This window comes from Callorhinus ursinus, unplaced genomic scaffold (genome assembly GCF_003265705.2).
Source record: "Callorhinus ursinus isolate GAN/ISIS: 27379988/994484 unplaced genomic scaffold, GSC_fseal_2.0 scaffold10, whole genome shotgun sequence".
Taxonomy (NCBI): domain Eukaryota; kingdom Metazoa; phylum Chordata; class Mammalia; order Carnivora; family Otariidae; genus Callorhinus; species Callorhinus ursinus.
Genome location: NW_027397072.1, coordinates 40,047,089 through 40,190,267, shown reverse-complemented (window position 1 = coordinate 40,190,267; position 143,179 = coordinate 40,047,089). Strand labels below are relative to the sequence as shown.

The 143,179-nt window shown below is 46.3% G+C and overlaps 1 protein-coding gene and 3 long non-coding RNA genes across 15 annotated transcripts; 3 read left to right on the top strand and 1 right to left on the bottom strand.

The window, feature by feature from the left end:
* Positions 1–35,567: 35,567 nt before the first annotated feature.
* Positions 35,568–84,837, bottom strand: ST3GAL5 (ST3 beta-galactoside alpha-2,3-sialyltransferase 5). 8 transcript variants are annotated; one of them, XR_012379751.1, is made up of 10 exons: positions 84,642–84,837; positions 63,985–64,131; positions 59,343–59,466; positions 56,061–56,172; positions 48,256–48,300; positions 46,522–46,865; positions 42,245–42,431; positions 40,317–40,475; positions 39,086–39,240; positions 36,591–36,708 (listed from the first exon to the last, which is right to left on the bottom strand). XR_012379751.1 is itself a non-coding variant. In XM_073897450.1 (9 exons), the coding sequence occupies exons 1-9, from the start codon at positions 84,724–84,726 to the stop codon at positions 36,460–36,462; spliced, it is 1,452 nt and encodes a 483-aa protein (XP_073753551.1). In that variant the 5' UTR covers positions 84,727–84,835; the 3' UTR covers positions 35,568–36,459. The 8 variants fall into 8 exon arrangements, 7 of the variants coding, with proteins under 7 accessions (XP_073753551.1, XP_073753553.1, XP_025724046.1 ...); XM_073897450.1 differs by lacking the exon at positions 39,086–39,240 and having other exon boundaries at positions 35,568–36,708; positions 84,642–84,835; XM_073897452.1 differs by lacking the exons at positions 39,086–39,240; positions 40,317–40,475 and having other exon boundaries at positions 35,568–36,708.
* Positions 48,520–50,387, top strand: LOC112821088 (uncharacterized). Its single transcript, XR_003207343.2, has 2 exons — positions 48,520–48,933; positions 49,136–50,387. It is a non-coding gene; the product is annotated as an uncharacterized lncRNA (long non-coding RNA).
* A 94-nt stretch (positions 84,838–84,931) lies between the features above and the next one.
* LOC141369894 (uncharacterized) lies at positions 84,932–101,617 on the top strand. 3 transcript variants are annotated; one of them, XR_012379753.1, is made up of 5 exons: positions 84,932–85,084; positions 86,506–86,660; positions 91,879–91,971; positions 97,662–97,787; positions 98,049–101,617. It is a non-coding gene; the product is annotated as an uncharacterized lncRNA (long non-coding RNA). The 3 variants fall into 3 exon arrangements; XR_012379752.1 differs by having other exon boundaries at positions 86,500–86,660; XR_003207336.2 differs by lacking the exons at positions 86,506–86,660; positions 91,879–91,971.
* Positions 101,618–101,636: 19 nt separating this feature from the next.
* LOC112821079 (uncharacterized) lies at positions 101,637–139,282 on the top strand. 3 transcript variants are annotated; one of them, XR_003207341.2, is made up of 3 exons: positions 134,526–134,660; positions 135,570–135,656; positions 138,703–139,282. It is a non-coding gene; the product is annotated as an uncharacterized lncRNA (long non-coding RNA). The 3 variants fall into 3 exon arrangements; XR_012379754.1 differs by lacking the exons at positions 134,526–134,660; positions 135,570–135,656 and adding an exon at positions 101,637–102,161; XR_012379755.1 differs by lacking the exons at positions 134,526–134,660; positions 135,570–135,656 and adding an exon at positions 102,168–105,318.
* Positions 139,283–143,179: the final 3,897 nt, after the last annotated feature.

Genomic DNA, 143,179 nt, shown 5'->3' with positions numbered 1-143,179 from the left:
CGTCTCCAACGCCTCCCCAGTCTCTATGACCCCAGCTTGGCATCCTGGGGAGCTGGCCGAATCCCAGGTTCCCTTTCTCTGGCTGCCCAGGAAACAACATTCTTTCTGAACCCTAGTGTTTGCTGCAGTGGAAACCATTCCTTTTCAATCTAAGTTTCCTCTGCTTCAGATCCACCCAGGCCCCCCTGGTTCCTCCCAGAACACAAGTTCTCTCAGTCCCAGAACCTGGGCAGCCAGAGCGACCCTGCTCTACCCAACAGCAGTGGCCTAGGTGCTTGTCCATCCATCCTAAGAGCTCCTTTCTCCTGCTCAGATATAAATAAAAACATCTTCACCCCCACTCCGCATTCACAGGAGACCAGCATCACTCCGAATCTCCCAAGATTCCCCGGGGGGGAGGGCTGTAGCCCCATGGTTATGTCGGCTTTGATCTCTTGGGTCCACTGAATTCATAATCTCTCTCCCAATTGCCTCCTACGGCTAATCCCTTCTCTCTAACCTGCTTCAGCTCAAGGGAACAGATACTTTCCTCGATTTCCCCCAAACATCATTCACATAAGACAGTTGTATGTAGAGGAGTTATTTTTCTCTTTCTTGGTGATTTTTTTAAAAAATGTTCACACTCACAGAACAAAACAAGACCTTGCTTTTTTCTTCCCAACTTATTTAGCTGATTTCATGTATTTTTGACAGGTTCATCATGTTTCCGGCAGTTATAAATATTTTCCCCTCTGGCTTCAGTCCCTGACACTACATTTCTGGGCCGTGACTCACCCTAAGTTGTCCCACAGCTGGGGCTTGAATCCAGCCTTTTTTCTTCAAACTAATATCCCCCCTAACCGACCCCAGGTCCCCAAAAAACCCAGGCCAGAAAACATGAAACTATAAAATATGGTATCTAATGGAAAGGTCATGAGCAAACAGGGCAGCTGACTGGGGCTCTCAGCTGCCCCCTCAGCTGAGCAGGTATCCGAGGTCTTGCTTCCAGGAGGAGAGATGCACGCCCTGGAGCAGCCACATTTCTCCCTTCAGGCTTTCCTATAACCAAGGCATGTCCAAAGACAGCTGACTGACAACACCATCAGGAGCAGGGGACAAGACAAAGCCTGCCCCCTCCCCCAAGAGGCAGACAGAGCCCTGAACTTAGCCCTGTGCCAAGCCCACACCCCAAACCACCTTCAAAACCATCTGGCCCACAGACAACAAGCGTTCATCCTCTGGGGTTTCATTTCCAGCTCCACACCAGAAGTTTCTAGAGAATTTCCCTCTTGTACACCCATACATTCATGCAACACACACTTGTCTTTTTTTTTTTTTTTTTTTTAAATAAAGAACTCAAAATGCTTCCAAGTCCCAAGAAAGAAATCTCCATTTTTGGAGAAGAAAATAAAACAAAAAGGCAAGTTTTTGGGGGTACACTTTGGGGTAGCTCTGTTGACCTTAGTGTTCTAAATAAAAATCCAGGTTTGACAAAGTTTTAGTGCCTCTTCCAGGTGTGAGAGGCAGCCTCAGAAGCCAGATTTGTTATTTGGGGAACAAGTCTATGATGAATAGGACTGGGCCTTCTAAGAACAAGGTGTTCGATGATCTTCTCCATCGGGGACCCCTTCATAAGGGTTCTGAAAAGTCCTGCAGTAGGAAAACATTCAACTCTGAAAACCGAGGGCTTCTCCAACTTATTTTGGCACTTATTCTTTAAAAAAAAATTTTTTTTTTTACTGTTGCAAAATATATGTAACATAATATTTGTCATTTTGACCCTTTCTTTAAGTTCACAATTCAGTGGCATTAAATAAATATACGCACAATGTTGTATAAGCATCACCACGATCTGTATCCCAAACTTTGTCATCATCCGCAACAAAAACCCTTCCCCCCGCCCCCGGCCCCTGATAGGCTCTATTCTACTTTCTGTCTCTATGAATGTGCCCATTCTAGGGACCTCACGTAAGTGAAATGTACGGTACTTGTCCTTCCCTCTTGGGCTTATTCCACTAAGCATACTGTTTTCAAGATCTGTCCGTGTTGCAGCATGTATCAGAACTTTATTCCCTTTTATGGCCAAATGATATTCTATTGTTTGTATATACTACATTTTGTTTATTCATTCTTCTATTGATGGAGCACACTTAATCTTTATTTCATACCCTTCTCTCTCATGGGACACTAAGGGGGTTCCCTGGAACACAGTTTGGTGACTGCTGGTATATGGAGGCACTAGAATGTTTGGATTTGGGATGGGCCAGGACTTTCTTACCCACATGGTTGCCCCAGGCACTGCCAGAGGGGCTCTGGTCTGCTCAGTCTCCAAACTCAAAGCGGAGCTGAAGCCCCGAGAGGCGAAGCTGTCTGGAAAGTACCTTGGAGGGGTGGTCTGTGGTTAGCGCTTGGGGAAATGAGGGAGAGCCTTGCTCTCCATCCCTCAAAGGACACATGGCCCTGCTGTGCTGTGGGGACCCACTGGGATGACTGACAGCTCAGTGTTGGTGACATCTGTCAGGGCTGCCTTCCCTGGCTTTGATGATAGGCCTGGACAGGAGCCAAGATTGAGGGGAGCAGTTGCCTGAGAGGCCCCGGCCCCTTCTTGGCAGCCTCACAGGTGCGCCCTGTCCTGTTCCTTCAGGGAGCTGGACGAACTGTCCTGAACCACAGCCCCTCCCGGCCCCTCCCTGCCAGCACTTTCCACAGAGACCTCTCTCCAGCCGCAGACATGCTGGGCTCGCTCTCCCTTTCAGAGGGTCTTCAAGGCAGCTCTCTCCTCCCCTGGGAATGGGAACAGGTCTGGGAAAGGCAAGTGAGGCAGCACCCAGAGTTGAGTCCGCAGGAAGAACATGGGCCCCTCCAGGAACCCAGAGGCCTGGAGTCCAGCTTGGCCTGAGCTCTGACTCCATGAGTCGCCTCTCTTGAGTACAAGTAGCCGGTGGCCCTGTGGCCTCCAGGGTCCCTCACAGCGCTGTCCGACCAGTGTCCCAAACTGAATGGGTTCTGCCTGTCTGCTGGAGGTCACGGCTCAGATGACAACACCCTACACTGCGAGGAGCTGGGAATCCTGCCTTGGTCTTGCTAGAACAGCTGTATTTCTCCTCCTGAGAGATGATCTGTTAAACCAGAGAATTATTTGAAGGAGCAAAACCCTTCCAGAGCTGTGAAACAGATCAAAAAAGCAACAGCATCTTTAGAGAAAATTACAAATAAACGAGCGTTCATCCTTCTAATTTGGGTACTCACCTCCCCAGCCCCGCGCCCCCAAGTGAAGGCCCTTCACCCTTGGTCCAAACTCCCCATGGCTTGGGCCTGCCAGGACACCTCCTTTCCCCTCACGACACTGGTGCTTGCGTCTCCCTCTATGTTCCTGGCTCGGTCGTGGGCTCCAGGAGGGCAGGGAGCGGGTCCGGCTGTCTTCCCGGGGCAGGACAGCTCTCAGGACCTGAGGCCTTAACAGAAAGCACTGCTGCTCTGGGATGGGAGAGCTCCTTGGGGTTCTTTGCCCTGGTGAGGGGGGCTGCAAGGGGAGCCCAGAGGGTCCTGCGCATCCCACTCCAGCCTGCAGGTTGTCCTGCAGAGCCCAGCAGAGGTTCAGGTGAGGGAGGAAAGCATCAAGGAAGATGAGTGTTCTCGGTGCGCAACGAATAAGAAGCCCTAGCCACAGGGAGCACGCAGTGAGGGGAACCAGTGCCTACTGAGCTTCTCCAGCCCAAAGCCTCTCAGAGGATTGGCGTGAACTAGCCTCAGCCACAGGACGCGTGAGGGGTGTGTGTTCGTCTTTACCAGGGCCTGTGTGCACCTGCCTCCCAGGCCCTGAGCCCACCTTGGGACCTGCATTCTCACAGAGCTCCATCTTCCTCTCCCACCTGAGCCAGTCTGTTCTCAGAATGCCTTCTCCCCTGCTCACAGAGCCCAGCCCTGCCAGGAGAGGCCTGCCTCTCTCGGTTCTTCTCTGTCCTCTGTGGGAGCCCACTGTGCCTCTCCTGGGTGCTGTTTGCCCTTTCCCAGCCTGGTTTCCTCTAGGTATGGGTTTTGGGGGCAGCTTCAACTCCATGAGTCGCCTCTCTTGAGTACAAGTAGCCATTGGCTCTGTGGTGTCCAAGGTCCCTTGTGTCCCCACCCCAGGCACCTCCTGGCATGCAAGTCATCACGGGTACCAGGGGCCCTGACACTGGTGCTCAGCCCTGCTGCTCGCTCCTGTGTGGCCCAGGGCACATCACTCCTCTCTGAGCCTTAGTTTTCATCCACAAAATATGTGGTTGGAGGACATGATGACTAAAGCTGCTTCCAGCTACATAATTCTATCGCCCTAGAAGGTATCAGTCAACACCAGGCTGAGGTAAAAATCTACTTAAATTAAAAAAAAAAAAATCTACCTAAGTTCTATTCTAAATTCACCGTTTTAAGCCTGCCTGCCCCACCAGGCATCCCCCACCGTAGGAAGGAAGAGGCATTTCATTCCATCTACTTTTCTCACTCAGGACTGGCCTTGGCTGGCCTGTCCTCTCCCCTGGCCCTCTGGGCCCCTCCCAAGGCTGCGGCCTTCCTCCGGCCCGATCCTCAGTCCTCAGTCAGGGGCTCATTTCCTCCCCTGGGCCTGAGCACTTTCCCAAGGAGCCAGTGCCTGTCCCTGCTGCCTGGACACTTCCCCAGAGGCAGGGCGTGGGTCAGCGTGGCAGGCACCGGCCTGCTCTAGATGATACTTCAGTAACACAGAGATCTGCTTTCTTCCGGCCCTGGGTGAGAGGCACCTCGTCAGGCGCTCAAGGACACAGCGGTGTGGTCCATCGCTGCCTGGAGAAGCCCAGCTGCCTCCAAGGCCTGCACCACCTGCCCCAATTACCAACCTGACCTCACGGCCCACTCCTCTCCTCTCTAGTTCTTTGATAAACCAGCCCAGCCTGCCTCCGGGCCTTTGCACCAGCTGTTCCCCCACCCTGGAATGCTCTACTCCAGAATAGCCGCATGACTTGTATGCTCATCTTCTTCAGTTCTTTGATCAGATGCCACCCACTCAGTGAGGCCTTCCCCTATTACGCTATTTCAAACTGCAGCCCACCCACACTGCACTGCCCCTGGCATGCTCGGTCTTCTTCCCTGTTTTATTTTTCTCCCCAGTACTCTTCACTGACTGACATGCTATGTCTTATAAATGTATCTGTTTGCTTATTGATTTTTTTCCTCCCTCTGAAAGGTCAACTCCATGGGATCAGGGATTTTTGTTTGTTTTATTCAATGTATCCCTAGTGTCTAGAACAGTGCCTGGCACATAGTAGTAGAACAACAAATGACTTGGGAGCGTTAGCAGATGTCCTTGCACATATATCTTCATGTTCTGGGCTTTTTACTTCTGCAGAGTAAATCCTGGAAGTGAGGTTGTTATGTCAAATGCACAGAGTGTGGAGTACTTTTAATTGTAACAAACAACTTTAGATTATTTTCCCAAGGGGTTGTAGCAAGTCATGCCCATTTCCCTGCCTGTGCTGGATGTCATATGACATTTGAATTCTTGCCAATGTGCTAGGGAGGGGGAAGGCATCTCATTGTTTTAATTTTCATTTTCCCGACTAATTAGAGAAGGCTGTGTTTCTTATTTATTGACTACTTGAATTTTTCTTATTTCTGTTATCTTGTTCATAACCTTTACTCATTTTTTGGTGTTGCTTGGGGGGGAGTGGGGGAAAGGTTTACCTTTTCCAATGAGTTTTTAGAGGGAATCCTCGTTTCTTTAAAAAAAAAAAAATCCCAGATAATTCTGACACTTATGAAGGTTCTAGGGCTATTGCCCTAGAGTGAGTATCCTCCTGATTTGCCACAGGGGTGCCCTGAGGGTTTTAGAATTAAAGATTTTTTTTCTTGTTTGTTCTGCATATTTTCTACAATGTACTGTTGTTACTTCAAAAAAAGACTAAAATCATAGGAAAGTCCTTGTGCTGTCATGCCAAGTAGAAAAAGTATTTACAATTAAGATGTACTTTTTCTTTTAAGATTTTGTTTATTTGACACAGAGAGAGAGAGAGAGTGCGTGCACACAGGCAAGTGGAGCGGCAGAGGGAGAGGGAGAGGCAGGTTCTCCGCTGAGCAGGGACCCCAACAAGGGGCTCGATCACAGGACTCTGGGATCATAACCTGAGCCGAAGGCAGATACTTAACCGATTGAGCCACCCAGGCGCCCCTATACACATTTAAAAAAAGATTTTATTTATTTATGAGAAAGAGTGTGTGAGCAGGGGGAGGGGCAGAGGGAGAGGGAAAGCAGGCTCCCAGCTGAGCAGAGAGCCTGACACAGAGCTCGATCCCAGGACCCTGGGATCACTACCTGAGCCAAAGGCAGACCCTTAACCAACTGAGCCACCCAGGCGCCCCTAGGATGTACTTTTTGATGACAGTTAAATAAAAAGGCTCTCTCTATGTAGAAACTCTAGCAGTGAATCAGCCGAAATGAAAAGGAGGGAGGATTATGGATAATTTTTCCCTATGACGGGAGGCAGGGAAGAGGTGATGGTGAATCCTTAGTGGAAAAGGATAAGCTGTTGCAATGACGTCACTCAGTCCACAACACTCTATGCTGTACCTTGGCAGACATCACTAATCAATCACTTCAGTTGTTTCCCTGAGGTCCAGATTCGGTCTTAGAATCTTTCTCAACCTGGTAGGCCAGGAGCTACCGGCCCCAGATCAGAGTTGGCTGGCAAGATTTAACCCATTCATCCATTCTTGTCCAGGCAGGAGGCCATGCAGTCAGCACCAGCCCTGCAGAGGCCTCTCATGCTCCCCAGTTGGCTGCTTCTGCCCAGAAGGGGCCCCTAGGGCTTTACAACCTGCACTGGCCCCCATCACCGGTACCTAGCATCATTTTCTGGAATCCCTTTTCCTCTGGACCCTGGGACTTGTTGGAACTGGGAACACTGTCCTCAGCTTGGATGCTAGGATTGTGACTTCGTCCAGACCCTGGCACTTCCCCTCGGGTACCACACCTTGGTTGCTCCCACGATTGGTCTGACTCTCTGGCCTCTGAGTCTGTTCTCATGATTCCTGGCCTGCCCCCGACTCTACCCCATGGTTTCTGCTATGATTCCCTGTGTCCACTGGCACATCCTGACTATCTAACCAGGCTCTTAACCCTGCCGGCCTCTCCTTCTTGTTCTGCACTTGACTTGCCTTGGAGCCGACAGTTTCACCAAGACTCACTGCAGGATGCCCAAATTCCTCACTGACCCTCCTCCTCTAGACCAGGTAGGTTGATTAGAAAGGATTGGAGGAAATATTTTTTACAGCTTTTTCTGTTTGGGAAAAACACTAAATGATCTAGAAAAACTACATAAAAGTGTGTGAAAAAAGTTGGCAGTAATTTAACCACCTGGAGATAAGCATGGCTATTGAGCAGGCAAACACCTTTCCCAGTCACCTCTCCGCCTCCACACCCGCCGAGATATGTGTATATAAATCGTCTTAAATGGGATCATGCTATTATTCAACCTGTGTTTTTCACTCATCCATATGTCATGAACATCATAAAGGATGCCACTGATGAAAAACATGCTTTCCCTCTCCTAGAATGTAAATTATATTCCACTGGATTCTTTTTTTCACCTGGCACATCTGCATTTTTGCTTCTTTTGAGGCAGAAAATTAATTTATGTCCCATTTCTTTCCCATAGTAATAGACCATCACTTTCTAGTTGGGTGTACAGCCACTACAATAAAGACAATACATCTTTATACAGTCTCCCCCTGGACTATGTGTGGTCATGTGACTGAGTTCTAGCCAATGGGGTACGAGCAGAAGAAGTATACCTACAACTTCCCAGATGTGTCCTGTGGTGGTTTTACATATGTCCACAAATTCTTTGATGCTCTTTATTCCGTGAAGGTGAAGCCTAATTCCCCTCTCCTTAAGTGTATGCTGTACTTTGTGACTTGCTGCGAATGAACAGCATGTGGCAGAAGTCATTGTGTGTGACCTGCAAGATTAGGACAGAAGAGGCAGTTGGCTTCCTCCTTGCTCTGTCTTGTGATAACCACCCTGGGGAGGCCAACTGCCAGGTCAGGAGGACAATCAAGAAGCCCTATGGAGAGGCCCATGTGGCGAGGAACTGAGGCTTCCTGCCGACAGCCACACGGGTGAGCCTTTTTGGAAACACATCCTGAAGCTTCAGTCTAGCCCTCAGATGACTGCTGTCCTGGTTGATATCTTGACGGCAATCTCTGAATTCCTGACTAGTGGAAACTGAGATGATAAAAACTGTTTATTGTTTTAAGCAACTAAGTTTTAGGAGAATTTGCTATGCAGCAGTAAGCACCCAGTATATACCCTTAAGAGGACGGGCAGGTCTTCCCTTCCTCTTTACCCTCTCTCTGGATGGAAGGTGGATGTGTGGAGTGCCATCCTGGATCTTGCAAATGAGAGCAACATGCTGGGGATGGAGGAGCAACAACATGGATGGGGTCTGGGCCCTCGACGGCTTCGAAGAGCAGAGTCAGCATAACAACTCACTTGTCTATCTGAGAGGGAAATCAATAGCTGTAGTAATACAGCCAGACCTTCCCAGTGTTGGGCCTCCTGGTGTGTGTAAATGAGTTCCAGGTGTGTGAAGCTACTGACGCCTCCATCCCTGGGCCAGTGGCCTCTGCACACCAGCAACCTTGTTCTTTTACACCACTGAGCTATATAATTGTTATCATTTTCTGTGTGTGCCATAATGGAAATAAAATTTGGGAAGCTTTGGATCTCTGTGACAACAGCCAAACTTTATCCTAACAAAGACACTCTGCAAAGTGAGATGTCACTCAGTATGTTTAACATGCATTCTCCGTAATAAGGCCCCATGGGTAGTCATGCCCTGAAGGGTTCTGTCACACCTTGGCAGGTGAGGCTGGTGGGTGTTGCAGGTGGTCAGGCTTTCCCTGGGTCCAAGGGGCCCACCGCCTTGGCGGTCGCTCACCCTGTCTGGGCAGAGGGCCAACTCTGCAAACAACAGGAACGACCTGTCTTTGCCAGCCTCAGAGAATCACTTTCCGGCTGCCTTTGATTCTGGCTCTCTTCCTCCTGACCGCATCCGTTCCCCAAGATCCCTTTTCTTCTTGGGCTCTGCCCACATCAGGAACAGAGGTGGCGGCAGATCTGAGGTGGACCTGCTCCTTCTCATATACTATTTCATGTCATTTCTCCCTGTTGATGGTCATGGGTCACACATCCTGACAGAATCAGTCTCATTTGGACAGATCCTTTTTTTTTTTTTTAAGATTTTATTTTTTTAGAGAGAGATAGAGAGTGCAAGGCGGGGGGGGGGGCAGAAGGAAAGGGGGAGAGAGAATCCCAAGCATGGAGCTGCGCTGAGCATGGAGCCTGACATGGGGCTCATTCCAGGACCCTGACATCATGACCTGAGCTGAAATCAAGAGTCAGACACAACCTACTGAGCCACCCAGGTGCCCCAATTCAGACAGAATTCTGTTAAGAGGGAGGGGACTGGGGCTTTCCTGATTTCACCTACTCGGAACAGCAGAATCTCAATTTTAGTAGCTAGGTAAGGTCCACCTGCCCCAGGTAACCAGCTAAAGGGTCTTCCCTGTGTTTAAACTAAGGACTATAGGAAGTCAACAGAAGGATTTGTTTTAGGATGAATGACCTCATGTTGTGAAGTGAAAACCATATACATGTTATGGTATTGCTTATGCAAACATAAACTCAAATCTACATGCCTGTATGGCATTCTGGGGTCACTGCCCAGCGGGTCCTCACTCATGACTGATGGGAACTCCAAGCAGTGTGACCAGGAAAGGGTGCTGGTTTGGCCCTGGCGAGCTCCTCTCCAGCCAAGCCCTGCTGCTCCCTTAGGCCATTTTCACCCTCTCTCTCTATTGCTGCTCTTGAGACTGGGTCTTTTCTTGTTTCAGGGCCCTTATTTTCTGATTAGTTTCAGGACCTGCCAAGGCGATTGCATACCATTGGCTTAGGGCCATAGAAGTTTGTTTTTTTCCCCTTCTTTTTTGGGAGATTTTTTTTTTTATTAGTGTGGTAAAATACACATCACATAAAAATTTACCATGTCAATTATTTTTTTAAAAAGATTTTTATTTATTTGAGAGAGAGAGAGATAGAGAGTGAGAGAGGGAACACAAGCAGGGGGAGTGGGAGAGGGAGAAGCAGGCTTCCCGCCGACCAGGGAGCCCGATGCAGGGCTCGATCCCAGGACCCCGGGATCATGACCCGAGTCGAAAGCAGATGCTTAAACCCAGGCACCCCTATGTCAATCATTTTTAATTGTACAATTCAGGGATATTAAGTACCCTTACAGTGTTGTAGAGCCATCACCAATCTCCATCTCCAGAACTTTTTTATCACTTCAAATTGAAACTCCGAACCCATTCAACACTAACTCCCCATTTTCCCTTCCCCCAGCCCCTGGTAAACTCTATTCTACTTTCTGCCTCTATGAATTGCCTATTCTAGGTACCTTAAATAAGTGGAATCATACTGAACTTGTCCTTTTGTGTCTGGCTGATGTCACTTGGCATAATGATTTCTATGTTGTAGCGTGTGTTCAAGTTCCATTCCTGCTTATGGCTGAGGATTAAGTTTTTAATCAACACCAAGTTTTGATGTTTCCAATACATTCTGCAAAATTCCCACAGACATTTATTAAACCTGGGATTGGCTTCTCTCTTTCCAGCATCTTTGTTCTCTTTATTCTCTACATGGCGTCTGACATCTGGTAGTGTCTGGGCAAGGTGTTTCATTCGGTTCTCTTGGATGAGAAGAGGTGTTCCTAGGTTGGAGGTCTATGCTGGGAACAGATGTCCTGTGGCGTGGCACCAACAGAACACATGAGAAGCCTCTCTCTTGGGTGACAGCTCAGGAATACTCGCCATCACATACCACACCCACGTTCTGTGAGCCTGTGTAGCATCATGCTTTGGTGTGTTCAATGTGGCTTCATGTTTCTTATTTGATTTAATCCAAACCCCATGATGTAGGCTGGGTGTCAGCAACCCCTTTTTACTCCGAGGAGACTAAGGCCCAGGGAGGTGATGGTTCTTGCCTCCCCAGGAGCTCAGTGGCTTCCTTGAGACTGGACAAAGGCACTCAAGTCCAGGAATTCTATTACCTCATGGGGCATCTCGAAGGCAGCAAAAGTTTTAGCCTCCCTTTCTCTTGCATAATCCTTCCTCCTCCTGCCTTGCAGGGTTTGGATGGAGTGACAGGGTTAGGAAAGCATGGAGAAAGAAGGAAGAATAAACACTGGCCCTTCCCATTCATTCCTCAGCTTGTAGCAAACCCAGCTTTTTTTTGTGCTCCCGTTAGGACTGAGTCTGGCGCCCTCAAGAGGCAAGGGCGGGAAGGTGGCAAACGCGTCTGTGTCACCTCCTGGGGACTCAGGGCTGAAACCATGGGGCTGGGAGCCTTCTCCTTACTTGTGTGGCCTTCCTACAGGAAATGCCAGTAACTACAGCCGATGTGAGGATAAATGATTCATGCAGTGGTTCAAATATGACGAGAAGCAAAGGGAATGCTGTGAAAAATCTCTCCTGTCACCAACACCCACTTCCTTCCTTAGGGGCAGCAGTGTTTTGTACTTTTCTCTATCTTTCCTGAAGAATGTTACATGTACATGCGAGTACGTATATGCATGTATACACACATATCGATGTCTGCATGGATGTGTGTGCACGTGTGTATATATGCATATTCTTGCCTGCTTCCTTCCCCCCCATTTAATATATAATAGTAATAGCAATAAGCATATAGTAAGTGCTTACCAAGCACTGAGGACTGTTCTAAGAACTTGATATGTATTAATTGTCTTAAATCATTTAATCCTCACCACAACCCCATGATGTAACATTATTTTTTCAACACTGCTCATAATAAAAACCATGCAAATTAAAACAACACTGAGATACTGCTTTTAATCCATTGTGCTATTAAAGATCAAAAAGCTTGCTAACACACCATGTGGGGAAGGGTGTGGGAAAACTGACAGTCCATAGATTGTTGGCAAGTAATTTAGCAATACCTATCAAAATTATAAGGGTACATGACTTTGAGCTGGCAATTCCACTTCTAGAAATTTTCCCTACAGATATACTTCACAAGACACTGAGTAACTTGGGCACAAATTACTCATGCAACATTGTTTGTGATAGCAAAAGTTTGGGGGGGAAATGCACATCGGTTGAGACTGGCTAAATAATTATGGTATATTAACATCCATTCATTGGAATATTAGGCAGTTATTTTTAAAATGAGCCAACTTTTTATGCACAGAAGTGGGATACTCTCCAAGATGGAGAGTGTCTTAGTCCTTTTGGGTTGCTATAACAAGATACCAAAAGCTGGGTAGCTTACAAATATACAACAGAGATCTATTTCTCACTGTTCTAGAGGCTGGGAAGTTCAAGAGCAAGATGCTGGCAGATTCGCCCCCTGGTGCGAGACTGCTTACCCGTTCATGGATGGCACTCTTTTCCCTGTGTTCTCACATAGCATAAGGGGTGTGAGATCTGTCTGGAATCTCTTTTAGAAGGTCAGTGATTCTATTCATGAGGATGCCACCCTCATGATTGAGTCACCTCACAAAGGCGCCACCTGTGAATACCATCACGTTGGCAATTAGGTTTCAAAATGTGAAGTTTGAGGGGACAAAAACATGCAGCCTAGAGAAGAAAGGTAGTGCAAGATAACGGTTAAGAATCCAGACTGAAGCCAGGCACCCTTGCTTTCTATCCTGGCTCTGCTCCTTGTCAACTGTGCAAACCTGGACTCTTACTTAACTTCTCTATACTTCTGGTTTCCCCATCTGAAAAATGGGGCTTGTAATAACACCTTGTAATACTCCCCACCAACCCAAGGACAGGCAAGAAATAAAGGCCCAGGAGTATACGCCATTGGGATTTTTGTGGATATTTGTTACACAGCACATAGCTAACTGATACAAGCACATAGTAGGTACTCAATAAATATCACTTAAAAGGAAACTGAGTAAGCCCTTTCCTTATAATGAGGAACTTCACAAGTTACCTGAAGAGTGGCTCCAAATAGAGCCCAAAGAGGAAACTCAAGGTTACTATCCAAAGTATAACCAAAGGCACTGGGGTTTTATTTATTGAACAGCCTATTTTTGGAGTCCTAGCTATGCTGGAAGCTGGCCCTTGTCGTCAGAGCTCACGATCTTGGGAAGGAAAGATTTGTAAACAAGTAATTACAAGGCAAAGTGTCACTTGCTGTCACGAAGGTGTGCAGAGAGTGCAGGGGAGGGAGCAGGCCTATCAGCCCATGGTGGACGGTGGACGTGGTGTGACAGAGCTGGGCTAGAAGATGGGGATAGTGCCTAGTGAGAAGGATGGGGATTTAGAGCTACAGAGGTAAGCTGAACTCAAGGTGGGAAGGGCCTTGAGGACTCGGGAAAGGATCTGAATGCCATTCTTAAGGTCTGAGGGAAACTAATAGGATTTTGGGCAGCAGAGTGCCATGTTCAGGTTTGTGTTTTGGGGAGATAACTCTGGAGTTGATGTGGAAGATGCCAAAGGCTCCTGCTGCAGAGCTCAGGATGTGGGGCTGCTTAAATCATCCCTCCTGCTACAGGTCGGAATTGATCTAGGGACAGCTTCTGGGGACGGGATTGATCTGGGGGCCATACAACCCCAGACGGGGAAAGAGGAGAAGTACAGGAGAATCAGGAAAAGTCCTTTCCTCTAACTCCCCTGCTAGAGATTGTACCAGTTAGGAAGGCATTTGGCCACAAGTAGCTGGAAACCTGGTTATAGAGGTTTAAATGCACAGGGGAGTCTTTCTCTCCTCACAAGGAATCAGGAGGTGGTGGTTGTAAAGTTGCAGTCTTAACTCAACAGCTCTGAGATTCTTTTGGCCTCTTCCTCGTGGTTGGTACAACTCTAGATATCATGCCCACAATCAAGAGAAGATGAACACAGAGAGATGGACAGAGAGGGGACACACCAGCTGAATCTGTCTCTTTATCAGGAAAGCAGAAGCTTTACTTGACTTGATGTACACACACACATGCATGGGTGCACACTGTCACCTATGTCTTCTGGTCCAATCCTGGTTGCAAGGGGACTGGGAATAGAGGAATAAGGTTGTCACGCCTGCCTTAGACCAGCCATGGATTCTGTGCTTGGGGCTAGATGTGTTTCTTTTTTCTTTTTTTTAAGATTTTATGTATTTACTTCAGAGACAGAGAGAGAGAAAGAGCAAGCAGGGGGAGGGGCAGAGAGAGAGGGAGAAGCAGACTCCCCACCGAGCAGGGAGCCCGAGGCGGAACTCGGTCCCAGGATCGCGGGATCATGACCTGAGCTGAAGGCAGATGCTTAACCAACTGAGCCACCCAGGCGCCCCTAGGTGCGTTTCTATCTCCAATAAATTGAGTTTAGCAAGGAAGAAGGAAAAGTGGATGTTGGTAAACAAAGGCAGAGTCTGCTACAGGGACTCAGGCACGTCCTCAAGACATAGCCTAAAATGATGTTTTCTTTTGTTCCTTTTTTCTTTTTCCCTGAAATGGAACCTCTCGCGGGTGACAGGGCAAGGGTTCAGAACCCCCGCCTTGTGGACTGGGCACTGTCAAGTCGTCTTTGTCCCCCGCTCCCATTCCAGGCCCTCACCTCAGTGGGGCCCAGTTTGTCCTCATCGCCCTTCGAAGCAGATCCAGTCCCTGTGTTGGGGGGAGTGACCCGTGTTGCGCAGAATGGGGATGGCTCCATGGGGCGCTGGGAGCACCACTGCTGAATTTCCTGAGGGCCTTTCCCGAGCCCAGATGAAGCAGGTGCTGGAGTCTGATGTTTTAGTAGCAGAGAGGGCTCCTAGAGAGCCATAAACTCTCTTGCTGGTTTCCCCTTATAACAAGCACATAGTGCACTTACCCTGGGTGAGGGGACATGGATTCTTCTAAAGTCCAATTTGGTGGCTGTATCGGTCAGGAGGGGCTGAGTCATCCTGTGGTAACTAACAGGCTTAAAGTGTGATGGCTTAAACACATAGTTTATTTCTTGTTCATTCTAAATATCTGCATGAATCCACTGGGGCCTCCATTCCATTTCTCCCCACTCTGGGACGCAGGCTGATGGAGTGGCTGCCATTTTGAACTTAGTGGTTGCTGGGACAGAGAGAAAGAAAAGATCTGGAAGGTCTTACAGCAACATTTAAATGCTCCAATTTGGGAGAGACTCCTACAATTTCTACTCACAGCTCCCTGGTGAGGACCAATCACCTGGCCCCACCCAACCACAGAGGGGCCCAAAGGTGTGATGCTGCCATGTGCCTGGAAGAGAGATAGCAGGAAATGTTTAGTGAGCAGCATTCATGATGACTACAGTAATTTTGGGAAAGTTGCCTAATTTCTCCAGGTCTCCTTTATTTCATCTAAAAGTAGTGTTTCTAAGGCAAAAACTGGGTATGGTCCAAGTAGCTCTTTTAATCCCTTTTGCCACTGGATATCCATAGGCAGAAAAACAAAACAAAACAAAACAAAAGAACCTCAACTTAACCCCACACCTTATACAGAAATTAACTCAAAAATGGATCATAGACTTAACTGGGCTTGAACACAAACTATAAAACTTGAAAAACATAGGATCTAGGCCTTTGCATGATCCACAAAAGGAAACATTGATAAACTGGACCTCAATAAAATGAAAAACTTTTGCTCTGCAGAAGATCCCATTGAGAGTGTGGAAGACAATTTACACAGAGCTCCACATGATAAAATTGCAGAGAGCCATGCACACAAATAAATACATGTATATCTGGTGAAAATCCAAGTACATTCTAAAGATTGTACCACTGTAGGTTTCCCGGGTTTGATATCCTACTACGGTAATGCATGACCTTCACCCTGGGGGAGGTTGGGCGAAGGGTGCATGGCACCTCCCCACACATGTCTTTGCACCTTCCTGAGAATTTGTAATAATTGCAAAATAAGACTTAAAAAACATCTCTTCAGCCACCCATAAAGAAATGTGCTTTAGGAGTCATATTATCCATAACATCTATGTATTTAAAAACCACTCGTTCATCTACAAGATGCTCCCAATACGGTGGGACGGAAGTGTCATTGTTGGGAATGCACGACAGAGCCACCTGAATCATTCCTGCTACCATTCCTTTCTCCCTGTCTCTTTGTTTTACGGCGTTCACTGGTCTACAGCTTTTTATGGGAAACCCTTGGGGCCAGGAAGTTTTTAAGGTTTTTATCGAGGGGTTTAGATAAGTAATATAGTGCTGTGACATTTCTCATGTAACTCCCCACCCGTGGGGTGGGGGGGGCGGCCTCCCTTAACCAAGCACACTTACATCAATATTCATGAATGCATTGTATGAACTTTTCCAGAAAATGGGATACACACAGACTAAGATTGTCAAGTGTCAGTTCAAGTCACCAAGGAGCCTGTTCAGGTCCAATTTAGCCCCAGACATGACATACCCTGAGAGGGCACACACGTTTGGCCAGAACTTTGGGCCTTGGGACCCACACAGCAGCAACAGTGGCTGCTGTGACTTCTCCACATGTGCAGCCCTTTGTGACCTGGACTGTGTCCGCAGAGGCCGCTGTGCTCAGGGGGTGCGTGACCCCGCCCCCGAAGGTCCATGGCCAGTGCCCGAGTGTGTGGGCCCTCCCGTGCCTCTGCGTGGCCCTGAGACGCACGCCTGTCCTTACAGACCGGTCGTGCAGGTCACAGCCACTGGAGGAGAGGCCCCCTTGCCTGCTTCCCCGGGTGGCTCACAAGCTCCTCAGACGGCTGGAGCTGGAGCCCGGGCTGGCGGGGGTCTGCGAGCGAGCCTGCCGGTGCCTTCTTACAGACGACGGAGTGGAGGCCCAGAGAGGGCGAGGGACTGGTGTAGACTCACACAGCTAGCCAGGGAATCGAGACGGGGGGCGGGGGGGGGGGGAATTCAGACAGGGCAGAGGTGCTGGGGGCATGTTTAAAAGCTGGGACTAGACAAGCCTCCCACCCCGGCTACAGACCTCAGAACAGCCCGCTAGCAAAGGGAGCACCCCCGCCCCAATGACGTTTGAGAGGTTCCCCCCCCATCGCACACTTCCAGGCGTGGGGGGAGTGTGGAGGGTGGGAGAAAGGGTCACTCGGTCACGCCTGGCGTCCCGTTAGTGCACCCCGTCCCCAGGGGTGCTGGTGGGCGCTGCCGGCCCAGGTGGGGTGGCCTGGCCGTGGGTGTAGGCACCCCCTGCCACCCCAGGCGCCCCTCTCCCCCCCGCGGACGCCCCGTCCCTGTGTGGGCTGCTTTGACTCCGTGCCCGAGCTGAGCTTAGGCAAACCACGCCGCACTGGACGCCATTCAAGCTTTTACAGGCCCTCAAATTGGGGCTGGAGCCGGAGAGGAAATACTAAAATCCTGTGTGCGCAACTTCTGTCTGTGCGTGCCGGGCTCCAGGAGCATCGGGCGCACGGGGGACAAATTTGGACTGTTTAAGGGCTCCGCTCCTTTTGCCGCTCTGTTTTTAATGGGATCACGGATGTGTCGCCCAAACCCAGGGCTCCGGGGCGTGGGCCTGGGGAGGGGGCTGCAGGCCCGGTGAGCTGCTGAAGGACGGATCGTTGGGTGTGGGACTGCCTCTGTCTCCCACCCCCAGGCGCCAGCACACAGAACTGGGTGCAGAATCCCTGTGATCCCTAAGCCACACATGCTCATGGCCCAGGCCCCTGGCCCCTCGGGCCCAGCAGACTGGTGCTGCTTAGAGGGCCTTCGGAATCAGGCAGGCCTGGTGGGGGAAGCCAGCTCAGCACTTTGCAGCTCCTGGACAATTGGCCAGGGCCTCCCTTTCTGCATCTGTAGGATGGGCGCAGTAGTGGTCAGCTTCCTCAGGTTTCCTGTGAAGACTCAAGAGAGGACGGTGATAGGGAAACAGCCCAGAGTCTGGCACATCATAGGTGCTCACTAAATGGTAGCCCTTGTTATTATTTGTGTGAAGTAATAGTAATAGCGCCATTAAGATCCAGGCAAACGCTAACTGCTACGTACAGTTTACATTTTGTGGGGGAGAAACTAGAACCTCAAGGAAATGCATGACCTTCCTAAGGTCACACAGCCAGCGGTTGGCTGGGTCAGGATTTGAACCCAGGCAGTCTGTTTCAGAGTCTTAGGTGCTTAGCTATCCCTCTCTGCCTATGGCGTCCTCTGCCTGGCACGAAGCTCCCCACACTTGGGCCCCAGCCCACCCGCCCAGTGTCACCCCTGCCAAGGGCTCTCAAGCACCTCTCCTGCCGCTGCCCAGTCATCTCCCGGGGTGCTGAACCAGGGCTCCCCCTCCCAGCTCGCAGCCCAGGCTCAGCTCTTCCAGCGCAAAGCTCTGTCTGCTGCCTGGCCCTCAGTCCTCCCTGGCCTCTCCCACCAGAGAGATCCGCTCCCTCTCTGAGCTGCCCCAACACTACCCCCACCCCTAACATGCGCACCTTCACGTCTCCCACCCCTTGACCTTGGGCCACTTTGGTGTGTGGATGTGTTTGTTCTCCTTGTTTTTGTCCCTCATTAAGATCCCTGCAGGTCTGGCCCAGACTCTTGGGCAAAGCAGGGTCTCCCATTTGGGGAAATTGAATTTTTACTGATGGCAACTCTGAGCTGATGGGTGACATCACACCGGTGTCCTATGTGAGGGAAACAGAAGAGGGGCCCAAGCACACTTGCTTTGGGGAGGTGAGGGACAAGGTGGGCATCAGCCCCATCTTTCTGGCATCTGCTACCAGACCAAGAAACATCCAGGACGGTGAGAGTGTGGTCTGGCTCCCCTGTCCACAGGGGTTTGTAGGGCCCTGCCCACCCCTGCCTCTACCTCCCCCTTAATTGTCCTGTCATTGGGCGTCTCAGGAGCCCTGCTCAGTCTCAGGTAAGGACAGATGCCTCAGAGGTCCGAGCTCCTTCTGGCTGGGCTCCCCCAAACAAGCAGCCCACAAAGGGCATCTGTTCTCCAGCCTGTCCCCAGCTTGAGCCAAGCTGGCCTGCACCTGCCTGGTGGGTCTCCCGGACTTCTGCGAGTGCCCCTGCCCTGCTTCCCCCAAAACAGCCTGAACCCCCAGTGCCCACACTCAAGAGGCTCCACAGTGTTGTGGAGATAGCATGGCTTTGGAATCTGGAGGCTGGGTTTCAGTCCCAGCACGGTGGTTCCACGAAGTCTTGGGCATGCCCTTTAGTCTCTCCTGAGCCCCAGTTTCCCCGTGGGAGCGATAGCATCTGTCTCGTTTCCTTGGTATTAGGTGGCATGAGAGGTATGAGAGGACCTGGCACACAGCGGGAGCAGAAGTGTTGGTTGTTTAAGTAGGAGTCACACCACTGGGGTGACCTGGACCCTCCAGGTGGTCTGGGAGCCCAGCTGGAGGGGATGACCCGGTGACCGGCCCCCCCATGAGAAGGCGGGAGTTGGTCCTGGGGAGAACCGTGGCCCCTGCAGGACTCACAGCTGAGTGCTCCCTCTTCCCACAGAGAGTGGAGGGGGTGGTTTTTGCCCTGAGTACCTCTCAGCTTTGACCCTTAGGGGTGGTGTCCGTGTACAGGTGGAAGCTGCTGCAAGTCTGGGGGTGCCACGGGTGCCATGTGGGGACCCCCGCAGAGGCCTGGTAGAGCTGCAGTGGTGCCCTGTGAGTGCAGACTGGCTTGTGACCACACATGAGCCACCCCAAGGGCTTCCAAACAGGGCACAGTGCTCAGGGGCTGAGGATCTGCAGGTGGGAGAACCTGGGTGCCTATCACCTTCTGCCTACAGGCTGGTGAGGCCCGAGGGTCCGGGCGTCTGCACCGCTCCTCTGAGAGGGGGATGGATGCTGGACGCCACATCCTGCTCATACAGCCCTGAGAGCCGGCGGAGCACGGTCTGCGTGGCGCGACACTGCCCTCTGCTGGCCATGCTGGGCTGCCACCGGCGTCTCGGGGCCAGCGCCAGGGGGACCTAATGCCCGCGTGAGCGGCGCCTCCGCAGCACCGCAGATGGGAGGCCTGGGAGAAAGCCTGGTAGGTGGGAAGCTCATTCCCATTCTACAAATGAGGAAACTAAGGGTTGGAGAAGTGGAGCAGTGGAGCTCAGGAGTCCACAGCTATTGAATGGCTGAGCCAGACCCATCCGTCAGCGCTCTTCCTCCTACTCCTGCGAGACTCATCTTGTGTGAATGTAACAGAACTCGGGCATGCTGGAAAGACCACTCTTTATTCATTATTATTTCATTAAAATCAAATTATTTATTATTTGTTTCATTAAAACCAAATTAGATCTGACTCCACCTCTGCCAGGACTACAGAAAAATGCATTCTTCCTTGCTTTTGGAAATGGAAGTGGGGCCCCTCCTCCCCAGGCCTGGGCAAGAAGCTGGAGCCTGACATGATGCTAGAAATAGGAGTAGGGTGGGGAGGTTTAAAATCTGTGTGTCAGGACCACTGTGGAAAGCTTCATGTGGAAGCCTCAGGGAGGCTCTGTCGCTTCCCTGCCAAGGTTGGCAGTCCTGGAGCTCGGGCCCGTGCTCACTCCGCCCCCTGCTGCCCTACACAGCCAGCCCTGCCACCTGACGTCCTGTTCCCTCCATGGGGTGGGGGGGGGGCTCATATCCTGGCCACGGGATTCTCCCAAACCACCTCTTTCTCCTCTCCCCAACTCCCACCCAATCCCCTTAAATTGCTCAAGATCCTGAAAATAAAAGTGGGAAAGGCAGGTTGAATAGGGGAGAGGAAAAATCTATCAAGAGCAAAGAGCAAATGATTATCTCAGGACAAGTGCCTGCTTCACTAAAATCAGCTGGGTAGTAACATACGCCTATGGGAAAATGCTATGTCCTTGGAGTGACCTTCATGCTGCAGCTGAAGCCAACAGGACATGACTGGAACAGTGAGTTGGTTGGTTGAATCCAGTCGGAGAAGTGTGTGTGGGGGAGTTGAGCACGGGGAATGGTGCATGCGGACTCCTCAATGAAAACAATAAAAATGAAAAAAGAGGTTATGGGAAAGTGGGTGAGGGCCTGAACGTCTAGAGAACATGGGTTGCAAAGCCAGCGCTGTCTGAAAGGAATAAATATGGGGATGAGGAAGCAAATGAAATTTTTACAACCAAACTGTCACGTTAAGTTTAGGAGTAACCCGTGCATAGTTGTTTCTTTAAAATATTGTAATAGTTATGAGAATCTTGCATATAAAGACTGATGTATTAGCCTGATGCTTCCAGGTTTAGATGTGTGATAAATATAGGCCTGTGATTTTAAGTTGGAAGGGGAATGAAAACTTGACTTTATTTTTTGTGAATACTAACAGGATTTTAAAGAAAACTGGTGTTTCACTATGTTAATACATTTTAATTTTTCTTTCTTTTCTTTCACTATGTTAATACACTTTATTTCTTAGGCATATAAGAATTTATTACTTGCTTGTTAGAGTCGTTAGTTTGCTTTGTTAGGCAACTGCAGTGCTTACGAAGGAAATGTAATATATTAAATTTATAAATGCAGTTCAGAGTGTTTAGAGGAATTTAATTAAGTTTACAGATGATCTCTAAAGGGAGCTTAGGGTCTTCAAGTTGAGTTAATAGATCATTAATCAAAAAAAAAATTGAAGGTCACTGTTCTTATCTTGCCATTTTTATAAACAGAATAACAAGATTTATAAACTGAACATAACAGCTTAAGGATAACTAGGTTATTTCTATTTTAACGAAAGGAACATTAATTTAAAACCTAAGTAACTGTAAGTAGTCTTTTCTGGACTGCCCTCCAACATAAAAAAAATAATTCACTGTGACAGCTATTCATACTAATAGCTAACGTTTATGGAGTGCTTTACACTGATTTTCTCATTTAATCTTCCATTCCAGATGGGAGACTCTGGGAGGGCAGGAATTTGCTCAAGGCCACGCATTTAGGAAGTAGTACAAGATGGACGTGAGTTGGCTCTTTGAGTCCAGAGACTACATGATTAGCCACAGTGTTGGATGATCTCTCGGGCCCGGGTTTCTAGGATTTGCACTGAGCCCCCTGGAGAACGGGCTTGCTCTCCCTAACTGATACCAGTGAATGTTGTCTTGTCAGCACCTGCCCCTGCCCAGCCACTTCAGTGCTCACCAGAAATGGGGAAGGGACTTCTGAATGCTCGGATTTGAACCCCAAAGTACCATTTGTAGATATTCGTGTCCTCCAACACACACATTCTGATACCAGTCAAGGCCTCGTGACCAGTTACAGGCATGAAGTATGGGAGCTTGCATATTTTCTTCCTCATATACTTTCGACATTTTCCCTCTTGTCTTTCCCCTAATGTTTTATATAAGAAGTGCTGGTGGTGTTTCACATTACAATATGGTTTCTAGGTAACAAAGTTCAGGTGGGATGGGTGACTGAATTAGAAGAGGAATTGACCTTGCCCAGAGAAGGAGGCTGTGGCTAGTGGGACTTGGTGTCTAATATTTTGCGGACAGAGTGAGCACGTCCTTATTTGTATGAGTAATGGTTGCATCCTTTATCGATTTACCATGAGCATTAGGGATAATGTTTGTGAAGTGCCTAGCCCAGTACTCGGTAGAGATTTTAATGGCTGATAGGCACAGTTTCAGTACTATTCCATCTGCCTGATCTTATAAACCACCAAAATGCCTGGAAATTCTGACTGGTTGGCATTTCTTTTAGGTTCTGGACCCAATTTCAACACTGGGTGGGTGGAGGGGTTCCTCCCACATGACACGAGGCAATTCTCAGACACCAAGAACACAACTCAATTCCAACACCTTCTCTCCGGAGACTGCATCCGATTCCACCGGTTCAGGGCTCAGTCCCACAAGACTGCCCTCCACCCCCCACTTCAGATGCCAGGCACAGGCCCCAGCTGTTACCAGTGCTTTTGACCAAACTGCCACAGACTGGAGGTCCCAAAAACCTCCTCATCAGGTTCTCTTAATTTGGGGGCTAGAGTGGCTCACAGAACACGGGGCAACACATTGGCCAGTTTATTAAAGGATGTGATAGAGCATACAAATCAACAGCCAGATGAAGAGATGCAGAAGGCAAGGTATGGATAAAGGGTGCAGAGCTTCCATGCCCTTCCAGGACAGCTAACAGTCCCAGTCTCCACCTGTTCACCAACCCAGAAGCTCTCTGAACCCTGCATCTGGCATCTGAATGACCAAATATATATTTTCTATAAATCACTATATCACAGCATCCAACCTGCACACTGAAAATAAGGTGCCCAGAGCCCTCTCATTCTTATGCCCCAGGATCTGTCTGAGTTTGTAAACCCTCTTGAAAGAGATTATGGTCGTGTGTGAACACCAAGGCTGTTGTCTGTCCCTGGTACTGGGACCACTGACCCAGGGTCCCCTCAGAAACTTCTTCCTTCTTCTCTGTCCCTATTTCTAGCCCATCTTTAGTTTCCATACTCAAAGGGCAATCTCTTTCCTCTCCATCATACACAGATGAAGACATTTCATCTACAAACGTTCCCAGGGGTAACTGGGAAGGGGCTGTCTACACTTTCACACCTATTTAACTCCTTCTGGCTCAAAAAAGTAAATCTGGGGAACCCCTGTTTCCGCTCCAACATGTAAAGAGCCTGGAAGTTTTCATTCCCATCCTAACACGAAAAAAGCTGAACAAACTGACAGGTCAAGGAGGCAGAAAATCAGTAAATAGATAGTTGAACTGAACAGCACTGTCCATTGTCTGGATCTTTGACACTTAAGAGGATATTTCATCCAACATGAGCAGAATGCACATTCTACTCAAGCTCACACCGAACATTCACCAATGGTTTGTGTCCCCTCCCTGAAATTCATATAGGGAAGCCCTAATTCCCAGTGTGGCTAAATCTGGAGATGGGGCCTCTAAGGAAGTAATTAAGGTTGATGATAATAATGATGAGGCCCTGATCTGATACAATTAGTGTCCTTATGAGAAGAGACGTCATGCGAGCACACAGCAAGAAGGGAGACCTTGGGAGGCCAAGGGGAGAGCCCACACCAGACACCTACCCTGCTGGTCTTGGACTTCCAGTCTCCAGAAATGTGAGAAAATAGATTTCTGTTGTTGAAGTCACTCAGTCTATGGTATTCTGTTATAGCAGCCCGAGCAGACTAAGACCCCAAGGGAGATCACAGTCTGGGCAATAAAACACACATTAACAAATGTTAAAAAATAGAAACCATACAAAGTACAGTGGAATTGGAAAAAGCCAGTACAAGTGAGGGCCCTGGACCCTAAATTCCACTGACTTAAGGCAAATCTCCTTCTGATGGTGACCCCAATTCAAGCAGGCCAGGTCAGCCTCCCTGTGCGTGGCTGTCCTTGGCAAACCTCTCTCCCTCTCTCTTTCTCATTCTCAGTGTGTGTGTGTGTGTGTGTGTGTGTGTGTGTGTGTGTGTGTGTGTGAGTGAGTGACTATGCTCCAGGACATGAGAAGGACATTCTGTAGCTATGAGGATCTGATGAGGCAGCTGAGCCAGGCTTCAGGGTCCAGCCAGGTCTGTTGCTGGATTTGGTGGCTGGGTAACAGAGATTTCTGTAGCTCCCCCCCGCCTCATCATCCCAATTCTAGGCCACCATTAATCTAATTTTGTCTCTATAGATTTGCCTATTCTACCCATTTCATATAAATTGAGTCATATAATATATGGTCCTTTTAGACTGGCTTCTCTTAGTATGTTTTCAAGGTCTATCCATGTTGCATCACTACCTCAGACCTCATTCTTTTTTGTGGCTAAATAATATTCCAACATATGGATATGCCGCGTGTTATTCATCTATTTGTTAGTTGCTAGAATTTGGGTTGTTTCCATGTCGTGGCTAATATGAATAATGCTGCTGTGAACGTCCACATGCAAGTTTTGTGTGGACCCATATTTTCATTTCTCTTGGGTATGCATGTGGAATGAAATTGCTGGGTCATATGATAACTCTCTGTGTAACAATTTGAGGAACTGCCAGACTGTTTTCCAAAGTGGCTGCACCATTTAATATTTACACCAGCCATGTATGAGGGCTCCAATTTATCTGCATCCTTGCCAATACTCATTATTATCTTTGTAATAATAATAATTTTAAATTTTATTATTTTTATTATTACAGTCATCCTAGTGGCGTGAAGAGGCATCTCATCATGGTTTTGATTTGCATTTTTCTGATGGCTAATGCTATTGAGCATCTCTTTGTATGCTTATTGGCCATTTGTATATCCTCTATGGAGAAATGTCTATTCAGATCCTTTGCCCTTTTTAAAATTGGGCTATTTGTCTTTTTGTGACCAAGTTGTAATCATTCTTTACATATTCTAGATATAAGTCCATTATTGAATATATATTTGTAAAAATGTTCTCCTATCCTGTGGGTTGTCTTCTCACTTTCTTGACAGTGTTCTTTGAAACACAAGTTAGTTTATGATTATATCCAGTTTATCCTTTTTTTTTTCTTTTGTTGCTCATGCTCTTGATGTCTTATCTAAGAAGCCAATGCCAAATCCAAGGTCAAAAAGACTTACCCTCGTGTTTTCTCCTACAAGTTTTATTGTTTTAGCTCTTACGTTTAGTCCATTGATCCGTTTTGAGTGAGTTTTCTGTATAGTGTGAGGTAAGGCTCCAACTTCAGTCTTCTGCGTATGGAAATCTAGTTGTCTATCTTCTGCCCAGTTGTTCTATCCAAGATTGAAAGCGGGGTCTTGAAGTCTATTATTATTGAATTGTCAATTTCTCCCCTCAATTCTGTCAGCCTGCCATGAAACCTCACCACAGAATGGGTGAGCTGGGGTGAGGACGCTTGCGGCCCCGGTATCCTTGGCCCGTCACGCCTAGGGTCCAGCCTCCATCCTATGGCTAGGGGCTGGGTAGAAGAAAGGAAGCCCCAACCTCTTGGCTACACTCGCTTCTTTAATTTAAAGTTGAAGGGAACGAGAAATGCTGATAGCCTGTCCCTACTGGTGAGATAAAATAGCTCTTAATCAGCTGCTGAGGGGAGAAGAAGCCTGTCTTCTTGGCCACACCAGCTGAAATGGAGCTTCCATCAGGTGGAGACGGTTAGGGGTGGGGAAGGAGGGAGAGGGTGGTGGCTCAAATACTCGCTGTTTTTACCGAGTGTTAGCAGATTTTCTTGAAAAAAATCTTTCTTCATTTGCTATATGTTCTTAGGATAATTTCCAGACACTTAGACTTTTTAAAAACAATTTTAGCTGCTTTGCTTGTGTCACTGGGGAGGGGCTCTGTGCAGCTCCCCATGCTTTCAGCTTGGAAGTAGAACCAAACTTTTTTTAAACATATAAAGAATTCTTGTGAAATTATTAGAAAAAAATGAACATGCCCCACAGAAAAATGTGCAAAGAGCAACAGGCAATTTACTTTAGAAAAAATACAAATAGCCAATTAGAAAAATATTGAGCCTCTCTAGCAGTCAAAGATATTCAATTCAAAGTAACACATTGTTTTTTTAATCATATTGTCAAAAAAGAGAACAATACTCAGGATTATCAAGGCCATGTGTAGACAGACACTTTCCCACATGGTTGAGGGGAGTATAAATTAGGGTGACTCTTTTGGAGAGCAGTTTGACAGTACACACCAGGATTTTTTTTAAAACATGTGTCCCTTTGACTTAGTGATCCTATTACGAGGAACTTACCCAAGGAAATTACCTAACAAGAATTCAAATATATATTATTTATAATATTAAAATTAAAACAACTTAATTGTCCTTCCTGGAGAGGGTGGTTTAATAAATTATGGTGTATTCAAACACAGCTATAAAAAGGATGAGGTAGATCCATATGAATTAACATTATTAAAGGTGGGGAAGATTATTACAGAGAAGTATGGCTTATATGATTCCATCTTTAAAATCTAATCTACCTATAATCATTTATGTATGCACATGCATAGAAAAAATTACCCTGGAGAACATATCTTAAACTCTTAACGGGGCATACCTCTGGATGGGAATGTGGTTGATTTTAATTTTTAAATTTTTGTCTTTCTGTGAGTATGTATGTTAAAATGGATCTCCAGTGGACATGTGTTATTTGTACCATAAAGAAAAAACCCAAGTTGGGTTTTTTACTGATGGCAGGCGAAGGAGTCAGGGGCTGTAGGTAGGCAGAGACCCGCAGATCAGGAATGTGTCAAGGCAGTGTGGGCTCTGCAGGGTCTGTAGGAGCTCCATTGCCTCCCAGAACCTCACTCTTCTAAACCATCCATTTAACAAGTGACAAAGTTGGTTGTAAGAGACACCGCAGAGGGACAATCCACCTGGCCTGCCAACAGCTGGACAGGACTGAGTCATGGCACCTGTGAGGTCCTGCCTGTCAGTAAGCTGGTCAGTGGAAGAAGAGCTTCAGTGTCAGGACAACATTTTCAGCCCTCGAGTCTGAGGTCCAGGATAGCCTGGTAGCCAGGGAGGAGGTAACATCCTGAAGAAGGAGGACATACTGGAGGCTTGGTAGGGAGGTCCCCCTGCAGACCTGGGAATGGAATAAAAAGAGGTAGCATCAGATCTATGGGAATGGATGATCTTGCAGGAAGAGATCAGTAAGAAAGGGAGAGGAAAGAGGATGGAGGGCAAAAGCATGGGAGGAGGTGGGGGAGCCCAAGAAGTGGTGAGAGAGAGCAGGAAGAGGGGTAGCGCCCCGACAGCCAACGGGGCAGGGGAGCCAGCAGGCCAGACTTCTGAGTACTGGGCTCCACCCTTTGTCCCCGGGGGCCGTCTGGAAGCTCCGCGTCGAGAGCTGTGCACACACCTCATGGACACTAGGCGGCGCTGTGGTCCACTCTAATGGCCACACCTTTCCAGTGGCAGTTTTCTTTTCATTAAAGAGAAATTAATGTGTTCTGGGGGCCCGCCAATGCCCTGTTTAACAGATGAGAAGCCCAGAGAGGGGCTGTGACTTGCCCCAAGGCCTATGCGGGTGTTGTAGCAAAGATAGGCTTACCTCCCAGTCTCCTGGTTCCTATCCCAGGCTCTCTCCAGTCACACCCCAGAAACAGATCTAGAAAAGTGGTTGGCAGAATCTTGGGTCAGGAGGCTCACCAGGCGCAGAGCTCCAGCACCACCCGCTTTTCAGTCTTGCTCATGGTGAAGTCACTTCCCCTGGTTTTCCCATCCTTTCTGTTTCTGGTACCCCACCCCCCACACCCCTGATCCTCTTTCCCCTGCGGCCACAGGGATGTTTCTCAATGTCAGTTGGATCAAGTCACTCCCATTAACACACTTGGTGGCTCCAAAATGCTCGTTTACCTTGACGTTCGTCTTAGTCTGGCCTCTGGAAGCTGTCTGACAAAGTTGTGTTGGGTCCCTTCCATATCTTGGCAAATCCTTTCCCTCTGCCAGGAACTCTCTTCCCCGCCCTTCCTCTCATTCTGCTCATCATGGCTTTGGCCTCAGGTTGACTTTCCTGACATCCTCTCATCCCGTCCATGGTGCCCTTGCCCTTTGCTTCAACACATACCTTTATCATTTACTTCTTTAAGAAGTTTTCCCCTCTTGGGGCGCCTGGGTGGCTCAGTCGGTTAAGCGGCTGCCTTCGGCTCAGGTCATGATCCTGGAGTCCCGGGATCGAGCCCCGCATCAGGCTCCCTGCTCAGCGGAGAGCCTGCTCTTCCCTCTCCCTCTGTCTGCCGCTCTGCCTACTTGTGCTCTCTCTCTCTCTGTTAAATAAATAAATATCTTTAAAAAAAAAAAAAAAGAAGAAGGTTTCCCCTCTAAACGGAACTCCAAAGCTGTAGGACAAGGTCCATTTGGTTTGCAGCCTGTCCATCAGGGTCCAGCCATGGCTCTTGGAAGGCTATAGACATGAAGGTGGCCGTGGTGGCAGAGCGGGCGAGGAGCTGGGGCCTGATGGCACAGGGCAGTATCTTTAGGACACTGCTGCTCCGTACTAAGATACAGCTGGAATGTCCGTCAGGCATGGTGCACAGAGTAGCAACTGTTTCAGCGTTTGAGCAAATGGTGTTCAGGACAGAATGGTCAGCCAGAGCTACAGAACTGAACGCCTGACACAAGGGCCATCCACTGTTCGTTTCACTTCCATATTCTAAGACCTGGTATATTTTAGTGTGTTTGAAAATAAAGCAACCACTGGATTCTATTTCAGTTGCAAGTTTTGGAAAATGTGGGGGTGTATCTGGAGCAGGTAGGTCTCAGCATGGCCTCTGTTCTGACCTGGTCTGAGCTCTCCCAGAGTGGGACCAATGGACCCTGGAGCCAGACAGTGACAAAATGTCACAAAGCTGATGGTGGACAAGCACCCCACCATGCCATTCCTGTGGATACACCAACTTTGGGCTGTTTGTTCATAGGATGAACTCTTCAAAATATTTCCCTCTCCTTGCTCTCTTGTAACAAAGTTGCATCAGTGGGTCTTAATAGAGGTTTTGTATTTCTCCAAGGCATAGGCAGGACTGCCAAATGGCTACTTGAATACAAGTTTGTGACAGAAAGGAGGTCATGTCTCCACTACGTGAAGACTTCAAAAAGGCTAAAGAAATGAAAAAATTATTGAAATAAGCTTTTCTTCTGTTTCATATTTCAATTTTAAATAATACTTAAAATCTTATTATAGGAGTGTTCAAAACTAGATAATAAAAACTGGACCGTCCTTTGTTCCTGCAGGAAATTATGACATCTGACAAGTAGAAACAAGGTGGTTGTCTTTGCTCCTTGCCCCTGGCCAGAATCTCTTTGATTGTCAGCTCAATTTTTGCTCTCTTCCTGAAAAGGGAAGATTCTTTCTAGTTGGAGGAAAGCCAAATCATTGTTGAATACAGGACATAAGCAGTGGGTGGGGATGGACAGAAAGAAGGGAGTGGGAAGAAAATCAGGACTGGCTCTTTAATGGAGAGAGGCCCGGGGAAGATTCTGGAGAGACTTTGATGTAGCTGCAGGCTGAGATGGAAGCGGTCAGAAGTCACCCCTTCTAAAAGTGGCTTCAAACATCCTGGGATATACACTTTAAGAAACACAAAATAGGTCTCTAGGAGGAAGTATTTAAAACAATAACTATGGTGATTATATTGTCCAAAGTAAGAATCAGGACATTTGACCTGCTAACTGGACAGGACAGCGGGACTTCCTACCCCTTCCAGATGAAGGGTGCCCAGTCGGCGTGCATGAACCCTACAGGAGATGCTCGTCTGTGAAGCCATGGGTTGTACTGGCTATTTCCTCACTCCCTGTCAGTCTTCCGAGGCACTAGTGGTGGCTGGGTGGGGACAGTGGGTGAGGTCAGCAAGAAGATGGGGGCCTGTCCCTTCTGACCTCTCCTCAGCTCTCCCCCAGGGTTTGCAGTGCACTTGTGTTCTTAAACTTAGGTCAAGTGACGTAGATGAGCCATAGGCAAAAGGTGGGGAGGGAAAGGCCACTACTGTGACATTCCACTCAACCTTCCATTTTAGGACAGCACTCTTCGTTTAGACTAGAATCTAATTTTGCTTGCTTGGTGTGTGTGCGTGCGTGTGTGTGTGCTTATTTTGAATCTCACTCACTCTTCATACTAAACATCACACTGGAAGAGCAAACCACTCCAGCGCAAAGCCTCCGTCAGAACACCTTTTGTTCACCATTATTTTAAAAGCAAGAGTACATAACTCAAAATGATCAGATCTTTTGTAATTATGTCTTTTAAAAGTAGTCTATCGTGTAAATGATGTATAGCAAAAGAAAAAAATGGCAGACAAGTATGTACGTACATACAACAGAGGTAGATCATCTTGGCTTCCAAATTCCATATAATAAACTATGACTGCCTTGACTACAAAACAGAGAACCTTTGCCACAGGACCTTCCCTATTATAGTCTGAAACACCAACCCCTATATCCACACTTTGATACACTTTGGCAGGTCTTTTGTGTTCTAAGCACCCAAATTTCAATGCGTGTTGCGGGGGGGGGTTTCCCCACACCTCCAACAAGCAATGCTCTGACACCCACAGGGTGTGCGAGAATTCAGCTCAAGTCTGACACCATTCACTGGAAGATAGACTCGGATCCCAGAGGTCTTGAGGGTTCAGTCCTACAAGCACCCTCCCTACTTGTGACACCAGTCCCAAGCTCAGATTGTTACCTGGGCTTCCGCCTTACTGGCTACAGATTGGAGGTTCCAGTGAACCCCTCCAACTCAGGATGCAAATCGTCAAGCCCCAGTGGTTATCTGTACTTCTGACAGACCGGCTAATAAATCAGAGATCCCCAAGGGCCCCTCCTCAGGTTGACTCATTCGTTAGAGTGCTTCACAGAACTCAAACATTTTACTTACCAGATGGCTCGTTTATTATAAAAGGATAGAACTCAGGAAGAGCCAGATGAGATGCAGAGATGCATGGGGCAGGGTGTGGGTACAGGGCTGGGAGCTTCCATGTCCTCTCTAGGTGAGCTACTCTCCCCAATTTCCATGTGTTTGTCAGCTCAGAAGCTATCTGAACCCCATCCTTTCGGGGTTTTGTGGAGGCTTCATTACATAGGCACAGTTGATTAAGTCATTGGCCATTGGTGAATGATTCCAACCTTCAGCCCCTCTCTTCCCCAGAGGTCAGGGGGTGGGACTGAAATCACTTGGTTAGGTCCTCTGGTGACCCCATCTTCAGGTGCTTTCCAAAAGGGATCTCATCACCATAACACAAAACATCTTTTTTTGTTTGTTTTTTAAAAGATTTTATTTATTTGACAGCGAGACAGCGAGAGAGGGAACACAAGCAGTGGGAGAGGGAGAAGCAGGCCCCCCACTGGAGCAGGGAGTCCGATGCGGGGCTCGATCCCAGACCCCTGGGATCATGACCTGAGCCGAAGGCAGACACTTAACGACTGAGCCACCCAGGCGCCCCAACACAAAACATCTTAATCATTCTCAACACTTGGGAAATTCCAAGGGTCTGGGGAGTTCTGTGTCAGAAACGGAGATGAAGATATCCATATACTTCCTATGATAAATCCCAACAACACAGCAGGTCTTTGAAAAGATAAGGCACACACTTATTTTGGAAGCTACAGCGATAAGTTGGTTTTCCACAATGTATGGATATGTATATAGCCACTAAACAGGCCTGTTCAGCTTCTGGCGTGTTAAGATTCATTTAAGTCACTAAGACAATGACATATAGAAAAAGTGATTGTGTTCATTTCCTGCTTTAGTTACCTGTGTTCTGTAATAGGCAAGGCCTTGTTATAGGAGCTACCAATGGAATAAAGTACAAAATCTTGTCACTAGAGAGTTCATCCCTTAATTACAGAGGTCCTCTCGAATTCTCATTGCTCTGGGGGATTTTTCTTCCCACCCCAAATGAGCCAGCCTGGTATCTTGATGTTACCAGTCCATTCAAAATGACTTTTGCATTTGATTACTGTCCTTACTCGCCCCAACTGGCCCTCACTGCCATGCTGTCGTCACCTGTCACATTCATGCTACCGCCTGGGAGTGTAGCGTGGTCTTTCCTATCAAGGACCTAACCAACATTTTAAATGAACTCATCATTTTAAATATCAGTTTTTCTTGGAACCAATTTTCTTCAAGAAGTCAAAAAACTAAGTCAGGTAACAGGAGAGTGAAAACATATTACTTCTAGAAATTACAAATTTCTGGTGTATAATCCGTTACAAGCATTGCTTCTGTGGCGTATCTGGTGAATATTTGTTCGGTGTCTTTGATGTTCTGACAATTCACTTCCTTCCATTTCCAGGCCCACAGAAGGCTGGCATGGCTACACCTGCAGTGTCTTGGGTCCGTGGCCTGACGCCAGCTCAAAACCTGACAGCCCACTTCTTCCCCCAGAGAAAATTTGTCAACTTGTCTCCCTTCTTACATGTTTCATTGACACAGCTCACTGGAGAGATCTGCTTTTAAAAAAGAGCCAAATTTCCTAGCATGTTATTTACTTTTGGTCCACCATAGCCCTCTAAAGATGATGCTTTTCTTCTCTGCTCAATGGGTTGAAATTTAATATTGGGAATTGGTCAAATCAAATCGTTTCGATATTGAAAGCTGAACTACCAAGGACTGCAATTTCCTTTGTGGGGGACGTTAATTTCTAGTCCATAAATGTGAGCGTACATTTAGACTAGTTCTCCTGCCCAATTTATTTGAGTCTTATATTGGGTGTTTGTTGTAGGTAAATGCAAATACCATGTTTTGAGTGCACAAATCCATGCTGTCTACTATGACCTTGGGAAGTGGGGAAGGACAGAGACAGATGTGTGTTCCGGTGCTCTGTGTACTGGAACCGGCTTCCGTTTGTCCTTTGTGCTACAGTCTGAGAGCCAAGTGTGTGGTCATCTGGGCATGCCCTCACGGAGGGTCAGTGCCTGGGGAGAGGGCATTGGTCCCATGGCAGGAAACACAGGGTCCTTTGTTTGAGAGAAGCATTTTGTTACCGTGTGTGAATGGAAGGAAGGCCGGGTGTCACACGGTTCCTTACTAAAAGCTCACTGGATTCCAAGGGCAATTGTGCTAACTCACAGGAACTAGTCCTTTTCTTCTGGCTCAGTGGACTTTACTGAAGTGTCCCAAAGAAAAGATGAAAAGGTAGCCCACACTTGGATGCCGGAAACCCGCCAAGGAGGAGAATAAGTTGCCATTTCTTAATTTTCCTACGATGCTGGTCTAAAAGGGTCTCCTGAGACAGTAACAAGGCCAAGTCAACAGTCCCTTTGATAATCAAGTCCCAAAGCACTGGAGTTGGAATACAGCTACAACAAAGTGGTCCTTGGTTTTAGAAATCTTCAATAACCTGAGGAGACTGGGGCGTGACCACCTTTTTTTCTTTTACAACTGAGCCTCTGTCTGCCACGCAAACCACACTGACCATCGATGGCCAAGAGCTCATCCCCCTTCAACGCAAGCAGTTGAGTCAAAAAGCTGGTCTGACAACTTAACTAATGGGCCCAACAAGTGATGACACCCTCCAAATTTGTGAAAACATGCATCGTCAATGCCTTATTGATACACTCTTGGGAAAGGAAAAACCCCGTGCAACACAAAAGGAGCCATGAGGAAGGGAAGGGGACACCTAGGGTACATGAAGTTGTCTAGAAGATGCCAGTTCAGCTTTGCCTAAAAACGTGACACACATCATCAGAAGATATTCATCCAGTTCCCAAGCATTTTCCTAAGGCCGGCCCAGGTTTCTGGAGACAATCTGCTCTCTGTAGGAGAGAAAAAGAAGAAGAAGAAAAAAAAAAAAAACCCAAACCATACAACTCACTGAAATTTTCTGGGGCCCAAAGTTCCGGTAAGATGTAGGTTAAAATACAGAATGCGTAGAAGCTGTCCTCGGTTGCCTCAAAAGCAAGGACCACGGCCACGTAAGAGGGATGTGCATGTGCCTACAAAGCTCTACACATTTGGAGGGGCGACATGAAGCCTCTTACTGGAGATCCACCTGTGACATCAGAAGCACCTAGAGGTGTGTTCCCCAAAGAGCGAGTGTGTGGGGGGTCAAGTAAGGGAGGAGTAACTCCAAAGCCCAGGAGCCACTTCTAACAAATAGCTGCCAAAGTACTCAAAGTTCTTGAAGACGGTCTCTGATCAACTCTGACCAGCTGGGTGGACTCCATAAAATGGTTTTGAAAAAAGTACACCTTTTTATGCACTTCGAGCACTTACTCCCTGCTAGGAATTCAAAGGCGAGAGGCCTGGAAAAAGCAATGTAAGGGGACCAGGCCTGACATGGGCTGGACACTGCCAGGTGCTGGGCCTTGAGCCACATATTTCCCAGCAGCCCAGCAGGGCAGCAGCACCTGAGTCCACGTGAGCCCATGGGGAAGTTGTCTAAGGAAGTTCCAAACCCTGGCTTCGGTCAAATTGTTAAAAAAAAAAAAAAAAATTCAGATTTCAAGTAGCCCCTGAAGGACAAGGGGCTGAAGGTGGGTGGTGTAGGGCTGGCCTTCCCTGAGTCACAGGACAACCGTGGACCATCTTCCCGAGTCTCAAGTTTCAACGCCAAGTCATTTAGCCGGTGAGCATTTCTAAGCATTTTCTCTTAAACAGCACTTTATAAAAGAGAAAGCAAAATCCATAGAAAATGCGAAGTCACCAATCCAGAGAAGTACTATTTGGTGATGCCGGCGACTCTGAGCTTGACCCCAGTGCCCCGGAGATCCAAGGGCCCTGTGTGCACTCTGTGACAGGCTCCCTGACTCGTGTGCTGGGGGGGGGCGGAGGCCAAAGACATCAGAGCGGGCTGGGGGTCAGAGCTGCAGGCGACCGGGACCGCAGAAGTGGCGAGCACAGGTGAGAACCGGACGGGGTGGGAAGGGAGCAAGGTGGCTGCCCAGCCTCTGATGACAAAGACTAGAGCAGTTACGAGACAGAAGCTGGAACAAGCCTGTGTTCCAGAAGGAAGTCACTGACACTTGACGTCTCTCGAAGAGTCCCGAGCTGTCTGGGGTGCGGCCCCTGGCAGGACGAGGCACCCCCCACTCTGTGGCTCACTGCCGGCATCCCCCACTGAAGTCTCCACCTAGCAGCATCCAAGGACATTCCAGGGAGATTACAGACTTTTTTTTAAGTGCTCAAATTAAGTAGACTATGAGAGCTCCTCAAAAGCTTTTGTTTTTTTTGACCAGCACACTCCCTGGTACACACTGCCAGGTAGGCATTAAAAAAAAATTTCTTTTTAAATAGGCAATTTATAATACTGGGAGGATTTTATTTCAATGTTTCAGAAAACGTGACTATTATTGGAACGGGTTTGTACTTCTACAACTCTGGAGATCGGAGAGTGTGTCCTCATTTTTATAAACCACCTCAGGCAGAGGAACACCTCCGATTAGGTAAATTTAAGTGCTTTGGAAGGGCAGTGAAAAAACTCAAGAAATTCAAGAATTGTCATCATTTCAGGGGAGAGAGTGGCTTCTGCAGCCCAGGGTGGCTTCATATATTCAGAGGACACAGGAAATGTCTTCTGTGTCCCTCCCCGGCCAGGGACAGCCAGGACGGCTCCCCTGGTTGATGGCTGCGAGGCTGGCAGAAGGCAGACCAACAGAGAGGGGCCGGGAACTTCTCCGACCAGCCCAGGCCGCACGCAGCCGCACGGCCGACCCAGTACCCGTGGTGTGGCTACTGAGTACGTCATCCCAGAAGCTCCTCGGACATATGTCCCGCCCAACAGTGACAAGGAACCAGAATCTGGCATTCAGGGCTCTCATCGAAGGAGTGACCTCCATTCTCCTTCCACTCAATTACCTGGTATTCTCTGTGCTAAGTAGACATGGACAGAGTTTTTATAAATTAAATGACGTTCTGAAAATACAATAAAACATCATCACATACAAGTCTCTTTGAAAAGTCTTTCCAATTCAATTCTCAAAATTATCTTACAAAAATGTTGTGCAAAAACACTGACCTCAAATAAATAGGGGGGACAAAGTGGGAAGAGCGAAACTTGTTTTTCGTTTTTTAAATTAAAAGTTAAAAACACCAGCTGCACTTCAAAGGATTTGCAGGATGTAATGCATCAAGAAGGCTGTGAAAACCAGCCTTCAGAGTCAGAGTTGCATTGTCAGATGAGGTTGCTGTGTTCAGAATTCACAATGGATGCCTCCGCTGAGATCCTTCACCACGCCCTCTTTGACCAGCTTGAGGAGGAACCTGGTCTCCGTTGTCACATTATGCATGGTCTGAAAGTTCATGGCAGCCATGCACAGATTGTCGAAGTAATGCAAAGGTGTTTTGGGTTGATTGAGGTCATATCCAAAGCCTGCCAAGCTGACTTCATCACACAGATGTGTGGCTAAGACAACAGCAATGACACCAATGGTGGGCACGTTCTGAAAAAGAGGAAAAGACAAAACAAGGCTTAGCACCACTCACTGCTTTCTAAGTGCTACACATGCTCTGCTAAGTCACAGACGCTTGCCCTGGGCACTGCGATTTATACACCGCGTAGTTTTATGGGTCACAGAATTCCTGAAGTCTGAATCTAGACTCCAAAACAGGGTCTGTGATGTGAAAACCTCTTAACACACTTGGCAGGTCCTCTTACACCAAATGAGAAGGTGTTCTTTGTAAAACTTCTACCTCCTGGTCCTATACGTGATGACCAGAACTGCAAAGCAAGTCCATTTCCTTTCTTACACAACAGAAGTCTATAAGGTCTGCCCTGGAATTAGGAAAATCCCCAGGACCTTCCACCATCGCTCTTGGGACCTGCTTCTGGAGGCCGGCCCCTCCTTGCTGGCTCCCGGGGACAGTGTCGGCCTGAGAAGAGAGCACCCTCCGCTCCCACCAGCGAAGACCATGTTCACTTCTCACCTGAACTGCATCCCACCGAGGACCCTCATTTGCTTTTCTGGCAAATAATGCTTCCAGGCCATTTTCACACGTACGCTGCTATACCAGTTTCTGCCCACCCTCTGTGTGAGCAATTTTTAGGCCCAAATTAAGAGTTTCCACATTTGTTCCTTCTAAAATGTATCCTACTGACTGTGGCCTAAGGTGCCAAAAGTCTGAACCGTTCTGGATTCTGACGATATCACCACTCCCTCCCTCGTGTCCGCTATCTCGCCACTTGCAAATCTGGAATCGCCACCTGCAAATCTGGAATCGTGCTTTCTGGATCTCTGTCCCAGTCTTGAGCAAAAACAGCACACAGGGCAGAGAGAAATACAGAAAGACCTACAGTGGTCTAAGCACTCCCTGAAGGCCCCTGCTGATCTACTAATGACATTCTGTTATACAGTTTTTTACGTGTAAATGTGCCTTTTTTCATCCTACTTGAGTCTGTGGCTTCCAGAAACAACTCTCCTTGTCTGTCAACTCGAACAACAGTGAACCCTTCAGAGTTGACAGTTTAAGTGGATTAAGGAACCTCTACAGAACTCATTTGTTCAAAGCCACCTATGCTCCTTGATGTGTGGCATCTGTGTCACTCATCACTCGGTAAAAAGAAACTCAACAGTTACTGAAGACAAGAGAAATTAACCCAAAGAAAGATTTCTGCCTGTTCAGCCACAGGACCCAAAGAGTGTCCTGTCTTACCTGCAGCCAGCTCTGTACCTAGCATATCGGGAAGACTCAATCAGTGTTTACAGAAGGAGTACATGACATCAGCTGCGCATAGGGGCAATGTATGGAGAGAAACTCAGCAGCTATGAAAAACTGCTCAGAGCATGCTATCTCCAGAACACATCCCCTAAGATCACACCTCCTCAACTACCAGACTTCCCTCTCCGCTGGAAGGACGTGTCACCAGGCCTTCCTGACAACAAAATCCCAGTTTACTGTTTATTTCCAAGCTTTGCCCTAGGCATCTCTAGACACGCATTTTTACTTTTAAATAAAAACGGAATGGTATACATGCTCGGTAACTTGATTTTCTTGTTTATTACATTATGGAGGTGTTTCCATATCCATTTATTTTCCTTCATCCTTTAACAGTCACAAAATACTGCATCAGCTTTATGTAATATGTTTAAATCATCCCCTAATGAGAAATGTTTAGGCCGTTTTTAAGTCCTTTGTTATTAACATTATGGTAAACATCCTAGAATAGCCACCTTTGCAGATTTCTCTTTTCTCTCTCTTTTTTAAAGATTTTATTTTTAACTAATCTCTACACCCGACGTGGGGCTCAAACTCACAATCCCAAGATCAGGAGTCACAAGCTCCACCACTTGAGCCAGCCAGGTGCCCCTCTAATTTTCTTATGATAAAATTTTTAGAGTAAAATTGCTGGGTCAAGACTATTCACATCCACATTTAAAGCTGATATATATACTGCCAAACTACCCTCCAACTTATAATTCTACCTGTATTCCTGCCAGGCAAGGACATTATCAAGCCTTTAAATCTCTGCTAAGGAAACAGGAAAAAATGTCATTGTGGCTCTAATTTACTTTTGATTATTGGTGAAGTTGAACATTTTATCATGTATTCCTTGGCTGTATTAATTTCTTCTTTTGTGAAATGTCTGTTCATATCTTTTCCCCATTTTTTTTTTATTGGCCCATCTTTTCTTTTTGATTTAATAAGATCTCCTTATACTTTAGGAGTATTTGCTATTATATATATGATAAAATTTCCCCTGCTTATTTTGTATTCTAACTTTGTTTCTGATATCTTTTGCTGTTCAGTAACTTCATATTTTATGTAATTAAATCTGCTAATTTTTTATAAAGGTTACTTTTTAAATAAGAATCTACCTACAGGGCGCCTGGGTGGCTCAGTTGGTTAAGCGTCTGCCTTCGGCTCAGGTCATGATCTCAGGGTCCTGGGATCCAGTCCTGCATTGGGCTCCCTGCTCCGCGGGGAGCCTGCTTCTCCCTCTGCCTCTGTCCCTCTTCTCTGTTCATGCTCTCTCTCTCAAATAAATAAATAAAATCTTAAACAAAAAGTTTGATTCATTGGGCAAACGGAAGAACCTGCTAATCTGCCTACTGGTTACTGGTTAACCATATCTAAGACTCTAATAACTCAATGTTTGTAAACTGTGACCCTGACAAGCTCCAGGTATATGCTAGGCAGTATCTCATGCCCCCAGTGTGAGCAGCACCCACCCCCATTTCTAAATTCCTGGCTTTCCTTTATATATGGAGATTTTGCTTAAAAGTTTAAGAATGTGGTGCCTGGGTAGCGCAGGTGGTTTAGCATCCAACTCTTGATCTGAGCTCAGGTCTTGATCTCAGGGTCATGAGTTCAAGCCCCGCATTAAAAAAAAAAAAAAAAAAAGTTTAAGGATGATTTCCACTGCTTTTAAAAAAGTTATCTTTAAAGACCCAGGCTTAGCTATTCGGCTCATAAAGAAACTGATAATAAAGGCATCACCACCCTCCTGGTGTTGGCACAGGGTTTGCAGGTAAAGAATTTCTATTGCAGTGAACGAAGTAGAGAGAGCACAAAGGTTCTCAAGTTAGGCTACAAAATAAAATCACCCAGGGGACTTTGAAAATCCCAATATATAGACCACAGCAGAGAACAATTAAATAGAAAGTTTGGGATGGGACCCAAGGGTCAACTGAAAAGCACTGCTCTAGGGGGCGAACTTTACTTACCATCACCTATAAAGTGATGATAAATGTCAAGTCTGACCTGAGTGGCCCACTGAGTTAAAAATGTAAAGAACTTTCCAGACCACCAAAGTGCCTTTCACTCTGGAGTCCCAGAGTCAGAATACTTTAAATAATATCTCAGTGACCTAAATGTTAACATGTGGACTACACAAAAGAGAGAAGTCACCAGGGGAAAAGCCAAGTAAACAATGAGGAGCCCTGAAATCAAGATGCAGAACAGCAAACACGCACGGGGCCTGAAATCAGTGACTACATTTCTACACTGGGAGATGCTTCTGGGGATACAGCTGAGCCTAAGTGAAATTTGTACAGAGATCTCCCTTCCAACACGGAGAAGAACAGTTAACTTTCAATTACAACAAAAATACCTTATCTCGGCCCCAGAACCTTGACTGGGGCTCTGAGTATTGAAGGATGTCAAAGGCAGTCTCTTTGATAATAACTGGATTCAAAATCCTGAAGTGTTTTGGCTGTAGTGGGATTTTTTCCGCCACCTGCTTCCAAAAGAAGAGCCGCACCCAAAATGGCTAAGGGAAGAAAGCAAGCAATCATTAGGGGGACTGAATAAAGTTATCATGCCATCAGAAGGCAGGAACGTGCACACCTGCTAAGCAGCCCAGAGCCGTGGGCACGACCCCAAATGGGCTGGGGTACTGCAGTCACTGAGATCAAGGCCAGTCCGATGCCCCAGCTCAGAGTAGCAACCCCAAAGGACCTGACTTATGAAGGTGGCACTGGACAAGAAGAGGAACGGCAGAACCAGCTCTGGTTTGTTTGGGGAAGAAATTCCCCAGGGAATGACCTGAGAGGGGAAGCCTTTCTAAGACCGAAAGGCATCATTTGTCCCCGGGGAAGACCAGGCGAACAGATCCGATTTAAGGGTATTAAGGGCCATGAGTGCCCCACTCGGATCAGGCCCTCCCCCTGCATCCTCCCTCCACTGACTTGCTCTAGTTCCTAGTCCTGTGAAGTCTCCTGGTAACCGACTGTAAGTCATTTCCTATGTGCTTCATCTTCCAACTAGACCAACTTCTACCCAATGGAAAATCCAGATCATGATAAGCTATACAGAATCAGGCTTTGCAGACAGAAATTCTCCATCAGATGGTGCTTATGTGAAAAGTCTAATATATCCTATTAATTTTGCAGACAACTAGCTTTTATGTGTGTCTATAAACGTGACAGTTGACCTCTGAAATTTATTTCAGCATAATGGGTGGGGCCATAAAGTAGTATGATCAATTATTACAACAAACAAAAGGGAGCTCATGAGGGCCATTTCCTCAACATCTGCCCCTCTGGAATTCTGTGAATTTACTCCAACAAGGGGACTGCCAGCAGAGCATTTTTAGACAATCTCTTGGGGAATATTCCTCAGAGGTTTTATATATATATTCTTTTAAAAATCCTCAATAATGGTTTATATTCATCCAAGTAAGTCTAATTTCTGGATTAGCCAAAAGATATGTAAATTCAAGCCTGGTGAATAAGGTAGGTGATCAGTAATAACAATTTTGGTCCAAAACCTGATATTCTCATTAAGTAATGATTGCAATTAATCTTAAATTCTGAAAGTCATTCCCAACAAGGAATACTGATAGTTTCTACAAAGGCAGTAGCTATTTGAAAGACTACACAGGGGGCGCCTGGGTGGCTCAGTTGTTAAGCATCTGCCTTCAGCTCAGGTCATGATCCCAGTGTCCTGGGATCAAGCCCTGCATCAGGCTCCCTGCTCAGCGGGAAGTCTGCTTCTCCCTCTCCCACTCCCCCTGCTTGTGTTCCCTCTCTCGCTGTGTCTCTGTCAAAAAAATGAATAAAATCTTTAAAAAAAAAGAAAGACAACACAAAAGTACAATTGACCCTTGAATGATGTGGGGGTTAGGGGCACCATCATCCCCTCCCCGAGTAACTGAAATCCACAGATAACTTCTGACTCCCCAAAAACATAACTACTAATAGCCTACTGCTGACCAGAGGCCTTACCGATAATATAAACAGTTAACACATTATTTTGTATATGTATTATATGTTGTATTCTTACAATAAAGCAAGCTAGAGAAAGGAAAACGTTATTAAGAAAATCATAAGGAAGAGAAAATACCTTTACAGTACTGCACTGTATTTATCAAAAACAATCTGCGTACAAGTGGACCCATGCAGTTCAAACCCATGTTGTTCAGGGGTCAACCGTATACATTCCACTGTGTTTGTTTAAAAATAAAAGTCTGTAATTACAGTTAGAGACCCCTCCACTTTTTATGAAGGAACACTGGAGAGCTGAATTTCTAGTGCTTACCAGGGTTTCATTTTTTACCATTGCTTGAAGCCAGTTGAAGTCAACACTCTTAAATAAAACAGCAACAAACAAGTCATTGGAATAATATTCAAGGTCAGACAGTGGCGCACCCTCTGGATAAGTCATCCTGATAGTAGTTTTATTACCAACATGCTCGGAATATCCCTCAACTGGTGCACTGTTTAACCTATTTAAATAAAAAGGACAAAGATGAATTGACAAAGCAAACCATCAACTACTGTATCACATCATGCAAGATCTCTTCGTTGTGTCCCACACACGTTTATAGGGCTGGGAGTAAGCTGTGGGTTGGGAGTAAGGCCTCCCTCCCGGCAACCTCAAGTCCCCAAGGGACGCCCACACCTCCTCTCTGAATGTCAAGCAATTCCATCCAGTCCTACCATTTTAAGCCAACCCAAACATTATACTTCGGGCTTTCTCTGGGCATCAGTAATGTTTCCTCGAAAGCTTCCCGCTGTGCTCAGATATTAGGAGATCTTGCCAGAATTTCAGAAAGGTAATCAGAAAGGAAACCAGGAAACCAGGGCGAGGCAGACCCAAACCACAATGATATTGACAGGGTTGGGACCAAGGAGGGCACTCGGCCGAGGTGCATCCTTAAAGCAAGGACTTGGGACACTTAAAACTGTTAGACCAACAAAGGCCCTTACCAGCGTGGTTGTTTTGGGGCAGATTCTAAGAACTCTTCTGAAAGCACTACCACTCACCCAGTTAAGAGTTTCGTAACCTCCAAGTCTGTTTGGTCCTTCCCCTATATTACCACACCTCTATCTCGGGTTTCTTCTCTATTCCATGCCACTTCTAGATCTGATACCTACCCCTGGATTATCAAAAGGTAATTATTACACATGACAACCAAATGCAAGGCATGCCCCTGAGGCAGTTATTCCCCCCCACCCCGCCTTTCTTTTCTTTTTCAAAATAAAGGACATTATCAGGGTTGTTGGTGAAATCTGGATAAGGACTAGATAGGGCCTATATTTTCTCAGTGTTCATTTCCTAGTTCTGCACAATGTTCTGTGGTTCTACAGTTCTAGAATAGAGTGTCCTTGTTCTTGGGAAATGCACACTGACTTATTTAAGGGTAAAGGGGCTTGATATTTGCAACTAACTATCAAAGGGTTCAGAAAAGTATAATCGTATATATAAAGAGAAAAACATAAAGCAATGTAATAAAGTTGGAGAATCTGGGGGAAGGGTGAATGGGCGGTTCTCTGTACTATTCTTGCAACTTTTCTGTTAAATTTGGAATTGTTCCAAACCTAAAAGTTACCCCCCAAAAGCTTCTTAACTGATATTCTCCCTCATCATCAGGCTAAGCCACCATTCCTCTGTCCCCAGCACTCGGTGGCCTCCCAGTGGCCATGCTCCCCAGTCTGGTGATCTGCAGGCCACCACTGGGCATCAGGCCACCTTGCAGCCCCTTCCCCACTCTCCCAGCCCCACTCTCCTTGTAGTGAGCAAAATGGAATCTCTCCTGTGAGGCAGGGGCCTGAGTCAAGCAATGACGCAAGCACGTAAGGTACTGCAGCTAGGAGAGACCAGCATCAGCTGACCCCCAGAATTGATAACAAGCAGAACCAGAGGAGGTCTGCGGGGGCCCAAGACCAATAAAATCCCTTTAAAAGGGGAAGGATTTTGGCAGCAAACTGTTAGACTCCTCAGACCTGACCCCTCTATGTCTGACCACTTGTAAAAGGCAACTGCCGCCGAAGGCTCTGCCCAAATGATCTCCGAGCAGAACCAAGAGGCTTCGCTGCTGGAACATCAGAAGCAGGAAGTGCTGAGAGCCGACGCGGACCAGACCGAGGCTTTATCTCAACTGCACCCCACAGACTGACTTCGCGTTTGGTTCGTTCACTTCCTGCACCCTTCTGTTAGCTTGTTTGTTGTGTGGTTTGTCTTCTCTCCTGCTTTGTGTGCTGTGTAAGAAGCCAAGTTTAACCACACGTGAATTATCATCGAGTCTGGAATCGTGAACCTGCTTTCTAATCGTGATTAACTTTGCTTTGTGACTGAATAAAGCTGACACTGGGGAAAGACACACTCGTGTGTGTGCCTCCAGAGCGTGCTCCTGACACTCCTGCAATAGGGCAGGGCTCCACACCCGAGATCTCCCTGCCTGCCTCCTCCCTGGAGCGCCCAATGCCACTGTTCGGCAAGGCCCCCCTTCTCTCCCACCACCTCTCCTCTGGCCCAGAGTGCGCACTGTTGGCACCCCTGGTTTCTCTCCGCTCCTCTTCCTGTATCAGTCACGTGCCGTTAGATGGGCACGGGGCCCCGTCTGCCTGCGCACACATCTTTCAGCCGCTCACACGGGGCCAGGCTTAGATTCGGAAAGCCTCCGACCCTGCATTTGGACTGCTGGCATCTGGCCTGGACCCTGGGCCCTCTAGGGCCTCAACGTCTTCACTGGTGACACCAACAGAGGTGGCTTCCCGGAGGAATGAGAACCTCTAAAGCACGTGACGCAGTGTCTGGCACATGGAAAGCATCCCGTGAAAGGCAGTGGTTATAGCCTCCTTCACCCCAACCTTTACAGTCCTCATAGCCCAACCCCACTCCTACTCCTTCACCTTGCACCATTCCTGCTTTCTGGCCACTGGGGCCCACAGCACCCCTTTTACCTTTAAACTAGGCTCTTAACCTGTTTCTTCTCTCTCTTGGCTCTTACAAAAATCTGGTTCTTTCCTACAAACCCCTTACGCCCCCTGCCCCCTCCTCCTGAGCCCCCACCTTCCTACACATTCTCCAAAAATAGGTGCTAACATTTATTGAGCAATTACCCCAAGCCCGGCACTAAATGTTTTACGCTAAGTTCTAAGGGCTTTACATCTGTGAACTCATTTTGTCTTCACGGTAAGCCGAGAAGATGCGTACGGTGACTGCCTCCAGATGAGGAAACGGAGGCACAGGAGAGTTAGGAAATTTGCCTGAGATCGCAGCGACTGGGGACAAAGGCATTATGTGAACACATCACGTTTAGGCTCAAAATATCTGAAATGGATCTTGTCATCCTCCCTCACTAACCTGAGATTTTCCCCAACTACTCCCATTTCTGACAGCAGTTCCACTAACGTCTGAGACCCCCAGACTAGAAATCCTGGTGTCCTCCGACGTTAACTGTCAGGCTGTCAGAAAGTCCTGTAATTTACTTTCTCAATATACCTCTTGGAAACACATTAGTCTCCATTTCCACTTTCTCCGCCTCTGAGGTCCCCACACACTGCATGCACTGACCACAACCTCAAAACCCAGTCCCCGGCTCTAGCCTCTCCCGCCTTCAGTCAAACTCACACACTCCTGCTGAACAGATGTGATGGAAGACCCAGCACGTGCTGTACTCCTGGTTCTGCACTTCCTTCTGATAGGGAGAATTGATTAAAATGCCTAAAGAGCCTTAAAAACAATCGAATATCTTTAAGCCAACAATTCTAAGGATTCTTAGAATTATTTCCAAGGAAATAATCAGAGATAAAGTCATAAGTATGAGATATGCAAGGCATTTTCACAATAACAAAGAAACTGAAAAATTCAAAATATCCAGCAATAGAAGGACACTATAGAAATCACTTATGATACTCTCATTTAAAGGACTGCTAAGCACTTGGAAGAGTTAATTTTCCACGAAATATTTAATGGCCTCAGAAACTGTTCATAATATTATGTTCAAAAAGCAAAACACTTGATAAGAATATAAATGCACTCATTAGTATGTGTATAGAACAAAAGTGGAAAAAACACAGCAAATTAATAGCAGTTGGTTATCTGGGCTCCGAGGGGTTATTTTCTTCCTTACATTTTTCTATATTTTTTTAATCTTCAAGAATGAACATATTTTGCTTTTATAAGGAAAATAATTTTTAGCCAGTGAAACCAAAAAGACTCTAGGATGAGTGGAGTTCAGGCTGTGTGCGTCCTAGATCCCCGCCGGCCCTGTCTTGTGGGGCGCATCCACACCTAGCCCTGCTCCCGGAAACCAGGCATCCCACCAACTCACTGCCCCCCCAACACCACGTGTGCCTCTTGGTCCTGCCTAGCTCAGGCTTCCTCCTGAATCTAGCCAGCCTTCCAAACCTCACCTCCTCTGCAATTAGGGTCAGTGTGGCACAGTTTGGGGCATCCAATCATTTCGTGTTTTTGTTCCAACATCTCAAGCAGTAAGCCCCCTGCAGGCACTCCCCGTGTCCCTCACTGCTGCCGGTTCAACGAGGACCAACAGCAGTGAGGTAAACTCTGGAGGTGAACCCATGTACCTTATCACAACATCGAACTGGTTCAGGGCATGGCCCAGCACCAGTCCGTGGAGTATTCCACCGCTTCCGATAACCACACAACGCCTACAGCTCTTGGCTCTCAAGTGTTCAGGCAGGTCATGCTCAGGCAGTATTTCCAAGAGGGTCTGGACTTGACTGGAGAACTTCCGGAATCCAAAAGGAGGATCGTACTTGTACTCGGCTTCCTTCACTTTGGCGGCCTCCTTCACGAAAGGCGGTAAGTCCGGGTTGTACCTGTGCTCAAACAACTGCGTCATCAACTTCTTCGCAAACTTGGGTCGGCACTCCTTTTGCAAGACTTGCTGAGCATATTTCTGAGCTCGCTGGAATGAAATCACACCAATCTGAGTTGGAGAAACTCTCAGGCATTAGAAATATCCTCTTACAGACGACACTGTGTCCTGTGATGTCTGATAGAGCTCCCTGTTGAGTCCTGTCTTTCAGCATAAAATGTCTGCTTTTTTAGAGCTAACTGATGCTCAGAAACGTAAAGAAATAACCAGGGAGATAAACTCAACAAGAATATTTACTTCATTATACAAGGAAAGCATGTCTTTGTACCCCCACCTCCTACCCCTAGCCTAAGGTTGTTCTCCAAATAAATTTGGGGTGAGATATGTACTTTGAAGTCGCTCACATTTTATAAAACCCGTCACATGCTACCACATGGATGAACCTGAGAACACTGTACTAAGTGAAATACGCCAGTCACAAAAGGACTGTCTGACTGCACTTATGTAAAGTCTCTAAAGTACTAAAATTCATAGAAACAGAAAGTAGAATGGTGGTTGTCAGGGACTGGGCGGGGCAGGGACAAATGGGGAGATGCTGTTTAATGGGTCCAGAGTTTCGGTTCTGCAAGATGTAAAAGTGCTAGAAGTCTGTTTCACAGCAATGTGAATACACTTAACAGGGCCAGACTGCATACTAAAATATAGTTGAGATGGTAAGTTTTATGTGTTTTGCTTTTTTTTTTTTTACCATAATTTAATAAAATTTCGTATTTCAGGTTCTTATCTAGCAGGATGAGAAACAGGCGGATTTATCAGTTGGGCAATGAGCTTCATAGAGTCTGGAATGCAAGTTATTCTAAATGTAATCAGGCACAATGTCATGTCAACATAGGAGTGGCCTCGGTTTTGCATACGATTTTCCCTGCACATTAATGCTTTGCCTCCACAAGGAACGGCCACCACTGTAGGCCAAGTACAGGGGTCCAGCTGAATGCAGCGCCCCTCGGAGGGACACGGTCCAAAGGCCCACTTGCCCCAGGCTTCCTCCTGGCTCAGTGTGGCCAGATGCTGCTCACAACCGCTTGGCCAGCAGTTCTCCCTCATCGTTGTGCTTTCTGCCCCGATCTCCACACTCAGCAGCGCTGGCCCTGCCTTCCCCGTCCTCCCACCAGGCTATCTTCGCACACGTGCACGTACCCATGCATGCGTGTCTGCGTGTATGAAGTCCCAGAGTTCCTGCGATATTTATTTTTAGGACTGAATGTGTCTTTTAAACCATGTCTACACTACAATGAGAATTATTATTGTTACATATTATTTTAAATGTACGCCCCAACTATGTTTTTCCTCAAAGTTTTATTATTTTTATGGTCTGGTTTTTGAATAATGAATATTTTTGTAGGAAAACACCTATCTTATTATAGCAGAAGGCCCCCTGCTCCTCCCTTTTTAAGTTACAGCTTCAAAGAGTTATCAGTACCTGGTAAGAGCACACTGTCTGCATCTTGAGGACGTGGCCCCGTTTCTGAAAAGAGGAACCGATACTCTCTGAGCACAGATGAAGCTGCAGACACCATACACAGTCACGGTCTCGGTCTCCCGTCACCGAATCTCCCACACTTTAAAATATGGCCATTAGTCTCTTCACTTTGTGGGCTCAAGGGGGCATAACCAGTTAAGAGGGCTGAGCTGGCGTGCTAACCCAGTCTGATGACTTCCCGAACGCCTAAAACCACAGCCTCTGTCTACACAGAGCAGCACACAAACACCACCACAGAGAACAAGAGTTTAAATACGAACCGGTATCTTCGTGAGAGATCAGTGGGAAAGCCCCGCAAGGACCAGTCGTGACCCTGAGCAGCACCAGAACGGAAGGCCTGCCAAGCCCATGTCACTCTGCAGCCCGCAGAGACTCACTGCCCCATCAGTGGGGGCAGGGTGAGCAGACAGGCCACCCACACCACACACGTCTGCCCCAGACCCGAGGGCTGAAGGTTATGAACAGCAAGTCGTATAGAACAAGAGGTTGAATCTTTCGCTATAGAACGACATGTCAAGCATCTGGTGTTGCAGATCTCCTAGGACAGAAATGAACGTCTGAGAAGTGCCCGGAGGAACCCAGAGCAGCTTCAGGATCGATGCATGACTGGAAAGACAAGTAGGTGATTGAGCCAGAAACCTGGGCTCAGCTCTCCTGGGCTGCCAAATTTCCTCTTTAGAAGTTTCACTTGGAAGGAGGGAAATTTCATTCCATTTCCATTCTGGCAAAGAGCTCCATTTCAGGCTTCACACTTAATTTTCTAGGCTGGGAGCAGAGCACAAGGCTTAGTAATCACCCTCTGACCATGACTCTCTCACAGCGAGGTGCAATACATCGATCCGGGGGAACGAGTGTTTGAAACACCACTGGAACCGTCTAGGGCGACAGCAATTCCTTTTCTCCTTCTGTTTCACCTCATTTAGAGACATGTAACAAGCCCTGAGAAAGCCCCGGGGAGCGTTTCTTCTAACCAGAAGCTGGTCCAGCCTCTCCCCTGACTCCTCCATGCCTTGAAAGCCTGGGGAGGAGAAGCTCACCTCGCGGAGCCATGACAAAGAAAGGACTGTGACCCTTCTCTTCCCCCTGCTGCAGAAAGCTCCAACGCTGGAAGCCGAAGCAGGCCGGAGAGGAAGGACACGGAGGGGTCTGGGTGGCATCCATCCAGGGTGAGGGCCACGGGGGAGCAGAGAACCAGAGACTCTTGCAAAGATACAGGAACTCCCATTTCTCTCAAACCAAGGCATGGAAACGAGGGCTTCGGTTTTTACAAGCCTTCCAGGCTGAGCTTTCTGGCTGCCCACAACTAAGAATAAACAGACAGCTGGTAGTTCCAATTGTCAGTGAGGTGGCCGTTTGACATGGGAAACCACCATGTGACAATTCACTGAAGGGTGTTTAAAAAAACCCAAGTAATTCTCCTCGGCAAAGTCTCCACTTTCGTTTCTACTGCATAACTTTTAGGACAGTACTTCTCAGAAATATAAGTAAATGGCATAATTCTTCGTAAAAGGCAACGTTCTCTTTTCCTTCTTTAAATACAGGACAGGGCACTGCACTGAGGCTGAGGCAGAGTTTGGGGGCTGGAACTAACCAAACCGGGGTGGGCGCCCGACTCAGCCACAGGCCACGTGAACGGAGGGCATGAGTTAGGTCTGTGAAAGGCCGCTCCTGCTCTCCTCCTCACGGGCCCATTCCGCCGCCCCCCGCATTCTGCACTGTGCCCGAGACGTCACGTGAAGAATGGATACCATCACAGAACAGCGACCGCGGGCAAAGCTACTGCCACCCTGAACTCACGTTCAAGTTAGCCATCCGGAACCTTCCCCTGGCTACCAGCGGGGCAAAATCTGAATAACCAAGTCACAGAAAGAACACCACAGTAACAACTCAAGCAGTCAGGGGCGGCCGGGGACTGGTGGCTGAGGGTGGGGACAGACTACAACGGGTGAGGGAACTCACTTGGGTGAAGGATGGAATGTTCTAAAATTGGACTGGGGTGATGGGGGTGTAACTGTAAACGCACGGATGCTATCAAACTGTATGCTTAGGAGGAGTAAATCTTATGGTGCGTATACTTTGTCATGGTAAATGGTTAGGAAAAAACAATCAGAAAACCTGGATGCTGCATCCAGTTCTAGATCTATTAACCAGCAGTGTAGCCTTGACTAAAGCATCCAGCCCTAGGTCAAAGCTTCAGTTCCCTCATCTCTGACATTCGAGGACGGTCTGGGGCAAAGGGCTGGCGCCGAGGACAGGAAAGAACTGGTCTAGAGGTACAGGCGCCTGGACTAAAAACTCAGCCCAGGTCGCTCTGCTTACCTTGACTACGTGAGTGTAGATCTGCAGAGTCAGAGGGAAGTAAATTTGGCCATAATTAACTACACTGCATAAAATGCAGTCCCCTGGGTGGTATGCGGTTTTTAGCTGAGAAGAGAGAGGGCCTAGTTCAAACTGTTGCGACCACGTGGCCCAAACCTAAACTGACAGGAATGTACCCTCGCCTCTCTTCCAACATCTTTTAAATGCAATTTCACATCTACTAAATGCGCTTTCAAAGTATCTAGATCCTGGCAGAGACCACTGTTAGTCTTTTTAAAGAAATGGCACGTTAGGGGGCATCTTTAAATAGAAAAGACAAAATCCACAACCACCACGGCCACACTTCTGCTGCTGTATTAACACAGGCCGGGTCCAGCACAACCAGACAATGCTCAAGACTCCCACAGGGTCAGCAGGGTCCCCCTAACATGGCAAGCTGCTGAATATCCTCAGCAGAGCTAACAGGGCCTCATGGCTTTGAGGCCCTCTTCTGCTAACCTACATCCACAACAATTCAGATCTGTCTACACGCTCTTGGTGGTAAAGACCAATCTCCACCAACAGCCTGGAGACAGGGTCTTCTTTGAAGAGAGCTCAAACCACCTCACAGCCATTCAGAACACCAGGACCACACCGGCCAGCTTCTGTGGCCGTTTCCTCTACTCTGGGGACTTGAGAGAGAGTTTCTGATTTTGCTTTAATGAAACATGACCAGATATCAAATTTGGGACCTGGTGAGTGTGGCATTCAAGGCCTTTCCCCCCTCTTTGGTCCTGGCTCATTTTCAGTCTTCCATCCTGCTGTTCCCCACCCCAATCCTCAGTGATATCCAACTCTTGATGTACGCCTAGTTTGCAAAGCCCTGGAGGGCACATGCTTTCTGCACACACTGCTCCCTCGGCCTGGAATGAAGCAGGACAACCTGTCAGGACCACTGTGAAAAGTGGGGCATTCTGACAGTGTCAACAGTGTGAAAAAGCTATAAAAAAAGTCTCAAGTAAAAAGATAAAAAGCACCCCTAATTCCACCGCGGTTACAGCAGACTTTCATTTTCTGCTTTATTCATTTGTGAGCTGACCAAGGCTTTCACAAACACGTTTGACTTGTATCACTAGCCCCTGATTCTTTCCTCTTTCTCTACAAACTACAGGGGACTTTCGACTTTATTCATTTCTGTATTATCTGAAGTTTTGCACTTACTTTTGTGACTGGAAAAAATAATAATCTTTTAGACATCTTTTAGAATTGGGTTGATGTGGCAGTCACTGTGGGCTGCCTACTGGGTCTCCATTTCCCCGCTTCTTCTTAGGGAACCGTAGTTTTATGCAGGAAGCTAACAGCCCTGCTCCAGGCAGGCAGTGGGGCCTAGAAGGCTGACCTTGCCCATCAGATACTCCCATCCCCCTTGTCAGGGACTGGTTAGGAATCCTCACTGCAACCAATCAGGGCAGGGCACTGGCAGCCCTGAGAGACTGTTATTGGTCCCACAGTGAACTTAGGTTTTGAAACTGGCGCCATTAGCCTAAATGGAGGACTCCTTTTTCATGGTTTAGGGGAAAGGGGATGGCGAGATTCTTTTTTTTTCCTGTCTACTATCCACTGGTGGATATGAGGAGAGTTGAACAGAAACTATCTGACCTATTCCTTGAAGGGATATTAAACTTAATGTACATTACTGAAAATACTCAAAGAATTGCCTGTTATTTAACTGTGGCTTTTCTATTCAATCGGAGTTCAGAGATGAGACACCACACCATGGTTCAGTAATATCTCCCCTCCCTCTGGAGTTGAATATACCTAGGTACATATTCATTAACACAAAATGTTAGCACACAATCCCCATCTCCCAAGGGCTTGCTGAAAGGACAAGTGGGAAAGAGTTAAAATATTGCAGTGTTAAGTGTTAGGATTAAGGTATGAAGGCGCTTCTAGAAGACAGAGTAGGATGATCAGAGAAGGCTTCTTAGAAAAGGTAACTTCTGAGCTGAGAGTTGATGTAAAAGATAAGGAGCAGAGAGGCCAAGGGAGGGAAGGGCTCCAGGCAGTGAAGTTAGAAAGAACAGAGCAAACATAGGGGAAAGTCTTTTCAACAAATGGTGCCAGGAAAACTGGATACCACTTTCTAAAGAAAAAGGCTGGACCCCAACCTCCCACCACATACAAAAACTAACTCAAAATAAATTAAAGGCCTACAGCCAAGAGCTAAAACTATAAAACTCTCAGAAGAAAACACAGGCTTAGGCAATGATTTCTTAGATATGACATCAAAAGCACAAGGAACAAAGAGGAAAAAGAGATAAACTGGACTTCACCAAAATTAGAAAATTTTGTGCTTAAAAAAAAAAGAAAGAAACTTTTGTGCTGAAAATGACACCATCAAGAAAGTGAAAAGACAATTCACAAAATGGGTGAAAATACTCGCAAGCCATATATCTGATTAAGGGACCGGTAGCCAGAATATATGGAGAACTATTACAACTCAGTAATATGAAGACAAATAGCCAAATGAAAAACTGGACAAAGAACTTGAATAGACATTTCTCCTTAGAAGACATACAAATGGCCAATGAGCACACACAAAAAGAGGCTCATCATTAGTTACCAGGGAAATACAAATGAAAACCATAATGAGGAAGAAAGAAAGAAGCTCGACCAAGGGGTTGTGAAGGGATTTAGTGCCGGGTACCAGCAGCGCTGGGCGGCAACAGGAGGCTGAAGAGCCTGGCGGGAATGAAGGCACAAAGAGTCCCACAGGCCAGACTCAGAAGTCTGGATTTTCTAAAGGTAACGGGAACAAATCAGAGTTTGAAACCAGGACACACCGTACTGGATTCAATTTTTGGAAATACTACTACCACCATAGTGGGGCATGCCTGGATGCAGAAAGGCGGGTAAGGAGACATGAAACTGGGGCAACGGGTGGGAGCAGAGGAACTGGAGCATTATTCCTGCTCCCAGAATCCCAGAAACTGTCTATTTTTATAAACACCATCCTTGTTTTCAAATAACTTCTATTTTGGATGAGACAACAAAACACTTAGGTAAACTACTGTATCAGATGGAGTTTCAAAGTACGGTTAAGGTGCAGCATCAAAGGCACTGAGTTGGGGACCAGCACTGAGAGCAGGGAAGAAACCAGCCTATCCTTTCCAGCCCGGTACTGGTAAAATTACAGACAACCACACTTTCGGGCCTGGAAGGGATCAGAAAAGCCCTTGCACCACCAACTGTCTGATGCCTAAATTCTATCTACAGGACCAAACAGTTACCCTGGCTTTGCTTCAAGAGCTCCAGAGATGCGCCAGACTGATCCCATTAATGCGGCCCATTAATCCCATCTTCTGATGCCCAGGACCATCACCTCCTTCTCCTTTCAGCTGGGCTGCCTTCCCTGGATCCACACGTCCGTCACTAAGGCCACCTGGGCGGAGCTGCCCCTCCCAGAGGCCTGCAGCTGCCACATGCCCTGCACCAGGCCTTCTGTCCTTCCAGCTACGCAAACGTTCCCATCCCTTCCAAGGTTCCTCGGGGACATGGTCTTGAGTCTCTTCTCTGGTCATCCTCAGAAGTCACTGGGACTCCTTGGGGAACCTTCCAGAGTAATAGCTGTAATGATCAGAGCACTTGTCTGAGCCCTGCAGGGACGGGCAGACCATCCCTGGGCTATTAATGTCGCTTACGGGGAACAGTTATAGGCAGCCACGGCACAGGCCGATGCAGACGGCGCTGGCCTGGCCCTAAACCCGCAAAGCTGATTTTACCCCCGGTGTTACTACAGCACATCTCCTCCATCTTGTGCTTGTGAAATGGTGGGCTGGACCCTGGCACGCCAGAGCTCCTGTCTCTCCTCAATTAGCCCAGTCTCAAGAGCGATTATCTCTGCCGTCGGTCAGATGGTCCACAGCGTGACTAACTAGATGGGCAGGAGAAAGAGGCCACAAAGAGAATGCAGACAAGCACCGCGAAGAAGCAAAGGCAAGAGTTCAGGGCCGTTGGGACGTCTGCAAGGCCAGCCGGGGCGGGAGGCGGGAGGCCCGAGCAGAGGCACGGGACACGTCCTGCTCCACCAGCATGGAGGAGCTGAGGCCGGCGGAATGAAAAGAGTCAGCCAGCCTCCGGGGACGGCCCCGCACGGGAAGGAAGGCTCTGGGAGACACAACGGTTCTGCAGGGGCCACGCTGCGCATGCGTTATTTATACTCCCTTCACTTTCTTCTACCTGCCTGTCTCACAGAAGAGGGGAGGCTGATTTGCAGGACATACAGATTGAAGAAAAAATACACGTGACGAAAAACAACTAGAAAAGGAGCTCCATGCACGTTATCTTATTCAACTCTGAGGACCGCCCTGTCACACAGATGTTGTCTGTATTTCAGCGCTGGGAAAACTGGGACTCAAAACAATTAAGAAACCCGCCCAAGGTCTCGTCTTTGACTAAGTGGCCTTTAGACTTGAATCTAGGTCAGAAATTTAAGGTCCCTCCTCTCCGCATCAGCCGACCTGTAACTCCTGGCTCCTTCTGTGGCCCTCCCCTACCCGGGCAGGGAGCGGGCAGCAGGGGCTCGGAACTCGAGACCACACTACTGAGTCCAAGCCCCGACTCTACCGCTGCCTAGTGAGGATGACCTTATACAGGCCACTTAATCTCCCTGTCCTTCCATCGCCTCAGCTGGGAGGTAATGACAGTTCCAGCTATGAGGGTTAAATGCGTTTATAGTGCTGAAGCACTTCTAGAATAGTTACACAGTATACATTAAACTAGATTAACTAAACTAGATGTGAACTTGGGCAAGCAGCTTAACCTCCCAGCCTTCATCGGTCAGAGGGAGAGAATACTGGGCTATCTCCCCGTCGTGATGATAATAATGTGCCCATACATGTTGGTCACCATTATTTGCCATGCTACCTGACTTCAAATCATCTCTTCTTTCATCCAGGACGGAACGTTATTGGATCATCTAACCACTCAGATAATCCGTGAAATTAGCATTTAATAGGTCAATTGATTTAGAAAAATAAATACAAATTGAAAGGAAAAAGCTTGAAATACAGTGTGAAATCATTAAAATGAAAAATAAGAATGACGTGACACTAAAAGAACTTGCCCCTGTTCTAAGGACACGTATGCTGGTAACATCACAGCAAGCTAGCCCCACGGTGGTGCCTAGAGCGGGTCAAGTGCAACTCACCTCCCCCCAATGACTTCGGTACATGAGGGAAGAATACTGTGGGGTGGGTGGGTTGGTTATTTGTTTTGCTGGGAGGGGGGAGGGGTTGTCTCTGATTTTGGAGTGCCTAAGATGAAGTGTTTTCTTTCTGTTTATAACTTTCCTGAGGACTCATTTATAACCCTTTAGAGATGATATTTCTGTTTAAGTATAAGCTTGGAAATATTTTAATTTAAACCACACCAATGGCATATCTAACCTTTACACGGTCCGGGTCCACATAATGCATTTTTTTCATGTCACATTCTTCAGTAGTATAATTTAACTTGAGAATATAAAGAATCCACACTCCAAACACAAGCAATGTACACCTGGAAAAAAAATCAATTAGGTATAATGATGCAGTTATGTGATAATCAAGAGAAATCATGTGAAATAAGGGAAAACCTACCCCAGCTTCAGTTTGCCTGCCAGGTAACATGAAAGTACAGCCTTTAAGGGGACCTTTGTGGCTGACTTAAGGCACCATTTCTTACTTTCCTGACAAGAAAAATTAGTCATTTACGACTATCTTTGTTATAAGTGAATACAGAGAAAACATTTTTCTGCAAAGGCACCCTAATAAAATATGAACCACAATGCAGACCACTGGACTTTACAAAACCAAGTAATAGCTTTTGAGCTACAGAATCTCAGCTTCAATTTTTTGCCACTTTAAAATACTGCCAGGGGCGCCTTGGTGGCTCAGTCATTAAGCGTCTGCCTTTGGCTCAGGTCATGATCCCAGGGTCCTGGGATCGAGCCCCGCATCGGGCTCCCTGCTCCGCGGGAAGCCTGCTTCTCCCTCCCCAACTCCCCCTGCTTATGTTCCCTCTCTCGCTGTGTCTCTCTCTGTCAAATAAATAAATAAAATCTTTAAAAAAAAAAAATACTGTCAGTCTTGGAGCGCCTGGGTGGCTCAGTCGTTAAGCATCTGCCTTCGGCTCAGGTCATGATCCCAGGTTCCTGGAATCGAGCCCCGCATCGGGCTCCCTGCTCAGCGGGAAGCCTGCTTCTCCCTCTCCCACTCCCCCTGCTTGTGTTCCCTCTCTCACTGTCTCTCTCTGTGAAATAAATAAATAAAATCTTTAAAAAAAATAAATAAAATAAAATAAAATACTGTCAGTCTTTCAAATACTGTATGATTCCACTTATACAAAGCACATCATCAAAAATCACAGAGACAAAAAGTAGAATGGGGGCTGCCAGGGGCCAGGCGAGGGGAGGGAGTCAGAGTTTAATGGGTAGAGAGTGTCGGTTCTACAAGATGCAAAGAGTTCTGGAGGGGGATGGTGTGATGGTTGCCTAACAAGGTGAATGTATTTGCTATCACTGAACTGTATATTTAGAAATGGTTAAGATGGTAAATACTATGTTATGGCTATTTTACCACAATAAAACAAATGGGGGAAAAATACTGGGAGGCCTTAAAAAAATAAGAAAACAAAATAAATAATCTACTCATTATTGCCTCTAAAGATTCAACCCAGAAATGAGGCTAACTGAGGTGAAACAGAACCACCAGTCACCCTTAAGACCATCTACAAAAACTGCTTTTAAAGATCCCACAAACTCCTATTATTATATAGTTTAAAATACACACATGCACCCACATACACACACAGGATTAAAGAATTGAGTCTAGTTCTGGTTCTAGAAATTTCGTTTTTTTAAAAAGATTATTTATTTATTTATTTATTTATTTAGAGAGTGGGAGCGCAAGCAGAGTGGGAGAGAATCTCAAGCAGACTCCCCACTACTGAGCATGAAGCCTGATGGTGTTCAATCCCATAATCCACAAGATCACAACCTGAGAAGAAATCAAGAGTCAGACACCCAACCAACTGAGCCACCCAAGTACCCCTGGAAACCTCATTTTTAATAAGCTAAGTGATACTGATAAACTAAAAGTAAAAAAAAAAAAAAAAAAGTTTAAACCTAAGTTTAGGAACCGTTGTTTTAAATAATTTGTGTTACTGAAAAGAGTTAAGGAATAACCTTAATGGGAAAATGATCCCTTTTCTAAAGGAAGGGACAGTTTAAAAAACACAGCATCTAGCACAATATACTATACACAATAGATGCTAAATATTTCTTAATATTTAAGGATGATGCAAGAAAGTATTGCTAGGAAGTGTTTTCAAGACTTCTTGATTCTTCTTTCAATAGGCTCTCCCGTGAAAACCTGGACAAGCAGGGGGTGAGTAACACACACACACACACACACACACACACACACACACACACACACACAATTTCTTATGTACACAGGACTGGTAATATTGGTTACCTTTCAGTGGGGGGCAGGAAAGAGAGGATATTTTACTGAGTACTTTTAATATCTTCTGAATTTTAAATCTTGTGAATATAGTATTACCTATTCTTCTCCCCAGCCCCCCAAAAAGGCATTACATTTGGTGCATATAATTCCCTTATCTTGATTACGAACAAACAGACAAGGAAGGAAGGAAGGAAGGAAGGAAGGGAGGAAGGAAGGAAGGAAGGAAGGAAGGAAGAACAGTGTGTTAAAAGCAGGCCCGGTACCTCGAGCACTGAGGACACTGCACTGGAATGCCTGGTCACGACTCTGTCATGCCCATACTATGCGCAGTGTGGGCCCAGGTTGACCTCGTTCACTGCCATGGGCCGGCATCCCACACAGTGCTGGGCATACCAGGTCTCAGTAAATATTGGTTGATGACAAAAGGAGATGGAAAATATTAATGTACATTTCCTTTCTCTACCTTCCTCTTTCTACACCCCCTAAATTAGGGGTATTTTCAAAAGGGTGATTTTCTTTTTTGTTTCTCTTTTTTTAAATATTTTATTTATTTATTTGAGAGAGCACGAGCAGGGGGTGGGGGGGCAAGGGCAGAGGGAGAAGGGGAGGGAGAAGCAGGCCTTCCCTGAGGTGGAGCTCGATGCCAGGACCCTACAATCATGACCTGAGCTGAAGGCAGACACGTAACTGACTGAGCCACCCAGGCGCCCCAAAAGGGTGATTTTCAACTTGGTTTGGCTGCTACCAAATGCAACTGCCAAGTCCCGCCCTTAACAATTCTACCACTTATTAGGACATGAGGGTGACCTGGCTAAAACACCTACCATCTTTTTTAGTGTTCAATATTTAAGGCTCTTCAAAAGCCTGCCTGTAGGGCACTTTAATTAACCGTATTTTTAGATGAACTTGAAATGGCTAAGGGGAAAAGCCCCCTTTTGTTACGTAATGGCAGGGAGCACTGTGCACGTAAGAGCCACTCTCTCAGGCACTGAGGCTCAGGAACAGAGCCTGGGCGCTCCCTGGCTGGCGCTGCCCTCTCAAGAAGTACAGTCTGATGCATAAACCCAGACGTCTGTGTATGGAACCTGCACTTGAATGTGCCTTTATATGACCTTTGGACCAAGTATGAGAGCCATCCTTTGGGTACTACTGCATTCTTCTCCCAGCTCCCCACACCTGACCCAGCCAGGCGGATCATAAGGCCCGAGGGCTCATACTTACTTTAGGATGTCTTTTAGCAACAAGTTGGGTCTTCTCATCTTGTTTTGAGCTCGGGTGTACCATTGCACAGAGGGTCTTGAGCGGTCACTTCTCAGTTTCACACAGTTATACTCAGTGGGCATTGCTGTGAAGAGAGGAAGAAGCCGGGGCAGGGAAAGGAGGGAGAGTCAAGCAGGTGATGTTTATAAAAAGCCTTTAGGGGGCACATCCATAGCATGGAATACTACCCAGCAACAAAAAAGAATGAACCAGTGATACACTCAACAACCTGAATGAATCTAAGGCAACTATGCTGAGCCAATACTAAAAGTTTACATGTTGTATGATACCAGGTATATAACATTCTTGCAATGTCAAAATTATAGAAATGGAGAACAGATGAGTAGTTGTCAGGAGTTATGAAGGAGTGGGCTGAGTGTGACTGGATCCTTGTGATGATGTAAATATTCTGTGTCTTGACTGTATCCCCATCAATATCCTAGCTGTGATAGTATACTATGGTTTTGCAAGATGCTGCCAGTGGGGGAAACTGAGTAAGGGGTACATGGGATCTCTCTGTATTATTTTTTACAACTGCACATGAAACTACAGTTATCACCAAATAAGAAGTCTGATGTTTTTCAAGAGCCTTTACCTTTTAGAGGTGCACACGAAATATTTACAGATGAAACAGGAGAAATGAGATCAGCTTCAAAAAAGTCAGGAAGGGGATAAGAGTGCACGTGGGGGAATGGATAGAGCAACACTAGCTTTAAACTGATTCAGTGTCAAAGCTGGGCACTGAGTACATGGGGCTCTTTATACCATATTCTCAATATTCTCATGCTTTTGTACATTTGAAGTTTTCCATAATTAAAAAAAGTTTAAAGAGGAAGTGTTACATTAAAAACAGAACAAAAGTGTTACACTAAGAAAAAAAGAAAAAAATGGCAATTTTAAAAGATATTTTTCTTTAAAAATTATATGTTCTTGAGTATACTTGCTTCCTTATTGTTTTGAATTAATTGTATTCTCAAGTTTTCAATTTCTAAATAACATTCTACAGGGTACTACAGTAGAAATCGGTATGTCTACCCCTGCGTAAGTTTCCTCCTTCCTTGCAACTTGGTAAAACGCTGGGTTTTTAGCTAGGTGCGTGGCCTCCCAGCATAAAGACTACATTTCCCAGCCTCCCTTGGAACTAGGTATGGCCTCATGACTAAGTTCTAGCCAATGGGATATGAGCAAAAGTGACTTGTACAACTTCCAGAGTGTATGCCTTGGCATACACCTTTACCCCCTTTTCCTGCTGGCTGAAATACTGACACATGAGGAGCCACTCTGGACCACACAGAGAGCACACCACCAAGGGATGGTGGAGCAACAGCAGAGATGGGGCCTGGGTCCCCAGACAACCCCAAGGACAGAGCTGCCATTCTACCTTGGACTGCCTGCCTCTGGGCTGTCAGAAGATGGAGAAATAAACTTCTATCTTGCTTAAGCAATTGTTAATTAAAAGTGAAGTCATAGCTCAGCAAATCTAGGCACTATTATAGTATGCTATTATGATAGATTTACATATTAAGAAACAATATCTTTACTATAGTCTTTCAGCCAAGAGGCAGTTATATGTCATTATACCCTTTATTTCCATTAAAGTGTCATTTCCTTTGAAAAAAATCTTTTATCAAATTGATGTTCAAGTAGTTAATGTTTTTGCTACTGGAAACAATCCCTCCCTCCACTCCAGTTCTAACTGTGTAGCAAGAATTTTCCTAGATATGTATCCTTCTGAATAGTTTCAAAAAGACAGTACCAAGGACCTCACCAGTAAACCCTTGCTGAAGAACAACTGAGACCTGGAAGTTTTCAAACACCGCAACTTTGGGGTTACTTAAACGCATGGCCAGCCAAGTGGTGGGAACCAGCAGGCTCCCTGTAACCAGTACATATATAAAACAGACGTTTCTAAGATGTCTGTGTTTTTACAACCAGAATGACATGCAATTCACCCCGAGGCGGACCCCCAGCAAACACAGTGACTGCGGTGTCAGAGAGGAGCCCCTCTCCACCTCTGCCTGTCTCTGCTACACTGGACAGCGCCGACCCCGCAGGCCGTCCCCACAGGCCATAAGCCTGTGAACTTCCTTTCCCCCACTGCCCACCCACTTCCTGCTGAGCTATCACTGTGGGACTTCCTGGTAGAAGACAGGAGGAAGACAGAAGGAAAGAAGCAGGCTTTCCGGTCCCGATTCAGCACAGCCCCCAGCAGGGGTGGTGACAGTCACAGGCAAGAGAGGGTGACTACATGTGACTCCAGCAGCATCGGTGGGCATCTAGCATCCCCGGTTTCCACTCCAGAGAAGTGATGGCACCTCCAACAGCTTTGTGACAAGTACAAGCCTCAGCCCAGGATGATAGAAACTTCCTGATCTCTGGCTAACACTTCTACACCTCTTTTACAGATTTTAATTAATTAATTAATTAATTTATTTATTTGAGAGCGAGAGAGAGCAGGTGGAGGGGCAGAGGGAGAGGGACACTCTCAAGCAGACTCCAAGCTGAGTGTTGAGCCCAATGAGGGGCTCGATCTCACAACCCTGAGCTCACGACCTGAGCCGAAATCAAGAGTTGGGATGCTTAACCAACTGAGCCACGAAGGCGCCCCTGGCTAACACTTATCACTTTGGCATCTTCAGGCCTGCTGACGTCTTTGCGATCAATCCCCTGCATAAAAGCCCTCCTTGCCGGAAGCATCTCCGTGGTTTCTGGTTTCCTGCTGGGCACTGATTGGTCTATCAGATGATGCTCTCCTGCCACTTTCAGGAAAGTAGGATTGTTCAAGGAAAGGAGGGGCTCTGGGGGTGACGGAGTCTACCATCCTGAAATCCTTCCTGTTCTCACTATCACTGACATACAATCCATTCAAATGCTTAAAAACAAAAATAGCTGTTTTGGTTTTTTTTCTAACCACACTGGAGAGGATCTCAGGAGAGGGAGTATGAGAACACAGAATCTACAGCCCAACACCTGGGCTCAGCTCCTCTCTCTACCAGTGGGAAAGCTTTGGGCAAGTCACTATAACTCCTGCAAGCTCAGTTTCCTCATCTGTAAAATGGGGGTAGTCATATAACCTACCCCATAGGATTCACATAGGGAAAGTGGTTGCACATCACAAGCACTATGTACCTGCTGGTGGTCGCTACTATTATCACATACAAAGGGAACTTATAGGCGCCCGGTCTCATCTGACAGGATTCATCTATTGGGGCTTTAAGGCTCTCGTGTCTTTTGGTCAACCTCACTTCCAGACACAGGTTTGACTCTAGCCTTATCATGGAGGAGTGCTTTCTTCCGTCCATCCCATTTCCCTTCTGTGTGTCTCTGGAGAAGCAACATCCTCCTGAAGCCCCTCACACACTCCCCCAGGGTCAGGTCCTGGCCAGTATCCTCTCTCTCCCCCACCCCCTTCCTCAACCTGCAGAACCTCTAAATGCTCAGGGTTCACTGGCCTCTCACTGTCCCTGCTCCCTGTGATGGCCAAGCCGCTCCCAGCCTGTCTACCTTCCTTCACTCCATCTGCACACCATGCCTGGGATACCTTGCAACCACATTTCCTCTAAAACCTCTTGAACCTTCCCTTAAACTCCCACACGCACATCTTATGACTCCAGGGTCCTGGTCTCCACCACCAGCACAATCTTCTCTCCCACAAATACTCACTGCAAGGCTTCACCATCTGCCTTTCACTCATTGCCTCAAGGGAGAGACCCCCCCGAGCCCCTTTCTCTGTGCAGACCTCTCACCTAAGCTCAGACTATGCGTCCGACAACCTGCCTGCTATCTTCACCTCAGACAACATTAAGAAGCAGGACCTGGCACTTTCCTCTATTCCTTACATTATTTGGAAGCTGTGCCATCCATGCAGCCATCCAAGCTGAAAACCTCTGTGACAGAGGTTTCCAACTCAGGCTTCTTTCATTCCCAGTCCTGGTCAATCTCCAGGGTCTCTCGATCATACCTTCCTGAACTTCTCATGCCTATTGACATTCCTCCAGTAGTCAAGTCCCTGGACGCCCTGTCTTGATTCTGCCTCCTCAAAGCCATCTTTCTAAAAAAAAAAAACGTATCCTGTTTAACGGTTCCCAGCTCATCTCAGGTTTTATGACTCCAGGTGACAAACCTGTCACACTCTGGCCACAAAAAAGTACTGTTAGAAGCCCAGATGTGCCAGATTATTACCTCAGTGCCTTTGCACATGATGGAATTCCAATGTGAACCCCAACAATCTGCCTGGTGAACCACTTTTGATCCTTAAACCCTTCTCCTCTGTGAAGATAATTTTTCAACACCATGGCCATCCCCGGACACTTCCGCATCTTTGTTGATTGCAATGAGCTGACGTTGTCTGTGTATATTTTAGGTCTCCTCTATCATTCTGCAAGCACCTGGAGGATGAGCTGCAGGGCCAGAATTTTGTTCATCTTTGTATCCCCAACACCTAGGACAGGGCCTGGCACACAGCAGGTCCTGAGGAAACATCTCGCATTGAGTGGAATGTACGTTGCATGCCTGTGACCTGTCTTCAAACAAGATAAACATCCTCCAAAAATGTTATTTTCCCCAAAAACACCTAAGATAAAAACTGAAAGTTAAGGGGCACCTGGGTGGCTCAGTCGTTGGGCGTCTGCCTTCAGCTCAGGTCGTGATCCCAGGGTCCTGGGATCGAGCCCCACTCCCTGCTCGGCGGAAAGCCTGCTTCTCCCTCTCCCACTCCTCCTGCTTGCGCTCTTTCTCTCGCTGTGTCTCTCTGTCAAATAAATAAATAAAATCTTTAAAAAACAAAAAACAAACAAAAAAACCCCTGAAAGTTAACAGAAATTATAATAGCAAAGAATAAAGTATAAGCTCCACTGAAGCATCTACAATGTGCAACAACAGGGATCTGTTGGTAAATGATCACTGCGAGTCATCACTGCAGAATCTGTGGCATCTGTGACCACAGCCTCAGCATTACCTGGGGGCAAGTGTGAAATGCAGAGTCTCAGGTCCCCCAGATCTGCTAAATCAAGGGATTCGTATGAACATTAAAGTTTGGGAAGCACTAGCTTGAAGTATCGGGTATATACACTGACACAAAGATACTGTAAGAAAAAAAGTTTTATAAAAATAAAATACAGTCCCATCTGTATAGAGATATACACAGAATCATGTTCTAGGATGTTTCCATTCAAGGTAAGAGAATCTGACTTCCCACCAAGTTTTAGCAAATCCTCCTACTTGAGCTTGGAAGGTATTCTTTTTTTTTTTTTTAAAAGATTTTATTTATTTATTTGACAGAGAGAGACATAGTGAGAGAGGGAACACAAGCAGGGGGAGAGGGAGAAGCAGGCTTCCTGCTGAGCAGGGAGCCCGATGCGGGGCTCGATCCCAGGATCCTGGGATCATGACCTGAGCCGAAGGCAGACACCCAATGACTGAGCCACCCAGGCGCCCCGAAGGTATTCTTCTGATTTACAAGAGACCATTCAGATTCCATGCCCCTCACCATCACAAAAGGACAGCCAACCTGATTCATCTTCACAAACGTACAGCTGATATACAGTTAGGTAGGTGGCCTTGAGATGCTCCCTCAGAGAGCCAGTTTCTAGTCTTGTTTAGCTCTGCAACATCCACACTGTTCATTCACTTCCTTTGTCTTTAATGTTCTATTCGGTGGAGGATGGGTTGCATTTAAAGGTTCAGTTACACAAACATTAAGCCATGGGCATGTTTTGTTAACAACTGCATAACTGTGCACCATTAATCCTAAAAGTAACTATACTTTTAGCTAGCAAAACGATCAGAATGCAGGAGAAGATTGTTTATATACCCATAAGTTTATACAGGTCTAAAGACACTTAGAAGGAAGCACACCCATATGTTATCAACAATTGTGAGTAAGCTCATTTTTCATTTTGCATTCTTATACTCCCTGAATTCTGGCATTACTACTTTTATTTCTGAAAGCTTAAAGACATTTTCATGGGGGGAGGCTCCTTACCCATGATGAAAAGAAATCTGAGGACCACTTAAACAAAAAATATTCTTAGAAACCCTGAAGCATCTCTTTAGTGTGTTAGGAACAATATCTCCTAAATAAAGCAGTTAAAGGCGAAAAAGTCGAAATGAAGTTACTGTATTTGGGGGGAAATATTCTTAGGAACCCTGAAGCATCTCTAGTGTGTGAGGAAAAATATCTCATAAATAAAGCAGTTAAAGGCAAAAAAGTCGAAACGAAGTTACTGTGTTTGGGGGAAGTCTGCTGAGCTGGAAAAAATATATATTTATGGAGAAGCAAAATGAAGAACGTTGACAACTCAGCAAGTCCAGTCTGTCTGAGGAGCAGACACTGAGCTCCCCCTGCCATTCGATGTATGGAACCTCATGCCCAGCTCGACTTGAACTTGAAATGATGAACTTCAAAAAACTGCTGAGTGAAATCAATGGATGAACAAAGGGTGACAGAGGCCCTCCTAGAACTTCAGAGGGCTCGCGCTCATCTGCTCTGGCCTGGCACTGCGGCCTCGGCTGGAGAAGGAGGGTGTCGCAAACACTCCCCCCCCCTCCCGCCACCAACTTGGCACGTACACACAGACCGCATTCACTTTGGTGATCTGGACCCTCCACTCCATTCAACTCATTCACCTAATGTGAAGAATGCTTAGTTTAGAATTAAAAAGCCACTACAGATATGCCCTACTTGCCAAAACCGCCTATATGGAGATTCCTATATGCATGCTTAATTTTGTCTTTATAACAATCACTATCGTGAGACCTGTTATCTATAAAGTCTTTTCTTTTTAATAAAATTCGTCTCTTGTCCCCCCAACCAGAATATAGATGGCATGGAGGCAGTGGTCTTCACTTCTCTCACCACTGAATTCACAGTGCCGAGGATGATAAGAGAGGCACATGATAGGCATCTAGTACATAGTTATGGAATAAATACTCAGTTTCTTATGAGAGTTTCAGAAGTGATGGTGGTTTCAGGCATTCCTCCCAGGCCTTTTGTTGGCAGGCCATCACCAACGGCTTGCTTATCTTCTTCCATCCCACGGCACCCTCCTGTCCTCGGCACCACCGAGCAGGACATGATGAACTGCCAAATTACCTACAGAGACAATTACTGGTACAAGAGTGGACAGGGCATTAATATTCACTGGGAGTAAAGCCTACACAGGATATCACTAAATCCTAACAACACCTACTTCGCTGGACTGTTATGCATTTAGTCTGCCGAAGGTCATGCGTGGAGAAGTAAGGGGCTGAGAATTCCAACCCACATCTATTCACCTCCCAGTCCATGCCCTTCCACCTGGGGGTGCTTAGGAATGGCCGATATGCATGTACGTGAAGGGTCTTTGTTTCTAATAATGAAGGCTTGACAAGGCACAGATTGTTAGAAACAAAAATCTGAACCTGAGAAAGCAGGGAGTAAGCCAACGTGGCTGGAGTGGGCCGCCTGGGAAGGCGAACAGGGAAGCTTCGATGTGAATATGGCAGCTGAAAGAACATGCGTGGTAAGGCGGGAGGTCTCCGAGAGCAGAGGTCTCTCCTTCACAGCAGGAGAGAAGGAACACCAGTCTGCTGCCTGCGAGGCTGCCCGCCCAGGGCAGAGAGGCAGGGTACTGGATGCTCACTGCTGCCCAGATGGAAAGGGAGCCTGAGGCCTGCCCTGGTGAGGAGCAGGAGGGAGGGACAGGACAGAGATCTACTGAGAAATGATGAAAAGAAGGCTATCAGCAACAAGACGTGAGCAAACGGAAAGCTGCATCCCAGTTCTGGAAAGACAGGTTCGGAAGTCAATTTTTGTAGTTTTGTGATGATGTGATTAATATGAAATGATAAAGAACTGGACAGAGATGCCCAGGAGGCGGTTGGAAGTATGGCTTGAGGCTCAAGAGAACATCCAGCCCATCAGCCAGCCCTGCCCACCAGGTCCAAGAGAGCTAAGCCCTAAGGCATCCACAGTATGAAATAAATGAACTTCTCCTGTAACCAGACTGGTACGAGTTATATACCATCCAGTGAAAGTTGAGAAAATAGTCCCTCAAATTGTGTTTGGGGTTTTGTGTTTTAGATGAAGACTTCTACTTGATAAAGGAGAACAGAAGACAAGGCAGGAAGCCTGCGCTCAGGGAGAAGCCAGCTTTGGGATACGCGGATGCCGGACATGTCATGGTGCCCAGCAGAAGGCACAGTACGAGCAGAGAGCGTGGCAAAGGGGAGCTGGCTGGGGAGGGAAGAGGTACGCTGTGGACAGAAGAAATGGAATGAGCAAAGCACAGAGGCCCGGATAATTTGGGGAACAGCAAACGACTGGGTACAGCTGAGAAAGTATGGCATGGGATGGGTGCAGGGGTGCAGGCAGGAGGTAAGGCAATATCGTGGTCCTGCTGGACGTCCCAGGGCCGGTGCCATATCTGGGCTGTGGGTGCTGGCTGCCAACAGCACACATCAGGCCCCGCTCTGCAGATCTGCCCAACAGCTGACTGAGGAGGTACAAAAGGCTAGCCCTCTGGCCTCTAGGTGGGATCATCCCGGGAAAACAATTTAAGCTCCAGCGTTCCCTGAGGGATCAGCTTTGCGCAGCTCCTTTCCCTGCCTCCCTCCCTTCCCCCACCCCAACCTGGCACCCTTTCTCCTGGCAGCCCCCTCAATGAACCAGGGGCCCCTGACGTCTTGTTTCGGGCTCTGCTTCTACCGAACCCGATCTAAGACAGGCCATTAGGTCAGCAGGTCAATGTATGGAAGATCACAGACGGTCACGGACGATCACAAGAGGCCCTTGAGGACTTTATGCAAGAGGGGTCAAGAAACGGGCAGGAGAATCACAGGGAAAGCAGCAGGGACAGCAGAGGAGCGGGTGGAGAGGCTGAGATGTGAGGCTGCTGGGGAGCCAGCACAGGGTCCGCAGTCGCAGATCCCGTGTGCCGCGGCAAAGATAGTGGCAGCCGGGGGCCGGGTGGGCGGCGGAGAGGAAGGGCTTGGGCGGCAGCACCGACAGGCCTTGGGATGGATCAGAGGTGCTTAGCACACAGGAAGCGAGACAGTTCAAGTGACCGAGAAGATGGTGGAGTGCTCTGGAGAGAGAGGGCACACGGATGGAAGCTTTGGAGTCACTAAGATCAGGATGGCCTTGCCGAGTCCCAAAGTCCTGTGGGCCCTCAGGTTGTTAAGTGCTGGGGACAGATGAAAACCCAGGCTTGGGGCTGTTGGGGGGAAATCTCACCTGGAATATCAGTCAGGGAGTGCCCTTGGCTGCAGGTAGCAGAAACCTGGGTATCATGGCTTTTAGCCAAGTGGGGGTTTCTTTTTCTCACGGAACAGCAAGTCCAGGGGCAAGCAGGCCAGGGCTGGTGTGGTGGCTCTGGTATGTCACCGATGTCCCCAGCTCCCACCAGCCTCTCTTCCTCCAGCCTCAGTACATGGCCAACCTCCGCCCCACAGTCCAGGCAGGAAGCAGAAGAGGGATGAGATGGAAAGGAAGGGGAAGCACCTGTATCAGGAGAGGGAAAACCTCCAGAAACGGACAGGCCTCCATGTAGATCTCTCTGGCCGGATGACAGCACATGGCTACCCCCAGCTGCAGAGTTAGCCAGGAACTTTGGACAAGCTGGGCTGGATACTTCCCCAAACAAGATCAGGGTTCTGTCGGTAAGGAAGGAAAGGGGGGATCTGCAGTAGTCAACAGTAGGATGTGCCACGACTGAGATAAGGTCCTGGGGCATCTGGATAAAGGCAGTAGTTAAGACTGCTCTAAAGAGATAAGATCCCCAAGGGGAAGACCAAAGTGCAGGGCCATCTTCACCCCAGGAAGCCCACCTTCAAGGGGCTGGGGAGGAAAGGAAGAAGCACAGGAGGGACCACTGGAAATCAGAAAAGGAAACATTAAGCAAAAATCAGTAACTCTGATGTGACGAAACCATGCCTGGGTTCAGCACAGTCTGAAATTCCAATTATTTAAGAAAGCAGCATGCTAGTTCCAACGCAAAATGCATTTTAAATTGCTTTACCCTAAACAAGTAACATGGGTGCCTGCACCAAAAAGGGTGATTTCTAAAAGTCCATTTCATTGATTCTGTAGGAATGCAGAGATGGCCTCACGGGTTGAGTCTGGAATGAGTCCCCACCTTCTAGAAACCCAAGGTCAAGGGAAGTGATAACAGGAATGTATCCAAAGCGGTATGGGGAGGGCCATGGGAGCAAGGAGACGGTTCAGACAGACACAGACACGATTTAGTCACAGAGCTGACTCCCTAGGCCAGCTGGCCAAGGCCCATCTGTGGGCACAGGACAAACATGGCAGGGCTGGGGGCCAGAAGCTGGGGAGCTGTGGGTCCAAGTGAAGTTCTCCACTCATCTTTCTCCTACCCTCACCCTCCAGGGAGAGGCAGCGGAGGGTAGGGGGGCAGTGTTTTAGCCAGAAAAGCTCAAGACTAGACCAGCCCAGGGCCTTACCTGTACCTTCCAGAGCTCTTGGTGACATGTCACCCCTCTCCTACTGATTCCAGAAGTCAATCTGTCCTCCTTGTCCACCCAAGCAGACAGTCCAGGTGGCTAATTCCAAACCAGTTCTAGCTGTGGAACTCTTGGTGTGTAGGAAAGCTCACTTAGAATCCGAAGACATAACACACATAGGCACGCAATTGGGGGCGCCTGGGTGGTCAGCTGGAGGAGCGTCTAACTCTTGGTTTTGGCTCAGGTTATGATCTTAGGATCATGGGGTTGAGCCCCACGTCGGGCTCCATGCTCAGTGGGGAGCCTGCTTGCGATTCTCTCTCCCTCTCCCTCTGCCCCTCCCTCTCACACGCTCTATCAAATAAATAAATAAATCTTAAAAAAAAAAAAAGAGGCATGCAATTGATCTTTTGCAAGGTTTCTCTACCTCAGAACTACTGACATCTGGGACTGGGTAATTCTTTGATGTAGAAGACAATCTCATGTAGGGCGTCTCGTGTAGGATGTTTAGTAGCATCCCTGGTCCTCCCCCTCCCCCAGCTGTGACAACCAAAGCTGTCCCCAGACGTTGCCCAATGTCCCCCCAGGTGGGGGGGGGCAAAACTGCCCCCAGCCTTATCCACTGGAATAAAATTATTGTCTATATTAAAATTCCAAACATCTCCACATTTCTAAAGTATTAAGGGTTATTAAACTCACTGCAAAAACTGAAAACTCAAAGACTGTGGACTACAAATTGAAGATACTTGAGTTTCAGTATCTAGTCTTCTTAATTTTGGTTTTGGGGGCTTGGCCTGAAGAAACCTGATTCATCAAGGTAAATGGCTGTGTTCTCACCTGTACAACATGCCAGCCAACAGACAGGCACAGGCCTGCATTCACAGAGCAGGGAGGGCAGAGCACCAGTCTGCAGGGGGGAGCTCTTAGGTGTGTATGGGGATGGAAGGCGCGCACTCCTTCCTGGATCCAAGTGACCCACGCAGAGCACCTTTAACCACCCCACTCCACTCCCACCATTGAAGGGGGGACACTCTCTGCACGGTCCTTTCCTGTTTCTACTGGGCAGCCAGTGTCTTACTTGTCTTTTAGGAACATGAAATTTCACTCATGATTTCAAAACCACAAAGAAGTGCGGGTTTGAGCTCTGCTGCTGAGACCAGACCCAATCATCTCCCGTCTTCTAGATTTGTGCAACTGTACTTATCAGTGCCTTCCACCAGGTGAGAACACAGAGGGATGGTTCTCTATGAAACAGGAAGGGGTTCTCACCAGACACAGGATCTGCCAGTGTCTTGATCTTGGACTCCCTGACCTCCAGAACTGAGAAATGAATGTCTATTGTTTAAGTAAATAGTAATAAATAAATAAATCATCAATGCCTCCCCATTGCCCTGGCTAGTGGTTCTGCAAGCTGACCAGGCCCAAGAACCACTGGAGGGCGCCGTGAAGGATGCAGAGTCCCAGACCTCACCCCCAGAATGTCCCACCTGGTAGGACCAAGGAAGGATGCCAAATGTGCATTTTAAGCAAGTTCCCTGGAGTTATGTGGGTGTGACACTTTGAGAAACTCTGCAGCAAGTGCCTCATAGCTGTAATTAACAACAGATTAAGGCTACATCTTTAGCCTAAAGATTTTCAGATCCTTCTACAAACTGTGCAGTTATATGAGAACCTGTCTTCTGAAATGAAAAATAAAAGTGTTGCTCCATGAATGCAGTCCACGCTCTACTAATTTTGACCACCAACCAAAATGCAAGCACGTCAGTGATTCTGAGGTAGGTAGGCTTTTTAAATCTCCTGCTAATCAACCAGTATTCCTCTAAGGTTGAGAGTACATAGTTACTGTCATTCAATTGCTGGCTTTCTATATGTTTAAAATCGCTAAAGCAGGGGCACCTGGATGGCTCAGTCGTTAAGTGGCTGCTTTTGGCTCAGGTCATGATCCCAGGGTCCTGGGATTGAGTCCCGCATCCGGCTCCCTGCTCAGCGGGGAGTCTGCTTCTCCCTCTGCCTGCGGCTCCCCCTGCTTGTGCCCTCTCTCTCTCTCAAATAAATGAATACAATCTTTTTTTTTTTTTAAGTGCTAAGGCAATTAATTCTGAGTCCTTGGAATACATAAACATTCTCCAAAATTAGAACATGCCCAGGAACTACACATGGTATTTCTCCAAGATTTTACTGAAGTGACAAAGATGTCGACAGGGCAGCGCCTCTTGCAGGGTCAAATCCAGAGCCCTCTCCCCTCCCCACCTCTCTCTCCCATTCCCCTCCTCCTCACTCCCCTTCAGCCTGGAGGCCTCCTGCTCCCACCCCCACCCCACCTTAGGATCTTCATTTGCCTCCGCCCCACCTCCAGGTGGCTCTCTTCTTCATCCTCTTCATTCTGGTCTTTGTTCAAAAGTGACCTTCCTTGTAAAATAGTGTTTCCACCCTGAGCCCTGTTATTCACTTCTGCTTTACTTCACAGCACTCATTACTACTCATACATATTTGCCTGTTATCTGCTCTTCCCACTAAATATAAGCTTCCTAGAAAAGGGGGCTCTGGCGATTCCATTCACTGCTATAACCTCAAGACCTACAACAGTACCTAGCACAGAAAAGGCACTAAACCCTTGCTGAAGGCACCCAGGTCCCTGCAGAACAGCTAACCCAAAGTCACCATGGTCCTAACAAGAGGCAGACGTGAAAACCAGATCCTTCCCTGTGTCCAGATATCACAATCACTGGACATTTGTGAAGTGTCCAGAGCATGCCTGATACACGGAGAATGGGGATGGGAATCACTGTGTGTGTGTGTGTGCGCGTGTGCGCGTGCATGTGTGTGTGTGTGTGTGTGTGTGTGTGTGTGTGTTGGGGAAGGGATGATAGACCAAGTCAAATGACTGTCCCACCCATCACAGTGGGAAGTAAAAGGGGCAGCTGGATCTGTTTTGTTTTGTTTTTTAAGAGGAAAGGAAAGAGATAAAATAGTCAACAGTTTGGCAGTTTGATAATGGCCAAGTCACGCCTTTCAGGATGTTCGCTAATACATAAAAAGCAGGTTCAGATAAGAACATTTCTACTGCCTCTTCTTCCACTAAAATTTATGAGTTTCACCTACTTTTCAAAGTAAGAACAGGAAACATAAAACTTAGCTGATTCAATGGACCCTCATACATTATGACCATTTAGGAGAGAGAAATAGGAAGCTGGAATAAGTGGAGGGAGATGGATTGAAAAGAAATAATAGAAAGGGAAAGAGAGAGTGGGGGGGACACAGAGTGGAGAAAATGGAATGGGGGCTGGGGGACAGGAAATTCTGGGAAAGGAGAGTTGGAAGGGAAAGACAGACAGCACGGAGGAACAGAAGCTTCAGTGTTCTTATCATATTCTGTTCCCTGGGGCTGGACAGTTTCCCAGGAACTCCTCTCTGCAAATTCTGATACGCAGACCCACCCACACACCCTCCTCAGGCCCTAACTCAGAGCTCCCCTCCAGAATCCAAGCACTGCCCCTGCCTCCGGCCCCCCGCCCCCAGGACAGACTCCAGCCACAGCATAGGAGGTTGCCCTCAACGGCATAAAATGCAGTGGGGGCTGGAAAAGGACCCCCTCCTCACACAGAAATGCAGGATTTCTGCCAAAACATACAACCCAAGGATCTGTCAAGGCAGGAAGGAGGTCCACCTTTAACAGGCGGATGCCAAGGCCTTGGGCAAAGCACACCCTCTGAGGGCCCAGTGCCTTATTTGCTGGCAAGCGCTAGACCAAAGCATCTTGGTGAAGTGTGCTGATCTCATGCATCAACACTCTCCACCATGTTTAAAATATATTTCTGAAGTTACATTCTGCCTGGGAAGCCTCTTCTCCAGGACAGTGGGAGGTGGGAGCAGGAGTGAAGTCTAAACCAAGTTAAATGCGTGGACCAGAGCTGGTGGTGGACTAGCTACCTGAGGACCACCGGCCCGAGTGAAGTCTCTGGAACAGGAGCAGCAGATTCCGGCAGAAAGCAAGCCTCCTGTCAGGCGAAGCTGCTCTATTAATGCTCATCCACCCTGTTTTCCACTGATGCCGGGGGACGGGGGGGGCCAAGCCAACGGTGAAGAGAGCTCAGTGTGGTGGAAAATGACTTCATTAATGACCACGGAAAGGGGAGCCCCTGAAAAGCCCCCATGTGCCTTCTGTTGCTAAACTGGCCACAGCATGATGACCTGCAGGCTTCCGAATTTTTAAACTCTATTTTTCAACATAACCTCAAACTGACAGAAAGATTGCAGGAACAATACAAAAAATTCCCATATACCTTTCACCCAGACTCCCCAACTGTTAACAACCTACCATATTTGCTCTGTCATCCTATATAATACAAGAGAATATGCACGTTACCTTTTTAACTATTTGAAAGGAGTTGAAAACATGACATATTACCCCCCCAAAAAAATTTTAGTATTTCCTAAAGACGGGGATATTCCCCTTATATAACCTCAATGTAATGATAAAAATCAGGAAATTGTTGTTGCTTCAATACCATCTAAAGACCTGATACAAAGTTCTTGAGTAGTTCCAATAATGGTCTTAGAGCAAAAAGCATTCGCACGTGGCATTCGGTTGTCGTATCTTTTCAACCTCCCTTACCCTGAAATAGTTGCTTTATCTTTCGTGACCTTGGCATTTTTTGAAAAGTACAGGCCAGTTCTTTTGTAGGATGGCCCTCAGTTGAGATTTGTCTACTTCATGATTCGATTGAAGTTATACATTTTTGGCCGAAATATCACAGATTAATGCTGGGCTCCTCTCAATGCATTTTCTCAAGGGGCATACGATGTTGATCTGTCCCGCTGATGGTGATGTTAAATTTGATCAATTGGTTGAAGTGGTGGAAGGCAGGTTTCTCCACTATCAAGTTACTACCTTTTCTTTGTAATTAATAAATAACTTGATGGATGACACTTAGAGACAAAGTAAATACCCCCCTTCCTCATCAAATACCTATTTCAGCACCCACTGGTGGATTCTTGCCCCAGTAAAGGTAAAATCCTGTGTGAGGACAAATAAGGTCAAACTTCAGGGAAAAAACTAGGGCTGGTTGAAGCAGTGATTCATGAGCAAGAATTAGCATGTGAGACTTAATTCAAATAACCCTGGGTTAAGTTCACTCTTAGCAATTAAGGAGAAAAAACAAAAACACTGCTAGATTTACTTTTGAGAATATAGGTGAGTGTCCATGAGCATGCTAGTCTCTCTCCTGGTGAGCCACGCCTACTGGAAACTCAGCCCTTCGATTCACAAGGTGTCCGGTGGCAGCAAAAAGAGACACCCACGTCCAGAGAGCTGACGGCCAGAGTCATCCCCACCCCAAGGCCTGATTCTCTGGCAGCAATGCCGAGGGGCTCATCTCAGTGATTTGACGAGTGCTGCGGCATGGCGCAGGAAGGTATATCTGGAAACGAACACCCCAACTCTCTACTGCCTTAGATGAGCCACAGTCAGGTTTAGGAACTCTGACTTGGCTTATTCAAGAAGTATTTTTTTTATAGCTCTATTATCACAAAGTGAGAAACTTCAGAAATTCTTTAACAGCAGAAAGAACATTTTGAAATCACGTCCTGGTTATTATACTACAACCTGGTGATATCCACTGTTAACATTCTGGTCTATCTTCCATCAGTCTTTGCTCTTGGCATATGTATATTTTTACCAGGACATGGATCAAGCTGTCTACACCAGCCTTCTTCAAGCTGGGTTCCACTAGAGAATTAGGCCCAAAAGAAAAGGATCTGAATACCTGTTTTCTCAATTCTCCCAAGGACAGTCTATAACTAGAATCATTCCAGAAGCATAGAAGAGAAGTTAATTCATTACCTATGATGGTTGCCTTAGAATAATAGGGCTCGGGCGCCTGGGTGGCTCAGTTGGTTAGGCGACTGCCTTCGGCTCAGGTCATGATCCTGGAGTCCTGGGATCGAGTCCCACATCGGGCTCCCTGCCCAGCAGGGAGTCTGCTTCTCCCTCTGACCCTCTTCCCTCTCATGCTCTCTATCTCCCATTCTCTCTCTCTCAAATAAATAAATAAAATCTTTAAAAAAAAAATTATTTAAAAAAAAGAATAATAGGGCTCAATTCTCCCAGAGCCCAGTTGCAGAGGGCTGGTGTGTACTGTTGGATAATTTGCTTTATTTCCCTAATAATCCTTTAAATAAACATTTAAATAAAGCACCAGGCACTGGGGATATAAAGATAAATATGGCACGGCCCCTTTCTTCTTTAAATGAATAATCCAGCCAGAAAAGCAAAAATACCTTAATACCCCAAACACCAAATAGCGCCATGACAGAGGGGCAGCCAGGAACCGTCACCTCCATCACAGACAGCAGGGAGGCTTCCCTGGGGAGGTAATGGGCAAACGAGTCCCTAAAAGACAGGCAAGACTTCAGAGGAGACAGAAGAGAGGAAGAGGCATTCCAGATGGAAAGAAGGCCATGCCAAAATGCCCAGAGAGGCAGTCTCAGGCCCCATCACAGGGGACCTGGAGAGTAGCAGAAGACAGGGATGAGAAGGAACCAGGCCCTCCAAGTGGGCCCCAAGGGGGAGGCGCCAGGCGGCCCTAAGTGGTTCTGGAGCCGGGGTGGCCAGCTCACACTGGGATGAAGGAAGCTGAGGGACAGGGTGGTCAAGGGAAAGGTCACGGAGGTTGCTGCAGCTGGGGGTGATGCCCCGAGCCAGAGCAGGGGCAGTGAGAAGGAGGCTGATCACGAGACGTGGAGGAAGATGCCACAGGGAACTTGGCGACCGAGCCAGCAGGGGCTGTTCCTCTAGCGCCCAGCCAGCTGAGATCCAGCCTGCATGAACAAACTCAGGCCAGTAATGGGAAGGAAAAAAGCAAAGCCCACGCAAGAGGGGGCCACACAGCGCCACCATTCCACCATTCTCTGAGATGATTTAATGGCGGAGGTGGGGGTACCCCTCAGAGGAGGAGGCCAGAGGGAATGAGACATGACACTGGAGTAAACGGAGGAAAACTGTTCATAGAACAGCCCCTCCTTTTTGGGTCCCTCCAGGCTCTAAGAAAACACCTTACATAATAGCTTTCCAGTGGGGGGCGCCTGTGGCAGCAAATTATACATGCAGAATACACTCCCAGAGAACAAGTCTGTGGCAGCCCCATGAATACCACAAACAAAGCAAAACCTAGAAGCTACCTTTTTAAAAAAGATTTTATTTATTTATTTGAGAGAGCACGCAAGAGAGAGCACAAGTGGGAGGGGAGGGGCAGAGAGAGAGGGACAAGCAGACCCCCTGCTGGGCAGGGAGCCTGGGATCATGACCTGAGCCAAAGGCAAACGCTTAACTGACTGAGCCACCCAGGTGCCCCTAGAAACTACCTTTTTAACGGAAGATTTCCCTCTTGATTGAAAGAAAATAAAAGTAGTTGGACTGAATAAGAAATAGGAGAAAATGAAAATCAGGGGAATTGACAGTTAACAAAAGCAACTCTGGCACCCAACATAAACAGGCTCCAACATGGGCACCTACCCCCAAACCTGAGTAAAATGAGAGACACAGGGTATGAGATGATGGGAAAGTGTGCGTGCATGCTCTACAAGAACCAAGATCCTCCCCCATCCCCAGAAAGACACAAAATGGTCGGATTCCTAACTCCCGGCATTATGAAGAGACATCACCAAACCAGACCTGAGCAATACTCCTCAGGGACCCGCTGTGAGTAGGGAAGGGAAGGTGAAGGATTTGACAGGCAGTTCACGCAATAATCCAGAATTCGATAAGCCTCATTGTCCTAGGAGAAGCAGACTAGTCACATACAACCCAAATCAGAAGGCGGGAATGACCCTAGAAAAGGAACTGGAGGGACCACAACTGGAACCCGAAGTTTGGCAGGCCCTGGCAGTTTTGAGACTGAAGGAGTGGAAACAATCCCATAGAAGGAAAAGGAAAGTTTTGTTTGGACCACTTTAAGCTCAGAACAAGTGAAGTATGTTTGAACTCTTAAAACCAACAATACAAATTTAGGTCTGTAAGAGGCATGGCTAAAACAGAGAATTTCCTTTTACACCCCATACACACCTCTTTTACTCTTTGCTCCAAATATTTGGGAAGCCATTATTTGGGCAGGCCCCTAAGGAGGCACACTACCACTCACATAAGCAGTTTTAATCAGGCTTGGAGTATGGGCCTGGGGCTACAGCACTAGCAACACGGACACAGTGTCTTCTCCAGAGGCTCTAATAATCTTATTTTAAAAATCAGACAAGTAGCTCTACCACCAGTGTCATTATTTTCATAGTATTTCTTTCAGATTTATTCTACATGGGACATGAGGGCTGTGCTACAAGATGTCTTAGATTTGGGGGGGGGGGGTGTCTGGGAAGGGGTTAGAAAAGGTCCTCCCAGGAAGGAAGGGGCAGGACTTGGTGGATGTGGGCAGGGACAGCAGGCACCGAGTGGAAAACTTCTCATGGAGTGTCTGAAGGTCCAGCCCAGGAAGGAATAATGTACCAACAGAAGCTGGAAAAAAGAAGCAGGCCATGACATGGCAGGTTGGAATTTTATCCCAAGATAAAAGGAACAACAGGGTGGGGGTGGGGGGCAGGGAGTTAACTGGAATTGGATTTTGGAGAGACCTCTCTTGACGTCAGACTGGAGATGGGGAAGTCCTCTTGTGCCCCGAGACCAGTTAGGAGGCTGCGGTGGAGACTCAGGGGCGTGATGATGGTGGGCCCGGGAACGCACCAACCTGGACAGGGAACAGAGCCATCTCAGCCACCACAGCTGACCTTCTCAAGAATGGTGACAGGAGCTGTTCTGTCAGGCATGGGAGGGATGCATCTGCCTCCTTACCACCTCCAGGTCAGACGGCCTGAGTCAGAATGTCCCCTAGACACTTCCTCTAGGTTCTGTCCCCTATAGTTTCTTAGTTTCTTAACTTCTCTGAGCCTCAAAATCCTCATTTGTAAAATGGGGATAATGATGACACCAAACTCACACGGCTTTTGTGAAAGTTAAGTGAGTTGACAGATATAAAAAAATGTGACATACATATATGAAACATGTCTAGAACAGGTGAGGATAAAGTGAGTCAGGGCAGCATTTATCTTTTTTTCTGTCCCTATCTATGTGCTGTAGCATGTGGGTTTGCTGGGAGGGGGGTGAGTTTAACAAGATTTTCACAAAGAGCACACTCCCTCTTTGCCAACCAAAAAACACTGCTAGATTCCTATGATCCTATTATTTGCTTGGCAGACAACTGAACCTCACCACCAGAGTTAACTCTGGTTAGCTCTGCCCCCTTTATCAAGACAAATCAGCTCAATGTTTACAGGCTAAGATGCAGAGCTGTGCTGTCCAACACAGTTGCCACTAGCCACATGTGGCCATTAAGTGCTCCAAATGTGGCCACACCAAATCAAGATGTGCCCTATGTAAGTAAGATACACACCGGGCTTTGAAGACTTAGTATGAACAAAAGAATTGAAATAACTCATTGATAATTTTTATATTGATTTCATAATATAGTGGACATACTGAGTTAACTAAAATATATTATTAAAATTAATTTCAGGGGCACCTGGGTGGTTCAGTCAGTTAAGCGTCTGCCTTCAGCTCAGATCATGATCCCAGCGTCCTGGGATAGAGCCCCGCATCAGGCTCCCTGCTCAGCAGGGAGTCTGCTTCTCCCTCTGAACCTCCCCCTTCTCATGCTCTCTCTCTTTCTCATTCTCTCTCTAATAAATAAATAAAATCTTATTTAAAAAATTAAATTTATTTCATGGGGTGCCGCTCAATTGATTAATTGTCCAACTCTTGATATCAGCTCAGGTCTTGATCTCAGGGTCATGAGTTCAAGCCCTGAGCTATGCTCCATGCTAGGCGTGGCGCCTACTTAAAAAAAAAATATTAATTTCACCTGTTTTTTTAAAGTTTCCTTTTTTATATTTCATTGGATCTACTTTAAAAAATTTTTTTTTATTTGACAGAGTGAGACAGAGCATAAGCACAGAGAGTGTAATGAAGGAGAAGCAGGCCCCGATGCAGGGTTCAATCCCAGGACCCCAGGATCATGAACTGAGTGGAAGGTAGACACTTAACCAACTGAGCCACCCAGGCACCCCTCATTGGATCTATTTTAATTGTTATGCTCCTAACTTCTTAATTTAGCTAATTAAATCATTACTTTTTGACGTTTTTCTTGTTAATATGAGCAATTAAGACTGTACATTTCCTCCTAAATACCAAGTTAGTTGCACCTCACAAGTTTTTTTAAGTGTACAACTCAACCTACAAGTTTGGACATATATGTTTATTATTATTACTTATCTTTCAAATCTAAATATTTTCAAACTGAAATTTTCAAATTTTTCAAAGTATCTTTTAAAACAGATATAATTTAGTTGCATTATGTTCAGAGAACTTGGTCTGTATAATACTGATTCTTTTAAATATGTTAGGACTTACCTCATGACCAGGTATATACTCAAAGTATAATCTTCACTTGCTGGGACCATGTTTTCTATATAATCAGTGTGATCAAGCTTATTGTTTGTTGGAATAATCGCTTATTTGTTTTCAGTCAGCTTGTTGTATCAGTTACTCAAAGATGTATGCTAAAATCTCCCACTATGGTGGCAGATTTGTCTACTTTTTTTATCCTTCTGTTACTTTTTACTTTATATAGTTTGAAGCTGTGTTATTAGGTGCATAAGAGTTTAGAAATTCTTATATTATTCAGAAATTGAAACTGATGTACTGTTTCTTTTTAATTTTTTAAATGTAGCTACTAGAAAATTTTAAATTATGTGTGGCTTGGATTATCTTTCCACTGGACAGCACTGGTCTAGAGAAAGGATAAGCAAGGAGCCTGCACCAACCACCAAGTCCTGGAAGACTAAGGACTTGAATGCAGAAAATAACAAGCAAAGAGAGAAGAGTGTTGGTAGACCTGTTAAAGTACCATACTCTGTCTTTCTCTCTTGCTGCTGGAGTCTAGATAGGAAAGGAAACCAAGATGCTTGTGAAAAGCCAAAAGGAGGTGAAGAACAGGACAGAAGAGAATAAAAAAGCAGAAGCTGAGAAAAGGTGGCCAGGGAAGAAGGAATTCTACACATACAATAGAACAACTATTTCTGGTCTGAATTCAATACATTTAAGCCTTTAATTATGAAAATGACACTTAGTATTAAAAACAGCCTTAATGTTCAAAAGGCAGAACTATTATTCCACTAAAGTAGAGCTTTTTTATTTGTTATCTTTATCAATTTTCTCTTTGAATTAATCAAGTCATATCATATGATACTTAACTATTATGATTCCAAATACTAAAAACTTGAAGGGAAAAAATGGATTTATAGGTTATAGGAGTTGGTGAGCCATCCAATAACTTAATCCTGGATATTTTTTCCATGCTGGAAGAAGAGAACAAAAATATCTTGTATGGTCTCAAAAGACCAACCAAGAAATGGGCTTCTCCTCTAGGATGTGGGGGAATTCCAGAAATACAGAAATCCAGAAGTACAGAGACGGCGGGTCAGAGAAGTAGAAACAAGTACAGAAAGTACAATATTACAAAAGCATAGGGAGAAGAGGTTCCCAGAAGTGTTTGCAGCAGGGAGGCTGAGAGCTGAGATAAGGTAAAGCAGTTTGGCCGGAGAAATTCTTCCCTGACAACATTGTTCTTGGGTTCCCCCCGGCTCAGCCTGTCCTGCTGCCTGACTCAGGGGTGACTGGGGCATGGAGGTGACTGCACTTGCCAAGAGCATATGGGGCATAGCCAGGTAGAAACAGATCACGACTCCCGGTAGGGACTCCTGCCTGTGTCCTTGGTGAAAAGTCAATGTTGCACTCATCAGCTAATGGAAGGGTGTACTAACACTATACTAATAAAAAGGAACCACTAATTACCATTTAATAACCATATTGATCACTATACTAATAACAATGTAATTACTCAGATATTACAATAAAATAGCTTTGCCTGCAGCTCCCAAAGCTGAGTATACACACACCCATGACCCCTTTATCACACACCTATTATACCCCCATCAGGAATGTATGCCAAAGATAGATCAGAGAACAGTCACGACGGTCTTATGTGTGATAGATAGCCAAATGCTGGAAACAGCCCAAATGTCCATCAACAGCGCACAGTAAGTACGTGACGTATTATTCACCCAATGACCAAAATCAGCCAGGAGAGTGAGCACACTACAACGAGAGGCAGCGTCATGAGTGAATATCAGAAACCTTACTCATGAGGAAAGATGGTAGACACTGCGGGATCCTTGGTCAGGCACGGGTTATCCTCGGGGAGGTAGGGACTGGAAGGGAGCACATGGGGAGCTCCTGCCTCTTGATCTGAGTGCATGGCTGTGTTCAGCTTGGAGAATTTGTGAACAGTGCACTTATAGTATGTCGACTTTTCTATTGTGTATGAGGAAGGGAAGGAAGGGAAGGAAAGGAAGGAAGGGAAGGAAAGGAAGGAAGGGAAGGAAAGGAAGGAAGGGAAGGAAGGGAAGGAAGGGAAGGAAGGGAAGGAAGGGAAGGAAGGGAAGGAAGGGAAGGAAGGGAAGGAAGGAAGGAAGGAAGGAAGGAAGAAGGAAGCAAGCAAGCAAGCAAGCTCTCCAGGTCAGATAAGCCTCATAGTGTCCTTGGACCCAACTAACCTCATTTGTCTCTCACTCTCTTATACAACTTCCTTGCCCCGCCCCCCCCCCCCCCCCTCGCACGTGTCCGTAAGCGGGGTCTCCCTCCTTGGGGAGTCCCCATTCCCCCCCCATTTTTATTGCTTCCCCCCCCCCCCCCCCCCCGGCTGGTGATCTGTGCCCCCCTCGCCATTTTGAATACCTTTGCTAACTTAGGCCATTCACGCTGATCCAGCCCTAGCTTCTTTCTCAGCAGTCAGGAAGTTTGTACCATCATTGTGTATCTTCCCAGCGGTTTTATTCTGCCAACACTGCCCAGCTAAACTAAAGACACAGAGCGTGCCCTCTGGGAAGGATTTCAACCCTCCATAGGCAGTTCAGATTAAATCATTCCTCAGGAGCTAGAACGGTGTGGAAGATGAACCTTGATCCTTCTCCCAGGAACTGCTGGGACACACTCCCAGGAACTGCCAAGACACACCCCTCTGCCCCACCCCCAGCACCTGGATGGACTCCCACAGAGAACTGGGAACCTCTTTTTATTGTCTGTTTACCTCCCAAGAGCCAACCTGCTAGATACATTCCCCTCACTGCTGCCAAACAGCATGCGGCTACCTTGGCAGTCTGTGCCAAAATCATAAGCATTTTCAAAATAGGTAGTCATAAACGTGAGTTTTTGGAATTTATGCCTATCAGCCCTCTCACTCTTCCACTAACCCCCTTACACCTTCCCAGCTCACCCATTTCTTTTCTGGCCTGAGGAAGAAATGGCTACTGATCATAACTAAGGTTCATTTCATTTTACAAAAGCAGCAGCATTCACACAATGGACAGACACGAAAAAATCCTCATGACATCCTGGTTATACGGCTCTGGCAGCTCACAGCCGTCTCCTGTCCAAGCACTGGCTGGAATTTAGGTGATCCCGGCCCTAAGACCAGAAATGTAAGACATTCTTCTAAGCTGTCAAGCTTTCCGGATTACACAAGTGAAACCACAACCCATCATGTTTTTGGGTCTGTGCTCCTTCACTCAACAGATATGGATTCCTCTTCCAGTTTCAGGACACGCATCCCACTATGGAAGAGAACTAGCAGTTATAAACCAAGAGGAGAGCGAAGCTAAACATCAGAGGGCAGGAGATGAGTCTCCTTCCTCTTTGTAACCCCAGCACCCAGCTCCCTGCTTGGCACCACGAGCAGGCAAGCCAAGTGTGCCAGATTGAAACGCAGCACATAAACTGTTCTCTCTTTGAGAAGAACGATACCTAATTAAGCAAAGGCCACGAACACGAATTAAGACATGAGGACATAAAATTCGTTTTTCAAGTCATCTACTGATTTTCAGGACTCTCTTCACTGGTAAACACATTCTCTGGTGAGAACCACTGAACCAGAGGCCTGGAAGGGACCACAGCCATCAGCAGCTCAAGCCTCCAGTAGAGACCAGGAAACAGAGCCCCCACATGGGGACCAGCGTCGGCCAAGGTCACCCAGCTGGTGTGGGGTAGGGACAAGATCCCGCCTCCCCCTATTTGCCAGGCTCCTCTGAGAGATGCCCTCGGAAAACCTTACGTTACTTACACACTAACGGCGTATAATGAATGCATGCCCACGTCAAGTCACCGCTTACAATTCAGAGGAAAGCAAAGGGTCACCAAAATGTGTCTCTCCCGTAGGGCTGACTGCAGAGAGGGGGCAAGCAAGGTCACAGGCGAATTTCTACCTGCAGACGCCACACATCGCGCCTTTCCGAAGGATGCGATGGGCAGTTTGGGACCTGCTAGTTACCCTGCAAAGGGTCCCCCAATCCCGTTCCAGGGAAATGAGTTAACTCGGCTCCGCTGGCTAGGAAGCTTCCAGCAATGAATTAAACCCCGAGCCGCTGAGGGAAGCCGGGGGAGAAAGGGCCACTGCGGCTGTACCCGACATCGTGGCGGTTCACCCCTGAGCCTCCACCACGTCCACACTGGCGCGGCGCCCCCAGCCCCTTCCACGGGGCCCGCGGCCACGACTCTCAGCCTGCGCCCCCGCGAGGCGCGTCTGGGGCGCCGTGCCCTGGGCGCTGCCCGCGGGGGCAGGGGCGGAGCCGCCGGGCCCAGCTAGGCAGGGGCAGGCACTGATCGCCGCCGCCGCCCCCAGCCCGCGGGCCCCGCTACGCCGAGACGGGGGCTGCGCCACTTACCTCGGCCGGCAGGTGCCGCCGCCACCGCCTCGGTTCGCAGCTGCAGTGGACGCCGCTCCGCGCCGCCCGCCGCTTTCGTCCGCATGCTAAGGAGGGGGCGCCGGCCGGCCGCCAATCCCGGGCCCCACGCCCCCGCCCGTCCCCGGCGCCGCGCTCGCGCCCATTCAGCACCAGACCGTCCGCTCCCCCGCGCGGATGCGGAGGAGGGACGTGGGGGCGGGACCGGCAGTCACGAGGACAGGAGAGACCAATCGGAGCTCGCGGGGGGGTGTCCCGCTGCCGCCCCGCCCGCTGGACGCGCGACTCCCTCCACCCAGAGCGGTTGGGGGAGGTGGGCGTCCCCAGCAGGACGTTGCCCAGCTGCTGGCCTGGGAGGAGCTAGGGTGTCGGGCACCCACAGTCACTTGAATTCTGCGTGCGGTTAGCTGGTGAAGACACGAAAGGTACAGCTGGAATGATTGTAGGCTTTTACTGCGCGTAGGACTGGTACTTGCGGAGCCGGTGAATGGAGGGGCTTTACGTAGTCACGTGCTTCACTTGCCAGCACAACCCCCCAGGCCGACCAGGGTTCAGAGTTCCTGGGGCCCTGAGACCTCGAGAACTGCACGAGGGCAGCCTGGGCGTGTGTCTGGGGACTGGCAAAACATCTTTATGTTGTTCCATGTGTCCGAGAAGAAGGAAATAGTGATTACCCCCTAGTATCATAGATGGGTAATTGAGACCGAGAGAGCAGAAGTGAGTTACCCTAAATCACTGGGGCATTTGGTGGCAGAGCAAGGATCAGAACCTGCGCTTGGAGTGCCCCTTTCCATACCTCAGGAGTCTCCCTTGGTTCTGGAGAGGAAATGTCATACAATTTTTTAAGTCATAAATATTAGTGAATCTCCAAATTCAAAAATTAAAAGGAGTTTAAAGCACTGGTATGTTATTTCTTTAACACAGCTGAATGTGTATAATGCGCCTGCGACATTTCTGTGCGTTAGGACTTGTTGACTCCTCGGTGAGCTCAGCGAAATTGGTCTGCCTTCAGAATGTCGTTTCAGGTACAGGGCATCGCGGTCATGTGCCGGTGATACCGGTTCCGCTTTAAAAAGGAAGATCCTAGACACTGAGCCAAATGTATTTACGTCAACTGAGAGTTTTGTCTCTCTTTTTTGCAATAGATTGCACAGCTCCCAACAGAGTTTGGAAATGTCTGTGTTCTTTCCCCGGTGGGGGCAGGGGTGCTGGAAAAAATGTGGTATCGGGGTAACAAAGGTCAGAAGCGAAATCTTGGAAAGGAAAAGGTGGGGGTGGAGGGGGGACTCTGCCATCATACTTTCCAAAGGGATTTGCCATAAAAATGTTTCCAGGTTATTCTAAGGTGAGGACACGGGAGCATTTTGAAAATATTGGAGGAAAAGCTGTCACTGAGAGATCTAAATCTAGTGGATTGGCCAAGGTTGCCCAAGCAGAGCAGCTGCGCGTGGCGGGGGGGGATGGGATGGTAATGACAGCTGCGGGGAGAATGCTGAGCACCTCACCACTTCTCTCTTGGAGACCAGCCCAAGGCCAGCCAGCTTGATCAGACACTCTTTACCTCTCTTTGCCTCAGCTGCTCTTCCCCTTTCTCCCAGATACTCCTGTCGATAAAATGCCTTGAAAGCATTATGGCTGACATAAAGATCAGGGTATCCTGGCTTGGAAGAGTGGGTGTAAGGTGGGTGTGAGAAAGAAAGAGAGCTTGAAACTGCCTCCTGCCCTAGCCTCACAGGACGGCTGTTAAGCTTACCCTGCACCCACTACCTCATTCACCCCGTTCTCATTTGGTGGGAAGAGAAGTTGACAAGCCCCTGCCCTAAAGCATCCTTTTTACAAGCTGCAGAGCCATCCTCAGCTACTGTTCTGCATTGAGCTAGAGATCCTCCAACTGTTGATTAGGATCAACCACTAGATCTCAAAGCCTTACCTGGAATCTCTTCAAGTCATTGGCTGGTCTCAGAAAAAGCTCAGGACCCTGACGAGCAAAGTGGCCAAACTGTAAGTCCGGGACAGCTACCATGATTTTGTAATTCTTTAGTTCCTTGTGTTCATTACTTAGGTCATTCTGATAGCTGGCATTGTGGTTGCCCCCAACATCCACTCCCTCTCCCCTCCCCTGTGATGCAACATATGGTTTAGGTAAATTTGCCCCACTCTTAACTCTATGAGTGAGCTCTGATTGGTCTAGGTCAGAGGTTCTCAAAGTATGGTCCATGAACCCCTAGGGGGTCCCTGAGGACCTTTCAGGGAATCTCTGAAGTCAAAATTATTTCATAATTATCTAAGACATAATTTACCTTTCTCATTGATGGTGCAGAGGTGAAGGTGTGCAAAACTACTGGTACCTTCGCAAATCAACGTGATGGCACTGAACTGTACTAATACCCTTCACCATCACACTCATGGTAAAAAAGTATATATATATATATTTTTTTAATATATTCAGTCTTTTTTTTTTTAAAGATTTTATTTATTCATTTGAGAGAAACAATGAGAGAGAGAGAGAGCGCACATGAGAGAGGGGAGGGTCAGAGGGAGAAGCAGACTCCCTGCTGAGCAGGGAGCCTGATGCAGGACTCGATCCCAGGACTCCAGGATCATGACCTGAGCCGAAGGCAGTCGTTCAACCGACTGAGCCACCCAGGCGCCCTATATTTTTTTAATTTAAAAAAATGCAGTTTCATTTAAGAACATTACTAAATTTATTAAAATCTCAACTGTTAAGCATGTATCTTTTTAGTATTTTATATGACAAAATGGAAAATGCATATAAAACCCTTCTGCTGGGAACTGAAGCATGGTGGTTGTCCAGGGGAAAGCTCTGGTGCAGCTGCAAGCTGAACTAGCTGGTTTTGTGACGGGTCGGGGTCATGGAGCACCATTTTTACTTGAGAAAGCACCTGACAAATTAGGTCAGGTTATTTGGTAGACATTTTCTTGACAATCAATTAAGTGAGCCTGTCTCTTCAAGGGCAGCGATGGCCTACTGGTTGCCAATGATGAAAAAATTCCAGCTTTCAAAAGAAATTTAGAATTTTGGAAGAGTTTATAGGGACATAAACCATAAAACATAAACCATGGGACAGCTTCTCAATATTTAAGGACTTTTCTGATGGGACTGATGGTGATGTTAACCAATATGATTTGGGGATAATGGATCATGTGTGATGCGCCAACGCTTGGAAGACCTGCATTTATTCAGTGAATCAAGGTTTTCCAGATGACTAATGCGTGATGTTACAAAATCACACATGGGTTAAAGATTAATTTTAAATGCAAGGCAGACAATGGACTTAAACCGTATGAAAAGTTCATAGATAAGGTTTCAGATTCCACAGTGCAACAAGCCTTTAAGATATGACCTCTTGTAGAGTTTTCGTATAGTACCAAAGAAGAATATCCACAATTATCTTAAAAAGCTGTTAAAATACTCCTCCCTTTTCCAATTACATATGGATGTGAAGCAGATTTTCTTCCTGTACTTGAACCAAACGATTTGCAACAGATTGAATACAGAAGCAGATATGAAAATCCAGCTGTCTTCTATTAAACCAGATTTAAAGAGACTTGCAAATTAAAAAGTAGGAAAAAAAGCCATTCTTCTCACCATCTTTTTGTTTTGGAAAACATAGTTATTTTGGAGGGGATATTAATGCCTTTTAAAACGTAGTTACTTTTAAATTAACTTGTTATAACATGTAAATTTATTATTTTTTATGATTATTTTATTTTATTTTTTTAAGATTTTATTTATTTACTTGAGAGAGAGAGTGAGTGAGAGAGAGAGAGAGAGAGAAGGAGCAGGGGGAGGGGCAAATGGAGAAGCAGACTCCCCACTGAGCAGGGGTCCTGGGGACTCTGGGATCATGACCTGAGCCAAAGGCAGACACTTAACAGACTGAGCCTCCCACGTGCCCTATTTTATTAATTTTAATAAATTTAACTTATAATTTGGCAAATATCAATCGATTAAACCTCCATTAAAAAGATTCTTTGGGATCCTCAGTAAGTTTTAGGAGTGTAAAGGGTCCTAAGACTAGAGCTTGAGACCTGCTGGTCTGAGCCACCCATCCTCCTTGCCACTAGGATTGATTCATGGGTGGCCGTAGGAATGAGATTGACCCAGTCAGAGGAGATCTCCAATGTATGGGATGTGGGAGAGAGATGCTCTCATCTCTAGCTATACAGGAGTCAGGCAGTAGGTAGCCTCGGAAGCTGCTGCTAAGGCAGTCATTTTAGACTACAAGAAGGACTTACCTTAGAAGAGAATAATGCTGAGGGAAGTCAGACGGAAGTTAGAAAGAAACCATTCTCTTGGGGCGCCTGGGTGGCTCAGTCATTAAGCGTCTGCCTTTGTCTCAGGTCATGGCCCCGGGGTCCTGGGATCGAGTCCCGCATCGGGCTCCCTGCTCCGCGGGAAGCCTGCTTCTCCCTCTCCCTCTCCCACTCCCCCTGCTTGTGTTCCCTCTCTTGCTGTGTCTCTCTCTGTCAAATAAATAAATAAAATCTTAAAAAAAAAAAAGAAACCATTCTCATTATGACATTTTTGAGCCACTAGATCAAACCAGCCCTGCAGCCCATCCTACCTCTATATACTCCAGGTTTATGAGTCAGTGGAGGCAACCTCAGGCGCCCCCTTGATGTTTTGTGTACCTGTTTCTGAATATTTTTATCTCAATAGGGGCCTAAGGCCTCAGGATAGTATACTTTCTAGGGTTTATTCATTCAACTTTTTCATCATGTCATCAACGTAAGGTAGCTTCTGAAGGGAAGCTGGAAGGCAGAGCAGAGGCTGGGAGGAAAGGGACCTAGCACAGACAACTGGGGTCAAAAGTGCCAACAATACTTATGAGAACAATAAGGAACAGTGGCATATGATCTTGCATAGCCAAGTTAAAGCAGAGTTTTACTTTCTTTTGCTGTTATGTGTTTCTCAAATTGGACAACATGAGCATGCATTGCTCTTTTAAGGAAAAAAAATAGAACTATTTTATTATTTATTGAAAAGCCCTTGAAAAGGGCACCAGCTTAGAGAGCAGATTGGCATCAGGATATGGCAAGAGAAATCTTGGGCTAAAATTGCTAGCAGGAAGAAGGATCTGTAAGGGATGCAGCTAGGCCCGGAAGACAAACTTCCTTTCATTTACAGCTTTGCCAACAGCCAACCTCAAAGATTCAAGGGGATGAGCAAGAATCCCCAAGGGTTAAGGAATCATTAATTATGCCTCCATCAAAGTGGCTGGAATATTTGCAGTTGAGAGAGAGAGAGACCAATGTGAAGATTAGGTCAACACTAAAAAAGGCTTGGATACCACATTAAGTGAAAACAAAAAACAGGACACAGATTGATGCAAACTTCTATCATGTGGCCAAAAACGAGAAGAAAACTTGGAAAAAGAAAACAGTTGTGGTGTTAGGGTGGTAGGATCTTGAGTAATCTTTTTTTCCTTTGTAAGAGATGTCCTTTCATGTTGTTATAATGTTGTTTTTTACAATAAATAAGACTGAAGGGAGTCATTGGTTCCAATTACTGAGGTCTCAGAGGCTTTTCCAGATGGCCTGTTTCTTTGCGCCTGCCAAATGGCTCTCATCTGACACCAAGACAGAAGCCGTGCCTTCCCTAGGGCCTGGCATCTTCGAAGCTGTTAGGGGTGATGCTGTTGTGACTATTTTGTAGGTGGCCAGAAGGAAAGGAGGGAAGGCAGCTGTAGCAGCCAAGACTGAGGCTGTATGGGAGGCAAGGGGGGCGGGGGCCGGGGGTCAGCCATCCTTCACCCTCTACCAGTGTCTTGTCGGGTTTCCCTCCAGGTATTGTCTTTGTGTTTTTCTCCTGGCGAGCTTCACCTCCTGTTCTACTCCCATCCTCATCCTCCTGAAATGCTGTCCCCCGCTCAGTCCCCAGGGGCTGGAGCAAACTACAGCCAACAGAACAGACCGTCTGCTGCCCTGAAGCACAAAGGAAGTCAATCCCTTGAGGTTTTTCTAGGATCGTTTCCTGTGAGCAATCACGGGGAAAAAGCAGGAGTGAAACAAAGGAGGGAAACATCAGGGGAAGGCTGTCTGTTGACAGAGGGCAGCTTGGATTGAGGAAACTGTTCCACACAGACTGAATCCTTTTAGAAATTGCAAGCCCCATATTCAGGCACATCCGCAGGCCCTCTTTCCATCCTTCCTTCACCCATAGATTCATTGCACAAACATTTACCGAGGGCCTCTCATGTGCCAGGTAAGCCACCAAGTGCTGTACAAAAACTATTTCATTTTATCTTCACAACCCCCCTTTGCGGTAGGGTCTTCTTATCCCCATATCTTATCTAAGGAAGTTGAGGCTTGAGAAACTTAGGGACATGCAGTAAACTGCCAAAGGTCACATGGCTAAGAAGTAGCAAAGCCAGGATTGGAACTTGGGCCATCAGACACCAGAGTTCACCTAAGGCACAGTCCTTTCTCGAAAGGTCAAATGGTCTAACCGAAGAGAAAGACACTTTAAAACAAATGAACAAGCGAAACCAGTAACACAATGAGATATAACAGAAGGACTATTCACAAAGAGTCATGAGAGCATGGCATGGGGGGGGGGGGGGGGGGTGGAGACAGGACTGGAACTGCCTCAGAGCGGCTCAAGGACAATTGAATCTGGCTTTGAAGGATGAGGTGGGTATATTGGTAGGTATATTAGTTCGGGCTGTGTTCATTTTCTATTGCTGTGTCAAAAATCACCACAAATTTAGCAGATTAAAACAGCACAAATCTACAGCCTCACAGTTTGAGTCCAGGTCCAGTGTAACCGAATTCTCTGCCCAGGGTCTCAGGTGACGGTGGAAATCAAGGTGTCAGCCAGGGCTGCAGTTCTCAAGTGGGCTCAGGGTGCTCACTCAAGCTCACTGGGTTTTGGCAGAATTTATTTCCTTGCCATTACAGGAGTGAAGTCCTCGGGGTTGCTTTGCAAGCTGTCAGCCAAGGACCACCCTCAGCTCCTAGGGGCTGCCCAGGAGTTCTTGCCGTGTGGCCCCATAGAAAGTTCACAACATAGATGGTTGCTTTCTTCCAGGCTAGCCAGAGAACAGCTATATGACTTTTTCTTCTACTACCAATTGGACAAAACTTTCTATTTTTAAAAAACCTCGTGTGATTAAGTCAGACCCACTCATCCAGATAATATCCTTAAGATCAACTGATTTAGGACATTAATTACACCTGCTAAATCTCTTCCCAGCAGCATTAGTGTTCGAGTGAATAACTGGGAGAAAATGTGCATCCACCAGAGGCTAGAGATTTGGGGCACCATCTTAGAATTCTGCCTACCACGGTAAGATTTAGCAAATGGAGAAGATGAGGAAGATCTAGGAGGAGGGTACAGGGTGAGCAAGGATTCTGGGAGACTGCTGGAAAACGATAGAAAAGTTAGTGCCATGTTTCCAACAAACATGGAAGAGTAGATTCTGGAGAAATCCACCAAGTCAAAAATCCCTAAGATCCCGGGGAAACTATTAAAAGCCTGTTTTTACATACAGCAAGGCTGAGCTGGCAAGAATGGGAGGAAATCCCTCAGAGGCACGTGTGAACCCGGAGAAGTGAGCAGGAGCCAGACTTTGTTGTGGAGCCCCTGTTAATTCTGGCCAGATGGGCTACAAAGATAGAGGACAAACTTAGACTGAAGTGGGATATGAGAGTAGACTGGAAATCCTTATGAATACCCAGAACCTTCAAAAGATAGAAACTTTAGTGGATATTGTCAGATCTTGCTCCCCAAGGGAAACAGTGGCCTACACACTATAGACCATTACTTGCCTTAAGATATCTGATTTTATTTTATTTCATTTTTATTTTATTTGAGAGAGTGTGCACAAGAAGGGGTAGCAGCAGAGGGATAGGGAGAAGCAGACTCCCCGCTGAACAAGGAGCCCGATGTGGGGCTCCATCCCAGGACCCTGGGATCATGACCTGAGCCGAAGGCAGACACTTAACCGACTGAGCCGCCCAGGCACCCCAAGATATCCGATTTTAGTTCAAAATGGAGCCAAAAGAAAAACAAAAGTTTCCCCTGAGAATTTCTAATCAAAAGCCTGTCCTTATGCAAGTTTGGGGCTGGAATTCATACCCTCTTTGTGATCAAAAACCTTTTAAAATGATCGTAGGTTCCCAGGGTCCTGGGATCCAGCCCCATGTTCCGCAGTCAGGCTCCGCACTCAGCCGGGAATCTGCTTGAGATTCTCCCCTCCCCTCCCTCCCCCTGCTCGTGCTCACTCACACCCTCTGTCTCTCCCTCTCTCTGTCTAAAATAATTAAATCTTTATAAATAAATAAATAATAAATAGATAAGCAAGTCGTCTTGCAAAATCAAGGGCAAAATAAAAGCATTTTCTGACAACAAAAATTGATGGACATACCCTAAGTAATGGAACTTCCAAGGGATATGCATTAGAAAGACAATGATCTTGGAAGGTCTGAGATGTCAGAAGTAGAATATGAATCAAAGGCACAAGTGAAAGAGTTAAAAAGTGAAACTTGATTCTGAGAAAACCAGCTGAATGCACAACACCGTGGAAATCATTCATGAGCACCCTGAGATTGGGAGGAAAACGTGTAGGGGAGCAATGGGAGATGAGACTGGGACCAGAATTTGAGCCGTTTACCAGCCGAAGGTGTTTAGACTTTATTCTCCTGGCAGGAGGAAGATACTGAGTTTTATTATTATTATTATTAAAAGATAAGATGCCTGGGAGCAGGACCCAGGGAGGGGGGCTGGGCGTGGGACAATAGGAAGTGGGGACGAGAGGAGGGAACTCCACAGCTGGAAAGCCCTATCTAAGGGGACAGTCACTGCTCAGGTCTGGCCCACCACTGCCATGTGACCGTTGAGCACCCTGTGTCGCCAGATCTTTGGTTTTCCAGAGAGGCTATAATCTGAGGTTGTGGTCGGTTTTGGTTTTCTCAGTTTTTAAAATAAAGCCACAAATTCAATTTTTTGAGAAAATTGCATCACGAATGAACATGTATGGTGAAACAAAACTTTGACGTGGAGGGCCTGAGGGTTTGTGACATTTGGACTCATAAAAGTGATGATGTGAAAACACTGATTTGGTGGAGTGTGCAAGGTCGGCTTGCAAGGCTCTTCCCGGCTCTGCTGCCTCTTCAAAACTTACCTTGCTTGGTCAGGTTTGGTTTCATTTCTTTACTCAACGATGCTCTCATATTACCAACAAGGCTGTTAAGTCCTTATGGGTGGGCGTCTTATCTTCTCTGAACACACCACAGGATAGAGCACACTAACTGGCTGTCAGAGGGTAGGGCAGACAACCTGGTGAGAAATTTAGCTCCCTTCTTCTCACTCCCCTAAGTCTCGTCCTCAAAGAATTAGGGGTATTGTCTCCTCCCTTCAGCCCCTCAGGGTTGCTCTACCCTAGGGATTTGGGTTTCCCTTGCCCAACCTCTAGTGAATGGCCTCCTAAAGAAGGTGAGACCTATGCCCAATTCCCCTAAAATGCCCTTGGATGTAAAGAACCTTCTATAGGAATGCCTGAAGATGGCCAAGTGCTGACCACTAAAGGCCACAACTGGGCAGGAAGCTGGAGGTCCTGTGGTAGAGACCATGGCTGGCCTGTGTGTGATGCGGGCCTCTCCATGGGCCCTGGAGCAGCAGATGTCCAGAACCAGACATAGAGGTAAGTGGTAACCAAAAAACAGAGGAGGACCCTAACCTACTTTCCTGGTACCATATAAGGTCTAGAGTTCTACCATCACCTGGGAGAAGAAGGGACACTCCAACAGTGGCTAATGTCAGTCATCTAGTCAACCAGACACAAGCAGATTTAGAAAACAATTGGCACTATTGTGCCAATCCTGTGGGCACCTGTGAAATGTTTGTAGATGGCAGGAGCTCTACCAGCAATGGAAGTTGAGGGAGGTGGGAGAGGGGAGTTGGTAGAAATGGGAGAAGTGACCAAGCCTTGGATCACCAGAAACATGTCACCACCTCTGCTCATCCCAGAGGGGCACTCATCCTTTGTGATCATTTTCCTAGAGTCAACAAGGAAAAATCATAGCTTTTCCATTTTATATACACTTAAAATAATGATTTTTTTTTAATGAAGGGTAAGAGACCTACCAAAAAGTTCCAAAATCTTCAATGCAAAGCTCAGTGAATTATCTCTAAATGAACAGACCATGTCAAAAACTGGTCAAAAAACAGAACATTGCCTACCTTCCCAAAGCCTGCCTTGTGGTTCCTTCTGGTCACCACCCTCCCCTTCCTCCTGTGATGGCAGCCACTCTTGTGACTGCCAGCCCTTAGATTTTTTTCAGCCCGTTTTCAAATTTTACATAAAAGAAATCCTGCAGTGTGGACTCTGTGTCTGGTTCCTTTCGCTCACATCAAGTTTGGGAGTTGCATCTATGTTGCTGCATACAGCTTTACTTTGTTCATTTCCATTGTTGCATAGTATGGAAATACCCCAATTTATAAAATCCCCTTGATGGACATTTGGGTTGTTTCAAGTCGGAGACTATAACAAAGAGTGCTGCTGTGAATGTTCTTGCTCGTGTCTGTTGGTGGCTTAGGGTTTGTTTTTAAACCTTCGAGAGAAGGCAAAGAGCAATCTTAAAAGAGTAGTGGAATGATGGGGAGTCCTGGGTTCATCTCACCATAATTACTCATGATTATAACATTTTACTGAACTAAAATGATCTGAAAATACCCTGTGACAGTTCCCAGCATTTTCCTTGTACTCGGTATAGCTACATGTAGACACTTAAAAACTCAAAAAGAGTCAGAAATGGAAGCAATCCTCTCTATCACCCAGCCCAAATTTCCCAAACTTCAGTTTTACAAAGGCGGTCTTTGTGATTTTTGCCATATTCTTGTACCACCCGGACTATCACTTCATATTTTTCTTTCAACTGTCTAACTTTTAACATTTAAAGATCCACTCTTGGGGCGCCTGGATGACTCAGTCGGTTAAGCATCTGACTTCCACTCAGGTCATGATCTCAGGGTCCCCCGCTCATTGGGGAGTCTGGTTGTCCCTCTCCCTCTGCCTCTCCCCCTGCTTGTGCACGCTCTCTATCTTTCTCTCAAATAAATTAATTAAAATAAAATAAAGATCCACTCTTGCCTTACCCTAAGAAATAACAGCTATGAGCTCATAGCTTTGATGGGTGGCTACATTGCTTTTATTATACACTAAAACAAACATGTAACTATTCAAATACATTTGTCAGTCGGCTACCTGTGTGAGATATTCTCTGTTGCCTCCTTCTGGTCCATTGCTTCCCCTGTTCTGTCTGGAAGCTGACCTCCACAGACTGCCTCCATCAGCTCCCTTGCCCTCTGCCTTTGCATGTGTTCAGCTGAGAGGCACTGAAGCGGGGCTAGAAGTCAGGGCATGTCTCCCTAGCCCAGCTGGTTGTTGGCTCCATTCTCTATCAGAGTCTATAGGTCTGGCCGGGCAGCCGTCTCTACAGTGAATAGTGTTACCTCCTTGCCTCCCCAGATGTTGCAATTCCCTGGCATTTTACCATCTCTTGGCTCCCTTTTGTGCCCATCCCTTTATAAACAATCCCTTCCTCAGCCTTCTTCAACTTCCCCTTTCATGCGGCCATCTGTTTCCGGCTAGGAGGGACGTGCTATCAAGCACCACCAATGGTAGGCATGCAGTCCTTGTTCTGTACAGGTGCTAGCTGAGACCCAGGAGGGAGCTCATGAATCCAAGCTCCCCCCGCCGCTGCGCTGAGTGCCGGAGCTGGGAATGATCTCCCTGGTTCAATGGGTTTTTCACAGTGGATGCTGCTCCTCAGGGGAGAGACTGGTCAGTTCTGCTAACAGTGCCCAGGTGTTCAATACTGCAAGTCCTCTTTCTAATCCTCTCTCTTCCCCTCTCTTCCCTGTCATCATCTTTTTTTTTTTTTAACTGTGCCCCAGACCGAACCGGATCTCAGCTTCCTTATCTCTTCCCTCCCCTAACCTAATACTGATATACGGCATGCATCAGCCCTCCCAGCACCCATACCTTTGTTCAGACATACCTGCAGCTCACTTCTCTCCTTTGATCATGAATCCCTCCCAGGGAAGGCCCAAAGGCCTGACCCAAACATCTCTTCCTCTATGAGCCCGCTGTGGAAACTTTTCCCCTCTGTCCAGAAATAATCATTGCCTCCCCTATTCTCCCATAGCTCTACCTTAGCACTGGCCCAAGTGGTAACGAGCTGTATGTGTGTTTTTCCTTGACGACACCGCAGTCCCTTCTCTGAACGATCATGCTGAGCCCCTTGGAATGATCAAGCACCCAGCCCCGAGCCTGACCCAAACCCTTCACAGTGCTATGTTGAATTAAATTGCATTCATTAGGCCATTAAGAACATTAAAGCATGAAAGATGTTCTACCCTGAAAGATTTTCACACTCATTATTCCTACCCTACTAATTTGTAACGATTACTTATTTTAAATGAATTCCTACCCTACTAATTTGTAACGATTACTTATTTTAAAATGGTACGTTGAGGGTGTGGTCTGAGTTGAGGGTGGAATCAGGGGTGCCTCCCCCAGTCTCTTATTCTTCCCCTGCTGGAAAGGGGTGAGGAAATGGTCATCTAGTTTCATTATGGGTCATGGGTCCTCCAGCTGAGGTCCTTAGATGAGCAGCATCGGACCCATACCCTGCGGAGTGAGTGTGCAGGCACTGTGTGCATGAGAGGGAACAGAAGGGGGATGGGGCTCAGAGTGCTCTTTGAATGACCGAAGGCGCCCAGCTCCAAAGAGCACTTGGACTTCGAACATAAAGGAGGGCTTCCTGATCTCCAGTGTCTGAGGTCAAGTTAAAGCTCCTGGGAATTATAAAGTGTCCCTTCTCTTGGGTTTTTCCTCTGTGCATGGATCTCCCATGGGGGAAGGGATGTGCATGGATCCTCCTTGCGGAAAGGTAGCTTTGGCCTCAGGAGGCAGCTTATCTGGGATCTAGGCATTTGAATGTAGAATTATGACCATGTCCTTTTTCTTTCAGACATAGTTCTTGTGAGCAGCTGTCCAGGGCCTGAGCTTGGGAGGCAAGTCTGTTGTAGAGAGCATCCAGCCACACTATACCAAGAGGGGCCTCCATGTTTACCACTGATGATGGGCTCACCCGTAGGTAAGTCAAATCCCAGCTCTGAGCACCTCAGGGACCTTGAACTGTGAGCTAGGGTGGTCGCATGCTGTCAGGACAGGGTTCTCCAAAGGGGCCAAGATCTTACCCAGTGATCTTACCTCTTGGGAAAGCTGGAGGTTGGCTTTCCAGGGCAGGCTCCCCCCAGGAGAGCAAAGAATTAGGATGGAGCGCTGGGTTTGGGATTGATGGGTGGCCTGGGGCTTATTGCTCACTATTCTCTTCTCTTTGTTCTGTCCCACCCAGAGCTGAGGGAAGAGGCCTTGACAATGGACAGAATTTAGGGGATCCTGACCTTGGCTTCAAACCCTAGCCAGTGGCGGTGTACCCAGAGGAGCTCCCTAGCTCTTGTTCTCTCTCGGGTTCTCTGGATACCCTCCCCACTGCACCTTACCCTGGGATACTGCCCCACACCTGGGCTGTCACAGTCCCCTCCCCGCCATGCACACTGAGGACAGGGCCCCAAACTGGACATCGGGAGCCCTGGGTGCGAGTCTCGCTTCTGCCAACAGCAACCACTGTGTATTCTTGGGCAAGTCCCTTAACCTCTCTGGGTCTTGATTCCCTCAGCTGTAAGAGGGAGATAATAATCCTGTAAGGCCCTTGGTGTTACTCTTGAGGATCAAGATAATGAGTGTGAAAATCTTTCAGTTACTCCAAATGTGATTAGCATTTATTATTATTTATCCTGGAAACTCTTCCTTCCTCGGGGCCCTGCTAAGTGAACCAAAGTGTGAATGGTTAATAATGAACTTTTAGTTTCTCCTTCCAGACAATTATTTGCACTTATAACCAAGATGTTCCATGCCTGCATTCAGAGGAAAGAGTAGGGAATAAATTCGAGGTTCGCAGGCATGCTGGCGAAGAGCATCCTCCCAGCAGGAGGTCCTGCTTCCTTCACTGGATACTCTGCTGGCATCACCATCTCTCCTCATGAAAGGCTGGACACTGGTATCTACGTCAGGGAAGTCTTTGTGTAGAAGGCTGAGGGGAGAAAAATGTCCAAGGACAAACACTTGCTGGTGAACCCAACTTCACAAACGGCCTTCATTGGTCACACTCGCTTGGTACCCAGCTGATGCGTCCATGAGACTGTTCTCAGCCGAACACACCACAGCATTGGGAAAGGGAAAAAATTCTTTCCCTGAATTCCTGTGTTACACTGGTGAAGGGAGAGAAGACTGCCAAAAATTTCATAATGTTTGAAGACCCCTGTCCTGGTGCAGGTATTTGTCTGTATTCGGATAGGTTGGTGGCTGCTTTCTCTCTTGCTCAACACTTCCTCCTGCATTCCATCCGCATTCTTGTTTCCCATCCAAAGGCCTCCACTCCTTTTCCAGCAATTTCTGTTCTCTAGGCTCCCATCTCCTCCTCCCGTGAATACGGACCCAGGTTCATCTGAGACTTTCCCTGTTGACTTTGGCACAGCCCCCCATTGCCTCTCCCAGAGTCTGGTTCATAAATTCATTCTTCCATCAGTCTAACTCAATCCTAGACGTCACCTTCCTGTTTCCCAACTCTCCTCAGGCTCCTCATTATCTAGCGAATTAACTTCCATCCTCTAAGACTGGCCTTGGAGGCTGTCCTCCCCCTAGTCCCCAGGGAAGCTGCTGGTACAGACCTGGGCTGGCCACACCGTTTCCCCAGGTTGGCACAGCCTGTTCAGGGTATAGAGCCCCAGAAAGAGGCGTTTGACCCCAGATATTGGCCCATTGTTCCTGCTGGCCTCGGTGCTCTCTCAGGCACCTGCTAGGCCCAGCCAGCCTTTTGGACCTCATCTACTTTTCCCTTACTCCTGCCTGCCCTGCTCCCTGGCCCAGTGCCCTACCCACGCCTCTCTTAAAAACCTCTCCATAGCCTGTCTCTATACATTTGTTATACCATTCCTTCCACCCAAAGTTCTTTAATTTACCCCTCACAGTGCCCCCTGCCCCAGCCCCGCAGCCCATCTGAGTGGCACTTCCTCATCAGCCAAGGGAGCATGGATGGAGCACGCTCATATGGTAGGGGATCTGGACCGGCTGTTTACCACGGGACCCAAGCTGCTGGCCGTGTCTTTAGATTTTTCCTCTTGGGCTGCTCAGACTCCCCAGAGAGGAATCTTCCAGGCTCTTGCCTGGAGGGTGGGGTCAGGCTGCGTGTGTGTTTAAGCCCCAAGCGGCAAGAAGGGCCGGGAGTCCTTAAGTTTAAAAATCAATAACATCAGTCCTTGATCCTTCTGTTTTCCATGCTGTATGCCACACTTAGAGCCCCCCATCCTGAGACCCACTCTTACCCTCTCATGGGAGGAAAACCACAGACTTCTGCTGGGGCAAGACAGGGACAGGCACCCAGCCGGAAGGAGTCAGAGCCTGCCTCAAGGGACCTAGAGACTGCCTCCCAAGTGCAAACACTGCGGGCAGTGTGTTCAAAGTAATTTACATATATAAGCATTTATTTACATATTCACATACTTAAGTTTACCCCTCAAACCACACTTCTCCCAGCTCTCTGCACTTAACCCCACCCTGAGTCTGACCTTCTGACCCCCTGACCGCTGGTCCTAAGCTCCTGGGGCTCCCACTTTCTCCTTTTGAGGAGCCTGTGGAATGAAATGTTCATCCTAGCTTTCTCCAGGTCAGGCTTGGAATCGGGCTCAAAAGTCTGCCTGGTCCGTTATTCCTCATCTGTTTGCTTTCCTACTTCCAAAATGTTAGTGCTGCTGTCTCCTCATAAAATCCTTTCCTGAGAAACATCACTGCATGTACATTCGTGGGCTAACCGATGTTGATGCATCTGGAGAGAGTTGTCCACCCACCTGACCTGCCACAGCCAACTCGGCACCCTGACTTTGAGACCCTCCCAGACTTTTCCCCATGGGCCTCTTCATTTGGCTGGTCCTGATCTATAACCCTTATAATAAAACCAAAGTTGTAAGTCTAGCACCTTTCTGAGTACAGTGCATTATGCCAGTAAACATGCTCACAGGGGGAGTGGGAACCCCGAAATCTGTAGCCAGTTGATCAAAGCGTGGGTGGCCTGGGGACCCCTGAACTTGTGTCTGGCATGTGAAGCCAGGGCCGTGTCGCTGGAGACCGTCCTTCACCCGTGTAGTGTGCACTAACTCAGGGCAATTAGCTTCAGAACTGCATTGCAGTCCTGCCCATACAGCCAGGTGCTGGGGATGAAGAGGTCACAGAGGGCCAAGTGAAGCTTTCCGGACTTCACCTGCCCTTGCAACCAGGGCCTTCTCCCTCCACGGCCAACCTCATATGTAATGGACTATGCGAGTTTCCCCAGGCCTGATAGGTACAAATGAGGTTGTTTTCATGACCTTACTGCTCAGCTTCTTCCCTACATCCAGCCCTGCAAAGTGCCCGTGCCCATGGGAATTTCTGGGGGTGCCTGGGTGGCTCAGGTTTGCTCATGAACAAGTCTGGTCTGCTCTTTCCGAGGTCTGCTGGACACTGCTGCTTCCCCGGGGTGACACCATTTTGGATATATTCTGCTTGCCTGTCCGGATGAGTTGTATCACCCAGGCCATTTTGTCCTGGCTTTGGGTCAGGTTCAGCCCATGGCAGGCACTGGAGGCAGGGGTTGGAGGAGCGTGAGGTCAGGGTATTTATGCCCTGCTCCCTCCCTGCAGGGAGTTGGCTGATTCTCCTAAGAAAGTCTACAGCTGGCGCACTGGGGCGCCTGGGTGGCTCAGTGGGTTAAGCCACTGCTTTCGCTGCCTTTGGCTCAGGTCATGATCTCAGGGTCCTGTGATCAAGCCCCATATGGGGCTCCCTGCTCAGTGGGGAGCCTGCTTCTCCCTCTGCCCCGCCCCCTGCTTGTGTGCAGGGGTTTCCCTCTCCACTGCCCACAGCGTTGTAAATGGTCCTTCTCAAGCTCTCCTCAGATGGCCACATTGAGAGGCCATTTGCTTCCTGTTGAGACCCTGACCACACAGCACAGACGTCACTGCTGTTTCCACTGGATACACATCCTCAGAACCACCCCCTTCCCCAGGGACATCACCAATGATCCTACGGCGTCCTATTAAAAAGCAGAGCTGCCCTCATGCCAACGGTGCCCAGCTGCCTCTGGCGATGCGGGAGGGACCAGCTCTCCCTGTTCTCTGTCCCTCTGCAACAGAGTCTCAGAGAGGTACTACTCGTGGCCCCAGTGGTTTCTAGCATTTTGAGGGACACAGTTCCTTCTGTTTGACACGCATGAGGCTGAGGGAGGAGTCCCAAGAGTGGGAGGTGCTGAGTTGGAAGGAGCCAGGGCGCCATGCTCTCACAGACAAGCGCTGCATTCGGGCTGGGGGCTGGAGCCGGGGGCTGGCTGCGCCGCTAAGTGGCTGTGTGACCTTGGACAAGTCATTCTCACTTTCAGGTAGGTCCCCTCTCCCATATCACAGGTGTTGGACTCGGTAATTCTCAGACTGCTCTGGGTCCCCAGCTTCCCTTTGGCCAGAATAGCTCTTGTTTGATCTATTTTTAGAATCTGGGCTTTTGTGAAGATTTCCTTTAAAGTATGATTCCATCGCTTTAAAACTGTTGGAAAACAGCTGGCCTAGAAGGTTCTAAGGTCCCTTCCAGTCTCAACATTTTTGAACATAAAATCACCCTTGTCTTCCTCAGCATTATGCCAGGGAGGGTCTGGTTCCAAGATTTAATGGGAAACTAATGATTAAAGGCCCATCTCCTGCCAGGCTCTCTGCCATGGCAAATCTACCATGACTAGGTAAATGGTTTCGCTCCCTCCCCATCCATCCTCAGCACCTTCTCACTTACTTCTCATTTACTTCTGCCACTATTCCCAGGCAAGGAAAAAGAAAGGGGAATTTTACATCAGTTGCATAAAATGCAAACCAGCCCGGTGAACAAAAATGTGAAAAAAGATGGGAGCTTTAACAGATTGACCTCAGGAGCCTTGCAAAGCCTTGGGCCATGGCGGTGGAAGCTGGCAGCCCCTCAGTAGTCTGTCCCAGACATTTGGTGCTAGAGAGGATTATAGAGCAGTGATTAATAGTTTGGGCTCTGGGGTCAAAGGGATATGAGTCAAATTCCGGTGCCACCATTAACTCATTGATTGATCTTGACCAAGTTACTTAACCATGCTGAACCTTTTCTCATAATCTGTAAAATCAGAGTAATAATAATAATATCTACTTTATAGAATCGTCATGAAGATTAAGTGTGAGATAATACATGGGTGATGTTTAGCACAGTGCCTGGTACATAGAAAGTATCCAAGAAATCAGCTGTTTATGGTTATTGTCATTAGACTATTTCTCTTGGCTTCCAGGAAGCGCAGAGGGCAGATCTCAATCAAGCGTTTAGCTGAGAACCCTCCTAAGCATCATTCTCTCCCCCTCCGCTCCCATGTCATAGCTTCTTAACATGGTTATGACTTATCGAATTCTTAGTATATGGCAGAACTTAGAGACACTACCCAACACCTAGCACAGTGCTGGAAATACCATCGATAACTCTATATATGATGGTAGAATAATTGAATGATCTTATTCAATACTCCCAGCAACCCTGAGAAGTAGGTATCATTGTCTCAATTAGAGAAGACATATTTTTGTCATAATTGTGCAGCATGTGAGGCTGCTTCCTGATTGTGGGGCATCTGCTCTTGCAAGAGGGTCCCACTCTGCATGCTGGGACGGTGGAAAACTCCCCTTGACCTCTGGCAGCAGAAGCATGGACATATGAACTAAAGACAGCCAATCAGATACTCCCCTGAGACTTTTAAATCCAGACTGAACAATGTAATCAGAATCCCTTCTGGTGGGGCTGACCGCTAGGGCACCCAGTGGTCTGTGGCTTCGGTGGCCCCAGGGCCAGCAATGACAGTGGCCCCGGCAGCGGGCCCAGGGCCCAGCTACCTGCAATTCATTTTGAAAGGGGGGAGAAGTATTGTAAATGACATTATATGATGTTAGTTTCGCAAGAAAGTTTCTACATCTTGCGGGCCTTTCCAGCGTTCCCTTTCTTTCTGTAGATTGTGAGTTTCTTTATCATTCAGTCCACTTCCCTCACTCCCAAGGGACTCCCCTCTCAGGACACTTGCCCTCCATCTCCTCGGCAGGTGTCCAGATGGCTCTGATTGCCTCTAAGAAGATGAAGCAACGCCTCTCCAGCTTTTCTACTCCCCCCTCACCCCCACCCCATCCTCCTCTGCCCACTTTATGCTCAAACTACAACAACTCAGGGCAGTTGGTGCTCTTCTCTTTTGCAGATGAAAACCCCAGGAGGAGTCTTTCTGTCACACATAGATGTGCTGGGGTTGAGAGCTGCCTCATACATTTTTCTTAAGGAAAAAAGGCCTTTGGGCAAACTGACATCGGTTGGCTTTTGTTGATTTCTTTTTCATTCCCTTCTTGAACTCCTCCTTTGAACCAGGCATGTGGTAGACTCCATGGGGGATCCCGAGGGAAAAACACAGGTACGTAAATAAGAAAAAGATTATTGGGCTTGGAATTAGGACACCTGGGACGGAACCCTGGTGTGGTCGCTCCCTATCTGCCAGAACTTGGCTAGGTTCCCTTACCTCTCTGAGCTTCAGTCTCCTTCTCTATGAAATGTGCCCATCCACACACATATTCTATGGGTTGCTGGGAAGCTTAAAGAAGAGGGCATTTAAGCACTCATCAAAATCGCCGGTTCATGGGAGACATCCCATAGATGTGTGTTTCTGTCCATTGAAAGCACCCCCCCGATGACGGAGCCCTAAAGGAAGATGCTCCATGTCTCCAGTCACCCTAAGTTGGGGGGAGGGGGCAGGAGCTTTTGAGAGTCAGGGCACCTGGCAACGTGGGAAAAACCACTTGCAATTGTGTTAAATGTTGGTTTGCATGAGTCAAATATCTTTTTATGTTCTTGGCAAGAAAGCTTATAAAACAGAGCAGGGAGGGACCCTGAACAGCTAGCATCGTCAGCAGATGAGGGAGGGTGAGTTGAAGGAGGAGGGTGCTTGGAGAGAAGAGGCTAGAAAGAAGAGCTGAAGACAGCCATGACCCATGACTGAATGTTGTCTAAATAGTCCTTGAGTCCAGTTTCCCCGTGGCCCTAAGGTGTATGTGTGTGGTGTGTGGGGGGGGTGCAAACACACTGGAAAGATGATGTGGACCCCATGGGTGGTGGTGTCAGGACCTAAGTCCCAGTCTTGTGTCGAACATTGATGAGGTGAATGAACTGGGAGGGCCACCTAAGCTCTCTGAGCCTTTGCTTCCTGTATGGTGATGAAGGGGACAACACTAGTACTTGCCTCACTGTGGTATAAACAGTTAACAGGCGGTTGATTTTTTTTAACAGTTTATTGAGATATAGTTCACATACTATAAAATTCACATCTACCTGGCTCCATATTTTCCTCAGACCAGCACTACAAGGGTGTGTTCTTTTCATGTCAAATAGCAGGAGCTGAGGAAGCTGAGCAGAGATACATGATGCCTCTTGGGGCCTCTTGGGTCATTCCTGCCCACACTCCACTGACCACAAAGCCAGTCACACGGCTATGCCGACATCAGTGGCAAGAGGTAGGATGCTCGTGCTAATGGGAAGTGCTGCAAAGTCACATGGCAAAGGGTGTGACTATAAAATTCTACTGCCAGAAGGATCTGAAGACTGGTGAACAATGACATGTCCTATGACAGAGGACAAGAAATGCCTAGACATGCAGGATGGGTGGGTTTTGGTCTCCCAGGACTTTCCAGGAGCCCATTGATGCTGCTTTTTTTCTTTCTTTCTTTCTTTCTTTTTTTCTTTCTTTCTTTCTTTCTTTCTTTCTTTCTTTCTTTCTTTCTTTTTCTTTCTTTCTCTCTTTTTTTTAAAGATTTTATTTATTTGACAGAAAGAGACACAGCCAAAGAGGGAACGTAAGCAGGATGAGTGGGAGAGGGAGAAGCAGGCTTCCTGCTGAGCAGGGAGCCCGATGCAGGGCTCGATCCCAGGACCCTGGGATCATGACCTGATCCGAAGGCAGACACTTAATGACTGAGCCACCCAGGGCGCCCTGATGCTGCTTTTCTTACGACGACCAGCTTCTGCTCTAGCTTCCTGCTCCTGAGGGTCCCACTTTCAGGTGGGGGACTGTGCTAGCCCAGCCTCTCACATAAGCTTTCTAGACCACAGTTCCTAGTTCCTGGCTCACCAGCTACCCTGTAGCCACTTCCTCTGAGCTTCTGCCAGGAGAAGCAGGCCTTTCAAGAGGCTCAGGTCTCCTTCAGGTGCAACAGGCTGTGGTCAGACCCCTTTGCTTCCGTTTCCAGGGGTCCAGCCGACTTCAGACCCCTTTCTCCTGTTCAGTCTCTCAAACACAACTTTCTCATGCTGCTTTCCTGCACAATAGGGCCCGATGATACAACTGGCAGAGAGCAAAAACCCACATAGCCAGGCCCTCAATTCACAGAAAAGTCTGTTTATCTTTCCTGGGGTAAGACGGAGGCTCCAACAGTGAAAATTCAGAACTCAGATTAGATTTTCAAAGGATGACCTTTCCATAGTTGACATTCTCAATAAATGTCCCTGCAAAATTGCAATTGATTGAGGTTAAAGCAAAATCCTGAAAGGTTTGGTCAACATTTTGGTGTAAAGAACCTTCCGGGCACTCCAGTATTGCCAGTCTGCTTAGTCTTCTTCCATTAGTAATGTGAATAAGCATTTCCTTGGGTACAGCCCAGAGTTAGTACCAATAATGAAAACTATGCCGAAGCTGGTTGAGTGAGGAGCTGGTTAAAATGGCTTTCTTCACTAAGAGCTGTTGTCTCTCTGTCACCACCTTTTCTCCCCATGGAGATTGTTTCATTGTGGTCTTTGCAGGCTGATTTCTAAACATCCCTCCTTTCGGGAAGGTGACAGAAAACAAGCCGCAAGTGCCTTATAAAGTTAAAGATTCACCTACCTTATAACCCAGGAATTCTACTCCGGGGCATTTTTACTTCAGCAAATGAAACTTCTACCTGCCCCCGACAAAGATTTGTACATCAGTGTTCATAGCAGCTTTATTCTTTAAAAACAACAACAGCAACAACAAAGATTTATTTATTTATTTATTTGAGGAGGGGTGGGGCAGAGGGAGCAGGAGAGAGAATCTCAAGCAGACTGCCCGACACCAGGCTCGATCCCATGACCCTGAGATCATGACCTGAGCTAAAACCAAGTGTCGGATGCTTAATGGACTGAGCCACCCAGGCGCCCCAGCCGCTTTATTCTTAATAGACAAAAACTGGGAGAACCCAAATGTCTATCAACAGCTGAGTGGATAAACAGACTGTGGAATATACATACGATGGAAAACTCCTCTGCAGTAAAAAGGAAGGACAGCCAAAATATGTGACAACACAGATGAATCTCACAGATATTATGCCGCGTGAAGGAAACCAGACACGGAAGACTATCTACTGCATAATTCCAGTATTATAACACTGTTTTAGTCGGTCCAGGCTGCTCTAGCAGAATATAGACTGGGTGACTTACAACAACAGAAATTTATTTCTCACAGTTTTGGAGGCTGGGAAGCCCAAGATCCAAGTGCCAGCAGATTCCGTGTCTGGTGAGAGCCTGTATCCTGATTCGGAGACAGTCATCTTCTTGCACCTTCATAGCCCAGGCCCTCAGAAAGGCACAGACACACAGGACACAGGGGTGTGCATCTCTCTGGAATTCATTTTATAAGATCACTAATCCCACTCATGAGGGCTTCACTTCCTGAAGTCCCCACATCCTAATACTCTGACACCAGGGGTTAAAGTTTTAACATACGAATTTTGAAGGACACAAACATTAAGTCCTCCCAGACACTCTGGAAAAGAGAAAACCAACCAATGATGATAGAAGTCAGAACAAGTGGAATGGATTGGAACAGGGCAATAAGGAACTTTCTAGGTGATAGAAATGTTTTATATCTTCATTGGTGTGGTAGTTCTATTGTGTATATAGTTGTTAAAACTCATCAAACTCCATTGTTAGATTTAAGCATTTCTTGTATGTAAATTATACCTCAATAAAAAATATTTTTTAAAAAATCAGGCTATTTCCTCAAGTCTTCTATGAGAAAACTTAGGAGATCCATGTTCTAGACATTAATGGGGACATTGGTGACCTTAGAGCTGGAAAGGTGGTTGGCAACATGGGGTCAACAGCCAACTGGCCACATTTTCACTTTGTATCATCACTTAATCATTTATGAAAAACAATTTCTGAAAATGGAGTATGAGGCCCGTCCAATTAGGTTCTTAAAATAATTTTGCAAGCGGATCTCAGGTTCTGCTCAGTAAACTCTAAACGTCATGACAGGTGGCTTTTATGTCAAGGTCCCATGATGCTCCCTTGCTAAGGAGCAGGGCTTGTCCAAGCCCTCTGACCTCGGGTCTGAAGAGCCTGTGACGTATGGGTCAGATAGAGCACCTCTCCGGCCCAAGGGGAAACATGACTTTCTGAAGATTCCTCAGAGTTGGAGAATTCTGGTCGCGGGGGGTGGTAGGAGCTCTGGACTAGGGGCCAGCATGCCTGCAGTGAGATTTTGCTCTTCCAATAACCTGCCCCGGCCAGTAAGTACATCCACATAGGAACCTGCTGACATTCAACCAGAGAGAAACAGTGCTGTGACCTTGGACAAGGCTTTTGTAGCTTCTCCTCTAATCTCTCCAGGGCCTCAGGACTCCTAGAACAGGACGTCTGTTAGGACTCTGCCTTGACCCAAATCCTTTCTAATCCCCACACTGCTGTCCCTGCCAGGAAAGGCAAATATCTCCCTTGTGCTGCAGGTCTGGCTTTGTTTGATGTGGCCTGGGACTGAACCAGGCCATGCCTTTTCCCCACTTTTTCAACTAGACAAGCTTTTTAAACACAGAGCTATGCTGGAAAACACACACACACACACACACACACACACACACACACACACACACACACAATGCAAGGGAAGCACATCCACACACCCACGTGGTACCGAGCAGCCATTCATAAATTCGTTCTCCACCAAGGATGTACGGAGCCCCTATGTGCCAGGCGCCATGCTGACCCTCAGGATAGGGCAGTGAATAAGATTACCACCTAGCGCACAGAGCTCCCTGCTAACACAGTGCTCACGGGCAGACAGAGAAGTCAGAAGGCAATTCCGATAGAGTGGCCCATCCCACCACAGAGGAAGTGCAGCAAGAGTGTAGAGTGGGGACACTGATTCAGACTCAGAGGATTCAGGAAGTGCTTGCCCAAGGGGCCTGTGTTCTAAGCTGAGACTCTTAACAATAAGGTGTTCAAGTAAAGAAGGATGGGGAAGAAGGTATCTTAGAAAAAAGAACAGCGTGTGCCAAGACCCAGAGGCAAAGGAGAAACTGGTTCATTCAAAGAGTGAAAAGGAATGTCTCCTATTGGATGCTTAGAGCAGAAGGGAGAAGGGGAGGGAAGCCCCTCAGCTGACAGGTTTCCAAAGGCAGCAGAGTGAGTAAGGCAAGAGCACAGGCTCTGGGGTAAGGCCACCTGGAATGAATCTTGGCTCTACCACTCCTAGTTGTGTGACCTTGGAAAAGTCATATGGCCTTCTCTACCTCAGTAGAATCATCGTAGCACTTACCTCTGAAGGCGGAGGGAGACAGATATTGCAGGTAGCCGAGAACTACTTGCCATGTGATGTGTTCATTCACATCAACCCTGGTAGAGCTCCTAAACCCCTCCAGCAAGTCAGGAGCGGTTCCAGAATAGGGAGCAGGCTATAATTACAGTGGGTCAACCAGCTGTTACCCTTAAAAGAAAGGCTCAATATCAAATAAAAATGAAATCTGGCATCTTAATCACTGGGATAACCACAGTTCTCTCTCAAATAGCATTTTAAAAATTGCAATGGAGGGGATGCCTGGCTGGCTCTGTCGGTGGAGCGTGCTACCTTTGAACTCGGGATTGTAAGTTCGAGCCCCGTGTTGGATGTAGGGCTTACTTAAAAAAATAAAAATAAATCTTTAAAAACTGAAAAATAAATGAAAATTGCAATGTCATGTTCACACATTTGCTTTGTTGAAGTCTTAAGACTTACCCCATGTAGGAGGCAGAATGTCCTCCTTTTTACAGAAAATGAAACGGAGGCTTCTCGCCTGGAAAGCCTGGGGCCTGGAAGAGACCAGCTTTTCTCACCCTTCCATCCTCCATGGCCTGGTAAGCCTGACTCTTTCCCCCTGCAGCCACACCCCTGTGCCAAGCCCAGTAGGACAGCAGTCCCCGCTTCCTGGGCATGCACTCACCATCATGCACACACACGCACACTGGCCCTCAGGGCTCATCAGCCACCCGGGATGTTCCCGAGTTGCTGAGACATGGGTGTGTGGGGCTGGATGTGTGACAACTACAACCAACGTCTTCTCTTTAAGGGTGTCCTGGACACAGCAGCTTCCAGCACCCCCCCCCACCTATGTCTGGGACATGTCACTCTCTGAGCTCAGCAGTCTTCACAAAGAACAATAGTATTGGCACAGTTCGTACCCTGCTGGACTGATACATGGGTGTGGGATTCTTTCATATGTTAGTTTTATCTCCCACCTTAAGCCCCTTGGGGTGGTGAATTCCATCTTCTGTTTTTTGGGTGTATACCAGGCTCCCCGCCTAGTGCCAGGCTCGTAGTTGTTACTCAATAACTACTTGCTAATCACACATTTGTAATGGGTAAATACACACTTATGGGTATGTGTCCCTATACTGTGGTGTCAAGGGAATGTGGTTAGTCTTCAGAAGGTTGCTTGGGAACAGTGAAAAATAGGCAAAAGGAGTTGGCCTTGAGCCATTATTTCATAGTCTTGGTCAAGGATGGGTTAGTAAAAGGAGAATTTATCCTGAGGATATAAGGCAACCTCTGGGAACACACCTGTGAAAGCCAGGGCTCCCGGGACCTGATGGAGGAAGGCAGGCCTTCTTCCACTCCCTTCTTCCAATTCTTCCCTCCTGTCTTTCTTCATCTTTGTTTCTCTTAGCTTTTCCTGCTGGCTTTTGATATCTCCTGCTTCAAAATAACCCATTGCTTCGGGTTACCATGTTACCAAAACCAGCTTCACCTCTCCAGGGTCTTACAAGTCTAGTGGCCCACAAAACTGCAGTGGTTTCTGTGTCTCTTACTGTAAATGCGTGAGAGAGTCGAACTGGCTCAGCTTGGATCCGTTCTTCCCTCTGCTTCAATCAGTTGTAGGCGGGGGGTGGGGGTGGGGGATGGATTACACATGGTAAAAATAGCCATTCACATAGGAACTGATTTATATAAAATTGTTCGCATTCGATCTGTGGACACGAGGCACGGTCTGGAAGGAATTACTAATATGTTAAGGGAAAACGGAGAATTCAAGTGATTGCTACTTTTGTCTATATTTTCTGCATTGCTTGAATCTACATTATTATCTGTTTTCATAATCAGAAATTTGATAAAGCTAGGTCTTTTGTCTTTTTTAAAAATAAACTTAATTTTAGAACAGTTTTACAGAAACTAGAAAAGATAGTACGGTGTTCCCATACATCCCACCCCCAGTTTCCCCCTAGTATTAACATTTGACATTAGCGCGGTACACTTGTCACGATTCATGAACCAATACTGATGCATTATGTTAACCAAAATCCATGCTTTATTCAGATTCCTTCAGTTTTTACTGAATGCTCCACCTCCTTGAGGATAAACTGTCTACATTAACTGTAGGGTTCTTCTGCATGGGGGATTTCTCTCTTGTCTTCCATTTATTTATTTATTCAATTGTTTAGTTTTATCATTGATAGTCATTGATAGTCATTGCCTCCTTTGAGTTATAATTCCATGTTACTTTAATTCTTCTGTTGCTCAAAATAATTTGTTCTGGTTTGGGCCATTGGGAGCTCTTTGAGTTGGCTCCAGAGCCTCTGAGACATATTCCCATCAAGGTGGGTCTGTATTATGCGTGTGTGGCTTTCTTTTTAAAGCACTTCTTTACCTTTTGGCATACTCTGGGTACTCCAGCTTCATCTTGCATCTTCCCCGCTCCAATCCTAGAATCAATCTCTCCTCCAAGGAGCCCTGCTTCCTTTCATTGGAAGATGGTATTAGAAGCCAAGGTCTATGCACTAGGTGCATAGGTAAAGGGTGCACATAGTAAAGTGAAGTCGAGTCAGCAGCCACGGTGGCAGACAAGGAAGCCCCATGGCAGAAGGAGGGTCCCCATGAGAAGGGTGGGCAGGGTTAGGGACTGTCCCTGGGAGAAGGGCCCACTGGGGCTCAGTCAACACAGGAGACTTGCAGAATAAGAACAGTTAGCCTGGCCCTGCCCTGACCCCATCTCAGGGTTCCTTCTGAGTGGTCAGTGGGCTAGGAGAGGAGGGAGGATCCCTCTCCTTCCCTCTAGACTCCAGGGCCACTGTGGGTGATCCTGTTCAGGGCCCGACAGCCCCCAGGTCCTGCCCATTCTGATGTCCTAGGTCAGATCTTGTTTGGCAACACCTTTGGGGTAATGTCCAGGCCCGTGTACGTGGTGGCTACTGGGCACTCTCTGGCTGCCAGGCAGCACTTTCAGACCGGTCCAGACTTGAGGAAATTCTGGCCCAGGAGCCTTGAAGAGGCTTTCAGCACAAAGCCTGGGAGGCAGCGCTCCTTCTCGCAGCATCCCCTGCAGTGGAGCTGGGGCACAGGACCAGGTGGCTTGCTGACACGCACATCCCGGCCAGGTGGGGAGCTGATCTGGGGGGGCGGTGCAAAGGAGAGGTGCAAGCTGACACCTGCTGAGCCCTGCCTGCCTGCGGGTTGTTCACACAGCTGGCTTGGGGAGCCAATGTTGGCTGCACTCAGAAATAGGATTTACTTATATGGGCCATGATTGTGCTTTTAAAAAATTATTCCTAGTTTATCTGAAATTAAACCTCTACTAGGCATATTGTATTTTATCTGACAGCCGGAAGGAGGAAACTGGCCTAAGGACTGTCTCAAGCCACAGCAAGATCAGGGGAGACTGTGCCCCCCAGAGTGTCCTTTCCTAAATCACCTATCGTGTCATCTCTTATTTAGATTTTTTTTTTTTGCCTGAAATCTTGAAAATATACAACATAAGCTTCTCCAGCTGATAAAAAACAATTGGAAGTACCATCATTTGATTTGTCCCAAGGTAGGCTTAGGGACACTAACTGTGTCATGTACTCTTGGTCCCAAGCACAAGACTGGGAGCTCACTGCCAGAGTGACTTCCAAAGGGCAACATCCAAGGCTCTGAGGCATGCACATCAAAGAGTTTGGAAAAGCGAAAGAGGGCTCTTGAAGAGAGAATCAGGAGCTGGTCTACCACACTGAGCAGAGGAAGAACAGGAAAGATGAGAAAGTAGCAAAAGGTTCTGGGACAACAGGGAAGTATGGATGACATGGGCCAACGCTCAGCTAGATTTGTACCCTTCCTACAGTACATGCTGCTCAGTGGTAAGATGACCCCTCTCCTAGCCCCATCTGAATGACATTATTGAGACAGCTGATAACTTTTCCTGATTAATCATGCCTCTCTCAAAGGAAAGCAAGACATGAGAGCGGACATGGCAAACACGGCATGGAGCAATTAGTGGTAACTGTACCCTCTCCCATTGGCTTAAGACGCTGCGTCAGAATCATTGTCGGCATTCCACTCTGTTGTTACTGATCCAGATAAAACCCCTATTCCATTCCTGCTTTACAGCTGCTTGTCGCATTCCTATCTACTGCCCCGAACCCTGAACAGTACTGGGAGACTCCTCAAGTCAAATGGACCTGTATTTGTGAGGACTTTTATTATCTTTTTTTTTTCTCTCTCGAACTAGTCAAGTGGGCTTGACGCTGCTGAGCAAGTTTGCAAGTTGTTTTATCCTATTCCCTCTTCCCTGAAAGTGGAGCCCTGCGGGGAAGGCATCAGAGGGCTGCGACAGGTAACGGAGGCCCAGGAGTGATCCTAGGAGTGCTTCTTGTCTGCAGCCTGAATCACAATGCTGGAAGCTGAACAACAAGCTTGTGTTTGCAGGTCCAGCTTTTCTGAAAGTCAGAGGAAATGTTATTGTGGCCATTATCAATCACACTGGGGTATGCTGATCAGACTAAAATCCAACTTTGAAATGTTCCGTATTGTCATGCCTAGACTCTCTATCTAAATTGTTTCTGCTTTGTATTGCATACTTTATTTGCAGCGTACCTATCATTTGATCTGAAAGCTTCACATCCACCTTTGATCTGAAGCGCTAGAGTTCTGGAGAAAATGAGGAAAGGAATTTTCAGGCCCAGTTTAGCACTGGGCCTGACGCGGAAAAGGTGTTCGGTAAATGGTAGCAATGTTCATTCTCTTACATTAATTTTTTACAAGTAAACATTTTCAAATATTGTACCTACACCAAAAGTGTTAGAAGAAACAGGTAGCAGTCACACTTGAGACTCCTGTAGAAAGATTTTTAAAAGAAATAATAATTCTGGGGCACCTGGGTGGCTCAGTCAGTTAAGCGGCTAACTCTTGGTTTCGGCTCAGGCCATGATCTCAAGGTTGTGAGATGCGGCCCCCCGGTGGGCCCCACGCTCAGTGGGGAGTCTGCTTGAGATTCTCTCCCTCTCCCTCTGCCCCTCCCCCCACTCTTTCTCTCTCTCTAATAAATAAATAAATCTTTTTTTTTTCAAAAGAAAAAAAAGGAATAGCAATTATTGTCCAGAGTTTCTACCTTGGCACTTTTGACATTTTGGGCTGGATAATTCTTTGTTGTGGGGGGGGGCTGTCCTTTGCATTGTAGGACATTTAGTGGCATCCCTGGCCTCCACCCACCACATGCAATTTGCACCCCCTTCTCAATTATGACAACTAAAAATGTCTTCAGATATTGCCAGATGTCCCCTGGGGAGCAGGAAGGTACAAAATCACCTACAGTTGAGAGCAACTGATCACTATCAAATCCTCTGTATGAATTGTAACAGAGGGGAACAAATTTTATGGTCAACCACAACTATCTTATAAAGGAAGAAATCTGTTATGAAATAGGCCTGTTTGTTCAGCTCTGGTCACCTGATAGGTTTGGATATTTCAGGTCAGCTTGGAGCTGAATTTGTCAGTAGGCAGCCATCCAGAAGTGATTATTCCCAGCAGAGATGCCAGAGAAGCCCTGCCAATGTAGAATACTCAGAAATGCTGGATATAATATTTCTTAAAACATCTTTTTAAATGTAGGGTTAAAGTAGTGGAAAGTAAGAGAAATCTTCAGAGGCCCTGATGAGAAAACCCGAATACAGAGAAGCAAATGCTGAAGTCAGGATTTACCCTGAAGATATCTGCCAATCCTTGGGGGACTAGAGTTGGGGTTTGATAGGTCTTGTGTACTGGGAACATGAGCCAAACTCCGGGTCTTATGTGGGATGGGAGGTAAGGTTAGCGACACTTTCCTCAAGCTCTGAAAAGTAATTCTCTCTTTTACTCTGAGAAGTAACACTCTCAATAGGTGAACTAGAAGAAAAGCTCCAGCCCTCAAAGTACTGTCTAAGACTTGGCTCTAAATGAAATAGAAAAAAAAAATCTCCTTTGCTAATTCTTTTTAAAAATATTTATCTCTCTATCTATCTATCTATCTATCTATTTATTTATTTATGAGAGAGAGAGCATGAGCAGGAGGGACAGAGGGAGAGGGAGAGAGACTCTCAAGCAGAGTCTGCACTGAGTGGGGAGCCTGACACAGGGTTTGATCTCACAACCCTGAAATCACGACCTGAGCCAAAACCAGGAGTTGGACACTTAAACAACTGCGCCACCCAGGTGCCCCTCCTTTGCTAATTCTTAATCATAAGCCTGTTTACACGTATTTTAGGGGCTGAAATTTATAGTTCTTATGTAACTCCAAACTCAAAGCTAAAAATTCAATGTAAATTTTGCACCAGTTTGGTAGTATCCTGTAGGCAACTGACAGAAGAAATATAAATCCTCCTGAGAAGAACAAAAACCAACCCCACACCTCAAAACATCCCCAAAGATAAAGCTTCAAGAAATATGAGACAAAACAAACAAATCAAAGCATATTTTAGAGATAAAGTCACCATCAATTAGAGTCAGAAGAAACAACAAACTGCAGAATTAGACCCCCCCAACACAACAGATACAGAATGATTAGCTGTGTTATATAAAACGAATATGTTTACTATGTTTAAAGAAGTAAAAAGAAAAACTAGGCAGTGTTACAGAGAAGTTAGAATCTATCAAAATTGACCAAGCAGAAAGGAAACAATGAAAGTGCCATTATTTGTAGATAACATATTTATGTATGTAGAAAATCCAAAGGAATCTTTGAACAAACCATCAGAATTAAATGAATTTATCAAGGATGAGGGATGCAAAGATAATATACCAAAATCAACTGTACCCAGGATAGCCAAAATAATCTTGAAAAAGAACAATGTTGGAGGTCTCGCACTTCTCAATTTTATTTTATTTTATTTTCTAAAGATTTTATTTATTTATTTGACAGAGAGAGACACAGAGAGGGAACACAAGCAGGGGGAGTGGGAGAGGGAGAAGCAGGCTTCCGGTGGAGCAGGGAGCCTGATGCGGGGTTCGATCCCAGGACCCTGGGACCATGACCTAAGCCAAAGGCAGATGCCCAACAACTGAGCCACCCAGGAGCCCCTCACACTTCTCAATTTTAAAACTTACTACAAAGATACAGTAGTCAAGACAGTGTGGTATTGGCACAAGGACAGACATATAGATCAATGGAATAGAATTAAAAGACCAGAAATAAATTCTCACATTTAATGTCAATAGATTTTCAACAAGGGTGCTGAAGGAACTCAATGGGGAAACAATAATCTTTTCAGATAATTGGGTTGGGACAACTGGATATCTGCCTGGAGAAGAATCAAGATGGACCATATATACCATATACAAAGTAACTCAAAATGTATCAAAGACCTACATATCAGAGCTAAAACTATAAGGCTCTGAGAAGAAAACACAGGTGTAAATCTTTATGACCTTGAATTAGATATGACATTAAAAACACAAGCAACAAGAGAAAAAAATATGGGGCGCCTGAGTGGCTCAGTCATTAAGCGCCTGCCTTTGGCTCAGGTCATGATCCCAGGGTCCTGGGATCAAGCCCCACATTGGGCTCCCTGCTCGGCGGGAAGCCTGCTTCTCCTTCTCCCACTCCCCCTGCTTGTGTTCCCTCCCTCGCTGTCTCTCTCTGTCAAAAAATAAATAAAATCTCTAAAAAAAAGAGAGAAAAAATATAAAAATTATACTTCAAAATTTCAAATTTGTGTGCCTCAAAGAACATAATCAAGAAAGTAAAAAGCCAATGATATAATTAGAGAAAATTTTTGCAACTAATATATTTGATAAAGGGTTGTATCTAGGATATATAAAGAGCTCCTACAGTTCAATAATAATATGACAAGTAACCCAAAATTCTTAAATGAGCAAATAAATCTGAATATACATTTAATATACATTTCTCCAAAGAAGATATACAATGGCCAATAAGCACATGAAAAGATACTCAACATCATTAGCCATCAAGGAAATGTAAATCAATGCATGTATGTCCACCTAACTGATGACAAAGGTGAGACCTGCAAACAGTGGGGAAAGGAAAAGATATTCCTTTCTAGGGCAATTGAATAGCCAAAGGGACAAAATAAATCTTGACCTCTACCTCACAACATTCACAAATCAATTCTAGGTGGACTGTAGGTCTAGATGGAAACAATTTTTAAAAATCATTTATTTATTATTTTGGTGGGGAGGGGCAAAAGGAGAGAGAGAATCTTAAGCAGGTTCCACACCCAGTACAGAGCTCAATGCGGGGCTCGATCTCACAACCCTGAGATCATGACCTGAGCTGAATTTAAGAGTCAGACTTTTAACCAACTGAACAAGCCAGGCACCATAAAAATCTTTTAGAATAGAACAAGGGGTAGGCAAATATTTCTTACCATGAAACAAAAATAACTAATCATCATATATGCTCTGGTTTCTCTTCAGATCGCATAAATCTTTCGCCTTTTACAAAAATAACTAATCATAAAGGGGAAAATGATAAACTGGACTACATTAAGATCAAAACCTTCTGTTCATAAAAAGGCACCATTAAAATGGTGAACGGCCAGCATGAACTAGAAGAAGATATTTACAATATAGGACTCACACAGTAGATACATCCTTCAGAGCCTCCTTAAGGAAAGTACCCACTGCTGAGCTGTGAAGAATGTGGTTAACTCACAACCTCCTACTGTGAGCTCCTTTAGGTCCATACCAACTTTCAATCCATGGACCATGCCAGTGGTCCTTGACCAATGATTAAGAAAGGCAATAATGACCAAGCATGTTTCCTGCAGAGTGTTCCCCAGCCAATGATAAGCAAGGTAGTGGTACAGGAGCCTAGATATTTCCACCCCCACTCCCGGTGAGACTCCTCTAATGGGTAGCCTTTGCTCCAGACCTCCCTGTTGGGCTGTCAGATACCTTCAGGTCTGCACTGTGGTCTAATGGCTTCCCTACCCAATCCCTCTTCCTTTCCTTTTCTTTCTTTTTCCTTTTCTTCCATAGGTGTTACTCCACATTAAGCCTTTCACACCTCTAACTCTACCTCAGTCTCCACTTCCCAGAGAACTCAAATCAGTTCAACTTGTATCTGGAATATATGAAAAGAACCACTACAAATTAATAAACAAAATTGCAGACAACACAATAGACAAACAGGCAATATACTTGAATAGGCATTTCATAAAAGAGAATATCCAAATGGCCAATAAATGAAAATGTTCTTATATTAGTTCCCTGGGAAGTCTACAACAAATTCCCACAACTTCCATGACTTAAAACAACAAAATTTATTTTCTTACAGTTCTGGAGGCTACAAGTCTGAAATTAAGGTATTGATGAATCACCCTCCTTCTTGAGGATCTGGGAAAGGGGGGAATCCATTCCTTGCCTTTTCTGTTTCAAGCCCATGTTGTTCAAGTGTCAACGATATTTAAAGGGTTGAGAGGCAAGAAAACCACCAACCTAGAATTCTGTACCCTGCAAAATTATCCTTCAAAAATGAAGGAAAGGGCGCCTGGGTGGCTCAGTCGTTAAGCATCTGCCTTCGGCTCAGGTCATGATCCTGGGATCGAGTCCCACGTCGGGCTCCCTGCTCAGTGGGAAGCCTGCTTCTCCCTCTCCCACGCTCCCTGCTTGTGTTCACTCTCTCGCTGTCTCTCTCTCGCTGTCTCTCTCTCTATTAAAAAATAAATTTAAAAAATCTTTAAAAAAAATGAAGGAAAAATAGACTTTCTCAGGCAAACAAAATTGAGGGTTTTTTTTGCCAATAGATTTATCTTGCAAGAAATGTTAAAAGAATTTCTTTAGAGAAAAGAAAAATAATATAAGCCAGAAACTTGGATCTACAAAAAGAATATTGAAAATCGTGAAGGTAAAATAAAAACTTTCATTTTTTTATTCTTAACTGATCTAACAGATAACAGTTCAAAATAATAATAGCAACCATACATTTAATTATGTATGTATATATATGAAATGAATGACAGCAAAGATACAAGGGATGGGAAGGAAGACTTAGTATTAATTTATTATTATAAGATTCTTACATTGTGTGTGAAGTATAGTGTTATTTGAAAGTGGGCTTGGATTAGTTGTAAATATATATTACAATCTCCAGGGAAACTACTAAAAAAAGTAAAAAAAAAACAAAGAGCATAGCTGATATTTTAAGAAAGAAGAGAAAATAGAATCATATAAAATGTGTAATTAAAATTACAAAAGGCAGGAAAAAAGTGGAAGACAAAAATAGGAACAAAGAACAAGGGCAACAAAGAGAAAACAGTAGGAAATATAGTAAATATTGATCTGACTATATCAATAATCACTTTGGATGTCAATGGTCTAAGTGCACCAATTAAAAGACAGAAAACATCAGAGTGTACCAAAAAAAAGACCCAACAAATGTTATCTACAAGAAACCCACTTTAACTATAAAGACACATAAATTACAAGTGAATGGATGAAGAAAAATATACCACACAAACACTAATCAAAAGCAAGCAGGAGTAGCTCTATTAATTTCAGAGCAAGGAGAGTTATCAGAGATATATGGACATTACATAATGACAAAGTAGTTAAGTCCCCAAAAAGACATAACAACAATCCTTAATGATCATACACCTAACAACAGAATGTCAAAATATATGGGGCAATGAGTGATAGAACTGCAAGGAGAGATAGATGAATCCACTATCATAGTTGGAAACTTCAACATCCATCTATCAGAAATGGACCAGTGGGCAGAAAGTCAATAAGGACATAGTTGAATTCAATGACACCATCAATCAACTGGATATAACTGACATTTATAGACTACTTCATCCAACACACATTCCTTTAAAGTTCATATGGAACATTCACTAAGAAAGACCACATTCTGGGCCATAAAACACAACTTAAGAAATTTAAAAGAACAGGGGCACCTGGGTGGCTCAGTCAGTTAAACGTCTGGCTTCGGCTCAGGTCATGATCCTGGGGTCCTGGAATTGAGCCCCACATTGGGCTTCTTGCTCAGTGGGGAGTCTGCTTCTCCCTCTGCCTCTTCCCACCTGACCCCCGCTCTTGCTCTCTCTCACTCACTTGCTCACTCTCTCTCTCAAATAAATAACTAAATAAATAAATAAGAAATGTAAAAGAATAGAAATTATATAAAGTCTGCTTTCAGGCCATAATGGAATTAAACTAGAAATCAATAACAGAAAGATAACTGGAAAATCCCTCAAAGACATGGAGACTAAACAACACACTTCTAAATAACACATGGGTTGGGCACCTGGGTGGCTCAGTTGGTTAAGCGTCTGCCTTTGGCTCAGGTCATGATCTAAGGGTCCTGGGATTGAGTCCTGCGTCAGGCTCCTTGCTCAGTGGGGAGCCTGCTTCTCCCTCTCCTCCACTCTCCTGCTCTCTCTCACTCTCTCTCTCAAATAAATAAATAAAATCTTAAAAAATAAAACCACATGGGTCAAAAAAGAAATCTCAGGAGAAATGTAAAATTATTTTGAACTAAATGAAAATGAAGACACAATTTTTCAAAATTTGTGGGATGCAGCAAAAGCTGAGGGAAATTTATAGCACTGAAAGCATATATTAGAAAAGAAGAAAGATCTAAAATCAATGATTGAAGCTTCCACCGTAGGAAACAAGGAAAAAAAAGAGCAAATTACATCCAAATAAGCAGAAGAAAAGAGAAAAAAAATCAATAAATTGAGAACAAGAGATCAATGGAGAAAATCAACGAAACCAAAAACTGGTTGTTTGAAAAGACCACTAAAATTGATAAGCCTTTAACCGGGTTAACAAAGGAGAAAAGGAGAGAAGATGCAAGTTACTAACATTAGAAATGAAAGAGTTGACATCACTACAGATCCTTCAGACATTAAAAGGATAATAAAGGAATACTGTGAAAAACTTTATGCCCACAAATTTGGTAACCTAGATAAAATGTCTTTCCTTGAGGGGCGCCTGGGTGGCTCAGTTGGTTAAGCGACTGCCTTCGGCTCAGGTCATGATCTTGGAGTCCCGGGATCGAGTCCCACATCGGGCTCCCTGCTCAGCAGGGAGTCTGCTTCTCCCTCTGACCCTCTTCCCTCTCGTGCTATCTCTCATTCTCTCTCTAATAAATAAATTTAAAAAAAATAAAATAAAAAAATAAAATGTCTTTCCTTGAAAGACGCAATCAGTCAACACCTACACGGGTGTTATAGTATAGTGTGGTATAAAAATAGACAGTCTGAATAGGCCTAAAGCCAGTAAATTAAATCAATAATTAATAGGATAATTAACAGAAAATACTAGGCCCAGATGGGTTCATTGGTGAATTCTACCAGACATTTAAGGAAGAAATATCAGTTCTATACAATCTCTTTCAGATTATAGAAGCAAAGGGAATTCTTCCTTAACTTATTCTATGAGGCCAGTATCACCCCAATACTAAAACCAGACAAAGACATTATAAGAAAAGAAGGCCACAGACCAATATCTCTCATAAACACAGATATAAAAATCCTCAACAAAATATTAGCAAATTGAATTTAACAATGTAGGAAAAAATATATATAACAACCAAGTGGGATTTATCTCAGGTGTGAAAGACTGGTTCAACATTTGAAAATCAGTTAATGTAATCCATCACAAGCTAAAGAAGAAAAATTACATGAGCATGTCAACAGATGTAGAAAAAGTGTTTGACAAAATCCAACATCCTCTCATGATAAAAACTCTCAGTAAACTAGGAATAGAGGAAAATGTCCGCAATTTGATTTAAAAAAAAAAAAAAAGACCTCCAAGGCACCTCCAGCTAATGTCATACTTAATGGTGAGAAACTAGAAGGTTTCCCACTAGAATCAAGAACAAGGAAGTATGTCCCTTTTCACTACTCTTTTTCGACATTGTACTGGAAATCCTAATTGGTACAATAAGACAAGAAAAGGAAATAAAGGGTATACTGGTTGAGAAGGAAGAACTACAAGTGTCTTTGTTCACAGATAACATGATTGTCTATGTAGAAAATCTGAAAGAATAAAATTTAGCTGCAAACCTAAAACTGCTCTCAAGAAACTGGTGTTTTTAACAAATAGAGAGCAAAAATTAGAATGACAAGGAGAAATTGACGTATCCACCATCATAATAGGAGATTTTAACGCATCTTTCTGTAATTTACAGACCAAGTAGATAAAAAATAAAAATAAAAATAAAATCTGTAGGACTACTGATGACTCGATCAACAAAAATAATGTTTGACTTACACAGAACTCTGCATTAATCAATTTAGGAAAAGATTCTTTTCAAGAATCCATGATATGTTTTACAAAAATCGGCCACATATTGATATGAAAAGCAAGTCTAAGCCAAGTTCAAAAAACTGGACATACAGATCACATACAGATTCATAGAGATCATGTTCTCAAACAGTGAAGTAATCACTAACAACAAAAAATATATACATTTGGAAATTAAAATATATAATCTAAACAACTCATGCCATGGTCAAAGGAAAACTAATGATCTGAGCCTCCAAACTTCCATGAGGTAAAACAGCTAATGAAAAATCTCTGTTGGTAGAATGACTGAAGAACCTTTAAGAAAAGAGGGTCCAATGCTGAATTTAAAGCTGCTTTTACTTCTTCAGCATTGTCTGTGTTAAGAGGACCTCTCTTAACTAATGCTCATATGTCAATCATGTTTGGCCTTGCTTGTGACAGGTCCATAACTGAACCAGTCACTATGGATAGACAGATGGAATCTTCTGATTGGCCATTCTGGGCTAGGTTCCACCTCTGTGAAAATGGAAATAGGGGTGGAAGTATTTTGACCCCTAGACCCTCTGAGACCACGCGGGGTCAGAAAAGAGGTTCCTCCTGGGAAAGAAGCTTGACAAACAAAATCACCCTTCTTCCCATAAATACAATTTTATAAAGACTTCTAAGTAGCATGATAAAATGACTCTATAAACAAAAACTATAAAACCAAAATCATGCTAGTTGCCACACTCAGTCCAAAGTTCAGGATTTCTGATGATGCATTTTCCCCTTTCATGAGGTTCCAAAGCAGCCTTTCATGGATTTGGCACCCTAGTGCCAAAAGATAAGTTTAACCACCATCACCACCACCCCTGGCATACCCAAGACCCAATGACAAAGGGACAGCAGAAATACTGCCATAAGTTTCCCATTCAGCAATGAGGAGAAGGAAAAATCATACAAAGCAGCTCTAGTACATTCTATGTTCTGCAAGGTAGGAACAAAGACAGACCCAGGCAGTCTTCTGGGTCAGACAACCCAACCACCCCCTTCCTACTAATTGCAAAGAAACCCCTTGCTTTGGGATTTCCATGGCCACTTCTGAGTAAGGTGTAGGGAAGCCTCCCCATTTAATGGCCACTTCCTTTCAGAATAATTGTTGGGCCTCGGGCTGCTACGGGATTTATGCAGTCACACACCACTGTCCACCAAGCTTGAGATTTTCTGGATGTATAATATCCCCAGAATCCTAGTGAGAAGCTGTTCTATTTGAGTTTACAAACTCTGTTAACTAGTAACAAACTCCAGAAGTCTATTCCTGGTCATGGTCTTTGAACTGGACTTTCCCTTAAGGTTTCTGACTCAGAGATAATCATGCCATGGGTCAAAGGCCATGACCATGACCAGGCGAAGTCCCAAGCACGACCCAAGTTTCTTTCTGTTTCCCAGCCCTTTGGCCTTGTGTTCAAATTGAAGGCTCCCTTCTAGACTTGAAGTGGGAAACAGCTAATCTGATACCTACCTCCAGTCTGCATCCCAGTGCCTGGTGGGAAAAGAGAATTTGACTCCCAATTATGGGTAGATCTAGGGGTGGATCCAGCTATAGGTCTAGCTAGATCTTGAAGCTCAAATATACTCTCAAGGCTCTGTCTCTTCTCCCTTTTCAGCTCTGCTTACCTCTGCGTGGCCTTATACTAAATGAGGTTGTGTCCATATGATAGGAAAGATAGCCTCTGGAAACCTCAGATTCATGACCCTTTGAACTTAGCAAATAACTAAGAGGATCTCTCTCCCCATATCAAACTGAGGCCCATCTTGAGTTACATAGCCAGGCCTGTAGTCATGTGGGTGGGGCATTTTGGCCAGCTTGAGTCACATACCCACATCACTGTGATGGGGGTAAAAGATGGGGCTGGGTACTATGAATGACAGATCTGTAGGGACTCTATGGAGTGGGGTGAAATGCTTCAAAGGAATGGATGTCAAAGACAAGAAAGGTCCACAATGGAGGGGCAAGAGAAAATAAAGGCCAAAGAGTGGGATACAGCATGGGAAGTAACTCTGAACGAGTATTATAAGGGAACTCCAATCGGCCTCCAAGTTTCCCGGCGATCAAAGCCAAGAGGGAAACATGATCAGTGATGCAAACCAGATGCCAGCTGAGATCTCCAAACCCAGGGGAGGTCCCAAGCATGACCCAAGTTTCTTTCAGTTTCCCTGGAGGCTTACTTTCTCAAGGTTCTTGATCTCACAAGGGGGATCTGTTCCATACCATCTGGCTTCCAGATGCGAGGCTTACCTTTCTTATGACGTCTGCAAAAGACTCCACTTACACGAAGTAGTTAGTGAAGATTTTTACAGGAAAACAGGATTGGATGGAAGGCAGTCTTCAAATATCCTGTGGCTCCTCAGATGGGTGGAACTGTGCTCCCCCCAAAACTTATGTGTTGAAGTCCTAACGCCCTAGCGCCTCAGAATGTGACTGTATTTGGAAATAGGCTTTTTAAAGGTGAAGTTCAAGTAAGGTGATTAGGTTGGCCCTAATCCAACATGACTGATGTCTTTATGAGAAGGGGGGATTAAGACACGGACATGCACAGAGGAAAGACTGTGGGGAGACACAGGGAGAAGGCGGCCACCTGCAAGCCAACCAGAGTGGCTTTAGAAGAAACCAACCCTGCCCACATCTTGATTTTGGACTTCCAGCCTCCAGAACCGAAGGAAAATACATTCATGTTGTGTAAGCCCCCCCGTCTGCGGTGCTCTGTTATGGCCGCCCCAGCAAGCAGCAAACGCCTGTGCCCCTGGCCTTCACCTCACTGGCCACCTCACAGACCCCCTTCTTACTCCTCCCCTGGCTCCTCTCCTCCTTCTCAGAAGTCAAATCCCCCTCTTTGGCTCAATCGTGTGCCTTACCCTGAGTTGCTTGACCTATAAAACCACCCAGTTCTTGGGCGTCTTACCCCCATGCTTTCAGCTTATCAAAATATTTTCCCAAACAAGGACTGTTGCCTACCTAAGAAGAATTCTGCTACCAGCAATTAAGACCAAAATACATCCCCTCGTTTTAGCACTGTGCTTGTGATGAAGACAATCCCTGCATTAGACAAGGGTCCCTATGATCCTCACATAAGGGAAACTGAGTCAGGTTCAAGGCATCCACTACAACATGCCCACAATAAACCCAGGCATCTCAAATACATGGCCAAGGGCCAAGCACCCAAGGGGAGTGATAATGAAAGCAAGTGGGATACTTTGAGGGAAAGTCAGTATTCACAAAAAGGAGTCCAGGAGCATAGCCTTTATTAGTCTGACTCACTCAACTCTGAAGGAGGAGATATCCTGCCTATTCTCCAGGTAATTCTCTGTGAACGTTATTTCTCCAGGGTTAAGATTAGGGTTGGTGGCAGCAGTTCTAAAAACCTCACAAGGCCACAGCACGGCGGCATTCCTGCTGTAGATTATAGCAGATCTATATAATTTTAAATTCAACCAAACTGTTGATAAGGCAACAAACTATTATGGTGCCCATTTTACATTTGGGGAAATTGATGATCAGCTTGGTTCAGTAAGGTCAAGGTCAGAGCCAAAGTTTATGCCCTGGCCTATTTGATGCTGAAGCCTCAAAGCTTTTAAATTTAGTTCTTGATCTCATTCCTACTTAGTTGGAAAAGCATATATATTGTGGCTAAGAACAGAGATTGGCTTCAAATCCTGGCTTTATTATTTAGTAGATTTTGTGTTACTTAACCATTCTGTGCTTTCGTTTCCATAACTGTAAAGTGAAGATTGTAATAATATTTTTCTCAGAGGGTTGCTGTGATTTTAACTGAGCTTTGAACACTGTCGTGTGGTAGGTAATCAATGCACTATAATCATTCTTCTCTAGTTAGAGCTTCTCACCTCTGTCTTACTTTCAGCAATGGATATGTAGTGAGCACCTACTTTGATGCTAAGCTCAGCCCCTGCCTTCAGGCTGCCTTAGCGGGTGGCAGGGGGATAGCTGAGTCAACAGCAGGGGCACCGTAACCCCAGCGTGGGCAGTGAGTACTATTATAGAGGCTGGGGCAGTGGGCTTCAGGAAACAAAACAGGGGAAAAGGTGCCCCGGATCTAGGAGAATGAGTAATGATTTTCCAGGAGAGGTGTCATCGTCAGGAGCTGGGGGTACGTGGTGGTAGGGGAATTAGAACCATTCCGAGCAGTTTATTGGAACCGAGGGTGTTTGGGGCTAGGGATGTGATGGCTGAGATCAGAGAGGCTTTTCAACTGCAGGGATGGCTCAGATTGGTGTTTTAAATAGTTCCGGTCAGCATGGGTGGCGGGGGGGGGGGGGGGTTGGTCAGTAGGATAAGGGAGGCAGGCTAGGCATCTATTGTCTAGAAAGATTGCATTCAGATCCCAACATGCTTGGGCATGAGTTCTTTGGAACTCATAGGCTGAGCGTGCCAGGCTGTGGTGAGGAGCAGGAAGGTTCCATCCTAGGCGGCTAGGCACAAGCTCCCGACTGGTTCCATCTGCCTCCCTTTACTCTGTGAGGGATGTAATGCTCTGGAAAGAGCCTCGAGGCTTCATGAGGCCTGAGGCTGGCATAAGTGAGAGAAGGATCAGATCATCTGACCCTGAGCTTTGGAGCCCAACTCAAGAGAGCTGAAAGAAATACGTAACTCTTCAGCGCCAGCAGTCCACCTGAGAGATGGCTGCCGTGCTACTGGCAAGAGCAGGGAGTTTCCTACATTGCAGCCAGCACGGGTCCTCTCGAAGTTTCACTGGCCCCTCTGGTAGAATTAACTATCACGAGATCAACAAGAGCCTGGGCGTGCACCTGCTCCTTTCCCTCAGCAGAAATGCTTTGTGACACCCAAGTAATACCAAAGAGCGAGAAGTTTTCAGACTCACCATACACGTTGGTGTGGTAACGTTTCCAAGAAATCCTGCTGTTGGGGAAACAATCTAGTAAAAAGTTGCCAAATCAAAGAAAGGAAGGAAAAGAAGGGAGAGGAGGAGGCTTCATCCTCGGGAGTCAGAAGTGAGCAGCCAGCCCCCCTCATCCTAAGCACACCCCCAGCCTGGCGCCTGGCCTTGGAGCCTCCCTGTCCGCTGGGCCTGACCCATCACGTCCCTGAAGGAGTCTCTGTCACCCTTTGCTGGCTAGCCTATGTCCCTGACCCAGCCTTCCTGCCGCTGAGTCTGCACTGCCCAGATCTGGTGTCTTCTCTCCAGCCGGGTAACCTGAGCCAACCTCCAGGGTCCCCCCGCCACCTTGGCCAGTGTCTGTGCACACTCCAGTGAACCCACCCCCGTGTCACTCAGGTCATCCCTCTGGACACTGGGCATCAGTGAAGGCGAGCCTAGGGACACCATGTTACTTGGTAGACCTAGGGAAGTCCCTCTCCAAGGCTGGCTGTACAAACATAGCTGTTTATCACGAGCACCTTGTGGTGGTGGGTCCTTTCTCTCTTGTCTTTTGTTTCTTTCCAAAGCGCCCAGCACAGAGCCAAGCACAGAGGAACTGTTTCGCGAATGCCATGGGAATGGAACTGTTTGCCACAGAGCACTAGCATCTTTTTTGGTAGAGTGTCTGCTCCACTTCTAGGGGGAGCCCTCTGCGGGGCAGTGGGGGGCTTGTGGTGGTGGTGGCTGGGCTCCAATGTGAGGGGTGAGCCCCAGGGCGTGTGATGAGAGCCAAGGCAGGGAAAGCAAACTCCTTCCTTGTTCTACTCCCTTCTACTCTCCCACGGGCACACTCTCCTGAGGTGCTTCCCTCCTGTTCCACAGAACACCTCTGAGGTTTCCCGGCCGACGTATCAGTTGTCCATCTGGACATGGGCAGGGAAATCCTGGTGTCCGGGGCCAGCGCTTCACTTCGGAGCCCAGATGGAAAATGCCAAGAGGAGCTCTAAGAAATGATTGCTGCTTCTTGTCTTCACTTTTGTGCCTGGTAGCCTGAGCCATGCGGGCCATCGTCTGCCCCCCCCTCCGGGTCACAGAGCGCCACGCTGACTCTCCGTAAAGCCCTGTGGGAGGCAGCAGGTCCTAACGTCGAGCACCTACACAGGGCCTGGCTGCCCGGGGGGCTCTGTCGTCGCAAGGTTTCTCTCAGTCCCCACTGCCATCCGAGGTATTACCGCCTCCCTTTTAAGAGTGAGGAAAGGGGCCTGGAGAGGCCAGGGGCTTGCCCAATACCACACCAACAGAGCAGCCTTTGTGCTCCGGACTCAGTGCTCTTTCCACACAGGCACCACGTGGGGGTCAGGAGGGGTGGGGCAACACAGGCTCACTGCCCTGTTGGCAGAAGGCTCCCTGGGCTGGAGTTAGAGGTGAGGAGATTCACGGCAGCCATTGTAAGCTTTGTCCATCCTTGGTCTTGAGGGAGGGTACGCAAAGCCTGTGGTGCTCTTGGCACAGGGCGAAGTGGAATACGGGGCGGGGGGAGGGGAAGCGGTGTGGGGGAGACCCTGTCCTTGCCTTGGGGAGTTTAATTAGCTCCTGTTCTGCAGGGTGCCAGCAAAAGTGTGCATGAAGACTGAAAATCTAAAAGTAAACAGCTGTTCTGTTCTGTTTGTACAGTTAAGAACTTGCAGAGGGGCAAGTTCTGGTTTTTCAACGTAGTTTCAGGTCAAGTACAATGATAACTCTCATTACTGCCTCCAGGTTAAATTCCACGGCTCCTTTTGCCCTAGAACAGAGCTCTGGCTTTCAGACTTCCTGAGGCCACCATAATGAAGGTCTTCTGTTTGCATTTTTTCCCCTTCTGTCTAAATTTGGGAGCTACTTCTGGCATGCCCGTCTCCTTGCTTAGATTCAACTCCTGATCCCTGGCACGGTGTCGGGGGTTTTCACCTACACGATCTTGTGAAATCCTCCCAGCCAGCCCGTAAGGTTGGTTTCCTCTCTCAGAGTCAGAGATGAGGAAATTGAGTTTTCAAGTGGCTAAGTTGTGCGTCCCATGTCACCAGGCAGCAGGTGAAACCCGCAGTTCTAGCCACACGCTGACGTGTGTGGACATGACCTAACCCATCCGGGGTCCAAAACTCTCGTAACCCACTCAAAGCATTCTCACTTGTCTTGTTTATGTTTCTCTCACAGCCACCCCATAGCCTCAGCCACACCTTTCAAGTTATTCAATTATTCATATGGCTGCATTCACCAGTCTGGGTCTCCTTTTTAAGGGCTGACCTTCCCCAACGTCCCTATACATCCTCTCAGGACAAGGAGTTTCATCACAGACGATGAAGGCTCTCTGAGGCTCTGTGAAGCAGGGTCTATTCCCTCTGCCTGAAACATGCCTCCCGCTGCACCAGCTCTTCCTCCTCCAGTGTATGGAAGTACTATAGATTTTGTTTATGCAACAGGTTTTCTCATCCCCAGTTTTCTGGTAACAGTGTTCTTCCTTCCCCTCCCCCCTTTTGGGAACTTCCTCCCCTAATCTAATCCTCGACTGTCCAGCATGGTTCTCCTCCATCTCCTGGCAAAAGAGGAGAGATGTGTGACTGAGATTTGGTCAATCAAGGGAACCGATCCCTGTGACCATCATGGCTGGTTCAAGGATGAGCTTCTGACTGATCCAAGGATTACAATTTTTTCCTCTTCAGGCAATGGTACAATGAATATGCTGTATGGGTACTGACATCTGCTTTCATTTGTCCAATTATTCCCATGGGATAAATGCCTGGTTTGAAATTGCTGAGTGATATGTGTGTATGTTTTAAGTTCTTGTGAGGTTGCCCTCCAGAAAAGTTGGCCCAAATTTACACCATCCCAGCAAGATGGGAGAGTCGGTTCTGCACACCCCAGCAATAGCTGGTGGTGTCAATCTTTAAATATTTGCCCGTCTGAGAAGTGAGAACAGCTGTTGAAATCTGTTCCCAATCTTGGGCCTCTTTTTTGCGTCATGTTCCCACATGCCTGTCCCTATAGTTACCTACCCGTGGCCTTGCTTCTAAATCTCTTGCCTGGTCCTTCATCCAACTTTATAGGTCTCCTTGTATCCTGCTCTTGCTCTACTAGACTGGAAAGAGTCTTTACCTTATACAGCTCCCTTTTCCCCCTAGCTCCTTGCAGGTGCTAAGAATAGTTTGGAACCCAATAATTATTTTTTGAATGAATGAATAAAAGATGAATGAATGAAAACCCTTCTATGATCCACCTGTTTTCTGTACAGTTCCCAGTGGTGCCATGTAGGTTGGGTCAGTGTTACCCTGAATAGATAGATAAATGCCCAAGAACCTCAGGTTTCAGAAATCCACCCTCAAACACACACACTGATTCCATCTCTGAACTATGACTTATCTCCCCGTGAGCTCATATATCCAGTCTCTAAGTGGCACATTTATTTCAAGGAAGGGTCATACTCCTTTCAGAGCATTTCCACCATCCCAATCAACCCACCGACATTGCAGGATCAAGTTCAAGTTTCCATTTCTGTGCCCCTGAGTTCTGGCTATATGTGGAATCTGGAAAAATAATTAACATTTTTTGAGTGCTCACTCTTTGCCAGACTTTGTCCTGGGCATTTTATATACTTCATTAGTCACATTCTTCCTGGTCCCTATGATGTCCACAGTCTCTTCTAAAGGGAATTTCCACTCCAGCTATTCCCAGAGGGAAGATGGGGTGCAGGAATAATTTGGCTGCTATGCTTTTTACCTCAACTTTTGTTCATCAGTCAAGTCCTGTCTTTAAAATTTAAGTCCTCCACATTTCTTATTAGGTCTAGCCTTGGCTGTTTAATCTTTCTACGTGGAGTAAATGGGATTCCACCCCCCTTCTTTTTCGACGTTGTGAAATTGGCTAGGGCGCCTGGGTGGCTCAGTTGGTTGAGCGACTGCTTTCGGCTCAGGTCATGATCCTGGAGTCCCCGGATCGAGTCCCGCATCGGGCTCCCTGCTCAGCAGGGAGTCTGCTTCTCCCTCTGACCCTCTTCCCTCTCGTGCTCTCTCTCATTCTCTCTCTCTCAAGTGGATAAATAAAATCTTAAAAAAAAAAGAAATTGGCTATTGTTTGTTTATTAGAACATGATTTTTGTAAGTTGATTTTGTATTTGGCCACTTTTCTAAACCCTCTCACGTTTATGAGTTTTTAAGTGTGTTCTATTTGATTTTCTAAGTTGACAATATCTTTTAAGTAGTAAGTCTCGTAATGGACAAAGTAACGATTTTAACAGTGTTTGGAGATATAATTCACATACTATACAACTTACCCATTTAAAGGGCAAAATTTGATGGGTTTTTTTGGCATATTCACAGTTGTTCAACCATCATCACAATTATTTTTAAAATAATAAATGGCAATTTTTTAATTCCTTTTTTTTCTTCCTAATTGAATTGGTTAGGATCACCAGTAGACTGGTCACTAGTAATAGTGATCATGGGCAACTTTGTTTCATTCCTGGTATTTCTAGAATGTCTGATTTTTCACCATTGAATAGGATGTTTGCTAACGGTTTTTGGTAGCTAGGCTTTATCAAGGTAAGAAAGTTCCCTTCTACCGCCAGCTTGCCAAGAATTTTATGTTCTTATTTAGAAATAGGCACACATTTTATCAGATCCATTTATCAAGGCATTTATTGTGAGGGGAATAATCTTTTCTGCCTTTTAATCTACTAATGTAGCAAATTAATAGATTCTCTCCTTAAAACCATCTTTGCAGTCTTCTATGTATAATCTTTTGAAAAGACCATTGGATTCAATTTGCTGATAGTTTACTTAGAATGTTGGGCCTTTAACTTTTTAGTGCAATTAGTCCATAGTTTCCCTTCCTTCTTTGTTGGTTTCTTTCCTTTTTTTATAACGTGCTGTGGTGAGCCAAGGTCACACTTTTCTCAGTTGTTCCCAAGTACTGAGGAAGCAAGACTGAGGAAGGGGCATGCCTAGCTATTTCTGCTCAGTGCGGGACTCCTCTAATGGTCAGTCTCCGCTCTGGGGCTTCTCACTGGGTGGGCAGAGACTTGGTCAGATCTGCATCCTGGTCTGACAGCTTCCCCCGCCTAACCCGGCTGCCACTCTTTCCCTTGCACAAGTGTTTTTGCCCAAAAAACTGGGCTTCTAACTCTAGCTGGCTTCCCAGAGCTCCCATTAGACACATATGCCATCTTTCCAGCTTGTCATCTAGACTTGTAGACTTATGTTTCCTACACTCTGAAAGAATTTATGTACCACAGAGACAGTCAGGTCCTTGAAAATCAGATGTAATTCACCAATGAAGCCATCTGAGCCTGGTTTTGGTCTTTTGTTAAAGGGAAAGAACTTTGACAACAGTTCTGATCTCTTCGGTGTTTATTGGCCTATTCAGGTTTTCTGTCTCCTCTTAGATAAATTTTGGTAATTTGCAACTTCCTAGGAAATTCTGCATTTTGACCTAGATTTAAAAATTTTTTATTAACATTAATTTCTTTTTAGTAATTTTTAGAATGCTTTAAAATCTCAATAGTTGTGTTTCCTTTTTCATTTCAAAAGTTAATTATTCTTTAAATTTCTATTCTTATATCTTATTTATGAAATTTAGTTAGATTTGTCTATAGCAATATGATCTTTTCAAAGATCAAGATTTTGTTTATTAAGTTTATTTTCGATGTGCGTGTTCCATCTCATTAAATTCTGTTAATTTTTATATTCCATCCACTTAATTTCTTTGGGTTTATTTTTGCTGATCTTTCATTCCAGCTTCTTGATTTTAATGCTTCCTTCATTTATTCTGAGTCCTTCTTATTTCTAATAAATTTCCCCTGACTCCACTTGGATCAGGTCCCATGCGTCCCTGGAAACACAGTCTCATTTTGGCTTATTTCTAGTTTATAATTTCCTTTTCAACACAAGAGTTACTTTAAAAGAGGCTTTAAAATTTCCAGTGAAAAGATTTTTATTTTGCTACTTTTTGTGTTTTGTTTTACTTTTGAATTTCTAATTTTACTGCATAGTGACCAAATAAGATTTGTATGCTTTCTGGAATTTATTGGGATTCTCTCTGTGGTCAAATACATGGCTAGTTTGTAAAAGGGCCATGGGTGTCTGGAAAAAATAAGTACTCTCTTTGTTGGGTACAATGTTTTATTTCTATATATTAGATACATTTCGGAACTCTATGGTGACATGCATTGAAGCATATGACTATCTTTTTAGTGGACTTTTATCAATATGAACTAATCCATGTTTGCTGGGATGCTTTTTATTTTATTTTATTTTTTATTTTATTTGTTTATTTGAGAGAGCGAGAGTGAGAACATGAGCAGAGGGAGGGGCAGAAGGAGAAGGAGAAGCAGGCTCCCTGCTGAGCAGGGAGCCCAAGGTGGGGCTCAATCCCAGGACATTGGGATCATGACCTGAGCCAAAGGAAGATGTTCAACCGACTGAACCACCCAGGCATCCCTATTTTATTTTTTAAAATTTTAGTAAATGGCTCATAACTTAAAATTTGCCACTTTCACCATTTTTAAGTGTACAGTGCAGTGGTATTAAGTACATCACATTTGTTGTGCAACCATCACCACCATCCAGCCACAGAACTCTTTTTTTTTTAAAAGATTTTATTTATTTATTTAAGAGAGAGAATGAGATAGGGAGAGAGAGAGCATGAAAAGGGGGAGGGTCACAGGGAGAAGCAGACTTCCCGCTGAGCAGGGAGTCCGATGTGGGACTCGATCCCGGGACTCCAGGATCATGACCTGAGCGGAAGGCAGTCGCCCAACCGACTGAGCCACCCAGGCGCCCGCCACAGAACTCTTTTCATCTTGAGAACTGAAACTCTGTATATATTAAGTAACAACTCCCTATTCCTCTCTCCTCCCAGCCCCAGGCAGCGGCCATTCGCCATTCGGCTTTCTGTCTCTATGAATCTGATTATTCTAGAGTCCTCCTGTAAGTGGAATCATACAGTAGTCATCCCTTTGTGACTGGTTTATTTTGCATACATAATGTCCTCAAGTTTCATCTGTGTTGCTGCACGTGACAGAATTTCCTTCCCTTTCAAGAGTGAGCCATATTCTACTGTATGTACAGACTACCTTTTGTTGTTTATCTAATCATCTGCTGAGGGACACTTGAGCTGCTTTCCCATTAGCTACTGTGAATACTGCTATGAACGTGGGTGTACAAACATCTCTTCGAGTCCTTGTTTCCAGTTCTTTGGGGTATGTACCTAGAAGTGGAATTGCTGGATCATGTGGTAATCCTATTTTTAATTTTTTGGGGAACCACCATCTTGTTCTCCATAGTGGCTGCCCCATTTTACGTTCCCACTAGCACGAGCGGTCCAGTTTCTTCACATCCTTGCCAACGCTTGTTGTTTTCTATTTTTTGCGTTTTGTTTATAGTAACTATCCTAATGGGTGTGATGTTGTTTAAATTGTTGTTTCTGGTTTTATAGTTATTATGTAACATATGATACCTATCTGTGTGGTATCTATTTCCTTCTGCCTTTATTTTTTTTCTTCAAGTTTTTATTTAAATTCCAGTTAGTTAACATACAGTGTGGTATTGGTTTCAGGGTAGAATTTAGTGACTCATCACTTACGTGTAACACCCAGTGCTCATCACAAGTGCACTGCTTAATCCCCATCACCCATCTAGCCCATCCCCTGCCCACCTCATCCTCCTAAACTTCAGTTTGTTCTCGAGAGTTAAGAGTCTGTTTTATGGTTTGCTTCTCTCTCTCTCTTTTTCCCCCTGTGTTCATCTGTTTTGTTTTTTTCTACCTTTATTTTCAAACTTTGCGCATAATTTTCTTTTAGATATACCTTTTGGAAATAAGATAAAACTTAATTTTTTTCTTTTTATTAGCCTAAACTGAATATCTAGGTCATGTAGTTGGCTAATTTAGCCTATTCATTGGTACTCTGATGACTTATACAACCAGATTTGTCCTTGTCACGTTGTTTGTATGTTCTCTATCATACTTTCTTCCTTTTTTTCTATCTTTTCTTCAGCTCTCTTTCTTCCATGCTTTTCTTATTGTGGGTTGGAAATTATACATTCTATGTCTATTCTTTTGGTGGTTACCATTAAATTTTTAAGACATAGTTAAACATAATTTTTTAAAGCATTTTGAATTCATCTAGATCGAAAGTTAGCAAACTATGGCCTGTGTGCCAAATCCAATCCACCATCCACCTTTGTACATCCTGCAGGTAAGAATAATTTTTATGCTTTTAATTAGTTGAAAAAAATCAAAAGAAGAATAGTATTTCATGACACATGAAACTTCCATAATTCAAATTTCAGCATCCATAAGGGAAGCTTTATTGGAACATAGCCACATTTTTTTTGCCTACACATCATCTAGAGCTATAATGGAAAAGCCTAAAATATCTGCAATTGGCTCTTTACTGAATAAATTTGCTGATTTCTGGTCTAGATATATTTCTGCCCCCAAACAAGATAAGGATTAATATAGATATTAGTGCTTCCTTTGAATCTCCAAATCTTACTCCATACCACCCCTCTGTTGCATCTGGGTTTTCGCTTCTAGAAATCAGAAACAACCCAGATAAGCAAATTGTCGTACATCGACACAATGGAATGCTACTCAGCAATAAGAAAAAAATGAACTGTTGAAACACACACATCTGAAAGCGCGATGCTAAGTGAAAGAAACTAAATGCAAAAGGCTACATACTGTATGATAATATTTATGTGACATTCTAGAGAAGACAAAACTGTAGTGATAGAAAGTAGATCTGTGCTTTCTAGGGGCCAAAGGTAAGGGAACGGTGATTGGCTTCAAAGAGGCATGAAGGAACTTTTGGGGTGATGAAAATATTTATATGATGATTGTGGTGGTGGTTACACAACTGTATACATGTGTCAGAATCAACCAAGTGTATACTTTGAATTGCCGTTGTATTGTATATGAATTTTACCTCAATAAAGCTAATCTAAAAGCCTTTTCTGGGCAAAACTGCCCTTTGGTGGGGGGGGGTGGAGAAATCTATGATGAGAAGGAGCAGGAGAGAACTTTATGAGGTGTTCTGTATCTTGATGGAGGGTTACTTTACACAATTTAATGCATTTAATGCATTTGTCAAAAATCAGCTATTATATGTTCAAAATTTGTGCCTTTCATTGGATGTAAATTTTACATCAAAGAAAATGTATCAAATATTTCAACTTTAGTTAATGATATGCATGCTTGAATATTTAGGAGGAAGTATACAGATGTCTGTAATCTACTTTGTAATATATAAAAAATAAGACAGATAAATGAATGACTCCGTGGATAGATATGTGATAAAGCCAGTAGAATAAAGTATTAATGGTAGAGTCTAGGTTGTGACTGTTCTTGAGAAAATTTAAATACCTGTTCTGCCTTTAAGGTATTTGTGTTGATACAAAGTAGTTGCATGTGGGACACATCTGGTCCCAGCCTTAATTATCTCATGTATAAAGAAATAAAAGCCAGGGAGAAGACGTGGCAGGACGGGTGTACTCGCCTAATTTGAGCCAGCAGCGCACCTGGTCCTTCCTATTTTTAAGGTCCTGCTGTCCCTATTGATATTCCATAGAGTCCCTTTCTTTCTAAGCCTGAGAGAATTACAGGAGTCTAGTCTCCTGGGACCTGGTTTATGGCCGGAACCCTGGCAGTGTGAGAAACTTCTGGAACCCCACTTGGAAAATGGAAAAGTAGTAGAGTCCAGATACTTTAGCACTGGAGGGGCCTTAGACATCACTTTACAGATAAGGAAACAGGTCCAGACAGGGCATTGTGGTGTGATAGCAGAGCCAGTACTCCACCCCAGGTCTCCTTGCTTTCCAGCCCAATTTGGGTGGCAGCCAATCTGATGGTTTCCTGAGAGACACTGATTGTGGGAGGAGAGGAATCCCACAATTTATGAGGTAGTAGCAGCCTTATTATGAGGGGACCTGGGTTCAACCCCCTGGCTCTGCAAACTTGGGCAAGTTACTTCATCTCTTAGCTCGGCTTTCCTCAGGGGTGATAATATCTCCCTCCTGGGGGTGGCATGAGGTTTAAATGGAGCATTGTCTCTGGAGCAGATAGCACGATGCCTGGACCCAGGAAGAGCTCATTCCACGGGAACCGTGTCACGGTCGTTCCTAGGACGTGCACTGTTCTGTGAGTCTGAGAAGCCAGACCTTGGCTCCGGTGCCCCACTTACTAGCTTTGACTGTAATCCTCACCACAATCCCCAGGGGAGGGGTCTTCTCCATATTTTACAAAGAAGGAAACCGATATGCATGTCCAACCACAAGTCTTCGGATCAGGATCAAACACAAATATTGTTTTCTGATAATCCTCTTGGCAGTTCTCAGCAAAATGACCATTCAGCCATCCATCTGTTTTTTTCCTCAAACTCCTTCAGCTTAAGGTGTTCAGTTGTGCCAAGGGAACATGTTTTGGGGTAACGTGCCCTGAGCCCCATCATATGCATCATCTGGGGGCTTGTCCGAAGTGATGATTTTGCTCTCCACCCCTCCACAAACTACTGAAACAGAATCTCTAGAGGCGGGGCCAAGGATCTGTTCCAGCAAGCTCTACAAAGTAAAGAAGTGTTGTGCTAAGGAACTGATAAGAGGGGGTTGGTGGAGAGTCCCTTCGGATTTGATTAGACCTTGAGAGATCAGATTCAGGGCAGAGCACCTGTAGCATTGGATGTTGGCATTTCTGCTGTGTCTTTTTTAGGCTAGCATTTATGCTAATATTTTTTATGCTAACACTTGCTCTCCACACTATCATTGACTGATGTTTCACTTAAGACCTCTTCAAAGGTGCTTGCAGAGTCTTGCACTGAGAGCTTTCCCTTTTCATCTCGCTGGAGCTCACAAGGATTGAGTCATTTAATGAGGATTCTATCCTAGACTCAACAGCCCAGGGGATGGTTTGTGAGGCCTGATCCTCAATCACAGCCGTGGGCCGCCATGGCGGAGACCGTGTTTGGAGGAACCAACTAAAACTCCCTGACCACACAAGAAGCTACACAACGAACCGCGCGTTTGCTCAACAACAACCACCTCAATATGCTGTGGTCTAAAAACTCATCACATATTATCAAATGCACACTGGTAGAGCTCTCAAAGCCAAGTCTAGTCCCCACAATGGCTTGCTGGAGGCAGATGGGGTTAGGGGAGTAGAAGAGTGACAACACAGGGAATTTTCTCATTCTCCTGGCCAGAACCAGCTCCCCTCATCTCTGTTTTATTTACACTTTCCCGTTACAGCTCCTGCTTCTTCTCATTGCCAGTTCAGATGACCTCCAACCTCCACCACCAGAGACAGAAACTACCCGGAGTCCAACCTGCAACTGGAAAACCGTTCTGGAGTTTGTGCATCTGGCAGTGACTATCTCATCTCTTAACCAAACTTGCTCCCTGGCAAGGAGAACCTTGCTCCAAATCTGGCCCTCTGCCCAGCAGGGTCCTGTGCCAGGGTGCGCCTGGCACGAGATTAAGTTATGTGACATAGTAATAGTAGAGTTGCATTTAATAAAAGCCAAAGTGTTTCTGAACACACATGTTGCAGGAGAAAAGAAGTTGGAGCTCTGTGGGGCAGCAGAGGCAGGGCCGGGGCTGGGTGTGGGGGCTGATGTCTCTTAGGACCAGAGGCCCAAGGTCTTAAGAGCTGTGGAGGCATCTTTGTTGGGTCTCTGAAAAAACGGCCATTCATCCCACAAATGTTTATTGGCACTGTTCCAGACCCTGGGGCTATAAAGATGCGCACCAGAAATGGTGGAATATAAGGCAATGATGAGGAGGTGGGTTCCTGAAAATTATCCCTCATAAAAGATTAATTCTAAGTATTCTCACATTGGAGCTCTTAGCCTTCTTGTTTACATGCTTACTCATGCCCTTCCTTCATCCCCTCCCCTTCCTGTGTTCTTCCCTTTCTTTCTCTCTCTTTCTTTCTCCCTCCGTCCCTTCCTTCTTCCCTCCCTCCCATCCTTCCTCTTTCTAAGTAATGACAACTGTCTGCGGAAGATGCCTTAGCCTTAACTGACCTCAATCAGTACTAATTTGTATGTTTGTAAAGGTCACCCAAATACACTGATGGAAAAAATAGGCAAAGAAATTTAAACACAGATTTAGTAAGTCTCCCTAGGGATATGACCTCACAACGAAAAGAATTGCATGTTTTAAAGGTCATTTTAAAATACAAGCTCTGGAGATAACAAATATATACCTACTGGGTAAACGGAGGAGAAAAATTGTCCCAGTATTATGTGGGGAGAGATAATTGTGGTTTGGGGTAAAATCTCCAAGGTCAGCATCACATGTGGGTTCAGAAAGTACTGTATCTCGAACTTCTTAGGTGAAGTGGCAATGATGTGGGAACTGAATGAGAGGGGTTATTTCCCCAGGAGCCTCTGAAGCGGGGCTGCCCCCTTTCTAGCTCAGACTCAGGCCCTGGGGAGGGTCACTATCACACTCGCTCTTCATTGCTGCTTCCAAACCATTCTCCCTGCTTCCCTCGTAAAAAAGCAGTGGGCTGGCTGACTCTCCCTTGGAATCTCACCAAGCTATCCACCGGTGCCCTCCTTGTTGAGGGCACCTGCTGACCCCAGGGCACCTCCTTTCATTCCTTAAGGACTTCGATTCATTCCCACTCTCCAGCACTGTTTTATCTCCAGCTTTATTTCTCGGTGATTTCAATGTCCACACAGATCCTCCCCAAGTCCCAGTGTCTTAGTCCACTCAGGCTGCTATAACAGATTGCCAGAGACTGGGCAGCTTATAAATAACAGAAATGTATTTCTCACAGTTCTAGAGGCTGAGAAGTCCAAGATCAAGGCAGACCGGGTGTCTAGTAAAGACCTACTTCCTGATTCATGCACACTGCTTTCTCCCTGTGTCCTCATCGGGCAGAAGGGGCAAGGGTCTTTCTGGGGTCTCTTTTATAAGGGCACTAATCCCATTCATGGGGGCCCCAACATCATCTGGTCACCCCCCAAAGTCCCGTCTTCCAAATGCCATCACATCAGGGAGTCGGATTCAACATACGAATTGAGGGTGGGTAGAGGGAGGACATAAACATCTAGTCTATAGCACTCAGCCTCCAGTCCTATGACCTACACGTGGAAACCAGTGACCTTGTCACCTCCACCTCAACCACTCACTTCTACAGACATACCCTAGAAGCCATCATTACCACTGACTAGAGAGCCTTCCATCGTGTCAGTTTCTCGTGTCCCACGTTCCAGCCACTACACCCTGTTTCTCCAGCTCACTCCTTCTCTCACACAGACTCCAATAATTCTTCTTCTGATTGAGATATGCCATCTCTGATACAACCGTGTTTTCACTAATATTTAGGCCCTCCATTGCCTCATTTCCATCCTTACCCATCTTATTAAACCCATCAGCAGCATCTTTGGTGGAGTGGATCACTCCACCTCCCTGACACACGGCTGGCGGTTTGGATATGCACTCTCCTTGGATCTTCTCCCACCTCACTAGACACTCCTTCTCACATCCCTCTGACCCTGATCACTGGGAGCTCCCCAAGGTTCAGGCTTTGGACCCTTCCCCTGTCACTTTACCGACCTCACCCAGTCTCAAGAACTGCGTGACTTCCAAAGTTAGCTCTTCGGCCTAGATCTTGACCCTAACCTCCAAATTTCTATCTCTAATTTTCAACCTGAACTCTCTACTTTGAGCTCTAATGGGCATGCTAAACTTAACACTTCCTATCCCTCCACTGTGTTCCTCCTGATCTTCATCTCAGAAAAGGACAACTTCAGTTGCTTGGGCCCAACGACCTGGCAGTCACCCTTGATTCCCTTCTTCCTCTCATGCCTGGCATGCAATCAGTTGGTAGATCACGTTGGCTTACATTCAAAATACATCCAGAACCCTGTGCTTCTTACCATTGTGCTAATATGGTCTGAGCCACTGTCATCTCTCATCTGGATTATTCCAGTAGCCTCCTAACTGGTCTCTCTGCCTCTGCCCTCATTCTTGCCATCCATTCTTCATAAAGCAACCTGAGTAAACTTTCTGGAACTCAAGTCAAATAGATTTCAACTCACTTGTCAACATTAACTAGTTGTTAACAGTCACCTGAGGTCTCCTGTGGAGAACTCTCAGTTTATAGAAAAGAATGCCATGATTGTGTGGCAATGTGTGCCGAGGCCTAGGCAGAGGGAGTGGGACGTGCGAGCCACAGAGTTACATGGCTTCTCTCCCCGGTGGACCGGCTTGGACTGGGTTCCCCAGAGACAAGGATCTGTGGGCAGGTGGTTTAGTCAAGAAGCGATCCCAGGAGTGGGGAGTAAGACAGAGAGAGAATAGAAGGGAAGGGAAGAAAGCCAAAACAGAGTATCTTAATAAGTAGGTCATCTCTAAGAGCACCCAAGGCTCAGGTGGGGCACCTCTGGGAGAGTGTTGGGAACACACTTCAGAGTTGTTCCACCTGAGGGGAAGGGGGTTAGAATCTGTTCTCCAGTGCCCCTCAGCTTCCAGTGCCCCGAGGTGGAGGTTACAGCCTGCAGGTGGACACCCTTGGCACTCGTGAACAGGATGTTGTCAGAGTCTGCTCCAGCGCCCCATCCGAGATGACCGGCCCTGCTTTGACAATGGAGTTCAATCTCAACAACTTGCTCTTCCAGAAAAACAAGTCAGACCCAAAGTTAACTAGGGGAGGCCACAGGGCCCAATGGGACAGACACAGGTTCTGGAGTCATCCGAACCTGGGTCCATATCCTGGCACAAGCTGTGACTTCGGGTGAGTTACAGGACTTCCCAGCAACCTCCTAATAACCGAGAAGTAAGAGCTCCTGCCCAGGGGAGGTTGTGAGGATCCCCTGAGGCTCCCCTTCCAGACACTTCCCTGACACTCACCCACCAACTCATCTGCATGGCTTGCCACATAGCTGCCTCCACACACACATAAAGCACAAACTGCCTAGAAGCTCGGCCCCTGTCTAGGCGTAACATCTAGCACGCACAAGACGGCAGTCCACCACAGGGCAGGAAGAAGTTGTTAGAACTTTCTTCTATCCTCATTTTTAGTTATCCTTTTAAAAGTTTTGTTTTTGCTCTTGTTTTATAACAACTACAATAGAATTGTGCAAGTACATGATTTATGCATAAGTAAAGGTACAAATATTAGGGTGTGTGCTCAAAAATATCTTCACGGGTAGATGATCCAAATAGTTTGGAGACGACTGCCATGGATCCTTCTTTCTTGGCCTGGATAACTCGCGTCTGGCCTCTTTCCTGCTCAGGCCTCTCCCCACAGCCCGCCCTGCCTGAGGTCTCGCTCTTTCCTCCTAGAATTACATCTTGCAGCCGTTCAGTCCCTGGCCTCTCAAGGTTCATGAAGGGAAGTGTTACTTGTCACTTGTATGATCTTGCCCCTTCCTGGGCCTCTCCCACAGCACCACCATCATCTCTCATCCCTGTTGCTTCCTGAGGCAGAAACTGTCAGGGTCTTCCTGTGGGCCACAGATCAAGTCCAGTCTCCTGCGTCAGTTGCCCTGAACTTGCTCACTTCCTGGGCCGTCTCCCATGGTTCCTGGTCCCCCACCTGGGCTCCATGACTTTGCAGTTCCCAGGGCAGACCCTGAGCTCCCACCTCTGCTCCTTTCCTCCAGGTGTGCCTGCCCCCAGGCCTGCAGATCTAAATTCCATCTGACTCCCAGGCCCCACGCAGTGGCCACAGGGAGCACTGGGCTACCAGGTGACATCTTCCGGTGCCTTC

Bases quoted from the DNA above. Each gene is read 5' to 3' on its own strand.
- ST3GAL5 (XM_073897450.1), bottom strand. From the start codon at position 84,726: ATGCGGACGAAAGCGGCGGGCGGCGCGGAGCGGCGTCCACTGCAGCTG. The intron at 59,467-63,984 runs GTGCCCCTTAAC...CTCTCTTCACAG, and splicing joins CCAACGACTGAGCCACCCAG to CAATGCCCACTGAGTATAAC. The intron at 40,476-42,244 runs GTAAGCACTAGA...TTCTTCCCTTAG, and splicing joins TGGTAAAAAATGAAACCCTG to CCATTTTGGGTGCGGCTCTT.